The sequence below is a fragment of the Mixophyes fleayi genome, chromosome 1 (assembly GCF_038048845.1).
Source record: "Mixophyes fleayi isolate aMixFle1 chromosome 1, aMixFle1.hap1, whole genome shotgun sequence".
NCBI classification, from domain to species: Eukaryota; Metazoa; Chordata; class Amphibia; order Anura; family Limnodynastidae; genus Mixophyes; species Mixophyes fleayi.
This window is the reverse complement of record NC_134402.1, coordinates 36,343,942-36,463,692: the sequence shown is the minus strand read 5'-3', so window position 1 is coordinate 36,463,692 and position 119,751 is coordinate 36,343,942. Positions and strand designations below refer to the sequence as shown.

General features: G+C 39.3%; 2 protein-coding genes across 3 annotated transcripts; one reads left to right on the top strand and one right to left on the bottom strand.

Moving 5' to 3' along the window:
• Positions 1-9,356: 9,356 nt before the first annotated feature.
• ACOX3 (acyl-CoA oxidase 3, pristanoyl) lies at positions 9,357-89,179 on the bottom strand. 2 transcript variants are annotated; one of them, XM_075194381.1, is made up of 18 exons: positions 88,981-89,179; positions 85,201-85,372; positions 83,229-83,462; positions 82,079-82,153; positions 81,681-81,770; positions 80,212-80,355; positions 75,601-75,689; positions 61,170-61,266; positions 57,716-57,898; positions 54,364-54,486; positions 47,182-47,302; positions 44,448-44,570; positions 42,449-42,562; positions 21,917-22,032; positions 19,874-20,048; positions 18,555-18,622; positions 17,078-17,164; positions 9,357-12,645 (listed from the first exon to the last, which is right to left on the bottom strand). In XM_075194381.1, exons 2-18 carry the CDS (start codon positions 85,360-85,362, stop codon positions 12,526-12,528), a joined length of 2,121 nt encoding a protein of 706 aa, XP_075050482.1. In that variant the 5' UTR covers positions 85,363-85,372; positions 88,981-89,179; the 3' UTR covers positions 9,357-12,525. The 2 variants fall into 2 exon arrangements, with proteins under 2 accessions (XP_075050482.1, XP_075050483.1); XM_075194382.1 differs by lacking the exon at positions 9,357-12,645 and adding an exon at positions 14,008-14,028.
• Positions 89,180-89,445: 266 nt separating this feature from the next.
• Positions 89,446-118,198, top strand: TRMT44 (tRNA methyltransferase 44 homolog). The gene is made up of 11 exons (XM_075194380.1): positions 89,446-89,867; positions 96,394-96,511; positions 101,832-102,051; positions 103,171-103,239; positions 104,141-104,248; positions 105,539-105,610; positions 105,996-106,102; positions 108,098-108,281; positions 112,084-112,468; positions 112,602-112,718; positions 117,608-118,198. Exons 1-11 carry the CDS (start codon positions 89,507-89,509, stop codon positions 117,856-117,858), a joined length of 1,992 nt encoding a protein of 663 aa, XP_075050481.1. The 5' UTR covers positions 89,446-89,506; the 3' UTR covers positions 117,859-118,198.
• The last annotated feature ends 1,553 nt before the right edge of the window (positions 118,199-119,751 follow it).

Genomic DNA, 119,751 nt, shown 5'->3' with positions numbered 1-119,751 from the left:
AAATTATCACACAAGCCTATATCTCCGCTGCTTCTGTAGACGTAAGATATTAGGAAGCTGAAGAATAAACAGCATAGGTGTCGGAGGTTGAGAGGTAAAAAGTGGAGATGTTGCCTGTAGCAACCAATCAGATTCTAGCTGTCATTTTGTAGAATGTACTATCATCATCATCATCATCATCATTTATTTATATAGCGCCAACATATTCCGTAGCGCTTTACAATTGGGGACAAACGTAATAAACTAATAAACAAACTGGGTAAAACAGACAAAGAGGTGAGAAGGCCCTGCTCGCAAGCTTACAATCTATGGGACAATGGGAGATTGACACATGAGGTTAAGTATACATTTTGCATCTTGGCCCAGCCAGACTGCAAAGGTAGGGTGACTCATAAGCTAAATGATCCTGTCACACAACAATGTTGGTCCGGGGGTAGTTGTCTTGTGTGAAATTGTGTAACAGGCTAAAGGTAGTGAGGTTAAGATGGTGGTTGAGGAATATTATAAGCTTGTCTGAATAGGTAGGTTTTCAGAGAACGCTTGAAAGTTTGTAGAACAGAGGAGAGTCTTATTGTGCGAGGGAGAGAGTTCCATAGAGTGGGTGCAGCCCGAAAAAAGTCCTGTAACCGGGAATGGGAGGATGTAATGAGGGTGGATGAGAGACGCAGATCTTTTGCAGAACGGAGTTGCCGAGTTGGGAGATATTTTGAGACAAGAGAGGAGATGTATGTTGGTGCAGCTTTGTTGATGGCCTTGTAGGTTAGTAAAAGTATTTTATATTGGATTCGGTAGAAGACAGGCAGCCAGTGTAGAGACATACAGAGTGATTCAACAGAGGAATAGCTATTTGCAAGGAAAATCAGTCTTGCCGAAGCATGCAAAATAGATTTTAGGGGTTTGAGTCTGTTTTTGGGAAGACCAGTAAGGAGGGAATTGCAATAGTCAATGCGGGAGATGATTAGTGCATGAATTAAGGTTTTAGCAGTGTCTTGTGTGAGATATGTGCGGATTCTGGAAATGTTCTTTAGATGTATGTAACATGATTTAGATATAGAGTCAATGTGGGGAACAAAGGATAGGCGTGAATCAAGGATTACACCTAGGCAGCGAGCTTGTGGGGTGGGATTTATGGTCATGTTATCAACAGAGATAGAAATATCAGGTATGCTCTTGTTGGCGGGTGGGAATATTATTAACTCTGTTTTAGAAAGATTAAGTTTGAGTTGACGAGAGGACATCCAAGATGAAATGGCAGAAAGACAGTCAGTTACACGGGACAACACAGATGTCGAGATATCAGGAGAGGATAGATAGATTTGGGTATCATCCGCATAGAGATGATACTAAAAGCCAAAGGAACTTATTAGATTTCCAAGAGAAGCGGTATAGATAGAGAACAGCAGAGGACCTAGCACCGAGCCTTGTGGTACTCCAACTGATAGGGGAAGCGGAGCAGATGTGGCTCCAGAGAAATTAACAGTGAAAGAGCGATTAGAGAGGTAAGATGAGAACCAGGATAGAACTGTGTCTTGAAGACCTAGGGATTGCAGCGTTTGTATGAGAAGAGAGTGGTCAACGGTGTCAAATGCAGCCGAGAGATCCAGGAGAATTAGGAGAGAGTAATGGCGTTCAGTCTTAGCAGTGATCAGATCATTAACAACCTTGGTCAGCGCAGTCTCTGTGGAGTGTTGAGAACGAAAGCCAGACTGAAGAGGATCCAACAGGTTGTTTGCGGAAAGAAAGCGTGTGAGGCGAGTGTAGGCAAGTCTCTCTAGAAGCTTGGAGGGGCAAGGGAGCTGAGAGATGGGACGGTAATTTGAGAGAGAGTTTGGGTCGGAGTTTTGTTTTTTTAGAATAGGAGTAATCACTGCATGCTTGTATAGTGATGGAAAGATGCCAGTAGAGAGTGAGAGATTACAGATTTGAGTTAGAGGTGAAATGAGCACAGAAGACAGGGATCTACCAATTTGCGAGGGAATAGGATCAAGAGGACAGGAGGTAGAGTAGGAAGATAAGAAGAGCGTAGAAATTTCCTCTTCATTTGTGGGGTCAAATGAAGAAAGGGTGTCAGAGGGTAGTGGGAAGGAAATGAGCTGATGGCTTGTTGAGGAGGAGGATACCATTTCTAGTCTGATCTTATCAATCTTGTCCTTGAAGTAGGTAGCAAGATCCTGAGCACTGATAGTAGATGGAGGGTTCGGGGTGGGAGGATTAAGAAGATGATTAAATGTATTGAAAAGGCGTTTGGGGTTAGAAGCCTGAGCATAGATAAGAGATTGAAAGTATGTTTGTTTTGCAGTGTCCAGAGCATTTCGATAGGAGTGGTAGACAGAAGTATATGTGAAGAAGTCATTAGAGCTTCGAGATTTACGCCAGTGACGTTCTGCTTTACGGGACAGTTTTTGAAGATTTCGTGTTGCTTTGGTGTGCCACGGTTGACATCGAAGTCGACGTGTAGTATGAAGTGTCGCTGGAGCCACTTGATCAAGGGCCGTTGCTAAGGTTAGGTGAAAATGAGGTACTGCCATCTCAGGGGATGAGAATGTAGAGATAGGGGAGAGAAGGTGTTGGAGAGAGGTGGAAAATTGTTGAAGATTAATAGAATTAAGATTTCTACGAGTATGAGGAGGCTTGGTAGAGTTAGACAGTAGAGAGGTTAGAGCAGTGGGGGTGAGAGTGTAGCTGATAAGGTGATGATCCGAGAGGGGGAAGGGTGTATTAATAAAATTAGAAACTGAGCATAGTCTAGAGAAAACAAGATCAAGGCAGTGGCCATCCTTATGAGTAGATGATTCAATCCACTGGGAGAGGTCAAGTGAGGATGTTAGAGAGAGTAGTTTGGAAGCAGCTTTGGAAGGTGGGTTATGAATGGGGATGTTGAAGTCACCCATGATGATGGTGGGGATGTCTGAAGATAAGAAGTGAGGGAGCCATGCAGAGAAATCCTCAATAAATTGTTGGTGTGCTCCAGGGGGACGATAGATCACCGCAACACGTAGGGAGAATGGATTAAAAATGCGAATAGCATGTACTTCAAAAGATGTGAACGTGAGTGATGGGACATTTGGTAGAACTGTGTATGTGCACTGTGGGGAGAGAAGTAGTCCAACCCCACCTCCTTGTCTGCCTTCAGGTCTGGAGGTGTGGGTGAGATGGAGGCCACCATGTGAAAGTGCTGCAGGTGAGGCAGTGTCTGATTGCATGAGCCATGTTTCTGTTATTGCCAGAAGGTTGAGGTTTTTTGAGAGGAAGAGATCATGAACGGAGGTAAGTTTGTTACAAACAGATCGTGCATTCCAAAGGGCACATTTAAAGGACTTGGGAAGAGAGGGTAGACAGGTGATGTGTTTGAGGTTTGCTATAGAACGGTAGTGTACTAAAAAAATAACTCGAATCTGATTGGTTGCTATAGGCAACATCTCCCCTTTTTCAAACCCAACAGCTTGATAAATATACCCCTCAGAACGATGTAAAACTCCTTTCCTATGCGTTTCATCCAATACTACTTCATCAAAGGCTGCTTTCATTGTAAGAGTATTTTACCTTTTCAAATCAGATAAGCGGTTTTAATTAACTTACACATATATTTTTTTAGATTTCCATATAAGTATATATATTTGTTTATTTGGTACAAGGCCACTCATTCATCTGTGTGCTGAGCATAGTAATATTTACATCTTCACCTTTATTGGCTCCTGTCATTCCACTGTAATCACATATTTATTTATTTTTGCATCTTTCTTACCATTCTCCTAAATCTGATGAAAGCTGGAAGTTCTTCCATTTAAACGACGAGCACAAACATAAACATTGCGTCGCTCCAAGAACTAAGACATTTGTTCAAAGAATTGTCTAAACTATATAAACCACAGCGGTTTAAAAATAAACTGATTTTTTTTCTGAAATGTTTCCACTCACTTTAAAAATGTAACGAGACGACATAAAAACACAATAGGCTTTTAATTGAAATGCTGGTTCCAGAGTGACAATAAATCTTTGTAGTCGTTGTACTTAAAATATGTATCAACAAAATAGAGTAGTTTATTGGAGTCAGAAAGAAACCCCGATTGTTTATAAAGGCCTCACTCCTGTAGAGTTGGATGCAAGTTCATTTGCGTAGTGTAAAATGCGCAATTCACTACTGTGCACAGAAAAGACTTACGTTTACAACTGGATCTACTTCATCATCATCAGCTATTTATATAGCGCCACTAATTTCCGCAGCGCTGTACAAAGAACTCACTCACATCAGTCCATGCTTCATTGGAGCTTACAGTCTAAATTCCCTAATATACACACACAGACACACAGACAGAGAGACAGACAGGGTCAATTTGATAGCAGCCAATTATTATTATTATTATCTATGACTTATAAGGCGCCACAAAGGGTCCGCAGCACCATACATTACATATATAGAAAACAGAACCAAGACACAACATGATACAAAAATATATACAAACACAGGTGACCTGGTAAAGCAAATCAGGTTATATCTGACAGATGGTAGAAATCAGCGAGAAGAAGGCCAAAGCTTAAGAAAACAGGGCTAGGGAAGCAGGCCAAGAGGTACAGAGGGTGAAGGAACAGTAGAAGGAGCACACAAGGAAAGAGGGCCCTGCTCATGAGAGCTTACATCCTGTAGGGAAGGGGGAGACAAAAAAAGGGTGGTACTAACTGGGGGAGAGTGCCCGGACAAGGAAGTTAGGAGGACTGATAGACTTGAATAAAGAAATTAGTCTTAAGGGCACGCTTGAAGCCTTTGAGAGTAGATGCTAACCTGATGGAATGTGGAAGATCGTACCACAGCAGGGGAGCAGCACGGGCAAAGTCCTGAAGACGAGAGTGAGAGGAGGTGATCAGTGAAGTAGTAAGGCGGCGGTCACAGGCAGAGCGGAGTGGGCGGGAAGGAGTGTAGGTAGAGATGATATTAGAGATGTAGGGAGGGGAGGATTGACTTAGAGCTTTAAAAGTGAGGGTGAGGAGTTTAAATTTAATTCTGTAGGGTATGGGGAGCCAATGTAGTTACTGTTGGAGGGAGACTGCAAATACAGAGCGGCGGGAGAGAAAAATTAGGCGGGCAGCAGCATTGAGGATAGACTTAAGAGGATCAAGGCGAGAATCAGGTAGGCCAGAGAGAAGAAGGTTACAGTAGTCAAGGCAAGAGATAACAAGCGAGTGAACAAGGGTTTTCGTGGCTTCCGTGGTGAAAAAGGGACGTATATTAGATATATTCCGAAGGTGGAAGTAGCAGGATTTTGAGAGGGACAGAATGTGAGGCTTAAATGAGAGGGAGGAATCAAGGATGACCCCAAGGCATCGGACTTGGGGGACAGAAACAAGGGTAGTGTTATTAACAGAAATAGAGAGGGGGGAGTTGGGAGAGTCCTGGCAGGGGGGAAGACTTTAAGCTTGGTCTTGGAAATATTGAGTTTAAGGAAGCGTTGGGACATCCAAGATGAGATGGCCGAGAGACAGGAGGAGACACGAGACAGAAGGGAAGGGGAGAGGTCAGGGGATGAAAGATAAATTTGGGTATCATCAGCATAGAGGTGGTACTGGAGGCCAAAGGAGCTGTTGAGCACACCAAGGGAGGAGGTGTAGAGGGAGAAAAGCAGGGGGCCAAGAACGGATCCTTGAGGAACACCAACAGGTAGGGGAAGAGGGGGTGATGTAGAATCATGAGTAGAGACTCAGAAGGAGCGGTTGGTGAGATAAGAGGAAATCCAGGAGAGGACAGTGTTACATAGGCCTATAGATTTGAGAGTATGCAAAAGGAGTGCGTGGTCAACGGTATCGAAGGCAGCAGAGAGGTCAAGAAGGATAAGAAGGGAGTAGTGTCTATTGGATTTAGCGAGGAGAAGGTCATTATTGACCTTATTGAGGTTAGTTTCAGTGGAGTGGACGAAAACCAGATTGGAGCGGGTCAAGGAGTGAGTGAGAGGGAAGAAAGGAGGTGAGACGGTTGTAGACAACCCGTTCAAGGAGTTTGGAGGCAAAAGGAAGAAGCGAAATAGGGCGGTAATTAGAGAGAGAGGCGGGATCAAGGGACGGTTTCTCGAATATGGGGGAGACAAGAGCATATTTAAACAAGGAGGGGAAGATTCTAGTAGAGAGGGAGAGGTTGAGGAGGTGTGCAAAGTGGGAGCAGACTTCGAGAGAGAGGGAGCGAAGGAGGTGGAAAGTGATTGGGTCCTGTGTGCAAGTGGAGGAGGGAGAGGAAGAGAGAAGGGTATGGACTTCATCTGCAGATACCGGAGTGAAGGAAGAGAAGTAGGGTGAGCTAGCAGGAGGGGAGGGGAGAAAAGAGTTAGCAGCAGCAGAGGAGGGTGAGAAGGGGGACAGAATGGGCATGAAGAGGGGAGAGGGTGGGGTAAGAAGGGACTGCTGGGAGATGTCATAACGTATAGACTCAATCTTGGAGGTGAAGTGGGTAGCAAAGTCGACAGCAGAGAGCGTGGGTGGGAGTGGGAGAGGAGGGAGTTGAAGGTGGCAAAAAGCCGACGGGGGTTGGAGGATTGGGAAGAAATGAGAGCCTACTAGCATGTTTTTTTTGGAATGTGGGAGGAAACCGGAGCACCCAGAGGAAACCCATGCAAACACGGGGAGGACATACAAATACACATGACAAGAATTGTATCTGTTGCAGGTGGTCCACCCCTGTTGTAAAATATTAACTGACGACAATCAGCGGAGATGCATCCTATATAGAATGTCTTTTTTTTTTTTAGAAGCAATTTACACCCGCGTTTTATACGAAAATTACGTTCAACGCTATATATGGTCCACTGTGGATAAACAGAACTGCAATTAATGTAGCAGACTTCTTTTTGGAGGCCAAACGAATGATTTGGTGATGGCTGGGTAATCATGTTTGCACCGTCAGAGGCCAAAATTAGGATACTCTGGGTTTTTTTGTATCTCAATTTTCACAAACTCATACATATTTTTGAAAGGACACCTCACCTACTTTTTTGTGATTAGTACAGGGAAATATATATCTTAGACATGGATTTAATGTTATCCCTCTGTGCAGGCTACAGTGAATTTAGGAAGTTGCCTTCTCTCTGTCATATTTTCCCCTTTCCACGCCCCCAATGACATCAAACATTAGCTATCACTTGGGCCCCTCATCAAGCTATAGTATGTAGTAAGAATTATCACATCACAATACAACTGCCAGGAGAGGTCTGGGAGAGGATAAAAGGATTATGGGGAAAGAAGCAATAACAAGAACATTTTAAAGGGAAATTATAGGGTGCTTTGAATTTGTATTACTTTGCACTGTTTCATATATTGGATGTGTGAAGATGTGTAGTCAATATGGCAATGGACTTCAGTCTTATTATTATAAAATATATGTTTTGTTGATGCTGATCGCTTAAAGGATTTGAAGCATGAATAAAAAGAAAATGAACGCATGGGCTAAATGAACCTTTTCGGCCCCATGGGATAGTGTATGTACTTAATGTATATCACTTACTGTCCTTCACCTCCCATTTTCAGGAATCACTTCTTACTTTCAGACTCATAGCAGGTCAATGTCAGGGTCGGCAGCCATGTGCTGATTCAGCATGTAACGCTTACACTGTACATCAGCAAAGGGAGTTCCTATACCAACCAATCCCAGGCTAGATCTCTCCTTTCTAAACTTATCACACACGAGTATCAGGCTTAGAGAAAGCTTGTGATTGGTGGGTTAGCCCTTGATGTTAGTGAGGTGGGAGGTACTGTGTGACCAGAGCATGAATAATAACTCTATCAACTGTCATTATGCTAATGAGGTCGTTGACAGGGCATGGAAGAGGAAGTAATATTCCTGAAAAGGAGAGAAGCATGGTAAGAGAGATACATAATTTACTCACAAGACTCTATGGTGTTACAATAGCATATTAAAGTGCAATTAATTGGCCCAAGCATTACAATAGCTGATTTCCATTTTTGTGACACAAGTCCTTTAATATGACAGGAATTGGGTGTCAATTTCCACCAATAATATCCATATGTATACAACGCTGTGAGAATGTATGCAAGTGTCTTGGTAGGCATGTATTAATAAAATGTGGCAACATGTGACCTGGTCACAGCCTTATGGAGCACTCTCATTCCTTGTAGATGTTTTGGCAAATTGAGGATGTTTATTACTTGTTGGTGGGAAGTCATACTGAGGATTCTCATTCCTTGTCGGTGGGATGTCATACTGAGGATTCTCACTCCTCGTTGGTGGGAAGTCTCGAAGTCGTATAATTGGATTAAAGAAAGTATATTGATTAATATTGTTTTACAGTGCGATTGCGATCAGTACGCCACGTGTTACGTGTCATGGCGTGATCGCACGATAAAACACGCACGCATATACTCGCACTTTTACATTCATCTATTTATATATTTATAATGGTTCCATTCCACAGTCGTTTATGAGCAGATGGTATTTGGTTTATAGTTTTATATATATATTATAAGGTTATATGTACACTTTAGTGATATTTAAGGTTCAAGTTACAGGAAATATGTCATGTTTAATATCATTTTAATGCCCTATTTATCCGCAGATGTCCGGTTCATTCGCCGAAGGGATCGCACATTGCATACTCTAGTTAGCGATGTTAGGGAATAAATGTTTAAAATGATACTGTTTATGTAATGTAAATAGACTAGTTTAAACTGGATTTTGGGCGGGAAAATCAGAGTCCACCCTTGGAATGTTGACCCACACCCTTGGAGGGGGTTGTTTGAACTGGCCTATGACCTACATTACACTGGACCCTCCTGAAGCCTGGACATATAGAAGCAAGCCACATCATCGGTATTGTTTTCGCTGTATCACGGAGTGTATATATACAGCTCTCTGGGACCAGCTAAAACAGTCATCACTGACCACAGTCTTCTGGACTGAAGGGCTGTTCTAGCTGGATCCAGCAGAGGGTGCAGCATATGTATGTATGTATGTATTTGGTATCGACTGTACTGTATTATAATTGTTTATTGAACTGCTAAAACTTTTGCTAAATAAATTGTTTGTGCTTTGGAACCACAAGAAATCGCTTAGACAGAAGTCATACCGAGCATTCTCATTCCTTGTTGTTGGGAAGTCATACTGAGGATTCTCATTCCTTGTTGGTGGGAAGTCATACTGAGGATTCTCATTCCTTGTCAGACAGAAGCCATACTGTGGATTTTTAATGCGTTGAATCCATATTCTCACTAGCTATATGTGAGAAGTTATACAGTGTGATCTTAAGAAATATGCTATAAACTAATAGGAGAATTTCATGTTATCATACACGAATTATACTCCGTACAGTCTTCTTAAAAATGCACTTGTCACTTGGAGACATAAAAAGCAAACACTGTCGTTTACTATAAATTATTTATTTTAGCATGAAATACAATCACTGTCAGATACCGCAAGTACATTTGTCTTCGGAAAATACAGTCAATCTAATAATTACTGTAATATAACAACTGATTACCAAACATATTTCAAAGCTATTTCCATGGCGGCTGTGGAAAAGGGAAAGCGAATATTAAGAATGTCAAGTCAATAGTAAATGTAATATAGTCTATAGTAAGTATAGCAGTAAATATAGTACAGCACTTGTCGGCCTCCATAACTCTGCGACCTTGAAGACATATATCATATTGGCCCCCAAGTCATCTCTGGACTGTAAAACTATGGGAGTGAGCTCATCTTGGATGGATTTAAAAAAAAAAAAAAAAAAAAATGCCACTATCAAAATGCGGGATAACAATAGGACATACATATTAATTGTACGGGGAATAAAAAGGCACACTTAATTTGGCATTAACAAACACTGGCACGTACACAATGCATACAATGACATCAAAAAGGTTTTAATGACTGTTATAGTCTTTGCTTGTATACAAAAAGGTGAAGCTAATAGTACAATGTACATTTCATCCGAAAAAATGTACTGTCTATACCAAGATTATCAATCTGGCCGGTCTTATCTCAGCATAAAGGCACAAAATGGGGGGTATTCATTTGTCAGCAATTGAATAGCTTTTAAAGCGGCTGCCTCTTGCACACCCTACACTTTCAATAGACCTTCTACTGGAGCGCGAGAGGACCGTTTCATGAAAAAACCTGAGTTTTAAAAATGGAATTGAATCACCGGTAAAGTTAACCCGCTAAAAAATGATAAAAAACAGCGTTAAAATGACAACGCGGTCAAAAAAAAACCAAACAACTCGCTGACAATTGAATACCCCCCAATGTGTGTTTCAGAAGGACATCTGTGTACTTGTGTCCATCCATTAGATAAGTATTATAAACACCCAGGGCCCAAAAGGAAACGCGACCGCAATAACTGGCAAATTCTACAACTCGTTGACCATCTTTGCAATGTATACACCACTTGGCAGAAGTGTGTAGGGAGTGACGTATTTTAGCAGGAGTGTCTTACTAATAAGAATCTTACTATAACATTTATACAGTAAATAATGGTGCTGGTATGATTCCCCAAATGTTGCCATATTTGCTTCATCTGCTAATTAGGCAAACTTGACACTTATTATCGTTACAATTTGGCATTAATATTGCCAGGGTATGGCTAAACAGATCTTAGTAGGATTATGGTTATTTCCATGTGATAATCATTATTAACAATGGATGGAGGTAAATTTAAAGGTAAAAAGATCTAAGACTGCACTTTATGTGCAAATGTGGTTTGAATTTGTTGTATTCTTTGTTACTTCTAGGGTATTCCACCTGCAATTGCATTTTTTCGTTTGTCCATGCCCTTGGGTAAAACATGGTACCGCTCTGTCCTTACAATATGGTACTGTTCTGTTGTTACAATATGGTACCGCTCTGTTGTTACAATAATATCCATTGAAGAGGGTAAATTGTACTGTGTACTTACATCTAGGGCAAACAAAAACATAGTAAACTACTTTGCCATAATTATATAATGTAAAAAAACCACAATGAAGTCAGGAAGACCAAGCAATGTACTTTGGTCTGAACGTGAAAACCCCTTTAATTTATACACCGTAATACACCGTATGTATTGCAGATGACTGCTTTACCATAGGGCAAGACATTAGTACAATTAGACACCTGCTGTAGAACTGCAACAAAGCTTCTATGTGTCCGTTTAAACCATCTTCTAACTCAATAGTACATATTTTTTTTTCAATTTATCTTACCAGTTATTTCAACAATTGTACTCGTTATATCTATATTAATATCTGTTTCTCAGTTCCATTTTCATTATATGCAAAATAGCAGACAGATTGAGCAGCTATTCTAGTTGCTTAGAAAAAAAGAAAGATATTGGGCCAAGTACGTCAGTGGCACCACTAGATTTACATTGAAAAACTGCAGAAGGATTCCCTAGGGCAGTGTTGGCTAACCTATGACACTCCAGGTGTTGCGAAACTACAAGTCCCAGCATGCTTTGCCAATATATAGCAGCTTATTGCTGGAAGGGTATGCTGGGACTTGTAGTTTCACAACACCTGGAGTGTCACAGGTTAGCCAACACTGCCCTAGAGAGTAAAAAGTCAAAATAACTGTTTGGGTTATATCTGGGTTATAAGTATAACATTTCCTAGAAGATGTATCACTGTGTATCTAAAACACAGCGGAGGTGAAGACACAGGTAAAACCGCTGCATAACTTCACAAAGGTGGTATAATTACAGTCACTATAAAAGTTAACACATGCCAACGTTTGTATATATGCTTAAGAAAAGTAAAAATTGGACACCCCTGGTTACTTTGCATGTTTTGCTCAATCTCTAAGTGAAAAGAAATGAACACAACCTCTGCAAGGTAGAAACACAACATATTTTGCCACATTTTAATGCGCAATCACTATTTTCTTTAATGGAATGGAAAATATAAAACGTGGCACTGCAGGATGGAAGGGAAAGAGAAGTTGGAGATTACAGACTAATTATCTTCTTCATAGAGTTTGCATTTAAAAGGACTGCAGTGTTTATAGTAATAAAGACTTTCATCACCTTACTAATACAGTACTTCTTAACTTTAAATGAATTCACAGTAATCATGTATGCTGGATTAGTGGGCTCTGACAGTCTGTGAGGTCTATAAATATGGTCACCACATGGCTCGGTAATCAAAACAGCCCAAACTAGCTGATACATTTGTGGTTGTCACCATGTTTATCTTTACATAGTTCGGAACATCGGTACATGTCAATACCCAAACATCCTAAAATCTGCATGGAAACAGCGTACACATTTGTGTTAAATCACATAGTAATATTTCATATCAGAAAAAACATACATTCAATTTTATTTCAATTAAAACTGTTATTTCAATGACCATGATTAAAAATCGTCTGATGTTCGACAGCTCTATAAAAGACAAGCAGGTACTTCATGACAACAATTAGATACCACCTGCTTACATAGTGTCATCAGTTATTAGTTCATTCATGTTTTACTGTGTACACGTGCTGAGTGTGATTGTACCTATTACGATTTCACATCTCTATATACTGAGAGGACGCTACAGACTCACAGATGTGCGAGCTCAGAGCTGGGACTTCAGTTGGCCAATCACAGGCTTGTTAGTGCAGAATTCAGCCCACCATGATGGGCGTTCCAAAACCTTCTGTCCTTGCAGGACTGCGGACCACAGATTCTTGTACAGCTGCAAAATATGATCAGAATTATATGTGTGACATCTCTACAAGTGGAGGGACAAAGGACAATAACACCAAAGGAACATCCGTCAAACTACCCCTCTTCTCCGTCATATAAACATGACAGCCTCAGAACACCAAGCATGTAGAAAGTCTGCAACAGGATACCAACGAAGAGCCTCCAGGTTCACTGAGATAGCAGCCAGCCTCTGACTGTGTTATCATAATGTTGTTAATTGTGAATTCAGAGTGGAGCCATAATATTGCATCCTAAGGAGCAGATTACGGTGCAGTGGAACGTTCAACGTCTATTAGGAAACCGGGCGTGGGATCCAAAGGCAAAACATTTAATTTAACCTTGACTCAAAACGTTATTGAGTTTTTATAGGACAAAAGGAATACACGTTAGGCATCATTATGGAGACAAAACAATCTGATCCTGATGTTCTGAATAATACTGTTGGCTCCAACTAGGATGAATAACATAATCTCATTATCTTACAGAGACCGGGAACACAATATTTATGTGTTGGGTTCTTCATGCATAAAGGTTACTGAAGTGAACAAAGTAGGCAGCACTTTAAAGGAATACTATGAATTTGCTCATAGATCGTAATAAAATGAATGTGCTATTTTACTGCACAGTGACATCATACATCATCTACACCTATGTATATTTAGGGACATATTATAAATTATTAGGAACATTGGTACCAAACCAACAGAAAAATACTATAATTGTAATTCTGCATGATCACCTAGTATCATTGTAGATGTATCTCTTTACAATTTATATAGCTTTATAATTATTGGGCCCGATTCTTGTCAGGCAACTTGCGTTTGAAAAGAAAAAAAAAAAGAATCACATCAGAACTAAAGATATTTGAGATGAAAGTGAGGGAGATATTTTTCTAAGCACAGCAGACTTCCTGCCAGTAATAGGACACCTCACTCAGTCTCTCCCCAATCTGTAGTAACAGAATCCAATAGCTTGCACTAATCTGCGGAGCAAATGCAAATACAATGTCAAATATCTAAATTGCTGTAAAGGTATGGGAACTATTACACACAGACACAATGATTGTGATACTGTGCTGAGCTTACACCAGTTTGCATAGTGTAAATCTTGCAGTCGCAGTGAGCATGCTCAGGGAGAACCACGCATATGCACCAATGCAGACTTGGGCATACCTGGCTCTTGCACCTCCTTACAACCGGAGAGGCAAAAGGGTGGCGAGGGAAGGGCCGGTTTCACGTAGGCAGAGTACAATAAGGGCGTGTTCACGAAAATGCGGCTGATATTTTGCTCATGCTGGACGGCAAGTGATGATGATGACTTGGTTTAAGCTAGACGAATTTGCCACCAATGCAAAGCTGTACACCTCTCAACTCTGCATAAGGGTGTAAAAACTTTACCTTTGCATGTGCCGTTTTATAATCTAATATACATCGACTTTGCAGAAAAAACTCTGCATTGGGCCCAATATGTGTGTGTATGTTAACAGCTTACTGTAAAGAATATAAAGATAGAGTTATAGTGGTACGGCGCTGAGCCCTTGCACATAAAGATTCACAGAGCTAATAAACAATTTCTCAGTGCATGTATCCTTTATTAAAATAGAATATAAAACAATGACAAAATCAATCCACAATCTAAAATCGCAGCACTTATAAAGGAGAGACAAGGCCGCTTACCAGAGTCCCATGTTCAGACAGCGTGTAGCATGCAAATCAACGCCGTTCCTCCCTTGTGCTGATGGTAACTTCTGCTGGAACCCCGATGTTGGGCTGCTCTTACTGCAAACTTCCGACGCGTTTCGACCCTTAACATACGGTATTTCTCAAACATGGGACTCTGGTAGGCTCTCCGTTATATGTGCTGCAATTTTAGATTGTGGATTTATTTTATCATTGTTTTATAGTCTATTAGTTTTGAGAAATGTCGGTGCTAAAGCTGTAGTGAGGCCTGTGCAATTGGTATTTGTGTAGGTGCATCTACTAGAGGAGCTCCTAACATCAGGAGAAGGAGATTCCCCTTTTAAAATCTTCATGTGTCAATTTCTATTTTGCATTACATACTTTGGCTTTCATTGGTTTGGGAATCTGGAGACTACACACTGTCTTTGGTATCTAAAGTGTGTTGGTGTTGTTCACACAGGGTGTATGCATGTAAGATGCGGACATACGACACCATTATTGCTCTTTCTTTGTTTTTTTTTTTAAGGGTACTGTCTACGTTTCATAACATCAATTCAAGTAACTATCCGGTGACTTTCAGTATATCAGTGGACCTTTGGAAGCAGGAAATTGTATCATTTTGGATTCAACACTGTGAGACTGTTATACATCATTACTCTAATAAGAGTGTGGACTGAAGCCCCAGTATCCCATTGAATATATCTGTTTTACATCCGTTGAGGAATTGTTTATTAGCTCTGTGAATCTTTATGTGCAAGGGATCAGCACCGTACCACTATATCTCTATCTTTATATTCTGTATGTTTTCCTTGAGGGCAATTGGGAGGAACCCTCATTAATATAGGCATTAGCTGCAGATCTCTCTGTACGCGGCTAGTTACTACCGAATTTATCTGTAAAGCTACGTAGATTTAGTGGACCTATAAATCTCTACACTTATCTCATTATGTCACCCTACAACCTGTTCCCTCGATCCTATTCCTTCGCAACTTCTCCGCTCCCTCTACTCCACTGCATGCCCACCCTCTAGGACTCCTCTTCAACCTGTCTCTCTCCACTGGCACATTTCCATCCTCCTTCAAACATACGCTCCTCTCACAAATTCTTAAGAAACCATCTCTCGAACCAGCCTCTCTCTCCAACTACTGCCTTATTTCTCTTCTCCCCTTTGCCTCCAAACTATTTAAGCGGTTAGTGTACAAACACCTGTCTCACTTTCTCTCCTCTCATTCCATTCTCGACTCTCTGCAATCAGGCTTTCGCCCACAACATTTCACTGAACCTGCTCTCACAAAAAAAGTGAACAATGATCTACTTACAGCAAAGTCTAAGGCTCATTTTCCATACTCATTCTCCTGGACCTCTCTGCTGCTTCTGACACTGTTGATCACCCACTTCTCCTACATACCGTTCACTCCATTGTCACCTCTCTCGTTCTGTTCTATCTCGTGTAACTAACTGTCATTTTGCAATTTCCACATGGTTGTCCCAACACTACCTAAAGTTAAACATGTCCAAAACAGAGCTGATTATCTTCATTCCTGCCAGAATCACCACCTCCCTCACTGTCAATAACAACACAATTTCCTCAGTCTCCCAAGCCCGCTGCCTTGGTGTCACACTAGACTCTGCACTCTGCTTTATTCCTCTCTGTCAGTCCTGTCGATTCCACCTTAAAAACATTGCCAGAATACACCCTTTTCTGTCTTAACATGGCAACAAAACTCTTATCCATTCTCTCATCTCCTGTCTTGACTACTGCAACCTCCTGCTATTTGACATTCCCGACACCCATATATCCACACTTCAATCCATCCTAAATGCTGCTGCAAGACTAATTTTCCTCTCTCATCGCTCCACCCCTCTGCAAATCCCTACACTGGTTCGCTGTGTCCTCCAGAATACAATTCAAATTACTCACCCTTACCTACAAAGCCCTCAACAACACTACCCCTGCATACATCTCAAATCTCATATCAAAATACTCTCCCTCCCTCTCTTAGATCTGACCTGCGCCTTGTCTCGTCTCTGGTAGCCGCCTCTCACTCCCGCCTACAAGACTTCTCCTGTGCGGCTCCCACTTAAGGAATTACCTACCACTCCCAGTCAGGCTTTCCCACAGCCTTCAAATCTTTAGACGTTCTCTAAAAACCCATCTCTTTTTTAAAGCTTACTTATCCCTGATGATACTATTCACACTACTACACCCTCACAGCTGTCCCTACTACCACTCTAATCCACACGCGCTCCTCTTGTTTCAGCTGTGCCCTCTTCCAATTAGAATGTAAGCTCTGTAATGAGCAGGGTTCTTCATACCCTTTGTTTTCATGTCTGTATTTATTTTGTCTGCCTTGTATGTCCTTGTTTTATGTATGTCCTGTTTTCCCTACTGTACGGCGCTGCAAGCACTGTGTCCCCTTACAAATCTACGATAATAATAATATAACCCCTTACTGTCAATCTGTCCCCACTGTTGCTACTAAGTGTATGCTTTATACATTTTCCTGCTACATAAACAGAAAAGAAAAGTTGAGGGTCATTAGTAAATTGTTACGAAATTATCCATAAAAACTATTTTCTGTCCGTCAGGGCTATGAGTTTTATTGGAACTGAAGTAAGAAAATTATATGGGACCTCTACACGCAAAAACACCCGAAATGTTCATCAAGCATCTGAGAAAGCAATATTATACCATATTGGGGAACTGTGGATTGAGGATTGTTTAATGCAACTTGAATTTACCTCTCCATCGGCTCTGGCAATCGGAGCGTTCAAAATGAAGTCTGGAGGTGCAATGGCGTCCACCAGAGATACTGCATCATCTTTCAGCTGTGTTAAAAGGATATAAATGTTGGCAATGGATCTTACTTTCCATAGTAACATAGACAAAACACAGCAGGAGTAAACGGTTGCTAGAAATGAAACAAAGTGTAATCTGAGTGGTCACACTTGCAGAACTCTATTAGGGGAGAATATTATTCTGGGAATTCTCATCTCCCATTAGCCTCTGTATGTGAAACATCTGTTATATCATTATAGGAAAGTATTATCTGACTATTGTGTGTGGAAAGGATGTAGAAAACTGCTGTGGTTTTATGTGTAACTAGCACAAAATACCCGTTAGATGAAGGTATATTAACAATAAGGAGAATAAGAAAGAAGTGTAGTTATAAGGCAAAGGTAATGGTAAGTCTGCTTTTCTTGCCAGGGTGTATCCAACGAACCAGGAACATAGCCGTATGTGACGTGTGACCGGATGTTAGGAGACTTGTGTGTGTGTGTGAAGTGTGACTGGATGTTAGGAGACTTGTGTGTGTGAAGGGTATGGTATAGCAGATGATCTGACAAGGTATCCAAGTGCATTCATTTCACATAACTTCCATGTTCAACAAAGAGATAGCAGGGCAGGCTGTGGAGGGAGCCATGACTGGCCCCAAGTTTAACAAGCAGAACCATACTTGGTGCTAAGAGTAATGTGTAGAGCCATATCTGGTGCCCAGACTAATGTGTAGAGCCATATCTGGTGCCCAGACTAATGTGTAGACCCATATCTGGTGCCAAGACTAATATGCAGAGTCATATCTGGTGACAAGACTAATGTGTAGAGTCAAATCTGGTGCCCAGACTAATGTGTAGAGCCATATCTGGTGCCAAGACTAATGTGTTGGCAAAACCCTGTTTCCCAGACAAACATGCAGAGCCATATATAGTGTCAAATATACGTTGCTGCTGAGTTGAGGCCTGCCATTTTCACCCCAATTGAGTGGTGATTCCATCCACTGCCGCCAAGAGGAGGCTATCACCTCTGTCAGCAACTATTTCATTCTCTTCATTGTGAGGTTGCTGGTTTTATAAACAGGTGGATACTGCTTATTGGGAAATGTAGCAAATTGAACACAAAACCCAAACTGACCCCACGCTTATAAATAGGCTTCAACATGTAAAACAAGGAACGTTACAACAATCTGGAGTGGCAACGTTCTCCTTACAGGTCTCAAGGTGGGGAATGGCAATGGTAAAGCAACACAAGTATCTTACAATATCTGAACATACAGTATGCTTACATGTTATTCATTTGTAGTATGCACCAGTACATTATGCCATAAATACTAATACCATAGTGGCCTCCATGCATTATTGTAGACCATATGCCACAGCTAGATGGAAATTGTGAATGCTTTGTATATTATGCACACACATTACATTTCTATCACACTACCTCTGCACACAGCTGCAGGACGGCATCCTGTATAATTTTCCCCGGCAATTCCCCTGCAAGGTATCCACCTGTAAGAGAGATACAATGTAACAAAAATATTTCCGCAAATTTCAGTTTGATTAAAGTGCATCTGTCATCATCAGTTACCATAATCTGCATCAATAGTACATTAACCATGGCCTCCCTAATGTCTGTAATATGTATTGCATTTACATTGATTTCTCAATTGATGGTTTCATCATGCTGAAAAGTATCTCTCGAATTAATAAAAAAATTACAGTAATTGAAGAGGGTTTCCACTTTAAATATTGTTGCCACATTAGATAGCCTTTCATCAAAGCCATCTCCAAAGAATTTATAAACCATATAATTTAAACATCACTTTGTTTCTTTAAAATGACAAGATGTTGCTGTTGAATCATAACATTTAACATTTCATAAATCACTGATGACACAAGTCTGTGGAAATATGAACACACTCCAGACACTATATATACTATGTGTTCATTATCGTACTACCACGAGTAAGGTAAAAGGTTATTATAATTTAACTGTCTCTGTTTGATGAAAATCGTAGTCTTATTATCTTTAAATCCAGCTTTGTTTTGTTGTTATTTTAGAGAAATGGCAACTACTGTAGTTCAGTTATATAAACATCTGTAGGCAAATTACACATAGTTGTGGACTGTGGGTTGATAAATTATCTCTCATAACTGATGTATTCCCGGCATACATATTTCTCAAACCTGTAGTCTGAGGATTCTCTACAGCTTGTCTTTCTTTTGTATCAATCTCTATATTCTTAGTCTGTCACAATTCTCTAATTTTATATAGCTTATTGCTAAATTCTCCTTAATGTTCCTCTTCCTTGCCTCTCGCATGTCCTCCCCCTTGTCTCTTGTTCTCCACCACTCAACTGTCTCACTGCTCGTGATACATCTGTCAACTGACCCTTATCTTTTCTTCATTTCCAATCATACTCCTTACACCTCTTTATCTCAACACATTCCTTGTGCACACTAATTACTAAGGTCAACCTTTTTGTTATATTTTCATTAACTTTATTTAAACAATTAGAGTAACACTGGTAACATAAATAAACGCTCTCATTAACACTGGTTACAAAAATAATTAGCATGAATAAAATAAGAGCAGTCGGATCACTTGCAACACTTTGGGCCCCAAATGACCTTTATTAGAGGTATAACAGTGCGGGAAACAGAACTTATTTTGCTCTATAGCTTCTTGAAAAGAAAGTTCCTTAATTTCAGCTTTGCTTATTTACAATACAAAGTAGCAAAGACACTTATCACTCTCACCTTGGTAGAGTACAGCAATATGTTTGCTTAGTGACCATAGACCATACAGGGAGCACAATTTCTTTAGGACGGGCTGCAGAGAGACGGGTACGCTGGAGTCATGGGTATAATCGCAGTATCGTTGTAGTACTGTATGCTCAATAAACGCTATAGCCAGCGTGCGACAGTAATACACCTAGGACAGGAAAGGGAAGACATTTAACCCTTTGGCTACATATAAACAGATTTTTTTTCCATTCTTATTTTTGTTTACAATCATTTGAAGAAGCAAGGTAAATTAACATTTTTCATGTAATTTAATTTTTTTTTATTTTGTGTGTGTGAAAGTCACTACATTTCCTTAGGAGCTTATTTGTTTATAACATTATTTAAAAAAAAAAAAAAAAAAAAATCTTGCTAGCATTTATGTGCGTAGGTTTGCGTTTATTATTAGTTTAACACGTTTGTGGTCATCATCCTCCACTCTGTAAAGCTGCAGCACAGACAAAATAAATAGACGCAAGCATGTACTTTAGTCAATGTATTTTATTTGCTTTTTGGATGCGTTTTTACGTAGCGCAGCTTACCAGCGCTCAAAACCTTTCCAAACCACCTGAAAAAAAAAAGCCTGTGTGGACGTGGCCAATCGCAATCCATTTTCAAAATATTTTAACCAGCATTAAGGATTAAATAAAATGCCATCTAAAAACATGCACACACTCATAGTTTAAAGTTACACAAACAAATGGCTATCCAATTAAATCCGAAAAAATCTATTTGTGGGCACGTAATATGAATGAAAGCTTTGACTGGTAATAAAAGTTATCAAATGATCGTCCTTCAGGACTCCCAAGCAATTACGAGCCACTACAGCATGTCTGTTACAAGGAAAGCAAAAGAGAAGTGACATATTCAGCTTTTACATGACGCAATCCCCGTTTAAACAAAAATAGACCAAACATGGCTTTATAGCAAGGGTAGCATTATTAAAGAGGTTACATATAACGGAATGAATACATTTTAAATGTACTTATGTGCAGAGAACATCCCTAGTGGTAAATGAGGGTGGCATAATAAAGGGGACGAGAAAAAGGGTTGGGTACGCTTTACTGATGTCCACTACTCCGACATGGAGAAGGCCTACAAAGACAATCTGAAATTATGAAAAACCGATTGGAAAAGAAACAGGCTTACCTTCAATCTGACGCTGGAGATCTCCGACAGGAGCATGATACTGACAGCAAGTGATTCCGATTGGAGAAGTGTTCGGCACTGCAACGTGATGTCTTCGCAACGTCTGTCAATAGAAATTTAAAGCGGAAATTTCGGGTTAAGTGTTTAAACACTTAACCTTAAGGGTCCCCACATTGCCACTTTAAATTTCTATTGACAGACGTCGCGATGACGTCAGCTTGCAGTGCCGAACACTTCTCCAATCGGAAACACTTGCTGTCAGCATGGTGCTCCCATAGGAGATCTCCAGCGTCGGGTTGAAGGTAAGTCTGTTTCTTTTCCAATCGGTTTTTCATAATTTCGGATTTTCTTTGTAGGGCTTCTCCATGTCGGAATAGTGGTAATCATAAAAACGATTACCACCGGTGAAAAAGAGGGAGAGTTATATGTCTATACGATGGATCATAGTTCAAGTATATGGTATAAAAATGCGTGTGATAAATATATATATCATTTTATACTCTACAGTGGACATTGCTAACTGGATCAAGAGTGGGCCCTGCCCATGTGACATTGGTAATGAATAGCTGCCAACATCTGACAATAATGTCCAGGGACACTCTGTTAGGGGGAAGGTGGATGTTATGGTGTTACACACGCTCAGTGCACTACAACCCCCATCATGACAATCACTAAACATAGTCATAAAATATATTTTGTGCATTTTACATGCTTTTTAATAAATATTAACTTATATAGACCAAAAAATAAGAAGATGTTGCGAGAATGGCATATTTATTATTATATACAGAATAAGAGGAACTGCATTAGACAGTGGGTGACCAGGGACAGTTGTGTGATGGGTATTAGATTATCTACAATATACTGTACCTGACTATTATTCCTTGCATAAAATTCATCACTGGCTTTCTGCTTCTCTTGCTGGAGCTTATGATAACTGTCATTGAGAAGGTAGCAGACCAGCCACTTGTAAGCTGCCAAGATAACTGGAACACAAAAAAAACAGATTATCATGATTGCAAAATTATCACTGAAAATATACAAAGAATTCTGTATATAATTACTCAGTGGGTATTTTACAAATACTGCTAATAACATTACATGGATGGAGCCCGTTCCTTGGATATGAACAGTGGAACAGAGCACCTCTCACTCGGTGCCTCAATCTGGCTGCTCACCTCTAACAGAGCCACAATGCCATGTAATACAGCTGGGCGGGCAGGATTAAGGTGGCATGTCCTTGGCAGTTTGGTGGTAGCCAGGTTGCACCAGTTGCCCCAAAGAAATGTGCTCCGCAACCATATACGGGCCAGTTAAGTGCATATTGGATAAGGACTGGAAATCAAACATAAAATGTCTTTTTCCATCTCTACAGTAGACAGAAGTGTCCCATTCCCCAAGTCTTGACCACAGTTCTCTTGTGCTATCTACTTTTTATTTAGTTATTCTTATTGATTTGTAACCTACTTGAATCCAACACCAGTAGAGCTAAAATGTTTTCTTAATGTCACTTGTAACTTTACACCATGACTGTGTGCAAGGTACAAGTGAGTATAAATGTGGTGAACATGGTTATGTGGTTGGGTCCCAAGCATCTGAAAACCTATTAACCTGTATGACCAGAAGAAGGCTCTGTAGTATTTTATTCTATGTGACTTATAATTAACTTGTTGCACTAACTTAGTAATATATGCGGAAGAACCATTTGGGTCAGGATGACTTTGACAACAGTTGGCCATCCTAATATACTGTATATGTATATTGCTATTTGTGGGAGAAACAATCTCAGAACATGGTCCAATTGTAAAGCGCTACGGAATTTGCTGGCGCTATATAAATAAATGTTGATGTTGATGATGATGGTTATAGGCAACATAAAGTTTCAAAATTCTAATGGCACTTTAGTGTTCTGCTAATGACGAGTGCTTAGGGTTAGTAGATTAGTTACATAAGGAAAATTCCCTGTTATGATCATGAAGAATATAATTGAGTGCAGGACATGAGCACAACTTTTCTTTCCTTATTGTCCTGAACCACAAGTTATCATTACATTGTCATCCTCTGAACTCTTGTTCCCCATTTACATATTTATCATTTAAACCTGAGTGCCATATTTTTCAGTGAGGACTGTGATGTACTGTTTTGAGACAGATTTACTATAATTTACATAAACGGGAGGTCATTGGGGTGTGCTATCTCCGGTAGCAGTCTAAGCTTGGCTGGGGGTAGGTGGGTTGTTGGGGCAATAGTGATATGCCCCCTCTATTTTGAATTCTGATGCACTCTGTGATAATTAGCATTCACTCACAAGCTCACACACACCTTCAATCAGCTCCTGCTGTTTTCACTTGTAACACTCCCTCCCTCCGACGGGCTTGTTTGTCCGCTAGCCAGCACAACGGACCCTATTTCATACACTGGTCACCTAAACGGCCTCTGCAGTGTTTCGTCCGCCAGAAGTATGTGCATTATTAGCATCTAATTTGTGGTCTCTGTCCCTAACTGCAAGAGCGGCTTTAGAGCCTAATAATCTGCTTTGGGGGGCAGGCACTGGTGTGACTGTGCTTGCCCTGTGTGCACACAATAAGGGGTGACCCTTTTATCAAAAATCCCCTACACTAAACAACTCTCATTTTCTATTACTAAATATAATCAACTTCATTGTGTTGTATTTCCAGTTCAGAATGATTTCCAGGCTCCTGAGGTTCTTAAACACGTCATAGAAAACGATAGTTGCACTGTAAATTGACCTACTGGACAAAACCCAGCACATTAGGGAGACGCTGGTGGAAACATCCCTAAGAATCGGCTTTATATAGGTATTTTAACTCACTGGAATTGTGGAGAGACTAAAGAAACAAGAAACTATCTGGCAAAGTGAAGCGGTCTACATAAACTCATCAGTGATGATCAGGCGGATGGTAAATGTCTGTGACTTACACATAAATAAGCGAAAAAGTAAAATAAAACCACCCAAAGTACTTGTGACATCAGCGTTGGGCCAACTTGGCCATAACATTTATTTTATAAGTTAACTTTGGAACAGCAGTAAGTAAAATGTAGCAATATGCAATCATTTATATAAATGTATAAAACACATGGTCACATACAAGCATTCCACAAGAGTAATTTTAAGCGGCTTGCACAGAAACTGCTACCAAGTGACACTAAATTCTAGATGCTGGACCCCTTTATACGACTGTTAGAACTTCATTGAACTAAAAAAACGCATTTAAATTTAGAGCAATTTCAGGCCAAGCTTTTTATTGCCAGCGTTACATGTATAACTGTTCCACTGATGTCATAGCAGGACTCCATGAAGAAGCATTACATATGTGCATTAGAAGCTGATGAATTTAACTTGTCAGTTTTTCCATCAAAACAAAATAATAAGGACAGGCAGAGGACATTGTGTTACCCGGGGGGTGGGGGGGGTTGTGATGTTAGCATGACTGAATGCAAAATATTACATGCCTAAAATGTTTACTGTAAACTAACAGAACTGTGTGTTACTAAGTATCCAGAACAATGGATTGTCTTCATAAATCCTACTGGGTGATCCTAATTACAACTGCACATCCTCTTTATTTAAGAGACATGATACTAGATGGACTGCTCATTATAAACATCATTACAATTTTATTTTAAAAGGTTGCTCGCACCTGTATTATTATCTTTGATTTATAAGGCACCACAAGATTCCCGCAGCGCTGTACAGAATATAAACAGTAGAGCATACAGGGTAAAACAGTACAGAACAATAAACAAATAATACCAAGACTCCTATAGCTCCAAACGTAGCTAGTATAGTGATGTTGGAGCATAAGATTAGGTATAGAAACAGGAGGGAAGAGGGCCCTGCTCGTAAGAGCTTTCATCCTAAAGGGAGGGCAAATAGACAACAGGCACAATGGGGAGTCATTGGAGGGGAACATGTGCAAGAGGAGCGAGTAAAGGGGCAGGGAAGAGACAGGTGAGAAGGACAAGCATGGAGAGGGGGTTAGGTGGATGGCTGGTAGGCTTTGAGGAACAGATGGGTTTCAGTGCCTGTTTGAAGAAGCACAAATTAGGGGACAGTCGGATAGAGTGCGGGAGGTCATTCCAGTGGAGGGGGGCAGCCCCGGAGAAATCTTGATTTCTGGGGGTAAATTTATTAAGTTAGCAGTGAAAATTTAAGGCTGTATTGGATTTAAAGACAAAACAATGCCTTTAAAGGCATTGCCAGTTTAAATTGTCACTGCAAACTGGCCGATTTCCGGCGACTTGCAGAAATCGCCACCTAGTACATTCATCTCCTGGAGTGGGATGAGGTGATCAGAGTGGAGGAGAGGCGAAGGTCAGTGGCCAATCGCAGGAAATGGGAGGGAGTGTGAATGGAGAGGAGGTTGGAGATATATGGGGCAGTGGAGTGGGAGAGGGCCTTGTAGGTGAGGGTGAGGAGTTTTATTAGGAGCATGTGTATAGAATCCTATTCAAACAGGTTTGATGCTTTTTATAAAGGGATGGTTAGCATTGTTGCCTTCCAGTGCTGGGGACTTGGGACCTATTATGACCACAGAACCACATGCTTGGAGTTTGTAAGTTCTCCAGGAGCTTACATTGGGTTTCCGGATACTTTGGTTCCCTCAGACGAACTTTGGTTAACTGACTTCTGACTACATTCAGACCTTGTGGTGTGTGAGGTGGGTTGTGTGCCTGCGATAGGGAGATTAGATAGTAAGCTCTATTGGTGCAGGGACTGATGTATCTAAACAAACGTCTCTCCTTATACAGCTCCGAGAAATGTGCAGCATTTTATAAATAAAAAGATAATACTAATAAGAATAATAATGGTGGCTGGCTACCATCCATAACAGCTATACATTTACAATGGCGCATCATTTGTTTTATACTAATCTCTTAAGTAACGTTGTATCCATGTAAATCAACGCTGATTACTCAATACGACTATATATTTCATAGGTCTGTATGGCTGGCTCCTATCCACTTTATCAAAGGTAAGCGACCCGTGTCTCTGTAGCTGTTGTGGTACTACAAGTCCTGCAACAAGCCTCATGCCTCAAATCACATTGAAATAATAGGCTAAAGATTGGTTCAGCCAATAAAATAGCCGCCTCTACTGTGTGTAGGTGATAGCTCACTTTAAGTGACAATGGTGAGTACCACAGGACAGTGAGTTCTATAGATGTTATTACTATATTTTAGTAGTCAATTAATTTGTCCTTATTGACCCTCGTTTGGGGCCATTCATTTCCAGAGTCCTTTAAAGCAAGTGCTACATACTGTTTTCTGTAGCACAAGCAAATTAGGTCTAACCACAAACACACTCTGCCTAAATCTCTCCTAGTAAACAGATGACAAGAGTTCCGGAACCTGACAAGATCATTTTGTGCAAGAGAAAAAACACATTGCTTACAGCACTGGCGCGGATAACAGAATGATAAATACATGACAGAAACCATTGATCTCACTGTAAAAGTCTAACACTCCACCCTTCCCATGTATATGTAAGGAGCATGACACATGCTCTCAGTTTGCCAAATGTTTATTTTGCTTCATGGCATGTAATTTACCCCCCCTCCCCCCCCCACCACCAACTCTTTAAACATTATTAAAATATTTAAATATGCAAGTTCAAAATGAATACGGTGTGAAATATAAGCATACTATATGACTATTGAATCGAAAACACATTATTTGACAAAACTCCAATAGGCCTGACATACAATAATGAATCAAAAACATGATGGTGTCTATTTAGCAACAGAACGATCATGTGCAACCAATCAGATGTCAGCTTTTTGCAGGGTAGTTTCGGCTAATGAAAGGTAAGATCTGATTGGTCATGGCATGTGTTTTGCGATTTACGTCATTAAGAAGAACAAAAGCAAAAATGGGATATTTTAAGACACTAACAAATGCAGTAGAAGCAGAGAAGCGGAAATTTTATATGCAGTCCCCCGTTCCACATGTTCATGGTCTGTCTGTGCAGAACCTTTGAATAATATCTAATTTGTATTTCTATTCACCTCATAATCTGTATACAGACAAGTTCTATAAAAGATGGCAACCCAATATCGGCCATGAATTTTTTTCTTTCACTATGTCTTAACCTCTAGCCAGACTGGAAATGCCTGGAGAGGGAGGGGGGGGGAAGGGGCGGTGGCAGTAGGCTGAAACTTTGCCTAAGGCACCTACAGACCTTGCACCGGCCCTGGGTATGTGGTACAGTGTGGTATATAAGATCCAGCAACAGCCAAGATGTTGATACTGCAATTAAAAAAATAAAATTACACTGAGGGGGAAATGTAATTACCATGCGATACACTAAAAATAATAATGATGAGAAATAAATAGAATTTTACACAACTTCTTAAGCAGAAATCTGTTTTGCAGGATGCAGAATGTTTAACATAGGGAATTTGATGTTGATACACAACAAACCAAAATTAGATTTAAAAAAGAAACACATGGGTCAGGCTAATATTAGCCTACACTCTGGAATGTCTAGTAGAGCTTCTATTCCTTGTGAAGTGGGTGGGACGCTCATAGTAGTCTACTCTCTGGAATGTCTAGTAGAGCTTCTATTCCTTGTGAAGTGGGCGGGACGCTCATACTAGCCTACTCTCTGGAATGTCTAGTACAGCTTCTATTCCTTGTGAAGTGGGCGGGACGCTCATACTAGCCTACTCTCTGGCATGTCTAGTAGAGCTTCTATCCCTTGTGAAGTGGGCGGGACGCTCATAGTAGCCTACTCTCTGGAATGTCTAGTACAGCTTCTATTCCTTGTGAAGTGGGCGGGACGCTCATAGTAGCCTACTCTCTGGCATGTCTAGTAGAGCTTCTATCCCTTGTGAAGTGGGCGGGACGCTCATAGTAGCCTACTCTCTGGAATGTCTAGTACAGCTTCTATCCCTTGTGAAGTGGGCGGGACGCTCATAGTAGCCTACTCTCTGGCATGTCTAGTAGAGCTTCTATCCCTTGTGAAGTGGGCGGGACGCTCATAGTAGCCTACTCTCTGGAATGTCTAGTAGAGCTTCTATCCCTTGTGAAGTGGGCGGGACGCTCATAGTAGCCTACTCTCTGGCATGTCTAGTAGAGCTTCTATCCCTTGTGAAGTGAGTGGGACGCTCATAGTAGCCTACTCCCTGGTATGTCTAGTAGAGCTTCTATTCCTTGTGAAGTGGGCGGGACGCTCATAGTAGCCTACTCTCTGGAATGTCTAGTAGAGCTTCTATCCCTTGTGAAGTGAGCGGGACGCTCATAGTAGCCTACTCTCTGGCATGTCTAGTAGAGCTTCTATCCCTTGTGAAGTGGGCGGGGCCTTGATGAGGCGATTCATGTCTCTGGTGTTCAATGATGATCTTTGTGCAGTGATGAGCACGGTCTAATGAGGCATATTGCTTCACTGTGCCTGCCCATGCAATGGCGTGAATTGTTGCAGTGATGACACAAATTACTCCATTACACTTACCATACTTGTCTCATCAACTGCAAAGGTGAGATTCAAAATGTAAATGTATGGTCAGGCTTAGTTTCTCAAATACTTACTTACTGGGCAAATTTACCATCAGTAGCATTTGAACAAATTGTAGCTATTTATCACCTTAGAAAAGTGGGCAACAAAGAATGCTTTTCAAACCCCTATTCTGAGAACTAAGCAGATAGAAATACCCACTGATACTTAACTCTATACTAGTTATTGGTACTAGATCATTACTTACTAGCCCAAGATATAGAAAGTTTACATCTAGAGTACGTGTTAATGAATGTAAGGTGTTGTGATACCCTGTGAGGTGGAGGGTAAAATTCTGACCTAATAAAAATGTATGTAATGACCAAAGGAAATTATTATATGCCAATATGTGCACTTCAGAACATACAACACAGCCAAATAACTTGTCACACTTATTTAGAGGTGGGTGTAGATCAAAGCCAGAAAGTGTGATTTTTATCCTTGACAAAACCATGTTGCTCTTCTGGTGGGGGAGAGGGAGTGGGCATTTAAAATGTGCCGATAGATTTAGAGTTGGGAGGGTGTTCCAGCTCAACTCTATATTACACTCTCTATATGCTTCAATGATGTCACTGGTTCCTAATAGATTGATAGGCTGCGTTCTCATGATTTGTGGTTCAGCCCATAAATTGTCTGACTCCTTCAGATGCAAACATTTTATGAACTCTTTTTGCAATACAGAATGATATGATCCCAGCACACTTGCGAGTTAACATGCTTGTACCAACCCATTGGGTGCCTCCAATATTTCCCGCAAAACAGAAGATGTATTTGCTTTGTATTGCAAAAAAAAAAAAAAAATCTCCTAAAGCCACATCTGTCCATGGATACAACCCAAAAATTAGCTCTCTCCAAATTGTTTAGTCACTGTTTAGTCACCACTGTGCATGTCAAACATATTGCAATTTAGTCATGCTGTGCTCATTCCTCTTAGCCTATCTTTATATACACAATAATAAATGTTTTTTAAACTAAAGCTTTTCAAACTTTTGTAACACAGCCCCCCTTTTGACTTTCAATATTAGGTCACCACCCTTTCGCCATAGAATCATGGACATTAGCCATAAAATATACTGTAACTCATTTTCTCCCACTACCCCTATAATTAATCTCCCACCACGAGCGCTAATCTCCTTTCCTACAATTCATCTGCAACCACATTTCCCTGTTACCTGTTCACCTACAATATCCCCTCCACAGTCCTCCCTGTAAACCATTCACCTCCTCCAAGGCCCCTGTTCTACGGAGTATACGCCGGTGCGGTTTCGGACTGCGCATGATCGGAAGAGCCCAGAAGACTAGAAACAGAGCAATATTGCCTTGACCTAACCCACATACTGCTATTAGAACCGGCGACACTGTTCAGTCCCTGACTTTGTAGACGTTCTTCACTGCTTCTACCATGCTTATCTTCCAGATTATTTCCACACCCACAAACAAAAGGTGCATCCCCCTTTGAATGGGGGTATTTCCAAAGACCAGAAAGTGGGCATACAGTTCACAATGTGATGGGTGGGCAGTTATGTGAGCACTTCTGCAAATAAAAAAAGGTTGTCTGGGGTGAGGTGTATAAATAACCCTTCTTAATACGTTTACAATATATGGATTGCACAGACTTTCATATTATTAAAGGATAAAAATTAGGTGTTTAACATAAAACCTGTAAAAAGACACAAGGGGTAAATTTATCAAGCTGTGGGTTTGAAAACGTGGAGATGTTTCCTATAGCAGCCAATCAGATTCAAGTTATCATTTATTTAGTACATTCTAAAAAATTACAGCTAGAACCTGATTGGTTGCTATAGGCAACATCTCCACTTTTTTAAACCCGCATCTTGATAAACTTACCCCATGGAGTTTTTGATTCAAGATGCTATTAATAAATTACAATTTGCCAAGTGTCATGTGATCACCACAGCAAACACAGTCACATGATAAACAATATAGTTAGCAGAGACTTTGGAACCTTCACAGCATTAAACCCCCTCCTTCCTCTGCCATCACATGACCACTGAGGAGCTTCCTGACTGACTGATTCATTTTTTTTTTCAGTGGCAGCCATATAAATCTACCCCACAGATCAATACTGCAAAGGGAACACAAAGTTAAAAACAATGTATGCAGGATTGCGCCTTTACATTCATATTAATTTATTAATTTACTAGGAATAGACTTTTTCTTAAGTGTAAAACGAAATCACATTTTTGTCATACAAAATGAACCATTAAAACTGTATTATAAGACTCTTTAAAAGACAGGCAGAAACATTTACACATTGGAGAAGGGAGAATGACTAAACAATGCATAAACATGATGATTTCAAAACTGTTGTGTCAAACTATATGACAGACTAGCTGGGAGTAACAGGAACATGTCTCCAACACTTTCCTGATCAGGAAGACAAATTATTCTTGCTGGAGGGTAAATAAAAGGAGAGAATGTTGAGAGACTGTATAATGTATAAAGGAACTACGCCTTTCAGATGGGTAAAGGAGCAACGTTCAGTGTAGTTTTAATTTAGTCTGATTAGCGTCCCCAAAAAGGACCACGTGACAAATAAACCTAAACACTAACATTCATATGAAGTTTGGGGGTATATATACACATATATATATATATATATATATATATATATATATATAGATATATATATATATATATATATATATATAAAAATATATATATATATATATACACACACACATACATATACACATATACACACACTCAAACTTTCACCATGCATTTTTCATTGAAAGAAAAACACGTGTGAGAATCTCTTCTGATGTGATGCAAACAGAAAACTCAACCCAAAGGCCACCATTAGTAAAGGTTAATGGGTCAAAAAGCTCTAACAGGAGAAGCATGTTTAGTTACACGCTCTCAATTTCAGTTATTAATTGCAAGGATTAAAGAAACATCACTGATCGATCCACCCATTGGGACTTGTATTTCAGTTATCTAGGTGACCAATCTCTCTGATCTGCTTCACAATTTGTTATGAGCATCACCTCTCACTGATATAAGACAGAGAGGGTACAGCCACCCTGCACGTGTATAAATATTCCCAATCTGAGCTAATAAAGGATGGATTTAGCCAATGATGAACAGTACATTAATTTTAAGGATAGTGTTTTAAAAGGATTGCTACATATCAATGACCATTAGTGAATACAACTGGCCTAGGGCAGCTGAACTGACGAAGACGTAGACTGATCCTTAAGTACCTATAGATTGTAAGCTTGCGAGCAGGGTTCTCTTACTTCTCTGTCTGTATGTATTACCCAGTATTGTCTTATCAATGTTTGTTCCCAATTGTAAAGCGCTACGGAATTTGCTGGCGCTATATAAATAAATGTCGATGATGATGATGATGATGATGAAGTATCTACCAGTGGTCACAATTCAATATGTTTTTCTAGTTTTTTTGGTTTATTTGTATCTGCAGTACGACTGAGGGTGGGGGATTGTGATTAGGGAAAACATGCCTGCAAGAATAAAAAAATATATATATTTTTTTTAAATCAATTATGGTTTTAATTACATTCATGGTGATGATACACGATGGGGGTTGGGGCCAAGCGGCCTTGCGGTGAAAGGGGGGAGGGCAAAGAGGACAGAAGAGTCAAATCTAATACTGCTTGTAGCATGTTAGTGGCTTCATTGGTTTGTTGTCTTTTCTTTTTTTGCACATTTAAAAGAACGGAACACAAGAGAATTGTTATTAACAGTTATTTAAATAAATTAGTCCCTGCCACTGTGGAGATTACACGCCATATTCCTTACCACACGGGGGCACACACAAACACACGCATAGGTTTAATTTTTTTAAGAAGCCGATTAACCTACTAGTATGTTTTGGGTGTGTGCAAGGAAACAGGAGCACTCGAGAAAATCCCCGTATACATGGGGAGAGCAGACAAACGCCACACAGACAGGACCCTGGTCGGGAATCAAACCTGTGACTCCAGCGCTGTGTCACTGTGCAAGGACCCAAGCATGACATCTGTCAGTATAAGTCACATCATGGGAAGCATGAGATATGTCTGCATCAATGTTTTTCTCCAGTATACGTAAAAGGTCAAGCTCTAAAGTCTAAACATCTTGGCTCATTTTTCTTTCTACCAGTGACAACTGCCATATTATTAGCTGCATGTTTTTTTTTTAACAGGAGCCCTTGATTAATCGATTAATTGAATCAGACTATCTCAAAGGACTGCCCACTTGTGCTGATTACCATATCATTAGCATGCTACAAGCAAAGAAGATGGTGGACTGCATTATAGGTACAAACACAGAAAATCTTACTCAATGCACATATAGTGATCCTCAATACACGGCCTTCATTGTAAATTAAGCGTAGTAAGATAAATACAGCCTTAATTCATGCACTCATCGTCTCCCTCATCGACTGTTGCAATTCTCTCCTTACTGGTCTTTCCAAAATCTGACTCGAGCCCCTACAATCTATTTTGCACGCAGCGGCTAGATTGATTTTACTTGCAAACCGTTCTTCCTCTGCTGAGCCACTTTGTCAGTCTCTACATTGGTTGCCTGTTTTTCAACGAATCCAACATAAAATTCTTCTAACATACATGGCCGTCAACAAAATTGCACCAACATATATCTCCTCACTTGTCTCAAAATATCTCTCTACTCGACACCTCCGTTCTGCACAAGATCTGCGTCTCTCTTCAACTCTCATCACATCCTCCCATTTCCGGTTACAGGATGTTCGGGCTGCACCCACTTTGTGGAATTCCCTCCCTCACACAGTAAGACTTTCCTCTAGTCTTCAAACCTTCAAGCGTTCTCTGAAAACCTACCTTTTCAGACAAGCTTATAATATTCCTCTACTAGCATCTTAATCTCCCCTATTACCACCCTCTACACAGCTAACACATGACAACAACCCTCTGATCAACATTGCCACACACAGCCCACTCAATACTTTTTACCTTTGCATTCTAGCTGGTCCAATATTAAATATGATGAAGCACATGTCCTTGTGTTTCAAACTCCCATTGTCCCATAGATTATAAGCTTGCAAGCAGGGTTCTCTTACCTCTCTGTCTGTATGTATTACCCATTATTGTTTTATGGACCCTGCGCCCGCTTCACATGACTTTGCTTGAAAAGGGAGAGCTGCGTGCACCTAACAGTAGTGCACGCAGCATTGCACGTGTATATTATGGGGATAGGAAGAGTTGGAAAGCAGCCAAGCACTGTCTAAAATTATAACCACGCCCCCATGCATGCTGGTCACGCCCACTGGCGGCGTGGTGTGGAAATCCCCCTCTGCAAATCCTGCGTTTGCTCCTGGGTGAAGAGCTGGATACTGTTTCTATGGGTGGATTGTTTGAGCGTAAATTACGCCCAACATGCGTCAAACTCAGCATGAGGCTCATAATGCTAAATTTCATTCATGTGTCATCTCGTTGTTTATAGAACAATTATAATTGATGACAGGCGTTGTTATTTGTGATAAAAACTCTTTAACAGCAAAGACCATTACAACCCAATTGAACAGGTTGCTGATATACATGTATGGCTCAGCTGGGAACACAACTAAGTCACAAGCAGACCGTACATGACAGCACATATACAATTAACTTCCAGGAAAGGAAAGAAAAATACCTAAACAGTTTCTTGGTAGATAAAGAACATCTGGTGTTAATTCAGAGCAGTTGTTCCCATGACTCACAGCTGTGCTTCACTTACAATGTTTGCATAAAGAATTTGATTGGCCTAAATGATATGTTGTGTAATTTTCCCCAAGTACTGTAAGAAAGTGTTTATCATTGTATCTGTGCGTGAAGCTGTAAAAGTTCTATCACTCGGATAAGAACAATAAGGCACTGTGGTAATTGTATTAGAAAGAGGCTCCAGACATTACTGGTGCCTTATATTGCTCGAATCATCATTACCCCAAGAGAGCCAGGGGGGTTTTGTGAAGAACCCAACTGTATCTAATCTCAAAGAATCTCGTGATGTTTAATAAAAAAAAAAAATATAAGGAAATTAAATAAGGAAGTGTAAAGAGCAAAATTGAGTGAAAGTGTCTTTTATTTTATTTTGGCGAATTGCAAATGGTCCTGCAATGCTAAAAATAGACTATACAAATTAAGCGATTAACGTTTTAGCAAAGTTGATCACGGGCAATAAGAAAAAAGAAAAGAAAGATAAAAACTATGTATCCTAGTATCCTATTGAGCTCTTCAATCTTTTTTTAAGATGTCATACTTTTCCAGAACACAATATATGCATTATTAAAAGAAAGTATTAATATAAGATATATTATTACATATATAAAGTAACATCATATTAGGTAAAACAAGAATACAGTTGAAATGAACTAGAAAGATGTTCAGAACTTGCAAACTGCAAAATGAAACAAAAAGTAAAGCAATATTCTAAGCAGAAAGCATTAGGTGTGTGATAGGTAGGGTTCTTGTAGGTGCATTGACTGGAAAATGTACTGGTGGTACAGAAGACAGGAAGCAATATTTGGTCAGTGATTTGACATGTGGAGTAAGAGAGTTCCAAGTTGGATTTAAGAGTGTTGATGGTGATAGCATTTGCCTGACTATGAAGTTGTGCGAACCGTGTAAGAAGTATGCTGCTGGTTTGTGCTATTTGACATAACTGGGACAAAATTATATATATATATATATATATATATATATATATATATATATATATATATATATACACATACATACCCAACCAATACATCTAATCAAGGCAGTCAAGGCCTTGAGACTCAGATGACATTTCACACAAGCTCTAATCACTAGCTGTGCAGCAATACTGACTCACGCTATTTATTTTGTCCTGTGCGAGGACCACAAATCTCCTTGCACCACCCAGCAAATAATCACCTATCCTTATTACCCTTCTACTGTAGATGGTCAATGCAAAATAACTTACAGAAGATGCATCAGTTTTGGAAATCATTCATCTAATTTAGTTTATTTATTTCATTATACAAACACAGGTAAGCCCTCTACCCGGATCACAATGTGCTACCATCTGATTGCATGTCAATGTTAAATAGACAATTGTAAAATATAGAAATTACTTTTCCACTAATTAAAAATGATTACAGATTATGTTTCAAGACTCAATTTCAAGCTGTCTCCAAGTGGAACCCAAGACTCAATTCCAGGCTGGCTACAAATATGATCCAAAACGGAATTCCAGGCTAATCACAAGTCTGACCCAAGATTGAAGTTCCGACTGGAGACAAGTCTTCAATATATTCTATGGTGCATTCAATATAGGAGTTCCTGAATGATCAGGCTCCTCTTGGATAGAGCGGAAAATAGCCACAGAATCAAACAATATTATAGAAAAAGGGGAGCCCAGAGTTCTCTTTCATACAATTTGCATTACATGTACCTTCCGATGGGTATGTTTAATGCATTGACAAAACTAATATATTGTGACTATATAAAATACTGATCCCATAGGTCTAAAGACTATACAATAATAATCAACAATAGCACGTTAACAATCTATATACTTACTTAAAAAAACACAGTAAGAGTATGTTCCAGTTTAAATAAAGCAATCTGTAGCTAAAGACATTTTATTCAAACACAAATTAGCCACATGGGTACAATGTGTCTGCATCCTCATTTTACAGGGTAATTTGTTATGCCTAGCAACAGATGACAGGGCTGAGAAAGAAATGTAAACATGGCTGTGTGTATAGGGCGGTGACCAGACAATCTTCCTACTTCTTTGCAGACAGTCAGGGTGTGGAGCTTATACTTGCATCTAAGGCATCACCAGGGAATTGTCATTTTTGTGACCTAGATTCTGAGCATACTTCTGTCAACAGTCACAAAGTTACTGAAGTATGATGCACAAGACATAAGACACTCCTAGGGAAAACAGCTGCAAACTGATGTAGCCCTACAGAACAAGAAAGTGATAACTAAGCTAGTCGACAGAGATGGAGAATACTGGGAGGCGTGTAATGCAGTGGAAGAAAGAATTCTAGCATTATTCTGCATACACATTTTTTCCTAGTATGGTCTTCGGAAAAAAATAAATAAAAAAGAAGCAACAAATTTCCCTAAAACAACATATCGGTAGTAGGGGTATAAATTGTAAGTATTTATGGCTGGAGGGTATGAATCAGAGAAGTACAACCGAAAAGACCTTTTGATCTCACTTAATATGGCCACAGACACGAAGGTTCCCGATCACAGACAGACCAGCTTTTTCTTTAGACTTGTTCAACCACGAGCCCCATAAAGTCCAGACGGCCTATGGCACATGCCAACGTGGCAACTGACGGCATTCAGAATACATGATCAAAATCACATCACATTTTCATCTGGTAGTTATTTTGGGGCCAAACACATAGATGTTGGCAATTGTTTTTCCTCAAAGACGGCCAAACTGACAATGAATAGTACCATGAACAGGGTTTCTATGATACAGTCCTCACGTACTCGCAGCAGGTCATTTATGGAGGATTTCTTGCAGAGGAGCTTTAAGCTATATGACAGGTTTAGTTATTATTCCATCTTTTTCCACAGATAAATATCCTCAGAACATGATCTGCTGGGGGTACTTGAGGACCTCAGTTGCACAACCACTACTGTGCGTTGTGTAGAAGCTAAAGGTCGGCAGCATTTAGGATCACTGCTTTCCTTTCTCCACAACTTGACCTGAAAAAAAATGTCATCTTTTCTCAATGTGTTGGTTTTGCTGGGAATAGAACTTTGTTTTGGTGCCATGGGTGAGCTATTATCTTTTTAAATGTATAGACTTTATATAGTGGGAAACGTTCCAAAAACACTCTTCTGTAGAACGCTTCCCTTAGTAACTTCCACACAACTAGATTAACACATGAACTATATCTCTGATTTCATTCTGTGACTTCTATCATTTATAATTTCCGGGTTGAGACCCAAAACATGAGTCGGCCAAGTGATTTAAGTTGGTTATTCATGATTTTGTCTCTGCAAATCTACTATCAACTAATACACTTATCATTCAGGTTTGAATATAATTTCTAATAGTTCCTCAACTTTCTATTAATTTTTTTTTTAATACAGGTCTGGATCTATTATTCGGACCGCTTATTTTTCCCATAATTTGATCTACCATGCCTAAAATATCCTAAACTACATTTAAAATGAGTCTGTCTACACACTACACCAGGTAATCCTCTAGTTATTACCGAATCCAATAAAAAATATTTTTACTAACCTACAAAGCAATCAACAAAGCTGCACCAACATACATCTCCTCTCCTGTCTCAAATTATCTCCCAACTCGCCAACTCCGTTCTGCGTCTCTCATCCACCCTCATTACATCCTCCTCATTCCCGTTTACAGGACTTTTTTCCTGCTGCACCCACTCTACGAAATTCTCTCCCTCGCACAATAAGATTCTCCTCTGGTCAACAAACTTTCAAGCGTTCTCTGAAAACCCACCTCTTCAGACAAGCTTATAATATTCCTCAACCAGCCTCTTAACCTCACTATATTACCCTATTACCACCCGTTATACAACTACCCCTTGACCAACATTGTTGTGTGACAGGATCATTTAGCTTATGGGTCACTTTTACCTTTGCAGTCTGGCTGGACCGAAATGCAAAATGTAGACTTAACCTCATGTATCAAACGCCCATTGTCCCATAGATTGTAAGCTTATGAGCAGGGATTTCTCACGTCTTTGTCTGTTTTACCAGTTTGTTTATTAGTTTACTGTGTTTGTCCACAATTGTAAAGCACTACGGAATATGTTGGCGCTATATGAATAAATGATGATGATGTTTACCAGGTCTCCTCTTAGTGATTTCACTAGGAAATGATTAGTGATCACAGTATTTTCTTTATTTTCTGGATAACAGACACATTAAAACTGGATTAAGTTCTGTTTCTAACTTTATACATATCCCAATATTTTGCAGTAAATGATAGCCAGGCCAACCGTTGTCAAGATCATCCATAGTATAGTATGGTCAATGCCTACATTGGTTAGAATATCCACATAGATTAGAATACAACCATGGGTGGCACTATACACATTACATATAGCTCTCTTATATCAGGGTCACTGGCTTTAAAGGGCCTATCACTAACACTTTTTAAACTGCCCTTGTTTTAACTGCAATCACCTTTGGACCAATCAGGTAAGTTTCCCCGAGGAGCCGATAGAGGGAAGGGCAGGTGCTATGTTTGTACATTGTTCTGAGGCTGCTGGAAATTCTATTTATGTTATCTGAGCGGTAAAATAACAGTAAGATTATATATAGGATAGATATACACTCAGTGACTAATTAATGAGATGGGATCACTCATTAAAGAGCAAAAGGAAAATATACCCAAGTCGCAAGTAATGTTCCTTTTCAATCTACTTTTCCATATACATTCAGTAAAACATATTCTACACGCATCACATGAATGGTAATCTCCTAGGCACATAAATGAAATGGAACTATATAAAAATGATAATATAAGATCATTAAAGTATATTTATAGTGTCAATGGGGATCTGAAATCTTCTGACAAGATTGCAATGTCTGTATGCCTGTGCATTTAAAGGCCACAAAGATATGTAATTGTTCCTCCCAGTCCATTGAAAGTTGTTTAGCTTAATTGATTTACTGTATGTAGCAGCTCCCGTGACTCCGGTTGGGGAGAGAGGCATCTTAGTAAAAATTTTACATAGGTGGTAGTGCAGCTTTAAATGGCAAATGTATTTGTGTATTTAACTCTGTGCGTGATTTTAAAATGCTTTGCGTGTTCATCTGGCAGCAAAATGGTTTAAAACATTTTAAAATACATTTTCCGTAGGGAAAGGGGAGGTAACATTCTTGGGGGCTTGGTATAACTTCAAAGAGTTCTATTGTTTCAGAAGATCTCTGGTGCCCAGCTATTGCCCAAATAGCATTTGATTAAGAAAGATATTTTGGCTAAGTATCTAAAGAACTGAAAGTCGAAACATCTTTATTACATTAAGGCAAATGTATGGCTTGTTCTATAGAATATCTTCTTCCTAGAGCTTTGATTTTTTTTTTTTTAAATCTCCACAAAATTGATTCAATATCTTGCACAAAATACATTTTATTGCTTGTACTGCACCATTTTGTAATGGGGCAACTCCTCCAGTATTATATTATATATTGTTTACATATAAAACAACATTTTATATTACAGCTGGATGTTACTGCCGTCACTGAAGTAGTTTAATCTGAATTTAATCTGGAGCAAAGAAGCTTGAGACTCATTTAAATGTAATCCAAATAACACATTCAGAAATAAAATGTCATGTGCCATAAAACAAAATAACCCTTGAAATTTGTATTCATTTATTATAGGGCTTTAGATATTGTCTATAAATTTGCTGGCAGATTTTGCCGTTCAGTTGACAGCCATTCTCTTTGTCTCTGCTCATAATTCATTTATCTAATCCAAGAGCCCTCCTGTCAGTCTTATTGATGTGTTAGAATTCTCCCACATTACCATATCTTGAGGACTTGGTATACGGGTAAGCAGTGGGCATACGGTCACTGGAAGAAGAGTGTGGATAAAGGAATGTCAGGAAAAAGTCCCTTTTTTAAAAAAAATAGATATGTTTATTCGCTTCATTTATACAGATAAATGGATGACTGAATAAATATATAATTATTGTCAGATTTTATCTAGTTACTGTGATGGTACTGGTAATTCTGCTTTACTATTCAGGACAGTTATTCTCTCTCTTCTCTTTCATATAATATATTTATGTCCTGTTAGTCTTATTAAAGTTTTATCTTGCGTGGTTGTTTCCTCTGACAAAGTAATAGATTGGGACATAGTGACACCAGGAGCCTGGTACGGTGTCACTGAGGACATGATAAGAACCAAAGAGAATATAACACTCTCTATTTTCACAAGCTATTTGGTAAAAATCACTCTGTCACTGCTTTTTATTGGAAACACTATCGGTGAGATCAAAGCCTCTTGTATTTTTGGTTTGTTATGAAGGGGCGGAGAAGGCTTGATTACCCTCTGGCCAGAACGTGTCACTAAACCCTATACTCAAATATAAACATTGATGTCTATTCACTTTATTCAATGTGTGTTACGTAGCAGAGACCTTTTCTTTTTTCTCTAATCATAACTCTCAACGTTTGCTTCTATCCCGAAAGTATGTCCGATATCAAATTACGCTTTGCAAACGATTTCCCTGCATTCAGCACAGTTAAGTAAACATTATTTGAGGTTAGAATGCAGAAAGTCTTGGGAAGCGATCTCTATCAGTTTATCTTACACAGTTGTTCCATAAGATAGACAATTTATCTGTTCTATGGGAAAAAGTGGTAGGAAGCTTATGGGATTTATCAACCACTACAGTCTATTTGACAAAACACCTTTTACATGACACACATGATTAATCAGGATCACATCTGCATTATGTTAAAACTTTCAGACGATTATCTGATGGGAAACTGTAACGCGAAAAGGACAAAACACTGGAAGAGGTCTACATCATTGGAAAGGACAATACAGCTTTTCTTACTTTTGGCATTACGTGATTATTTAAAGGGTCACTGAGAATGATTTGCATATTAGCTTCCAATCTTAATTACAGTATGTCCTGAAGATTGCAATGAAGAGTGTCACATACTGGTCATCCTTGGGCACTGATGCGCCAATTATCTCTCATATGAGACATGTCCCTCACTAATGACCAACAATGGATGTGCACAACAGAAAAGATAATTAGTGCCATCCGTAATGATAGTGGTACCACTTACCCCGCAATATCTACAGTGCTCGCTCAAGTTTTATGTGAGACATGGTCGATCATCTGATTTTAAAGTGGTGGACACAGGAATTGTATATGGAATGATGGAGCAGACCCAAACACACCAGCGGGACCCTATATTAACCATGACGAGCAGAGCTCGGTGAACGCACCGCTGCACACACTTCCTGGGCTGAGAAGAACTCCCATGAAGATGGTCTACGGAGATATTTGTGGGACTGAAGGTCCAAATGAAAAGACGCCTGGTGGACAGAGTAAAACCTCACTTCAAAGTCCAATATGTTATGATCACCCGCTACACTAATTACAACCTTTTCTCCTAAAATAGTGCTCGTTCCAGCCCCGTTTATGTCCTAGATAATCATAAGAGTGAGGAGACATTGGGACTGTAACACTACTGTGCTGTAATGTGTATACTGCATTGTTCTTAGTTCTCTACAGAATATAAAATGTGCACGTCTGCTATATACGGATGACAAAGAAGGATCATGGCCTCGCAATAAACCGAGATCCCTCTCTGAACCACTAATTACTCAACACATTAAGTTTTACAACTTTACAGATCCCACCACTCCCTCGCACAAGCTGCCATATTCACACAAACTGCCATATTCACACAAGCGTCCATGTGCGTCCTGTAAAACCAAGCGCATTTACCTACAAATAAGCGCAGTATGTCCCTAAACAATGTTTGTGCTGTGGGCCTTCATTTGTGCACTTTTGTAAATAACCCCTTGTGTGTGGAGTGCAAACAAACAACTGGTATAATACAATGTACACAATTATAATTCTATAACCAGGCACCATCTGCAATTTGTGTTAATACAGAAACTGTAGATTCAATTCCCTTTTAATAAATATGGATTTGTGCCCTAAAAAAAGGGAACTGGATTAGAGAACTGGGGGCTGGCGCAGGACATTACATGCAAAGTAACGTCAATGCAAAAACTGTCATTAAAGTTAGATATAAAATAGCGCATTATTCTCAGATGCGGTTTAAATAAAGGCATGATTGTGTAAAAGCTGGATCTTATGTTTCTGATTCAGGATTGTAGCAATAATGGCCCATAATTTGCAAAAACACCACATTATATTACCACATTACCTCTACAGTCCAGACATTCTTGAACGGTTCGTGCTGTAAACTTGCTTTTTAAGATAGTCTTAAAATCATTGAGGAACTCGATAGATCCAAGAGGAGATTCACACGGGGTGTTACCTGTTGAGATGTAAAATGCAGAGTCAGACATTAACAAAATTATAATAATTCTCAAATCAACCAGTAATCATTAATTCACAAGTGTAGATTAAATCTTGTGAATGATATACTTTAAATTAGTTATATGTCATACAAAATACAATGTTGGTTACCTACAATCATGTGAAAAAGGACGTGCACCCTCTTTTAAATCTTTGTTTTTACATATTGGAACATAATTGACAATCATCTAATCCACACAGAGTTCTAAAATGTAATAAATTGAATCTCATGTAACAAAAAACAGATTTTATTTTGCCCTTATTTATTTAAGAAAAATTAGCCAACATGAAGCAGCCATGCGTTAAAGTCAGTACACACCATGACTCAGTAGCTTGTAGAACCACCTTTTAGCGAAAACTTGAAGTTGGGTTTTATATGTGAGTTTATCATTCCCTAATATCACAATTCAGGAAGTTTGGGCCACTCCTCATTACAACACTGTTTCAAGTTCATTTACAAGGGCTTGTTTATGCACAGCTGTTAAGGTGACGCGACAACACCTCAATTGGGTTGGGGTGTGGATTTTGACTTGTCCATTTTAAAACCTTGATTCTTTTCTTTTTCAGCTATTCAGCTGTAGATTTGCTGGGGTGCTTAGGATCATTGTTCCGTTGCATGATTAAATTTCGGCCAAAGGTTCAACTCAACAAAATGAGATGAGACGGACTGCATTACTTTCCTCTAGAGCAGTCTGGTATAAAGAGGAGCTCATCGTGGATTTAATGATTGCGAGGCCTCCAAGTCCAGAGGCTGTAAAACTACCCCAAATTATCACCCTTCCATGTCTGTGCTTGACAGCTGGTATGAGGTTCTTGTGGGGATACACTACGCTTCACCAAATATGACGTTGTGCAATAGGAGCAACAACTCCACTTTAGTACGGTCTGCCCAGAAGTGTTGTGTGTTGTTCAGATGTAAAACCTAAGTTGTAGTGTAACTATAAGGGCTGTCTCCTGGCTATCCTTTCATGAATCATCATCATCACCATTTATTTATATAGCGCCACTGATTCCACAGCGTTGTACAGAGAGCTCATTCACATCAGTCCCTGCCCCATTGGGGGGGGGGGGGGAAGAGAAAGAGAGAAAGAGAGAAAGAGAGAAAGAGAGAAAGAGAGAAAGAGAGAAAGAGAGAAGAGAGAGAAAGAGAGAAGAGAGAGAAAGAGAGAAAGAGAGAAGAGAGAAAGAGAGAGACACTAGGGTCAATTTTGACAGCAGCCAATTAACCTACTAGTATGTGTTTGGAGTAAGGGAGGAAACCAGAGCACCTGGAGGAAACCCACGCAAACATGGGGAGAACATACAAACTCCACACAGATAAGGCCATGGTCGGGAATTGAACTCATGACCCCAGTGCTGTGAGGCAGAAGTGCTAACCACTGAGCCACCGTGCTGCCCTGAATGCCTTACTGTCGCTGTCTTTTTCTGATGGTGACATGACATGAATTTTAACATTTATCATGTTGACAGAGGACTCTAGATCCAGGGCTGTAGCTTTAAAGCGGACAACAGTCAATCAAAAAATAATTTTACATAGTTTTGAGTTTCTGATTGGATGCTTAGACAAGCATAGATAGCCAGGATCATGTACACATTTCAAAATGCTTGATGGCACTTAATTGAAAGAAAAAAAAACCCAAGAAATAAAAAACAAACAAACCAACAAACAGAGTAGAAATAATAAAAAAAAAAAAAAAAAAAAAAAAAGACAGTACATGGAACAACCCCCCACCACCATTACCCACTGTCAGAACAGCCCGAGCTCACATTTAAAAAAATTAAATTAGAGAACACTTGAAAATATGAACTACTGTTTCCAAACAATCAACATTGAAGAGACTGACCTTCATGTATGGAGTGGACTAAACTCAGCAAATAATTACTGGTTTGCTGGAGCAGAACGTTGTTATCTCCCTCATAAGTGCAGTTCGGATCGTTGTCGTTGCGGATGTCACCTAAACGGTTCACTTTAAATGGAAACACATGCCATGGTTAGGTACACGTATCGCTACAGAGGACTTTCTTTTAAATGGGGGCTTTCTTTCAAAAATCCTTGTAAAATAACCTGCACAGGTCAAACACGTACTAAATAAAACTAACTTGAGTGATTCTCTATTGGAAATTGAATTATGAATTATTATAAGCAGAAAATTAGAAGTTCTAGAAAACGTATCAATATTGGCACCAAGAACGGGCAACTACTGTTTCTGAACAACTCCCATGAGGCTCTTGTTTCTAGCTGAAGGATTATGGGTAACGCATTTTAGGATTGTTGATGGGACAAATGTATGACCTCATAAATATACATTCAAAGCCGGATGCTGGAGAGAAGAGCTTCCGTAAGTATAATGGTAGAATAATGGAGGACACCAATATTTTCAAATCATTTACTGAAAGATTATAAGAAGTAAGAGGCTCTGGGTCACATGAAATATGGATATTGATTTCCAGGGCAGATTAAATCAGGAATCACACAGACAGTTTAATCTCTATGTGTAGAGGGTGTCAGGGCTGCAATTCCTTAAACATCTGTGACTCAGCTCTAGAAACAAGAGCTTACAAAGCAACATTCTACGTAGCCTTCTAGTGATCCGAGGATTTCACTTCATAGCAGAAAGATCTCGGGCCTTACACTAGCCACACAATAGGAGATTTCAAAGGCCAGATTTGCTATTTGTGGCCAACAAAAAAAGTGATCTTGAATTATCAAAATGCATTCTAACTAGATCAGTGGCCCAGACAGGAAGGAGAATCCTCTCATCCAATGGCAGCATATGGTCAATGTGACTAGATTATTTTGCCTAAAAATATAACTTGTTGGATCTAACCCTTCTACTGACAATGTAAGTAAGGGATTGGTCATCCATATTCTATTGTATAAGTGTAATTGTATACATGTGCAGAACTCCTAAAAGTATGAAACTTAAACACAGATCAGGGCTTGGAAAACAAAAAACCCTATTCACCAGATATGATTGGCCTAGACCAGGAGTCAGGGAACTTTTTTACCTTTTACCCCAAATTATATTTAGATACGCCGCTTGCCCCCTTGATTTGAAAGGAAGGAAATGATATATTGATTAATTATTGGAATTCAAACATTTATTGAGTTTATTCAAAATTTCTTTGAAACCTTCAACTTCAAAACTTCAGGTTTTGGAGAAATGATGCTGCTTAATTTTTGATACGAGAGCATCAATATTTGGGCATTTTGATGTCAGAGCAATTTGGATAAAGCCTTCAGCGTCCAACCGATTTCTCTGCTTTGTTTTTATGTTCGTTAGAGTGGAAAATCCTTGTTCGCAAAGGTAGGTTGTTGCAAAAGGCAGCAACTTTTTGACTGCCTCCTCATGTGCAATTTTGAATGCCTTTACAGCTGTTGACATCCAAAAATAAGACAGATCTGCTTTGTTTTCAAATGCAATATGTGCTTCATTATTGCATCGAAGCTCAAGAGGTGCCTCTGCCAACCCTTGAGGCTCTTCTGGTACAACAGCAATTTCACATTTAAAGGGGTCTACAATCCAACTGACAGCATGTGAATCGGCAGCATTACCCCCAGGAATTTCATTTTTACCCCATTTGGGGTAATTTACCCCTGTTCCCTGACCACTGGCCTAGACTGACAAGGCTATATCGCTGCAGATACACAATCACCTAAAAGCATAATGGTACAATAGATTATCCAGTGTTTAGTTGACTTACCACTGCAGTTAAAAATTAAAGTATTACTAAAGTACTCCACACTACATTACTGACAGATGAAGCCCCTCCATATGTTTAGGACAGTGTTTAAAAGGTATCTGAGGCTATAATCATTTGTCTTGCATCATTGGCATCACCCAGAGTATGAATCCACCAATCCACACAGTGCATTCCTACAAAGCAAGTCTACCTATCTGTCAGTCACTCTCTATCGATGCTGTGTTAAAGACACAGATCCCTCCTAACATGGCAACTGAATATCATCTGGCAACAGACGATTTATTAAAAAGGATAACAGTAATTTCAGCACTCCTAATATTTAGCATTGTTCATTTCTAAAAGAAGATACTTAAAATGTTATACAATTATACAGAAACAATATTAGAAGATTGCAAGGGGTATATTTACTAAACTGCGGGTTTGAAAAAGTGGAGATGTTGCCTATAGCAACCAATCAGATTCTAGTTATCATTTATTTAATACATTAAACAAAATGACAGCTAGGATCCGATTGGTTGCTATAGGCAACATCTCCACTATTTCAAACCCGCAGTTTAGTAAATATACCCCCAAATTTTCATATGAAATTTCAAAGTTATTCTTAAACAATGATATTTACTTATTATATCGTATTTCCTGTAACAGCTGTCAGTAATTGGATAGAACTAGTTTGGGAAAAAGCATAATTGTCTTATCAGTCTGCAATCTGAGAACTCCACCTTTTTGGAAAACATTAACAAATGCATTCAGTAATTCCTAATCAGTTCTTGGAACTTTCTGAACCGCAACGGATGATCGGTGGGGCGTAAAATCTCACACTGAGATGTAATCATGTTCCTTATGGTGACAGTAATCCCATTTCTGGTCACTTACTAGCTAGGAAGCCGTGACCTCCACAGGCTTCCCGGCATTCTTGAGCCCCGTGCTGTGCCGTCCATGAGGCCAGTGGCTTACCAGCGCAGGACAGAGCGTGGATTTCCTTGCCAAGTTCAGCCTGAAAATAAGTACACATATTATCAAATCATGCTGGAGGCGTACAAAGCACACAATCCATACAGGAAATTACCACGGTCAGAAGAAAGAAGAAAATAAAAAGATCAACTTAAAAGAGTACTGCAGTCAAGATAGATATTTTATCCAACAAATCCTTTATACTCAACTTATTGGCACAGTTTACATTTTAGATTGCTTAGATTTTTTTAAATTCAGAGGCTGGGGTAGTGTATTGCAACCTGTATTGATCCAATAGCTCTATAGGCTGTTCTCACTCAAAGTACTAATGTTCCCATCATGCCTTGAAAAGTACAAAACTCTAATTATTACATAGCCGGGCCAGTATATAAAACAACATAAATTGTATACGACTCTAATTACTAAATAAAAAACAGAAGTTTTATTGTATCCGGAGTTTCTCTGCTTCGACACATACTTCAGGCCTCAATCCATCTCAGGTGGCAGGGAGAGACTGCTTCTGCTCACACTCTGAAGCATTTTCTGAGCTAAAGTGCTAGGATCTCATAGCCGTACTCTAGAGAGCCTGGAGGAACAGTGCACCCAGGAAGAAAGAGAAAGAAAGATGTAGGATGGGCCTGGCCAACTTGTGGCACTCCAGGGGTTGTGAAACTACAAGCCCCAGCATACTTTGCCAATAGACAGCCAGACGATAGCTCTCAAGGAATGCTGGGACAACACCTGGTGAGCGACAGGTTGGCAAGACTTGATGTAGGAGATAAATTATGGTGGACCTGTTACGTACGTATATATATATATTTTTTTTTTCTTCTCGAGGAGCTGTGGCTGCTAGTGGGTTGACATTATTTTTCGCATATACACTGAAGATTTTTTTTACATAATAATATTGCAACTCATTTCTACCACCACTACGTCCCCACTAAGTGCCACCCACCTTGTGCCTAACCTTGCCCTCTAGGGTGTAAGCTCCCATGAGCAGGGAACCTCTTTCTGTCATTGTATCACTCTCTGCACCTCTAGACCAGCTCCTCCTGCCCAGTTTCTCGAGCCCATTCTCCTGGGCACAGCACACATAGGTATTACTTATCACTTGTGCTCAATGTCTAGTCACGAACGTGGTCTGTTAATTTGTAGCAAACCGGTCTCTTTCGAACAATGTAATTAAGAACTTTTTGCAGTTGTCTCTGTATGGTGTAGATGTCTACTCTATGTATGGAGCTGGGGACAATTTGTGGTGCCTTAAAAATTAAAGACAATAAAAGAGTGAGGACAGCTGACCACATCGCTTTGTACAGTTCCTGCCGTCTCCTGGTCTTATTATAACCATTCCTGACACCTCATAGGAAAGTGATGGAGCAACATTTAAAGACTGATTGTGATTAGAAACTAAAAAACAAAAAGTTGAAGAACACTCAATGTAGACAAGAAAATTGTGGTGAACTAACAGGTGCCCCTTTACACACACACATAGGCCTTAGAAATATATGTTTGGGGTAGGTTTTCTTTTGTGTTGTTTTGTGTAAGTAATGTGAGGCCGCAGCCTAGGGATCGGTCTGGGACTATGACATCATTAATCAGCTGCCTGATAGTTACACCCACTGGCAATTACAAAGTTCAAATGGGTTTAAATTAAACATTTAGTATACCTCTCCTTATAAAGACAGTATTCAATTTCAGTGCACTGTTTAAAAATACATTTTGAGAATTTGTATTTTTAGATTTACTTGCAAACTATAAATAACAAAGTAAAAATAGCACAACATATCTATTATTAATGGAACCATTTTGCCAAAACTAGGATTTTATGCTAACAGAAAGAGTGGAAGAGCTTTGACGGAGTATTGTGTGCAGTGTTCAGCCGGCTGAAAATATATTTTATTTTATTTAATTAAAGAAAAAAAAAAAAGAAGCAATCTCTCATCTACTTTGTAGCAGAAGAGTCCATGAACCTGTGATAACTGGCACCGTACAGGCAGCACGTGCTGGGAGGGCGCTGGTAACAACTTGTGAGCTGCTAGAAAATTAGGACAGATAACAGCTGGAAAGAGGACAGGGTGGCAGTGACATTGGCTGAAATATGTTCTCGGAACACACAAACTAATTACCAGAAGAGAATCTCAAGTTTATGGAATTAACTGGGTCTTGTGAACTACAGTGCTTGATGCACGTGATACTACTGGATAGACAATGTGGATATGTCAAACTGGATTCACATTTTCTAATTCAATAATACATCCAAGCATAATTAAAGTGCAGCCATACAAATATAATTAAATATACCAAATGTCAATAGTAAATCTCTGGCGAATATGGTATCAGCAACAGATCATCAATGTGAAGCCTGCTCCTGACCCCAAGCTGCAATGAGGATTTCTGTCTTGCTGTAGGCATTTAAGGATGGATAGCTATGCAGTGCCCCTGGGATAGTGCCATGCCTAAATTTGTCAGCTTGTTTTTTACTCTTTGCAGTGGATGCCAAAACAGCGCCCTCTAACTGCAGCCTAGATATATGTCATGCTAACCTATTTATCAGAACTGATTACTTTTGTCTTCTAACCTAATCCATTTGTACTACAAAACAACCTACCTGTTTTAGCCAATTCCTAAACTGTTCCATAATTCAATATTTAACCATAAGTACGTCTCATTAACAAAAACTAAAAAGTGCGCATGCTGCATTGTGATGTCACACAGCTACTGTTGCGCAAATGATACTGTTTTTATGGGGGCTGCGCCAGCGCAGGTGCAAACTTTTAGCAGATTCAAACCACTAAACGGCTGCCTCCAACGGAGGTAATTTATAAAATGCTAAAACAGCGGAGGGGCGGTGACATCACCAAAGAGGATTTTCACAACGCCTTCACTATTTTGCCCTTTACATAAGACCTCTAGTCATCCGTTCACTCGAAAACCAGTGATTTCATAAAGAGTTTAATTAATAGGCTGCAATCTCATATTTATTGGCTGAGCCTACAAAACGGTGTTGATGTAGTTTGCACTGGTGCAAGGGTCTGCGGAGTAGGATGGCAGCATTTGCAGGAGAGCAGAAGTTTGCGCTGGGCGATGGAAGGTGTTGGGCAGAGAGAGGGTGTACCTTGCTAATTTCAAGTGCACCTTGTTTTGAAAAAACAAAACAAGAAAAAAACCAAAATTGATTTTTGCACCAGCTCAGAATAAGAGGATTTTTAGTATCGTCCTTTACTTTCAACGAGACGCATTTCGCACTTTCCAGTTGCACTTCAGTGGAGAAGAACAATTCAAGGCACACTTCCAAGTAATTAGAAAAAAAAGCTTCAAACAGAAACGTGTCACATATAATACAAAACAGTTCCAATGGCCCCTCACTCTTATGATTAATTTAAGCCATAATTGTGGCTTAACGGAATGTATTTTAGGGTAAAAAATTAAAAGTTGAATACAATGTAAGGTGGGGTTCTTAAGCGTTAGAATGTTGGTCTTCTTCCCATTATTATACCTCCCTGCAAATCTAGATTCGTTTCTAGTTTATAGTGAAGTCGCCAAATATATGAAAGTAGTCGTGCGCCATGAAATGCGTTGGAGTGTCAATATAGGCAGAATGAAGCGGAATCTGAACAGTTTGCTGCACGCAACCAGTGTACATCATGGGTGGGCTATGTTCGTTGCATACTTCTAATCCAGACAACGAGAATATATAGATTATATGATTATCCATATATTTTACTATCTGCCTAAATTCATAAAATTCTTATAAATCCTGGAGGTAGACCAACAGTGGCAGGGATTGAATCTTTAACTTCACATATATCAGAATATGTTGATATTTTTTTTGAAGAAATACGTCACTAACCTACAATCATATTTCAAAGACACGACCAGTGTTTTACACCTATTCCAAGAGTTTGAATGGAAACCAGACTACTACTGGGTCACGATATGTTCAATCAATATATGCGTCTACCGAACATCAAAAACGTATAGAGGCATGTAGACAATTTCTCGATCCGGACACGGACTTAACAGACAAACATAAAGACCTTATTTGTGATCTTATTCTATTTATTTTAACACATAATTATTTTCAATTTTTAAATTTCTTTTATCTTCCAATGTGTGGGACAGCCATGGGAACCATTTTTGCACTTAGTTTAGCTAATCTTTCAATGGGTAGCTGGGAGCAGAAATACATTTTAAACCCCAACCCTTACACTAAAAATATAAAACTGTATAAATGCTATATAGATGACATCTTGGTTGTATGGAATGGAGACAGTGCTTCACTGAACTGGTTCCTTATATATATTGGCACTAATGAAGTTTACTGCCAAATCTGACAAAAAAATGGAATACTTAGACCTGGTTCAATAAGGAGTAGAGAAGAGAAGCAAAAAAAAATAATTAAATCAGTCGACACTAACAGCTATATCACTATCAGAGTGGTCATGTGAAAAATATGTAAAAACAACATTCCATACTCACAATTTTATAGGGTCAAAAGAAATTGCAATAAATGAGTCACAGTGCAAGGAACAGTTGGTTTCATATGCAAAAAGATTTAAACAGAGAGGCTACCCTGACAAACGTATTGATGGTACTATGACCAAAACTGAAGGTGTAAAGAGGTCTGACCTGCTGAACTACTCGACTAAAAATGAAAATGGAGACAATATGGCTTTCATAATATATTTGTCCTTGCCTAAGATGGCCGCCATCATGTATACTAATATACCCTTGGTGCAACGAATTATAGCTCCCCTCAACAAACTATGAGGCCTGGGTGTAATCAAAACTGGTCTCTTAGGGAGACGTTATAACTATCATGCCCCCATTACATTGGCAGAATTGCATCTAAATCGGTGGCCGTGCCTGCGCAGTAGCCCTATCGGCGGCGTGCGCATGTGCAAGATGGCGCTTGCTCTTTTCTAAAAATATGCGGTATGTACTCGTTGTTTGTATCTCCTGATGAAGTCTCAGTATATTAGAGAGTTGAGTTAAGAACGTCATCACCTTCATCTACTCCAGTGGACTTATCCCATTCTCCCTGTGAGAGCAATGATTCCTGACCTTAACCCTAAGAGAGATTGATGGACTAACATCTAACTACAAATACCTGACCTGGATGTCAGGTTTACAGATAAGTTCTTAATCTTATTTAACTGCGTGAGTGTGCATTCTTTGCGTATTCCATTAAATTCGGTTTAATCAAAATATATTACATTATTATGGTCCGTATATTTCTATATTTTGGGTACTAACAGAATGGATCAAGTGACGTACTACAGACAAACTTACAGCTCTGTGTGACTGACTAACAAAATGGATTAAGTGTGTTGCAGAGACGTCAAATTTCACATATAAGCATATATATTCCTCTTTTCAGTACGCACATATAATATGTGCGTACCAAACCCTAACCCTTAGATTAAATTGCCTAGTTGCCGGGTCCTGCCATTGCTGCTTTAAATTCAGAAATTTCAATGTCGCTCTGTTTTCTGACGTCAAACACAATTGCCGGCATGCTGTAATTTCGCCATTTTGACCACTCCGCATGTGAGTGTCTTCGGAAAAACTTCATCTGTCCGTTTTAATGTAAGTCTTCATTTCAACCAAGTCGCTCTTAGTAATCCCTTTTTTTTGTCTATATACTTGTTGTCGGGATTATAATCGTAGGACTAACAAGTACCATCGACTACTATACTGTGAAACTACACAATTAGAATTAAGAAAAGGTTTACTTTAAACTTGTTGGCTTTCCAACCTATCTACTGTATGTAACATTGTGAGTTTGTATAATCTCTTTTCTAACATTGAGGGGCAAAAACTACAAAAAGTGCAAAACCTTTTTTCGCATCGATTCTTATGAAACAAATCCCATTGTAAAAGAGTATCCAAAACATAATTCTTACAGCCACATAAACCTTGACATTTATTGCAGTGATTGCGTGCTTTGTCCCAAAGATTATTTTGTGATGCAATTTGAAACACAGCTAAGTATGTGGTGAACTCTAACGGCACGCTTGGGTAAATGGACAATTTTCAAAACTTATTTATTCCAGAAAGAATGTGACCTTATTTGGTAACCACTGAGTATGTACTTAAACATGCTTATTAGAACCACAAGTTAAAATGAAAAGCTTGCAGAATCCATTTCTTGCTGAAATATATATCTACATTAGATGAAGTAGGTGCACTCGTGAAGGCAACATACAAAATAAAAATATGGAAACGTGGTTTTATACGCAGAAAGGGTTAGACTGACAGCTCGAAATTTCACTGACCTGCAGTAATTTGCCTTAGAAATATTTTCATGCACAATGGAACTATCCTTCAAAAATTATATTTAAATACCACTGTGGCTTAGTGGTTAGCACTTCTGCCTCACAGCACTGGGGTCATGAGTTCAATTCCCGACCATGGCCTTATCTGTGTGGAGTTTGTATGTTCTCCCTGTGTTTGCGTGGGTTTTCCTCCGGGTGCTCCGGTTTCCTTCCACACTCCAAAAACATACTGGTAAGTTAATTGACCCTAGTCTGTGTGTGTGTGTTAGGGAATTTAGACTGTAAGCTCCAATGGGGCAGGGACTGATGTGAGTGAGTTCTCTGTACAGCGCTGCGTAATTAGTGTTTCTAATTGGTCTATTATTTCCTTTCAAAAGAATCTATACATCGGTCACTCTCCTGGTCACTAAGTGCTGCAAATAAAAATCTCACATTCATTTTTGCAAAGTAAAGCCCCTAATGTATATTATTAATCTGAATTTCCACTGTAGCTCTCTAATAAAGTATTATCTTGAAATTGAATAGCATAGTTAAATGTATTTACAGTTCTTCTGTGTGTTTGGCTGTTTAGCTGCTCTTGCAGCTGGGGTCAGTTCTCAGCCTGCAATAAAATATACCAGGATTTCACATTATCCTAGTAAAATCTAGTACACTATTATAAGATAAATGCGGGAAGGTCAGTGCATACATTTGTATTTGCCAGACTTCCCAGCAGAATTTTCCATTACAAAAACAAAACCCATTTCTTTCCCAACTAGCACTTGTCAGAATAATCACAATAATTGTTTTAACATATAAATGATAATGGAATATTATAGGACTATACCTGTCTTGGGCTCCTGTCTTTCATTAGAATCCCAATTTGCAACTCAATTAAATTAATGAAAAAGCTTTTAGAGAAGTAGTCAAGAGCGTAGGCAGCAGCCAGATAAGGGATCAATCGCCATTGCTGAAAATATAAAGAAATAAATATTTGTATGAATAGAACAAGCTTACACCATGCTGCTAGAGGAAGATGTTAGGATGCTTTTCAGGCGATATGGTGGGCACCCTTCAGTCTTTTACTACAAGTACACCCAGTGGTCGGGGGGAAATTTAGAATTGACGGTATGGAAAATGTAATGGGAATGTAAGTGACTGGAATGTGATAGTGTTACAATGAAGGTAGTAGGAGAAGTGGCGGTAAGACATACCACCATATACACCCCCACTTCTACCACTGTATATACTGTATATATAATGTAAGTGACTGGAATGTGATAATGTTACAAAGAAGGCAGTAGGAGAAGTGATGGTATGACATACCACCGTATACACCCCACTTCTACCACTGTATATACTGTATATATAATGTAAGTGACTGGAATGTGATAGTGTTACAATGAAGGCAGTAGTAGAAGTGGCGGTATGACATACCACTGTATACACCCCACTTCTACCACTGTATATACTGTATATATAATGTAAGTGACTGGAATGTGATAGTGTTACAATGAAGGCAGTAGGAGAAGTGACGGTATGACATATCACTGTATACACCCCCACTTCTACCACTGTATATACTGTATATATAATGTAAGTGACTGGAATGTGATAGTGTTACAATGAAGGCAGTAAGAGAAGTGGCGGTATGACATACCACTGTATACACCCCCACTTCTACCACTGTATATACTGTATATATAATGTAAGTGACTGGAATGTGATAGTGTTACAATGAAGGCAGTAGGAGAAGTGAAGGTATGACATACCACCGTATACACCCCACTTCTACCACTGTATATACTGTATATATAATGTAAGTGACTGGAATGTGATAGTGTTACAATGAAGGCAGTAGGAGAAGTGACGGTATGACATACCACCCTATACACCCCCACTTCTACCACTGTATATACTGTATATATAATGTAAGTGACTGGAATGTGATAGTGTTACAATGAAGGCAGTAGGAGAAGTGATGGTATGACATACCACTGTATACACCCCCACTTCTACCACTGTATATACTGTATATATAATGTAAGTGACTGGAATGTGATAGTGTTACAATGAAGGCAGTAGGAGAAGTGACGGTATGACATACCACAGTATACACCCCACTTCTACCACTGTATATACTGTATATATAATGTAAGTGACTGGAATGTGATAGTGTTACAATGAAGGCAGTAGGAGAAGTGATGGTATGACATACCACCGTATACACCCCACTTCTACCACTGTATATACTGTATATATAATGTAAGTGACTGGAATGTGATAGTGTTACAATGAAGGCAGTAGGAGAAGTGATGGTATGACATACCACCGTATACACCCCCACTTCTACCACTGTATATACTGTATATATAATGTAAGTGACTGGAATGTGATAGTGTTACAATGAAGGCAGTAGGAGAAGTGGCGGTATGACATACCACCGTATACACCCCCAATTCCACCACAAATGCCTGTGCCCTTGACAAACTAAATTAGAACTGTAGCTAAAATGTAGTTCTACAGCTGTTTTTGAACAAGTCCCAGCATGACTGTCTGCCTGAGCCTGGGACTTGCTCTTCCACAACAAATGGAGAACTACGGCTTCTATTACTTAAAAGGAAGGGTCTGCCTTGTTTATTTTCATTACTTTTAGATAAAACAACACATCTGCTGTGCAGGTACAATTAAATCCACTGTGCAGACTTCAGCTTATCCGTTGTCGTACCCAAGAATGACCAAACTAAACATAACAGCCTGTGAGATAAATTGTCCTGAAGTCGGAGTTACCCCTTAAGTTTGTATATCCACACATAGTACAGTAGTTCAGTCACACATATAGGATTTCAGAGAAAAAAATAGTTAATCACTTCAAGACTTCAGGGATTTTGTCCCTTTATGACCAGATTAATTTTTTTTTTTAAATAAATAGATTCAAATCGGCTTCACTTTAATTTCTTAAAGTGAAGTGTTTATAGTGTTTTAATCAGGACAGATAAATATATAAATTAGAAACACAGATTTTAAATCCAAAATGTAATGTACTAGTTCTTTTGACTACAGGGTTACCAAAACGGTGTACTTTAAATAAGATTTGACTCAGTTAAAAGGCCCAAGGACTAATTTGTATTTTAAAGCAGTGAGTTTTTACTTATATGTATATATATATATAGTGCCGTTTTCCGCATTCCCTGGTAACAGCTCAGACAGTAATATGCTACATTATACTTATCTTTAAGGAGTTCGCATTCATAGTAATTCCTATTTATAACCCGTCCCGAGGGGTAAGAGCTATTAAATAAAGCACATTCTCTGTCAAGCCGTTATATGCGGATTGGGTGCAGGGATGTGAGTGGTGTTTAGTGTCTGCGCCAGTGCCGGAATTTCCCGCTATGTGAGCAGCAATAACAAACAATTTCTATCACCGACTAGTCATAAACCAGTGGAAAGTGGGGCAGCTGGGATAATAATTTGGACAGAAAGCCGGTTTTAATATTTACTGCTTTGACGGTTTTCTTCCCGAGTCCTCATCTTCACTTTTTCAACTATTAACCATAATGTACATATATACACTGCAGTAGTATATGGATAGGCTTTGGATATATACCATAAATACAGATGACCATGACGATAATAACAATATATGTATAGTTAATAAAAACAACTTTATAAAAAGCACAGCAAAAACTAAAATCATTTCAGAAATGTTCAAATAAGAATAGGTGAAGAAATGAAATCTCAGCAATTGAAATGTTGATTAGAGTTATGGTCTGCCTTTAACACAGAGCTGAACCATGAAGATAATTAGATATTTGGCTTTTTTTTAAACCAGAAGTATTCATGGAGTATAATAATAATCTTAGATTTGAGTGATGTACTTGCTCCATTTTCCATAGAACTGGACGGACAATTTAAAGTACTGAATAAACATAAACTAGGATTTTCCACAGTTCGTGTTATATTTCCGTCTGGCCTTTCCTGTAAATGCCTCAATAGCGATTTCAAGGGGAAATAGGACATTTTTTTCAAAATTTTGTAAATTGTAATTTTAATTGATAAGTTCTTGACTGATCTTTGCATACGTGCAATAAAAAAATAACTACACAGACTTATATAGAATTTTCAGGAGTTAACAGAAGTGAAGATATTTGAGATAAAGTTGTCGACGTGGATAAATAGGAGTTTGGTTCAATATCTACCTGCAACTGATATTCCAGTACAGGTATTTCTTCCTTTTCGGTAGGTCCAAATTGGCGACGTGTTGCTGAGAAACGGATAGCAATAGACACAGCGAGCTTCAGGTTCACCACTACCATTCCAATGATCGATACCCTTCCACTGGACAGAGTGCCGAGAGAGGCACCAAGACGCTGCTTGGGGTCCTAAAGGAAATCCCACAACAAACAGATGTAGTGTAAGTAAAGTTACGATAGATATCCCAAAAGTCTACTAAAACACATGCTCTCAACCAACTATTTTTAATGGGCAATATCAACAGGTAACTGAGGTAGACTGGATGCATGAACCCTATTTTATATTGAGGTGCGTTGCACCCCAGTTCTAAGAGTCCCCATGCTGGTGGCTAGTGTACAATTCATACTCACTTGCCTGCGGCTAGTGCACAATTCACACTCACTTCCCTGCGGCTAGTGCACAATTCACACTCACTTCCCTGCTGCTAGTGTACAACACAGTGAAACTTTTCATATTGTTTATTTAGGGTTATTTCCTTAAGTCTTTCAATTATTTATCATCAACTAATAAAGGTATCAATAAGTACAACACCTATTTCAGCCTTATGTGTGGAATGGCTAGCTAAAAAGCACATCATGTGGGGCTCAGACGTCACGTAGCGGTTAATTGAATCCTCCCCCCCCAAAAAAAAAAAAAAATTAATGAACATTTTACTTTTCCTTATCATCTAGGGCACAGACAAGTTTTATTTTTTTAGACTGGGGGAGGGAGGAGGGTTCTATAGCTACAAGACCTTTACAAACTCAGCAGAATGGATAGGAAGCAACAAAATAGTTTTGCTGGTTAAAAATTTCAATGAAATTTCACCTATTGTTTCAAATGCAGAGTCCATGTATTAATTCAAAAATATATTTACATCTAGAAAAGTTGCTCATCAAAGAGTGTAATATTTTAAAATGCTTTCAGGAACATTGTTATACTATAAGATATATCATTGAGTTCAGTGATGCTATTTAATGCTAAAACATAAATGTTAAGACCCAGATGAAAGTCTTGTTGGGGAATTTCTGGTTGCATTGGAGGATCTAAATGAATAATTGATCTACTCTTACACCAAGTTATACAATTTCTCCATATTTCAGAGGAAAGACCCAATAATCCCCTTTGGAAAGGCAGGATATCAGGCTCTACTTGACCACATTGGTATAATTGCACTTACATTTAGTTGGTCTTTCCATATTTTTTCCAACACTTTGTTAATCATTGAGACTGGGGGAAAGATGTAAATTAATTTTATATTCCAATTAGGACTCATAGGGCTAGATTTACTAAGTTTGAAGAAGTGGAGATGTTGCCAATAGCAACCAATCAGATTCTAGCTTTCATTTTGTAGAATGCACTAAATAAATGATAGCTAGAATCTGATTGGTTGCTATAGGCAACATCTCCACTTTTTCAAACCCGCCGTTTAGTAAATATACCCCATAGTATTCAATGTCTCTGGAATAACTTATTTTCTGATAGACCAAAACCACAGCAGTTTTATGTTGTTCCTTAGATAGACTACTATTAGCCAATAACAGCATAGGTGACAGCAGCTCTTGGACACAACAGTGATGATAGCAGAGACGGCGGTAGGGGGGGTACCTGGGTCATGTCTCTGTTACAAACAGGACTCCATTCAATTCTATTAATGATGTCCTGTTCGATACACGAGAAGCACAAGAAAAGCTCACGTTGCTTTTGATACACTGAAAGAAATGTCACTTAAACCCTGACAGAGCTTTGAAAAATTAATAGCATTAAAAATTCAGATTTAATAGGAATATCCAATATCCCTGGCACCACCTTTAGTCCCTTAATGATTCAAATGATATGTAAGTTAGGCAAAATACATCTCTTGTTTTATTATCACTTCTACTGTAAATCATAAAGCAGTATTTTATATTTCTCCTGCTAAAAGACAGGTCTCATTTCAAGAACCTGCAACGTAAAATTCTATGGTAAAATCGAATCAGTCCTCAGTCCTAAACAATCGCTCGTCAGTGATATGGATTGTACTAAATATTACAAAAACGCTGCGTTCCAGGGAGCCAAGAAGCCTCTCGTGATCCCCTGCACCTACCAACAGAAGGGGTGTACTGCGGAAAACCCCAAAGGAGGGGAAAGAACACTACGCTGCAGACAATCGTTCCGGATCATAAGGAAGTTTAACAAACAATACACATATACGCGAGTATTCGCGCAACCAATATATGGATTATTGGACATTGATCAGTTTTTGTAATATTTAATACAATACATTTCACTGACGAGTGATTGTTAAGGACTGAGGACTGATTAGATTTTACCATAGGATTTTAAGTTGCAGGTTCTTGAAATGAGACCTGTTTTTTTAGCAGGAGAAATATACAATACTGCTCTAGGATCTGAGTGTTTACAGTACAAGTGATAATAAATCTTGAGATGAATTTTGCCTAATTTACATATGATTTGAATAATTAAGGGTCTATAGGTGGCGCCAGGGACATTGGATATTCTTATTGTATTTACTACTTGCAGCTTAGGTAACTGCTTTATTCCCACACTAAACTATACGGTCCATGTGTACTTTTCTATACGTGTTTCTGTTTAGCATTGTGATCGGCAGCCCTATAGCAAACCTAAGGTAAGCGCTACTCTGTAGATTCTTTTAAAATTCAGATTTGCTTTTATTGGTAACTTTTTATATGCTGAACGGGACACCACACATTAACTGAATGACATAATGCTGAACACAGTCACATGGATGTTTAAGTTGAAAAAAAGACATATGTGCAACAAGTTAAGCTTGAAAATCCTGAAAACCAGAGTTGATCCAAATCCCATTACGGCAACTAGACAATTCCATGGAACAACCTACTATAAATGCCAGCAGCTTTGTTTTATTAATCCTTTCTTATACTTTTCTACAGTATCTGCCAATACAAGCTCTTGTGGGAGCACATTCCAGTTTCACTGCTCTTCCAGTAAAGAACCCTTTCCAAGTACAGACAGCAGAAACAGCATACACAGTGTTCTCCCCAGCACCTATTTCCTGGGTGCTCCTCTCGGCTGTTTTTTTTTTTTGCTACCCGGCTCTTGGAGCCCAACAGAGTCCTATTATAATAGAATAAACCATTGTTTCTCCTATTAGAACAGGCACTATGTGAGCACTACAGCCAGCAGTGTGTGTTAGACCACTGACCACCAGTCTAACCAGTCCTGGCAGGTGTGGACAATAACCTCCAACATTTTATTCACTATTATTGCAAAATATTACAACTGCTCCCCACCAGGCTGCTTGCTAATACCACCCGGCTGGCAAAATTTTCTGGGGAGAACAGCGTTACGTTTCTTTCACAGACATACAGTAGTAAGTCATTTCTGAACAATTTTCTGACTTCTATCAAGAAACTGCTTTGGTGAAATGGGTTATACCTTGTATATACTTGTGTAAGACCCACCGGATGTAACGTCACCATTGCGGTTCAAAAGGTTTTCATGGGGGATGCGAACATTGTAAAACATTGCAAATCTGTTAAAAAATAAAATAAGTAAATGAAAGACAAATAGAGTCAATTATAAACAGAACAAACTTTTAAATCGACCATTTTGTTAGAATACATTACATTCTATTAAAGTCATTGCCACAAATATTCTGCTTTGCGCAGATCTAGATCAATAGTGGAAACCAGGCTGCTAAACCGCACTCCTCCTAAGTTCTATTTTCTGTGGGGTCTCAGGAACGAGAGTGGAGTAGGAAAGACCCACCCTCTTTAAGCAGCCTGAACACATTGCAGGGTATTTATAACAACTGGTGCATAACACAGTTTGGAAAATGAGAGTATCAGAGGACAAATAATAAGAGTGCAGCTCATTAACCTGACTAACTGGCAAGCATTAAGTTCCTCAATTAAAATATGTGATACAGACTGCTGAATTTGCATACTGGGGCAATTTTACTGTATGATTAACAGGAGTAACTGACATTATGCTTTGAAATTTTAACTTGTTGTCCTATATAAAACAGCTTTGAGTTATTTGATAAGATGTTTTCTGAGTCTTCTACAGTTTATGATGGATGGGGTAGGAAACGTTCCACCACACTATTTTTATTTATTTATTTTTTCAAGTAGAAATAACCAGTGCATTTTACCTAAATGTTGTATGCATTAAAATTAATTTATTCATTTTTGAATTTAGTCCTTATATTTCCAGCTACAATCAATTTAACAGAAAATGCTTATTTGTCCAAAGCTGCTCAGTGGACGGTTGTTGATGGAGCCGATTGGACGGCTACTCTGGCTTGTGCAATCAGCTGCATTGACAACCCTTCACTATAATGCGCCAGTGGGCGTCCACACCCTCCGGAGCCACCGGGGTTCGATCAACAAGAAAATGTGTAGCGTTTCTGGTTTTCTTCCAGTAAAGGGTTACACAAATCTTTCTTCAACAATACAAACATTTACTATATAAAAGAGTACTCAACATCAGTCAAGTATGTGTGAGGTTATATATAGAAAAGTTGGCTGCGAGCCTCTATATTTATTTTCAGCTTTCACTTCTAGTAAAATCTATCCATTTCTTCTATCTTGGCATATGTGTTGCAAACTTTGCAGAATATTTACTCCAACTATAAATATTTATGTGACCACCAAAATTTGTTAAACCATGGATAAATGATGTTTAACCACCCGAGCAGAGATCTTTTGTGTTAGGAAATGGATACCTGAAGTTCCCCTAAACAAGGAGAAGTGAAGCTACGGCCCCTTAATTCAACCCTCCGCTAAGTTACTTTACTTTTATTCCCTATTGTTAACTTCTGAAACAGAATCCAAAGCAGTAAGATAAACTGTTTAACTGTTCTATATTAGGTAATGCACATGTTCAGGCCGCATTTTCCATAACTACTAGAATAAAAACAGAACACTATGTGGACAGTAACGTTTTGCTACATAAGTGACCTTGTTTTCTCCACACTAACCTACACTTGTGCCTTCAACTCAATGATTTTTCCAAATAACTGTGGGCTATGTTGTACATTTACATGTTATATGTGCGTCTTTATGCACGCCACTAAGAACAGTGACAGGGCCAAACCTGTCAGTTCCCTCTAATTTCCATATTTCAACTGCTTATATTTAGACAGGAAATGTCAGCAGGAAAGAGAGGAGACAAATGAAAAAGTGAAAAACTCTAAAAATAAATATTTGTTTAAACAAACCTCCAGCCCATTGACTGAAAGACGGGTTGTGGCCCCTACCCTGTTAGCAAAATATAAGTCCTGCCTCAAAGTCTATTATAATTGGTGGATAAGGTGTATCTAGCTCACAGTGGGGTTCCAATAAGGGTCTGTTTAGATCATGCTTGATCACTCTCCCGCAATGTCCGGGAGACTCCCAAATTCTGGGTAGGTCTCCCGGACTCCCACAAGAGCAGGTCCTTCTCCCGCATTCTGCCCATGGGCAGGATTGGAGCCTCCATGATGCGATTCGTGGTGAATAGTGCAAATTTGCCGCGTCCGCCCCCTTCTGTCCTTAAATTTCACGTCCCCTCCGGGATCTCCCGGAAGGAAAGAGTAAAAAGTGGGTAAGTATGGTGTAGATTTACTAAGACTTCTAAATAGGAAAAGTAGAAGTGTTGCCCATAGCAACCAATCAGATTCTAGCTATCATTTATCTAGTGTATTTTAGATAAACGATAGCTCGGCTCTGATTGGTTGCTATGGGCAACACTTTCACTTTTCATTTTTAGAAGTTTTAGTAAATCCACCCCCTAAAGGTGATTTTCTGGGTACATTTCTAAAATGGCTCATTATTTACTAGACAAAGAAGAAGTAGTCAAGTCCCTATGCAGAGTATTCCTGTCATGTGTCTTAATGAAAACAAAGTTTTTCTCATATTTCCTCAGAAGTAAAGCAGACATTTAAAAAATATATTTTATATAAAAAAAACACATTTATCGTTTATTTAGTACATTCTACAAAATGACAGCTAGAATCTGATTGGTTGCTATTGGCAACATCTCCACTTTTTAAACCTGCAGCTTTGTACATTTACCCCCAAGTGTCTTTAAATACCTGGTTCCAGTGAGTGGATGCGGTTCATACTATGATGTACTTTATAGAATGAAACGACTAGGGTACCATTCAATAACCATTCAGGAGAAGTTCTGGATCCAATCCAACTCATGTTGGCGTCATTACTGGAGCAACACTGTTAATCGTTAAATGCTGTATTAGGCTTTAGTGTTTCTGATTTTTTTTGTCTATATTTTTAAAAGTTTATTACATTTGATGATTTTACTACACTATACTGCTGCTATTCCTTTTCTCTGTTCTACATATTTGCACCTGCTGGGTTACTACCTATGGGATAAAGACCTACAAGTAATATATGGGCCACAAGACCCTGAGATATGCCTAAAAGTGAACCAAACACTATGAAACATACGTCTTTATCATTGAGGTTCCATCACTTGAGAGCCCAGTGCACAAGTCACTTTATCATGCTCGTTCTATCTGCATTACAGATTGGAATATATACCATTACACGTCACTTATTTTTTTTCAAAACATCTGTGAAAATGTAACTTCAACTGAAATACATAAAACTGAAGAATGTTGAAAATGTTTAACATAGTTCATTCCATGCCAGGTTCTTGCAATGTTTTTCTTTCCTGTAGCCATTTTCCCCCCTTTTATTGAAGAATCAGGACTTTCAAAGCAGAACTGTGTATTCCAGGCCCTGGCTGGCAGTGTAAAAGGTTTATGACACCGTGAAAAGCGTTCTAATGAAAATAAATGATATCTGCGCTACACCGTGACCCTGACTGTAAAAAGACAATAAACAAATAGAACTCAGCCTGGAAAGAGACCACTAGTGGGATTTAAGTTGGGAGGAAGCCCCCCCCCCCCCCCCCCGTTTCTTCATGAAATTTCATTGAGAGAGAATCCAATCAGTATTTGTCATCTTGACAGAGGATTGGGCCTAATATGTCAGATGCTATAGATCAGGGGTTCTTACCCTGTGGGTCTTAACTGAAAACATTAGTTTCCATACATAAACATACTTGTTTGTATGTTATGGATTCCAAAGTGAACCATTAGTGGCAAAACAGACTCCTGGGGGTAAATTTATCAAGATGCGGGTTTGAAAAATTGGAGATGTTGCCTATAGCAACCAATCACATTCTAGTTATTTTGTAGAATGCACTGAATAAATGATAAATAGAATTTGATTGGTTGCTATAGGCAACATCTCCACTTGTTCAACCCTGCAGCTTGGTAAATTTACCCCCCCTCCAGTCTTAATCCACGTCACAGTCCAAAATAAACCTCAGTTTTCCTTGACAAAAAAAACCCAGAAGAAACCTTTGCACTCTAATCTTGTCACTTGTGTGTTCTCCATACACAGACCCTACCTAGTTGTCTTGAATTAATTAATTGGAGCACAAAATGAAAGCAGCGTATAGCGTCTGTTCCACCTTTCTCTGAAAAACCTTTATGATAGATGATGGATTATTCAGGTATAAAATCAATATAAATTCTTTAATAGACAGCAATCATAAAAATGTAGATAATTACACTGTTATTAAAAAAAAAAACCCACAGGACTTTAAATGAAGAAGGTATGCGTAATAATCACAGTGCAGAACATTCCTTAGGATGGACACATAGTAGCTCAGTTGCCGAATACATTATATCCCTGGGCCCCGGTGCACCAATGGTAGTTCCGCCACTGGGCGCATATTCAACTCCGCAGCAGGATGAAAGAAGCTAATTGTTTCTTAGCGAGTTTCTTCATGATTGGCGATTTCTGTCCATCCATGAGTCTGTCCATCCTAAGGAATGTGCTGTTCTGTTTGATTAAAAGGTGATTCTTACACATACCTAGATTATATAAAGTTACTTGTATGTTTGCTAAAAGGTACTTGTAGGTTTGTAACTATTTATATATCAAGTTTTTATAATTGTTATCTATTAAAAAAATTATCTTGATTTTATACCCATCATTTATCATAAAGACTTCTTAGATCAAGGAGGAATACACGCGAAGAACTGGTTTCACTCTATGCTCACTATTATCATGGGGCCTGCAGACCCTTACTGGCGAGCAGCTTGTGTGGGATATATATTTGAATATATATATGTAATTTAAATGATTTTTACTTTGTCATAGAGATATATAATTACCCAGTTTGAACATGTTCCACCATGCAGTCTGTAACTGTGCGTGAATGTAAAACCTAGTTCATAAAAACAATTTGTTCTGTACAGTTGTATTCCTCTATTTTGTGCTTGTTGCATTATCATCACCATTTATTTTTATAGCGCCACTGATTCCGAAGCGCTGTACAGAGAACTCATTCACATCAGTCCCTGTCCCAATGGGGGGGAGGGGAGGGGGAGAGAGAGAGAACCTACTAGTATGTTTTTGGAGTGTTGGGGGAAACCAGAGTACCCGGAGGAAACCCACGCAAACATGGGGAGAACATACAAACTCCAGATAAGGCCATGGTCAGAAATTGAGGCAGAGGTGCTAACCACTAAGCCACCGTGCTGCCCATAATTATTATCAATATTTACAGTTATTTATACAGTACATATTTCACAAAACTTTACAGAGAATATATAATCATTCACATCAGTCCCTGATGTGGTGATGCTTACAATCTAAATCTCCCAACACACAGACACATACACACTAGGGTTAATTTTGCCTGAATAATCTTTCTCCATATAGTCCCTGGAATCCCCTTACATTGTTTAGCAGTGCTCCTCTCAGTGACAATCAGTTAATGTTTGGAGATCATGTAAGAGAGAGCAGCAGCAATTATTTGCTTTTATTCCTTGTGTTCCTAGTGTTATTTTGAAAGTGAATTTGGAATTACCAGTACTGGTTTCACAGTGCAATATTGTAACGCATACTCTGGATGACTGATTTGTTCCATAACAGAGAGCTGCATTCTATGGTACTGCAAAAAAATTAAGTCTGTTTCTCACATGAGGTAATGAGGGATAATTAAAACAGTTCAGTAACAGTACAAGGCAAATTCACACACACACAGACTCATGAACAGGAAACAACATAATATATAAGATATTATGTATTCAGAGATGTGATATAGAAAGAGACATATAATTTTATCTAGGTAAACTACAGAAAATGCGAAGTTTGATACTGGACTTTTGGGAAGTCACTTACAGTCTCATTTTAAAAGTAAACGTGAAAATGTGTCCAGGATGATTTCACATAAAAATGCATATTTGGTTATTGGTGTGTGAGTGTTATTTAAGAATTCTTAAAGAAATTAAGAATGTGTCAAGGAAAACTTTGGTATAATGGTCAGATGTGTATAAAGTAGAGATGGTCACTGACCCCCGTGTTTTGGTTTTGGATCTGGATTACCTTCGTGTTTTGGTTTTGCAAAACCGCCCTTGCGTGTTTTGGTTTTGTTTTGCTATTTTTGAAAAAAATAAAAATTTTTTTGTCTAAAATAACCTTATTTAGTGCTCCACCAGTTTCTTGGATAAGTGAGGTAATTCTAAAGCTAATAAATTATGGAAAAAACAGTTTAATCCCTGGTAGGCCGTCCTTAATTCAAACACTTGTCTGCAAATTATACAGACAAACCTGGTTGTCTACCTCCTCCATCTTTGATTATTGGCAATGTAGCCATCGTCTTTGGGAGTATATTACACCCTCCACTTGTAGTTGAATAAAAAAAAAGCCTGCATAGACTGTGGAATTAGAAAGTAAAATTAAATGGACCATGGTAATTTGGTGGCTATCTATGCCCCCCCCCCCGCCCTCCACTTGTAGTTGAATATAAAAAAAGCAGCCTGCACTAGCCTGTGGAACTAGAAATTCGAATATACAAAGAAATGGACAAAGGCAGTTTGGTATCTGTCTGCATCAGACCCCCCCCCCCATCCACTTGTAGTAAAATAGAAGAAAAAGTAGCCTGCATAGACTGTAGAACTAGAAATTCGAATATACAAAGAAATGGACAAAGGCAGTTTGGTATCTGTCTGCATCAGATCCCCTCTCCACTAGGAGTAAAATAGAAAACTATTCAGCCGTTATATAATCTAGAATAGAAATTGAGAAAGGCAATTTGGTATCTGTCTGCATCATAATCATCAACATCCTCATTAGCGCCCTCGTCACCTCCACAAATCTCCCCCTCATCCTTTTCTATTTCCAAAGTGGCATCCTCAATTTGTGTATCACCGGCTACACTCGGGCTGTTCAGGTACACATCAGCAGAACTGCTGAAAGGGCCCTTCTTTATGGGTACACTAACAGAATGCTCACGATTAGACATACCACTGTTGGATGGACTCTCCATAGGGATTGGTGTCATTTGTGAATCAGAGCAAACATTATCCTCTAATGCCTTACTGTTATCTTGCAGCTCGGCTTTGACGCGTAACAGTAGTTGTGCACCAATTGTAGGCTCAGTAACTTTTTTGGATCTGCCACTAATAGCCAAAGGTGAAGGGCTCATTCTCTCTTTGCCACTGCGTGTGTAGAATGGCATGTTGGCAATTTTTTTTTTAATCGGCACTTAACTTTTGCTCAGTAACACTTCTTTTTCGCTTCAACACAGTAAATTTTTTGGGGGTTTTTGTTTTTTGGACTGATTTCGAAACACTGTGTAGTTTGACATCGCCTTGCCCAGATGACGTCCTGGAACACTACCATCAGGACTGGTGACAGAACCTGGTTGCTCATTCTGATCATATGTGGACTGCTTTGAATCCATTCTGAGCGCAAAGCACTTGTAGTGGTAAAAATTATTTGCTAAAATACTGCTGACAGATATGACTTTTGACAGCCAGAAATATTTATGCACAATTATAAGGGACACCCCAAAGCACTGGGGAGTGCCAAATATTAAAAAAAAACAAAAAAAAAAAACCTCTATCCTCCTCTCTTCTCTAGCGACATTTGTTACAGTATTTGGAATCAGAATATTGGATTCTCTGTCCCTGGTCTAATCAGCCTGTGACTACACCCTGCTCTCTCCCTCTGTCAAATGGCGATGGATTGCTGTGGAGGCGTGTATTTATAATCTTAAAGTATCGCGAGAACCGAGCCCCGAGATCCGACGACGTCACGATGACGTTCGGCCTTGATTTGAATTCGGAGAGGGCTCGGATATCCAAAGTTCGGGTGGGTTCGGTTCTCGGGGAACCGGACCCGCCCATCTCTAGTATAAAGGAGGTTAATATTAATGTGGAGTGTTGCATTAATGTACAGCTTACTTTATGCCTTTTAAACATATTATAGTTATGTACACTGAAAAAATTAAGTCCCTCCGTCACTTTCATGCTATGATGGTGATCAATGCCGCATTCCTTGCTCCTGCCCAGCAACAGCTGCCAATGGTCAATCACGTGGCTTCCTCTGACGCGGTTTCCCTCCTGCGCCTGTGTGGAAGAATGGTGCGGCCAATCAGAGCACTATTCCGTTACTTCATCTGTATGGGGACTATTCGCCTGCCACTAATATTCATTACTAGTTGTTACTAAAATCTTACGTTAAATGAATAAATACCACTGTGTGACTTAACTGAATTTGCTGTTTATTGTGAAACAATTTGAGTAGAAAAAATAAAGTCTGTGGAACAAAAAGAAGAAGTGGAGCATAACACATTAGTGCCATTTCTTAGAGAAGCCTTAGATGAATATGTGTGAAAATCTGCTCAAAACTATATGGATTTGGAGCATGTTTGCCCTTTTGTAGCCCAGTAAGATTCAATCTGGTTACTCGCCCTCTAACTGCTGGTCCCAGTGTTTCACCGATTCTCAGGGACAGGATAAAGTGTGCCTAATCACAGGGATTGTATGGAAAAAGGACGACAGGCTACAAGAGCGTATAACAGAGTATTTATTGAATTTAATAGCAAAATCATTTTAAACTCAACAGTTCATGCCTTGATGTTATGTCAAACAAATGTGGAGTTTTAATATTGTGGATACTTGTAACTGTATTAATTACTGGGTCAAGCATTACGCAATCCAAAACACAAGTTCAGTGAGCGTTTATAGGTATGGAGCTCAGTCGTGGCCAATGAAGGAAGCCCAAAGACTAACCTTGCACAGAGAAACCCTACTGTCTATGTCCTCTACTGCCAGACAAAGTATGAGATAAACTCTTCCACATACACCGTATGATAACTGTATGTTCATCTTTCTTATCATATCATGAAAGTTGACTCACTATCACATTCCAATAGTATGATAGGAATGTCTTCTAAACTGTATATATACTGATTATATACAGTATGAGATATACACAAAAAGACCACGATTAAGAAAACAGGCCCTTCCCAAGAAATTCACTGCTCAGTCAGTGATAGCACCATATGTACAGACAGAGGTATATTACAAACCAGAACTAACCATGTTTACCATGCACCTGACAACCCACCTTGCAGTGGGCAAAATAAAACAAACATTGGAAAACAAAAACTATATCCTGTCCTTCCGTTATGTGTTTTTTGGAGGAGTAGTGTAAAGGCAAAAAAAAAACATTAGCCAAATTTACAAAAACTGGTATTAAATGAGGAGTCTCTAAATATTGTGTTAATAGTAACAGATTTATACCCACATTAACAAACATGTGCAGACTACTTTTTTTAAATTTGGAAATCCTAATATCAGAGCTATAGTAAAATATGTTAGCATTAATTATATAGAGTCAATACTCTAACACCAACATTTTGAATATGGTGATTAATAGATCAGTGTTTAAATAGCTGAACTTAATTGCAGTTTTAAGGAGACTCTTGTCATTCTGGCTGTAGTGGCCGTCTATTACTTTAGACGTTTGTGAATATGGAGTAAAAAGGGCCCCACAGGTCCACGGATGTATCCGGTGGATGGCAACACTGTGGGCTGGTGGTGGCGGTGTAATGGTTTGGGCCTGCCTTATACAAGGCGCACACTGGATCCCATGATATGAGTGAAACGACATTTGAATGTAACAAGATATCGCAGCCAAACAGTTGCACCCCTTCAGAGGGCAGTGTACCCATCTGCGAATGGACTTTCTCAGCAAAGATAACATTACATGGCACAAGGCCAAGAAAGTCCTTGAAGTGCTCTAGGACCAGGACTGTCAGCAATGTGAAAGCAATTAATAGAGTGGTTGCTCCAGCCATCAGTTCTCAACTCAGCATCTGTGGGATCAGACATGGCCCAACATTCTTTTACCAAACTTCCAACAAGTCCACTGCCAAATTCAGGTTACTCAGACAACAAATGGAAGATTCATTAGGTAGATGCACCCAATGCCAAAACTGATTTTTCTTTTTTAGATATAAACTATAAATATAAAATACATTACAGTGATAAGCTGAATTTGCACTGCAGATCTGTTGAAAAGTAAAGTACAACCATAAACAAATCCCTACTCCATCACAGCCAGCTAAAGCCCTGTCAAAATCTTTACGATAGGGTGCAGATAGTACATGATGAAGGTCAAACAGCTGAGAATGCTGTCACTTGAGCTGCTGCGACATCACATTGCCATCCACCAATCCACACAGTGTAGAGGAGTGATAGAGAATGTGGTGGACTTGTTTAGCAAGAATAAACAGTCCAGTTATTGCATGTTCATTATTCAATCTAGTAATACACTGCCTCTGATTATATATTTATATATATATATATATATATATATATATATATATATATATATATATGTTTATATATATATATATTTATTTATTTTATTTTAAGGTCAAATATTGACTATACTTGCTGTGTAACCCAATAAAAAACACTGCCCAGGGGTTAGCATGGCTGCCTCACAGCGCTGGGTTCATGGGTTCTATCCCAACCATGGCCCTATATATGTGGAGTTTGTATATTCTTCCCATGTTTGTGTGGGTTCCCTCCTGGAGTTTGGCATCTTCCCACACTCCTAAAACATAATGGTAGCTTAATGCTAGAGCGTGTTGTGCGGTTAGAGTGTGTTGTGCGGTTAGAGTGTGCTGTGGCAGGGACGGATGTGACTGATTAACAATTCTCTGTAAAAGAACAGCGTAATGAGTTGGCACTATATAAATAATGAACAAATAAACAAATCATAGTAAATAAATGAATAAATTACTCCACCCCCCTAAAAAAATGCTGTGGGTAATAAACAATACTTCTTTTCATTATAAATAACACTGTGATAAATAGTTTTGTGTAATCGGGTCCAAACTGACTTATACAGGCATTTCAAATCCATACTGGAAATGTTAGCACTTTAAAGTCCCAGGGAGACCATACGAATACCTTGGTCACGGACGTATTATGACAAAACTATTTCTTTTTAGTTCAACCATAATATACCTATTCAGATAGCACAGCATGCAGCTTTTAAATCCAGGTAATATGGTTATTTAAGGAACATGCACATTAATATCTGAATTCTTTTAAATTAAAATACTCACTGAGAACTTTCGACCAAGTTTACAGGTATTTTTAGAGTTCGGCGCTAAACCCGCAAAATTGGACCAAACATGTTTCTATTTTTGCATACAGGGATAAAGTTGCTTTTACCGCACAGATATGGGTAGCGTTACTTTAACACTGTGATTTACAGTTGAGCTAGGAGACTCCCTCCCTCCCAACTCCTAATCTGTCCGCACATTTCAATGAGGCCGCTCCTTGTGAGCATATACTGTATCTTTCTGTCTCTTATGTAGATCCCATAGTCTTAAACTGCATACTTCTGCCAGATTTACCTGCTGAGGTGTCCAGAGAAAGGGGAAAATTACTGTCTTGTTTTTATCCAAAAAAGCCGAAAACCAGAAAAATAAACATTTTTTCCCAAACGTCAAAGCACATCTACCGGATGCAGGTTAGGAAGATATAACATAATAGAAGTAGGCCTTTGGCTTTTTTAATTTTCCAATATAATATACAGTGTATTTTACATGACTGGTAAGCACAGACACTGTATAAATACACATGCAGATTAGGCAGAAGGTACTAATGTTATTAATGACCTCTCAGCTGAAGTAAAGAGTAATGTGACTAATATATAAACATTTTCTACTCTCTCCCACATAGTTTTCTGTAGTCCAGGCTTAACCTGTTATTGAATGAAAATACAATTTTTGCAACTTTAAAGGAATGTGTCCATGTGGAGCATCTCAACATGAACCTGAAATTGAAAGCTAAAGTCTGAGTTTGCATGTTCTACATTTTATTCATATGGAATATATTTCTACTACACACAAGTGACATGACTATATGTAAGATAGCCTGTACAATATATCCTTAAATTGAGATGTGTAGTGATGTCATTACTGATCCTTGTGTAACATCATCATCATCACCATTTATTTATATAGCGCCACTAATTCCGCAGCGCTGTACAGAGAACTCACTCACATCAGTCCCTGCCCCATTGGAGCTTACAGTCTAAATTCCCTAACACAGACAGAGACAGACAAGGGTCAATTTGATAGCAGCTAATTAACCTACCAGTATGTTTTTGGAGTGTGGGAGGAAACCGGAGCACCCGGATGAAACCCACGCAAACACGGGGAGAACATACAAACTCCACACAGATAAGGCCATGGTCGGGAATTGAACTTATGACCCCAGAAGTACCAACTACTGAGCCACTGCGCTGCCCCACATGACCCATTGTGTTCCATAACGGAACTGTTACATGAGAACAACCTCATATATCAAGATGCACAGTTTCAAATTGAAATTTGTGTCTTATAAAGGTGGGAAGTAACATCATTGAAAAAAATATGTGCATGATTAGATTATCCCGAGGGGATTAAGGATAATCAAAAGCCCTACAGTATGTTGGCTGCACCATTAGGAGCTTGTAAGTGAGACTTCGTGAACACTGTAGAAATATTAAAAATAAAGTAGAAAATCACAGGTGCATCCAATCACTATGCACTAAAACATAATACAGACCCATCAAGTCTTATATTTTTAGGAATCAAAGGAATCAAAAAATCCTGGAGAGGATGGGACTTTTTGGCTAAAATTTCAAGGGAGGAAACTAAATGGATCTTTGAAGTGTCCACCCGGGACCCAAAAGGGTTATACTTAGACTTTGAATTAGGCAGTTTTTAAAAAAATAGAAGATTGATCAGAAAATTAGAGAATTCACCCATCCTCATATTGAAAAGAAAGTACAATAGATAGTTATTATGAAAAGAGGTTATTGCGACCGGAGATGGTTATCATTTAAAAGATTTAGAACGTATATTTATAAGCCAAAGTCAGCAAAACAAGAACTGTTCGCTAAATTTAATATGGTTAATGATCAAAAGTATTATATTAATTAATGTGACAACTTATATTCTTTTTATATATATTTAACTGAAGTTTCCAACAATTTACATGCAAGGTACATGCAATGTAAGGAGACAAAAGTTATTGGTTAAGCCAATCTGAGAGGCGGAGACAAGACCAAATGAGATTGGCTGACAGATAACAAGAACACTATTTAATGAAGAGAACATGGGGGAATCCCTATCCCTGATGAAGCCAATCTGGCGAAACGCGTTGACTATAGAAGATTTCGCTATATAATATTTTATTGGACAAACACTCTAAGACACAGAAAGTAGAACTTCCTTTACCACCTTGTCGTCATGGAATACCAAGTCCATCATGCGATCTATATGGTATAGTGATTATCGAAAAACATAGAAGACATTGCTTATAAAATCTGACAGAATACGATTAGCAGAGCTCTGTAATTATCAGCAAACTATTGTGGAACGCTAAAGCCAGCGTGCGTTCCACACGGTACAGCGATAACGGAAATTGGAATGCAGAGTGCGTTCCAGATCATAGGAAGTGCATCGGACCGAGCAATATCCCGTTATGAATACATATGGGACGACAAACATACAGCCCCTAACTGCCTGGAAAAGACCCTGCGATTCAACAAGGACATTATTAGGAATATCATGTTCAATGTGAGTACTCACAAAATTTACATTATTAATCGTGGAATAAAAATTCAAGACATTCAGTATCGCACAACACTTAAGAGTGTGTGTGGATATTAGAGACAATATTATTTTAATTGAACTTCATTTGGTAAACCAGACTCACAGGTGAATCTTGATGTTTTTTATTCTATTCTATTGTATTTAAAGTGCATTTTATGTGCAAACTATTGTGAAACATAGAATTTCATTAAAGAACTGTACAATTTACCAAGAACTTTACTCTTTATACAATTTATATACCTAACTAACTGTTATTCCAGTGCAATGCCATTCAGGGGAAAGACCCTCAACCTACACCCATTGATAGTATATGCAGCCCAATAGAGATTTAGGGAAGTGCTCATCTTTTCTTTGCCCTTGTGATGCTTGTAAAATAAAAGGTGAACTATAAGTCATTGAAGAGTTCCGTAACCTGTATAAAGCGCACAAAGCTGCTTGGTCACGGAACTCCCCAGTGGCTTCATAAATCCTTACGTCTTACAGTAGGGGGTACATTGTGATTGCATTGTTATATTTAGTTATTATATTCTTTAATTCTATTCTTAAAAAAAAAATCATAAAATAGAGGACGACGGTAATAAACTGGCACTGAATTATAATCTGATACAACACTGCCATCTAGAGGCTGCAGGGCTGTAGGTAGGACAGCGTGCACGCAAGAGGCTTATTTTGAATAATGTCCTGTTCCGGGTGAACTTGGAAAAAAATACAATTATGACAGTAAAACTGAATAGCTAATTGTAATCCTGTGTCTGATCCAGAGAATACGCTCATCAATAAGGATTTACTGGATGTAAACCATATAAATTTGCTGTAATATCATCACATTCAGATTCAATCATGTCACAAGTCTTCCTTGGGTGTCACTTACCCATTGTCTACACCATTTAGGCCCAGTTTATTCCCGATGTCACCAACCATCACTCCTGGCATTGGAAGCAGAGTTTTGGGGTCACGAATCTAAGTAGGACATTAAAAACATATTACAGACCAATACAAAATCTGGTTTTATTAGAGAAAATGTAACCAGGAGGTAACGAGTGCTGGGGATACAATAGCTTAGGTGGATAATTAATTATGAACTAGCAGCAGTAACTACAAATTCCCTTCATTTGGGGTTTAAAATGAATTGGAAAAAGCAGAGAATGTTCAGAAGCGGAAGAGACGGGATACACGCAATGCCACGCGCTCTCCCACGCCATGCCACACTCTGACTTATGGACTTTGTTACTATATACTTAAGATGAGCATATAAAAAGGTAATAAATGAGATCATAACTATGTCTAGGGATGATAGGGGTCGTGGTTGTAGTTTTCTAATATCTGTACCACCTGTGTGATGCTTACATGCACCTCACCAGCAGCAAGAGACAGGGGAACTTAACTTTAAAATGTTAACCTGGTAGATGGAATAATGAAATTAAATAGATCTCACAAAAATACAGTCCTGCATGCCCTGCATGTATTCAGTTATTTACCAGCATAACAGGCACTGGGATATAGACAAAAGTTAATTGCTACGACTGCTGGCAGCAGTCGAGTAGAGCACAGTATCTGTGACACCTAATTAAGCATTTCACACAGACTTTGCTCTAATTAATATCATGGAAAAAATATAGAACGAAAAGTATATTCACAATTATGCACTGGTCTAAGCACAATAAAGACTAAAATGAGATTGAGTTTTGTGGATTCGATATTACAATGTGCTACAAGGGGGGGGAGTTGTCAAATTTGCAGGGGGCAAAACAGCTTTTTAAATCACAAAATAGGATTATATTTTAACACAGACTCAGAGGTGGCATTAGCCAGTAACTTTACGAGGATATAAACTACTTTCTTAGCGCAGTCTAGACACATACTATAAAATGTGCTGCACACATACCATGAACCAATGTGTTTATGGTAGTGATAAATAACACTTTAAATAAAGTCTCCAATGTTCTTTGCTTCAATAAGTTATGTATCAACCAGGGGAGGGTGGAATAAGTGTCCAAATTAATGAATTCACTGTGCAGCAGACATACTATACAGTAAGCAGTACTTAGCATTATTACTAATTAACAGATATACAGTGAATGTGTAAAGTCTACACACCCTTAGTGAAGTGCAGGTGTTTACAAAACCTTTCAAGATATTTTTATTCCTCTTTCTCCCGTTAGTCTCCAGAGGCCCAAATAACAATCATTCCAAAGGAGGAAAAGGATCCATCAGCCAGGACTAAGGTTAATGGTGCCCTTTCTGATCACCAATGGAACCAGACAGGGATGTCAGGGATGTCCTCTCAGGGATGTCAGGGATGTCCTCTCTCCCCACTCATATTTTTTCTTTGCATGGAGGTTTTGGCCAGATGCGGATTGCGAAGGGAGAGCACAAACGTGCCCCGCTTGCAGGTGTCCTTCTTGCCATAATTGCCAATCCAGAGGTGTCAATCTGATTTCAGAATTCCAGCGGTTTGGTCGCTTATCTAACTCTAAGATCAACTTCACCAAATCAGTAGCTCTAAATGTATTCAGTTCAGAGGAATGACATACCGGTACCTCTCACATCCGTTATGTGGGGGTCACCTTTACCAGACATAACTCTATCTCTCTCAACTTCTCATTGCTTTTGGCTAAATTTAAATAGTTAAAATTATCCTGGATGGGGAGAATAAACACTATCAAGATTCATATACTGCCAAAAGTCCTATATATTTTTCAGACCCCTGCCATCCATATCCCTAATGCTTTTCTCAGGGACCATCAGAGAGCTGCTGGTGGCTTTTGCTGGGGAGGAGGTGGGGGAGATTGAAACTTAAACAAGAGATTTTGGTGAGATGAGGGTAGCCAGTAGTTTCCAGTTGTCAAATTTTCCAAGATAGTAAGATACTACCATGATGTCCATTTATCACAGGTTTTAGGAATTGTCCTGGGAGAAACCTCTGAAACAATGGGTCATTAATGAGGAAGAATCTCTACTGATATAGAGTGATCCGCTGTAGTACTAGGCCATTGTTACTGACTTATAGTTTGTTACATTGGGAAGGGTGAGGGATAGGGAAAGAGAGAGTTTAGACAGACATAAAAGGCTGTTTAATACAACCCAAAATACAAAGTGTTGATATTTAACTAAAGAAGTCCATCAGTCTCTCTTCCACCCCTCTGCAGCAAGTTGCCATGTTACAAAGAAGGTTCTCTAAGAGCAGGCAGAGTGTGACTGACAGCTGCAGAAGTTCTAAGGAGAAATGCGCCGTGTGCAACCTGCTTGTCTGTTAAAAGAGGGACACACATCACAAGACAGCCTGCAAGTGAGGTCTACCACTGTCTGGAATTGTGCAGAAGGGAGTAAGCATTATTCTCGCGCTGGTCGATTGGGCTCAGATCTGGTGATTGAGAAGAGCATGACATACGGAGAACATCAGTAACATTCTCATTAAACCACTGGAAGACCACATGTGCTGTGTGGACGGGGACATTATCATCCTGGAAAACACTCCTCAGGACAGACATGCCGCAACACTGGGCGAAGATGACCACAAAGTGCCATAAAGTGGTTATATTGCTCTCGATAGGGAAAGAATGCACTTTAATCCATGACAGGAAATGACACCCACAACATCATGGACCCAGCATGTTAAGAACATGTGGAAGAAGAATTCATATGACCATATCAGCTTCCTCCACTGCTCGGTAGGTCATTGCCTGTGCTCTTTGTACCACTGAACTCCGAACGTGCATTGCCCTGTGTGCGGGGCGGTTTATCACCCAACTGTGATACCACGCTCCGTGGCTGCTAGCTCAAGACGGAAATTTGCAGTCAGCTGATCTGCAGTGCTGACCTGTTTGCCTTGTACTTTAATCCAATGCATTGAGTATTAACCTCCACCCTCTGCTGCCCTTTGACAGTCATAGATTTCCCTCCAGAATCCATGCGGACTTCACCTTAGACACCGTTGCTCATGAAACATTACCAAGTTTAGCCGTCTTGGTTACTGAAGCTCCTGCCAAATGCACCCCAAAACCCCTCTTTGTAAGTCACAGAGGTCTTATCTCCCAGCCATGCTATTCATAATCCTAGGTATCCAGGACAGTCCAGCATTCTTATACATGACGCCGACCACGCTGGGAGTTTATTTACCCAATTGATGCACGAGTCACACCTGTGTGGAAGCCCTTGCTTGGTGTTACCATGTTTTGTCCACTGACCGTATGTCTTAAGTCTGAGCTGTCCAGTTTCTTATGTATGGAGGACCAAGTTTTGGTCCACATGATGGAGGGTTGGACAGCAGGTGGGGGGGGGGGGGGGGGGGGAGTACAAGGCACTTCTCATATGTAGCCAACATTGCATGGTGATAAAGTAGCAAGCAGGACCGTGGCCAATGCATATAACCCATATTCAGCATACAAGTTTAATATCCATCACATATTGTCCACGCATATCATATGCAGCTCCGAACCCAGCATAGTAGTCTCACACCAACCAGTCCTAGGCCCATTACTACAGCCTTGAGTCCAATATAAGAGCCTCATGCCAACCATATGTCACCCTGTGTCCAGTATAACAACCTCATGCCCACTATATACAGAGATTTGCCCAGATAGACATCCTTATGGCCACCAGAGGACTATCTATACCTAAACAGCCCTTTGACCAACATAGCAACTTAATGCCTACTGAAGTTGCATGTCCACCAAATTCTGCACCCTGCCTTGATTAACAACCGCCTCATGCCCACCAAATTCTGCACACTGCCTGGATTAACAACCGCCTCATGTCCACCAAATTCTGCACACTGCCTGGATTAACAACCGCCTCATATCAACCAAATTCTGCACCCTGCCTGGATTAACAACCGCCTCATGTCCACCAAATTCTGCACCCTGCCTGGATTAACAACCGCCTCATGCCCACCAAATTCTGCACCCTGTCTGGATTAACAACCGCCTCATGCCCACTCAATTCTGCACACTGCCTGAATTAACAACCGCCTCATGCCCACCAAATTCTGCACCCTGCCTGGATTAACAACTGCCTCATAGCAACCAAATTCTGCAACCCTGCCTGGATTAACAACTGCCTCATATCAACCAAATTCTGCACCCTGCCTGGATTAACAACCGCTGCATGTCCACCAAATTCTGCACCCCATATGATTGACATTGAGCAGGGTGTACTGACTCTATTCATAGAGAAACTGGCTCTAGGTTATCGTACAGTACAAGATCGCCTGGTGACGCAGCAATAAACCCATAGAAATAAAAGGCAAATACAAATCTTTATTTAAAACTTCTATAAAAGAATGATATTCTAACACTGTAAAAAAAACAAAAAATAAATAAATAGATTCTATATATATATTACACACACACACATATATATATATATATATATATATATATATATATATATATATATATATATATATCTATCTATCTATATCAAGCCCCTATGGATATTACACACCTCTTTCCATATGACAAGTAAAGAACATTAGTCTCACCTGTACAACAAAGGAGTGTAATCCATGGCACTGTCCATCTGACGTATACAGCTGGGCATAGACAACAGCGTGGGTGGCATTCTTCCCCATGTTACCCACCCAAAATTTAGCTGCCTCAAAATCTGGGGAGTTTATGAGAAATTCCTGGTAATCAAAACATTTGAATATTAAAGATTAATTTTATTAAAATGCATATTATTCTAAAAACACCTTATCTTTTACAGCTTTTTTTTGTGAGTTCTGTTTTATAAAAAGGGTAGTTTAGCAGTTTATCATCTATATATATAAAAAAATTAATTGGTCTGTTTGTCTGTCTCTCCAGTTATGCATTCGGACACCCCTGCACAGGATTAGGATGAAACCAACGTGAGGTGATCCAGTTGGATCCTGGCCAGATTTTAGGGGGGCGTTAGGGTCCCAGTTGGGCCTCCTGTTGACGTACGCTGGGCAGAACATTTACAAGGGGAGCCTGTTCTTCACCTTTCACTGGAGGGGGGGGGGGGGGGGGCAATTGGTCCGAGACACCTAATGGAGTGTATGGTGTACGCTGGCCAGAAACTGGGTCCTGGAAGCCTGTTCTGAGCCTTCCACTGGATGGATTTGGATGACAGCTTAGCTGCTAATTATTTTTAATATTTTGACGGTTACATCCAACTCAGTGATAACTTAATAACTTGAAAATTTAAACCCGAGCAACGCCAGGTACTTCAGCTAGTATACTATAATGATATTGCCACTAGGGGGCACTGTTCTATTAGTGTCTATGGCTGAGGTGCCAGTGGCAGGATTCACTGACGCTAATAAATGTAATAGATAAAGAATATAAGATTGGTAAGAATTAAGATCAGGCTGAAATTAAAAGTACCGTATATACTCGTGTATAAGCCGAGTTTTTCAGCACATATTTGTATGCTGAAAAAGGTGACTCGGCTTATACACGGGTGAACTTATCTGGTGTCCGGTCCCTCGGCTGTTAACTTCTGCATATGCGTTCCAACAACAGGAAGTTCGGCATTTGGAACGCAAACTTGCGTTCAAAATCTCTCTCTCTCTCTCTCTTCAAAACTATCTACTTTGCTTCAAGGTAAATTAGCGCTCTTTTCCACCCTAGGCTTTTACTCGAGTCAATAAGTTTTCCCAGTTTTATGTGGTAAAATTAGGTGCCTCGGCTTATATTCGGGTCGACTTATACTCGAGTATATACGGTAGATGATATTTTCCCCTTATAAACATCCTATCTATAGTACAGTTCGATAATACATATATCTGTTCTACAACACAGATCATATTGTTGTTTGAACACTGCATAAAAATTGCATTCTTGGTCACAGCAAACATCTGCGACTTTGGGTCATTAAGGAAAGTAACCACACCAGACAATACACTATAGCGTGAACTCAAGCGAGGTGCCTGTACATCACAAAAATGACAAGGCCGACGATCTGACACAGGAATATCTCTCAATGTACCTTAGTAGAAGCATCAAAGGTGGCGGTTGTCCTTATAGCCTTTGTGTTGCTGCCGTGACTGAGTTCTGTAAGTGCAAAACATCCGAAAATCTATAAACGTAAATAATTTATCGTTAGATGAAAAATGGGAACATACCAAACAAAAGGAATACATATACTTTACCCTAAAACTGAAAATGGATTAAAACATCTAGAACCTATTGTATAAACAAGTTCTCACAGCCTGAGATTGTCTAAATCAGATATGCAATGTTTAGTTCGTTAGATTCATATCGTTTTGTTATGTGTTTGTAAAACCAATAAAAAATACTTTATCAAAAAATTGTAACAAAAATTTAAAAAAACCCCAAAACATCTAGAACCTGGCTAATATAACTTTTACTGCGACGCCAACTTACCTCCATGCTTTTTGTTTGTTTTAGAAAAGTTTCGTGCCTCTCAGAGCCTGCGTTCCCCACAGCACCGGCAAAGACCTAAGATACAATCATGGAAATAAAAACCAGTAATGTAAGAACACCAATATACATTTATAGCTTCATACTAAATTCAAATGAAAGTCTTAATGGAGAAAGATTTACAATATTAAAAAGGTGAATTTTTCCCTCTGAGAAGAAACCGGCACTTAGCGGAGTAAGGATCAAAACAAGAAGTGATGTAAATGATTTTAGGTTGGTTGGCTGTGAAGATGGGAGTAATTTTTCCTCAGTCTGTGTTTAAGTGAGAGAAAAAAAAAAAAACCTAAAAAAAAATAAATTATATAATTTTATATATCCACAAACACACAAATGTACATATAGTAAAGTGCGAAATTTTATTTAGAATACAGCCCAGTTTAACAATGATGTCACTTTTTCCTCACAATTCTCATGAACATTAGTTGAGCCCACAAAATGGCTGCTTCCGTATGTTACAAAATGGCTGCCTCCGCATGTTACAAAATGGCTTTCACTTCTAGCCATCCTCTTCCAATACATTCCGAGGAAACAAACAGGACTAGCACGTGACATCCTATGTGTATTACAGTGAATAACATTATTTAGAAGACTGTTCCCACTGCAAACTAACATGTGTTGATATCATGTGTTGACGTTTAAAACACAATTTAGTCAGTTGAAAATATATCAGACATTACATGAACCAGCTATGTTCCATTGGAGATCTCTCCTAACCTTGGTAGCAGCATTCATGTAGTGTTATATTTTAATTTTATGTACTGCAAAATATGTACTACGTACATTATTTAATGTGCTGTACAGAAATGCAAATCAAAGTGTTAATGTATAAATGTTTGGGTTCTCCGTCCTCTTTAAAGCACTATAATTGCTGCTGACCTATTTAAACCCTCACACTTGTTGTTTAAACAACATAAGCCGATAAAAATTGTTAAATGCATCAGGCACCTGCACACACTGTAGGCAGCCATTTTGTGGACTCCATTCCGTAATCACTGGGACAAACTACGGCAAAATGGCGGCATCAACGGCGTACAGAGGAAAGGTGCCTTTTAGAATCTATACGAGTTCATTGGTGCAAGTTTACAAAACTTACCTGTGTATTTAGAAAGAATTTATCGGCAAGGGACCAGTCATACATGCCCAGGCAGTTTATAAGGACCAGCAGCTTCTCTGGCTTCTGCATAGTAGCCTCGAAAGTCAGGAAGTCATATTCAAATATTCTCTTGCACCGTAGGAAAGTCAGCTCCCTGTACTTTTCCAGAGGCATTTCCTGGCCGGGTAGGCGAGAGAAAAGCGGATCATTTTCCAGAGTGGAGAAAATCTTTTTCTGGAAATAGAATTATCAAATAATTACAATAATACCATGACCTACTGTAATAGAACTGCAGACTAGTTGTGCAGATGGAACAGGCTTATTGCAGTTATAACTCAGGGGTAACGTGAAATACATTTAAAGGGCAGCACGGTGGCTCAGTTGTTAGCACTTCTGCCTCACAGCACTGGAGTCATAAGTTTGATTCCCGACCATGGCCTTATCTGTGTGGAGTTTTGTATGTTCTCCCCGTGTTTGTGTGGGTTTCCTCCAGATACTAGTCAGTTAATTGGCTGCTTACAAATTAACCCTAGTCTGTGTGTGTGAATGACAAATATTCTCTATACAGCGCTGCGGAATTAGTGGAGCTATGTAAACAAATGGTAATGATGATGATTTTACGTGGGCTCGTTGTAGACAACGCCATCCACTAGTAAAGGTCACAAAGACTGACCAATTAAATAACTGCTGTTCTGTAGATGGTCAGGAACAATCTTTCTGTGTGTGCAGAGTGTCTCATACTATACTTTATGTTTTACGTGCACTCTTATACGCAAGAGACCACTTACCCCCTGTGTTCTGTACATGACTCTTCTATTGCGGTGTTACAATAAAATCTTGCTATCCTCAGATTTCCTTGTCATTACACAAAAAGTCCCCTCTGGCCTTAAAAGAAGACCACGGGGTAAATGTATCAAGCGGAGAGTTTGCCGGCGGGTTTGAAAAGTAGAGATGTTGCCTATAGCAACCAATCAGATTCTAGCTGTCATTTCGTAGAATGCACCAAATAAATGATAGCTAGAATCTGATTGGTTTTTCAAACTCGCCGGAAAACTCTCAGCTTGATACATTTACGTCCATGTCTACAGCACCACGTGGATAAAGACAAGTTGAAGAATGTTTGCTATTGGATAATGAGGCATTGTATACAGCACACTCTGCGGACATAGAAGCAACGCAGCCTCACTTGTTTGGCCTTAGCAAACAGTGAAATAAACCCTGCCCATCTGCAATTACACCACAAAACAGTAATATGTTCCTCTAGATTGAAGTAGACTCATATTTAAAGGGATGCATTCCTGTCCTTATATTTTTCTGTACAAGAGCTGCTGGGAATAGCTTTCCTTCAGATGATAACAAGGGGAGAGCTCCAAAGGCCCTCAGACCACGGAAAACTGGATACCTTTAAACTATTACTTGGAGATATTTAAACCATGGAGAGTCTGCCCATATTCACACAGCTTGGCCCGCCAGGATCACTGTGGCTGTGATGCTCCACATCAAAGCTGGTCAGGGGTGACATAATATGATACATTCCATTTGATGTAATCAGTTGGGTGATTAATTGGCGAGTGATCACCCCTCCACCATCCACTCCTTGTTATATGCAACCCGTGCCATGAAAATATGTGAGCTGAGCTTTATATACCAGACAGGACAGCACATATAGTCGCTAAGAGTCGTTTATGACCAAGCAACCCTGCAGCGCAAATTCTCTTTTCCGATAAAACGCGTCGCGCACCCAGTTTTACAGGGGATGCGCATGGTTTTTCAGGACAAGAGGGCGCCACTTGTGCTAATAAAGAAGCAGCGCTTATCCGCTTTTTTTCTTCACAAATCACCCTTACTGTATACAATTACTCACCAAGTTTCCTCTAATACAATATAGCTCTTTGTTTTTCCCCATGTAAATAATCAAAAGCACACAGTTATTAATCAGTATTGATTGTTAGAATTAATCAATATGCCTTACCTTAAACACAATAATATCTTCATCATCCAGAAACATCACCATATCCTTCCAATTGAATGAAGCCTTTCTCCTGTATGCACAGAGCGGTCCACTGGGCAAATCTGATAACAATTCAGCATGGGACGTCGCCCCGTTGGCATTGAATGTTTTGGCAGGAATCATTGTAAATCTGCTGGAAAAGACAGTATACCATCAAATGTTGGTGTAACAAGCTCAGTAAAAATACAGAATTGCTCATTTGTGAACCGGAAAGAACGCAGATGCACAATGCTTCTTTATTAGCGCTAGTGCAACAATTTACCCGCTAAGAACATTTCAAGGCACAACCACTTCCCAGTCCTTGACAATGACCCCATAAAAGGGAACTACACACAATTTCCACTTTTTTTTTCCCCCCATCTCCACTTTTTCACACCGGCAGTTTAGTAAATATACCCCTAGAGCCTACTAACTCTTACTGCAGCTTTTTTAGGTCTTAAATTAAACATTATGGTGGATCGGTCTTTATTGTGTTTCACTTTTGTCTGTGATAAAGTTTTTATTTTATTTTACAGTGCACAAATTGAATCTAGAAATGTGTTTTCCATGAAAATGGAAGGTGTCAATACAGGAAACGCCTTTCGAAATGTGACTTCTCCGCCCATTTATCTTATTTAAAATAAGTTTATATTTCTGCAAGCGAGGTACTGCCATTTTGGCACTTTTGTGCAAAAGTAGATGTGACATCATAAAACAACATTTGCACTGCACTTTTGCATGCTCATAAACAAGGCTTAGGGGTATATTTACTAAACTGCGGGTTTGAAAAAGTGGAGATGTTGCCTATAGCAACCAATCAGATTCTAGTTATCATTTATTTAGTACATTCTACAAAATGAAAGCTAGAATCTGATTGGTTGCTATAGGCAACATCTCCACTTTTTCAAACCCGCAGTTTAGTAAATCTAGCCCTTAGTGTTACACACGGTCAGATCAATGTTCCATTTCTACTGAAAGTTCCACTAAAATACATGTTGATCTACTAGTAACCTCCATAATGTGATTTGCTATCAGGAGTATATTTCAACTACATAAATGAAACAAATTATATTTGTAAATCATATTGATTTTCAAATATAATCACATTTAGTTAATCACGAAAATATAAAGCATTTGTCCTACGTGTTGAATGGTGCGTCACAACACCAAAAAGTTTACAAACCGCTGCTTTATATTCTGTGGCACTGTACATAGGGGAAACAATCACAACTTTAAAGTAGAACAAAAGAGGAACAAACAATGTAACAGAAAGTAAGAGCATGAGTATTATATTTAACAAGGACATGTAGCAGAGTACAACTGGGCTGTTATAGACCATAGAGATGAACATTTTGGAGTTTATTTTTTATTTTATAAAGCACCGACAAAAATGAATGAATGCGGTTTTAATCATTATACCACAGACATGTCTTCATATGTCCTCACCTTCTCCCATGCACAGAAAGAAAGAATAGACAATGCACTAGTGCAATATACATTAGTGCGACCAACAAATACATCGATATGGGGGGCTTGGTCGTATCACGATGGGGGAGGGAGGTGTGCCCGCATCATAATGGGGGGGGGGGTGCCTGCATCCCAATGGGGGGGTGTGTGTTCACATCACAATGGGGGGGGGGGGGCGTGCCCGCATCACAATGGGGGGGGGGCGTGTCTAGCACTCTCCTCACCTCCAAACACCATTTACTGCTGTGTGCACCCATTCACCAATGATCTGCCATGCACAGCAGCAGTTAATAAGACCTCCCGATTGGGTAGGCAGGACATAGCCCCGGAATAGGGACAGTCAGGAGGAATGGCCAAGCTGACATTTGCGTAAAGATACTTTTACTGTACTCAGCCAATGTTAGAATGCCCTGCGTGCCCCCGGTCCCACCTCCAGGTGCAGGCAGCAGTAAGTGCCAGGCTCGTGCACGTCTGCTTAGGTGCGTATATATACGCCCACTTTACGGACATGCGTAGAGAGATGTCACACAACATACATCCCACTCCGCAATAGCCCAAATGTCCTTATCAACTCTATTTAATATTATTAAAACCATATGACAGTTGCCTTTTATATTCGAAGTGTAAAAAAGTTTAACAGGAGGAGAATCTTAGTTCATGCACTAAATAAACATGTTTTATCTCTGGAATCACAGCACTGTAATAGATTACTATTCAACAGAATATTATTTGCTGACAGAGATTATATTGATAAAATGTTGATAAACTGTTAATGGACTTTATCATCCAGAGGTTTTAAAGTCCTTTGCCAGCTTGTCACTTGTACCCGTGACAGTTGTGTACAAAGTACTCTGCAGAAAGCCAAATGTTCTGCTCCTAAATAATGACACCTATTTCATGTTGTAAGAACGCTGCAAATATTTTTATCTCATTATTGTAGCACAAATAAATGAAACCATTATGTTAAATGAAACTTGCATTGTGAAAAAGCATTAAAACCATTGTAATTTCTTCAAAATTTAAATTATATTTACATATCACCAGCATTGCATGTCTTTAAAATCTATTTTACTCTTAAGACTCTCCCTGTCCTTGTGACATATCTAGGCTATAATCGTTACACACAAATGTATTTCCACACATCTCAAAACAAAATCTGATTGATTCTGTAAAGACGTGGCTGAGAAGCACAGGCGTAAGCCAGGCAGATAAAGCTAGGTATTTAGTAAATGTTGCAGGTTGGCATGCACGCAACACAAACCAATAAATTAGAGTTATCTGAATGTGAAAGGCTCCCAGCTCCTGAACAGAAAGCCACGACAAGGCAGAGAGGCTCCGTTCAGCATCGCTCACGTCATATAATTAATAACGTCACAATATTATCAATGGAAAAGAGCCGGCAAGAAGAAGCAGCGAGGGGAGTAAGCTACTGCCCGTGGTTAGATAGAATCGGGGATGGACTACTATCACACTGTGAAAAAAGTCAGTTTTGCATTTTGCAAATTATAGACCTAGATGGTGACACAGTTAGGCTGGATACACATTACAGAAAATTTCTCCTGATGTGATATAGTTAACGATTTTACAAACAAATGAAAGTCCCAATCAGCAGCCGCTTCATGTGTACACACTATACACATTTTAAAAGATTTACCTTCAGATCTGTGCTCTTCATCTGTCATAACCATCTGCTGAAAAGATTGTGACTCTGCAAACTCTAAGGAGATCTGCCTACACTGCTGGTCGTGAGAGCATACACACTGCAGAATTTGTCTGACATCGTTCCATTGTTTTGATTTTTAGTCCGTTTATAAAATAAAACGATACTATGTGCTTTGGAACGGTTATTGGCCCTATAATCGGGTGAAAAATCTGTAGTGTGTACCCAGCCTAAGGCTATGTACCCAATGGTAAATTTGCATGCTATCCAAGTGAAGTGCATGTAAACAGATATAAAGCATAGTGAACAATAATAGAGGTAGGTTATTTTTTTTAAGGAAAAAAATATTATGACATGTTTATTCATATGCATTTACCTCGAATAATTATTCAAAATGAAGAATAATGATCACTACAGAGTTCAAATTAGGTTCTGTGAACTCAGATCTCCAAATCACTGCTTTGTTTCCTGCAGTAGATGCAAAAGCTCATGGTGTAAAAACCTATTCATCTTGTAAAACTACTATCCTACTGACACTGAGGGATTACTGGGACCCAACATTTATCTAAGCCTGCAATGATCAATGAATGAGAGCAGCTAATTGGAAGCAGCCACACCAAGCCTACATAACTCACCTGAAATGACAACTATGATGCCACAGACTGCTGATCAGAAAGTGCAACAATGACAGCCAGGGATGGAACCTGATTCCAAGAGGCAGAGTTCCTACATAGGAAGGGGTGTTACTTCCGCCATCTTTGTTTTGGGAAAAATAGCCTGACTGGATGACCGTGCCTACAATTTACACACATCTAAGTATAATGCCACAATGACTACAAGTACCCACACAACTCTCAAAACAGAAACCCCAATTAATACGATTATATAAGCTTATTTCACCCAGCAGACCACGGTGGGACGTCATCATCATGCGATTGTTATGAATTCAAGAACTGTTGGTAGAGGGAAAATAAATACAATATGTGGATTGACGTTAGACGCTGGCGGCCATTTTGGTGTAGACCAATAGTCTTTTGAAATCTATTAGTAAGCTCAGGTAAAATGTCTCCCATTATGGGGACACTTTAGCTTGCCAGTGGAGATGGTGACAGCTGGGGTCGTCATTACTGGGTGCCTGGGGTTCCACGCTGTACTCGGAGGATGCCGGAGTTGGGGAGAGTATCGCTGGGGGATTCTGGCTGTGTCCTGCCGGGCGGTTTCTGGGCAGCGGTGACTGTGTGGCTGGAGAAGCCGCAGGTGCTGAACAAGAGACTGTGCGGCTCCTGCACAGAGCAGAGCTGGGAGGTCGGCCAGTCCGGGGAGGATTTGTTACTGAGGTCACTGCTGTCCCTCCTGCCTGGGCTCAGCTGCCCCGGGGGGGATGAGGATGTGTTGAGCAGTATTAGGGGCTATGTGGAAAGTAGGGAGTCCGGGGAAAGTACTGTTATACTGCGGAGCCTGATCCCAAAGTCCAACCCTCATTACTCCTCTACTGAGCCCAGGAGAGAGCTGGTCATAAGAGGTCAGTATTATCCTCTGTCTGTATTATCCATATTTCTCAATGACCCAGATCATGTCTGTGAAGGATCTTTGTAATTCATGGAATGTCATATCTCTCAACATTTATCCAGGCAAAATCAGTACTAAATAAGCTGTGTTCACCGTTCATTACATGCGCCACTCACCCTACCCCCGCGGTTCCGGAGAGCGGAGGACTCTGAGGGGGAGCGGCCCGCCCACTAAACATTTTTTTTCCAGTACAGACAGGATGGCGGGTGCCCCCGGAAGTGTGGTGCCCTCTTGCTGCGCTTACCATGTTCCTCCGGCCCTGACTGGGAGGCATGCAATTGTCCACTTGCAGAGTCTTCAACCAGACCCATTCCGTTTTGGTTTTATGTGTCTGCTTTATTTGTATAAAGTACAAAAAAAAATACGATATGTTACATTCAAGTGTACGCAGTATACCATAAAACATAATCATGCATATATTTTAGTACAATAAAATATTTTAGTACAAAGGCATAAAGTACAAGATATAACATCCTACACTATACATCAAGTACTGCACTAACCATTCAAACTTAAACGATATAACATTTCAAGAAAAAACTGGTGGGTGGGGGAGACATGAGTTTGAAGTTATATCGAGGGAAGGGTGCATAAATAAGGCATGACATACAATAACACTTAAAAACTGTGATAGGGGAGGGGAGGCACAAACCAAAGATTTTAATGATAAAAACACATAATGGGGAGAAAGAGAAGAGGGGAACAACAATCAATCATCTTCCTCAGGACTATCAATGGTGTTATAGTCTCTTAGCAGGCTGTGGATCAGCCTGTGACAGTCCTGGATGGTTATCTTCTCCCGCTTCAAAATGAGGCGATTCCTGATAAGCCAAATGTCGTCCTTAAAACATTTCATAAGGCGTCAGGCCTCCTGGATTGCCCCAATGGTGTGGGTCCCAGGAAATAATCCATAAAATACCGAATGGTATGAAAGGCAAGTCCTGGGCACACTGTCCTTAAGTTCATGTTCCAAGGCTTTATGTGTCTGCTGCCAAGCTTGCCATTGCCACAGAAAAACAATATGTGAATATGCCCCACCTGTGAAAAACATAATTATTTGAGACAAAAATTAAACTTGTGAAGGATAAATAATGATTTATTCAAATATTGACAGAACCACATTGTTAAATGAATCTTCAGAGAATTAAAGACCTGTACTGGCAGTGACTAGAACTGGAATGAACATTAAGAGGCTTCTATTTCTGTCTTATAGGAGATAATAATTGTATATATGAAATCCACTAAATATTTAATACAACCTCTATCTCTCTAACTTGGTGACTCAAGACATTGTTTTCATTTCTGTTAATAATTCTTGTTCAGTATCTTTAAGTATTACCTCTATTTTTTAAATTCTATTTCACTAAAGCTTATCATCATAATCCTCACCATTTATTTATATAGCGCCACTAATTCCACAGTGCTGTACAGAGAACTCACTCACATCAGTCCCTGCCCCATTGGAGCTTACAGTCTAAATTTCCTAACACACACACACACACAGACAGACAGAGACTAGGTTCAATTTGATAGCAGCCAATAAACCTACTAGTATGTTTTTTGGAGTGTGGGAGGAAACTGGAGGAAACCCACGCAAACATGGGGAGAACATACAAACTCCGCACAGAAGCTTATAGGATATTTAACATGAAATTAATAGACTAGATGATTTTTATTTTATATTCTAATGATTAGATGAATTTTATTTTGTATTGTAATGCATATTTCCATATTGGAATACTTTCATTATCTCATTTCTTGAAGTAATAACATTAAAACATGATTAGCCATTTAATGGTGGGATGATCACAGAAAGGTATGATTGCCTGCAGTTCACATCGAAAACACTGGATGTTAGTAGCCTATCTGTTTATCTCAATTTCAGATTTTACATATTACAACAAACATATCAAGCTTTAACTATAGATAAGAATAAACTAAAAACTCTGTAAGTAAGACTCCTAAGTGACTTATAATATCCATATAATTTACAATACGATGTGCATTATCCCAAATATATATTTATATATAGTTGAGTCTGTTGTGTCTGGACCAGGCATGTCATTATAAAGGAGTATATCAAACCTGTATATATAACATTCCTTAGGGCTCAATATTACACTGTAGTAATATATTCTTTATGGTAAATTGTATAAAAAAAATAATTACTTGGGACAGTGGTGTTTTCAGCATAGATATGTACACCTGGGACATTCTTCTATGCGTTTACAGTGAGAAGATGGCTATATTTTTTTTTTAATGTGGGATGATGGCGTTTTAATCATATATCTCCACACTGTGGAGTATTGAGAGCCCTAAAACACTTGGAATGATCAAGGTGTAAATAAAATTAAGAATGAAGAGGGACAGAGAATGTCCCAGACTTGGTAGGTATTCTTTGCATCTAGGAGACTGCCGAAAAACTTAGGATACAGAAACATTTTTAGAAATGTATTTATATTTGTAACAAATATAAACAAAACAGGCTCATGCCATTGTTGAATATGAATGGTGTAAATTAATATATTTTTACGTAGTATTTTTATTTATGATTGTGTGTTTTTCAACAATGGTGTACATATCTATGATGTTAATGTCATCCATCCCATGTAAAAAAAGAACTCCAGATATATTATTATTATCATCATTTATTTGTTAGACGCCACAAGGTATCCGTAGCGCCGTACACAGTACAAACAGTGGACTATACAGGGTGAAACAGTACAGAACAATAAACAAAAATACCAATACTTCAGAAGCTCCACACAGGCTAATACAATAAGCATGGAGTAGAAGAACAGGTGAGGAGACAGGAGGGAAGACGGCCCTGCTCATGTGAGCTTACATCCTAAGGGAGTTTAGACAGAACAGGCACGAGTGGAGCTAGAAGAGGCAAAGGGAGAGAAGGAAGAGCGAGTGGAGGAGGTGAGGTGGTTAAGTAGATGGTTGGTAGGCTTTACGGAAGAGGTGAGTTTTCAGTGCACGTTTGAAGGAGCACAAAGTAGGAGAGAGACGGATGGAACGAGGGAGGTCATTCCAGTGAAGGGGGGCTGCCCGGGAAAAGTCCTGGATTCTGGAGTGGGAAGTGGTGATGAGAGTGGAGGAGAGGCGGCGATCATTTGATATAGCCATCTTCCCACTGGAAATCATAGCAAACAGCCTGAGGTGTACATATCTAAGCTTAAAATGCTATCATCCAACATAAATATAAAAGATCTATCCATCTTCCCACTGGAAATGCATAGAAAACAATCCACAGTGTACATATCTATTCTTAAAACACAATCATCCCATGTAAATAGAAAATATATAGCCATCTTCCCACAGGAACCACATAGAAAACAATTATTGTAATGATTACATAATGATTTATTTTTTTACTTACCGGTTAGTATATTAAAATTTACTTATTGTGCATTGTTAAAATATCAAGCATATTGTAGCCCTAAAACATTGCTTTATTTTAAATACAGCTTCTGTAATGTATGAGTTGCTTTTCCTCTATTGACAGCATTGGGTGAAAGAAGAAAGTTAGTGCCATCTAATGGCAGAAAAATTAACAGCAGGCAATCATCCTGATCATACTTTTCTGTGATCATCCTTCATCCCTTTATTAGTGGCACACAGTAGGTCTACGAACACTGTAGATGATGCCTTCACCAGCCAATATGACCCATTTCAGCCAGTACAAAGCTGCCTGCTCCTGACTTTGCCACTTATCTTCCTATTGGATTAATTGGTTACAAAACAAACATCCTTCGGATTAGTTAAGTCCAGATTCTATATGCTATAGGGAAATAAGTGGGAAAATCTGCAGCAGAGCACTTGGCAAAATTGGTTATATGTCGGAGAGTTGGTTGCAGTACCTTGCTCTGGGCTGTCTTGCTGTGTGCTTCTCACAGATTCCTTTGGTTGCTGCAATAAAAAGGCTTCATTTGGTCTGCATGGGACATTATATAACTGAACAGCACAGGGGAATTATATAGATAACTATAGGTAACTGCAAAGCAACCAATCACCATCTGACGGTTTTCGTTCTACCTTTTCTTCAGTTATTTATAAGTCTCCATCATAGGGGCATATTCAATTCCGATCCGATTTGCGGTAACGCGCGTTACCGCGGAAAATGCGCACAACTGCCAGTAATACGGTATCGCAATAACGCGGATTTTCGTACGCAGCCCTATGGGCTGCGAACGAAAATCCACGTTATTGCGGTACCGCAGATTACATTCGCGGCCGTTCCGGCGCGATCCCGCGAATCGGAATTGAATATGCCCCATACTCTGTGTTATGTTGGTGTATATAGGAGGCAACTACTACTATACAATTTAAACTATGGCTCATGACCAGAAACATAAGCTGTTATTATCCTCTTTACAAACCCAGTGTTCTCTCCAGCACCTGTATCCCGGGTGCTCCACCCGGCTGTTTTTACATGTCACCCGGCTCTTGGAGACCAACAGAGTCCTATTATTACAGAACAAACCATTGTTTCTCCTATTAGAACAGGCACTATGTGAGCACTACAGCCAGCAGTGTGTGTTAGACCACTGACCACCAGTCTGACCAGTCCTGGCAGGTGTGGACAATAACCTTCAACATTTTTCATTATTATTGCAAAATATTACAACTACCCCACCTGTCTTTTTCTTAATTCTACCCGGCTGGCAAATTTTTTTTAGGAAGAACACTGAAGACTATTGTATTATTCCATTTATAGTACTTCATTCTGAGCGCTGTACTTGCAATATACAACCTTTAAAGTAAAGTCACACAATAAATGACTGTTAGGTCCGATATTACATCAGTGTGTACGCTCCCACAATCACGTTTTATTGTACCAAAGCACATCTTATCGTTTCATTGATTTTATAACCGGACTAAAAGTCTCTATAAAAGATGGAACGATGTTGGGCAAATTCTGCAGTGTGTACGCACTGGCGACTTAACAGTGTAGGCAGATCTCCATAGAGTTTACAGAGCTACAATCTTTTCAGCAGATGGTTATGAGAGATGAAGAGCACAGATCTGAAGGTAAATCGTGTAGGTGAATCTGCACGCTCATTGGGAGTAATTTTCTGTAGTGTGTGTACCCAGCTTAAGACTGTCTCTCTATCCATGAGCGGAGAATAATGCAGGCTGTTTTTTTACACAGCATCCTTCTTGATTTATCTACCCCACAGCATCAACTAGCCAGCACTGCAAGTAGTTTCCGTTGGTGATCCCTGTGCTTGGCGTTGGTAAACTGCCGAGCAGTGCAGCAGGTGGTTTCATGTTTGTGCTAACTTCACAACTTGGTACAGTTTTTAAAGCTAGACACCCACGTCTCCAGGACTACTATCTGTAAGGCAAATAGCGCATCTCCTTTACTTTGTGCCTCAGATAGTGAATCGATAGGCTGCATTCCCAAAGCTCGTTGATTAGCTGACAATATGTCTGCCTCCGTTATGAGCAACCACCTGCTAAACTTTCGTTCTTTCTCTGTGCAATTGCTTGTAGAACAGTCCCTAATTCTACTGACGTTTTGGGTTAAGTGCATTGTGATATATAAATTCCTCTTGCTGTTTAATTATTCTTGTCTTTCTGGTTATGGTAACGTTGGTAAACTACCAAATTACCAGGAAATTCCATTGTAATTTTTGCTTTTTAACAAGGTATTTTTGTATAGTGGCGACATTTCTCTGTCTCCTATACTTTACATTTTCTATCTGCACATGTTAAAGGATATGTCCACTTTTCTTCCATTAAATATATTGGGTTGAAACATCCATATTTCCCATACATATCTGCCAATACAACATGGTACCTGTGAGCAAGCACTGTCTGGCTAGATCCATCTCACTGCAAATGTCCATTTTGTGTTACTTTCTCTGCAGACGTTGTTGGCTTTCAGGACTCACGCACTAGCTGAGGAAATTATGCTTTTGTCCTTTAGGAACATATTAGGTCCCAGGAGTTTAAGTGAAGTGCTAGGTTTACTTTTAATTTGTGAGATTACTGATAATTTGGTCATGAAAAGTAACTGATGTAGCGCAAGCCCCCAACAGTCCTGCTTTTAACGTGTGCTAAGGGGGAGAGGCCAGTTGGCATCACTATATTAGGGGCATGCCCAAGCTTGTCTCTTTTAAATTAGCAATGTTGGGAGGTATAGTAGAGGTATGATTTTGCATTGATTCCATTGTGATCTTTGTTTTATAGGAACACTTGTCTATTACAATGCGCCTCTATGACTTGTATTATCTTTAACATTTAGACTAGGCTTATACTGTTCATAAATTAATAGCATTCATTGTTTTATCAGAGCAGTGTAATGACCACCGCATGAACACAGTGTTTAGATTTAATTGAGTCTTAAAAGTATATCACATTGAAAGGCATCGTAATTTTTCTCTGCAGTTGTAAACCTTGACAATCCTTTAGTGTAAGTGAAATAATGGTAGATAAGTAATGTGAATGTTTTCTAAAACCCTTTCCAGATGTCTCCGGCAGAGTTGTGACATTTATACCATTGGAAGAACCAAGCCAGGGATGTTTTCAGGTCAAGAAAAACAACATTTATCAAATCCGTCTTGAACATGCCGAGGATGATAAATGGTGAGCGGAGGGGAGAGAAATTTCAGCACTTCATATACTAGCATTAAGTCCCAGCCTCTACCATATGATGTATAGCTCCTTCTGGCCACATAAGTGACCAGTATGACACTTGTCACTGGTTAATTATACTCGTTTATTCTCCCTCTGAACTGCATTTACTGACATGACCGATGTTGCCACCTACTTCTATTTATTGACTTCTGTGACAATATCTCCGACTGAAGATCTCGCTGCGAAATGAGAATTCTCTTTCTCACTTGTATTGATGTCACTTAATTCAATTATAGATAGATAACAACACAGTAGACCTGTATTTTGTTTTAAATGGTCTCCTTTTTAAAATATTCCAGTGTCAAGCTGTGGGAATTGAACTTTTGAATTCTCAATGTACATTTTAAAAAAAACTATTAAATTCCAAAACTAAACTATTCAGATATGGGCCATGAAGCTAAAATATCAGTGGTAGGCTATGTGGACATATAGGTTTTTTTGTTTTTGCTTTTCTGTGATTTTTATTTATTTATTTTCTTCTTTTTTTTTTTTTTTTTTTTTTAGATATATTTTTAGTACACTTTTTTTATTTACTAGATACGTATTCTTTCTGTCTTTTATCAATTCCATTGTCCTAAAACAGGGGTGTGGTAACCATTACAAAAACTGATCTGCAACAGGTAACAGTTAGTATCTGGGTTTTTTTTTTCTATCTTTTTGCTTGAACATGATAGTGAGGATATTTAATGTGGCTGTATGCACCTGCCTGTACTTCTACAGTCTTATTGGTGGGCCAAGGACACTAAAGAGGCAGGAAGCGCTCCAATTAATTTTAAATTGATTTTGCTCTCTCACCGCTCCACATCTGCTTCACCACTTTGCAAATCCCTGCACTGGCTCCCTGTGTCCTCCAGAATACAATTCAAATAACTCACCAACGCCAGCCCTTTATACATCTTAAATTTCATATCAAAATACTTTCTCTCCCGCCTTCTTAGGTCTTTAGATCTACCCCCGACCTGCGCCTTGTCTCGTCTCTGGTAACCACCTCTCACTCGCGCCTACAAGACTTCTTCCGTGCTGCTCCCCACTTATGGAGTTCCCTACCACGCCCAATCAGGCTTTTCCACAGCCTTCAAATCTTTAGAAGTTCTCTAAAAACCCATCTCCCTTTTTTTTTTTTTTTTAATAGAGCTTATCTTATCCCTGACAGTATTCAGACTAACGCACAACTGTCCCAAACTCCACTCTAAGCCACACTCGCTCCTCTTGTTTCAGCTGTGCCCTCTTCCACTTAGAATGTAAGCTCTAATAAACAGGCTCCTCTATACTCTGTTTTCATGTCTGCGTTTATTTTGTCTGCCCTGTATTAGGTATGTCCTGTTTTCCCTACTGTGGGACACTGTGGCAACTTACAAATCTACAATAATAATACAACTAAATTGTTCCTGCTTCCTACCATCTTCCAAACAAACCACATGCATTTAATCTGTTAGCTGGATACCCAGAAAGTTGCAGAAAGAGTTGATATTTGGAAATAATGTAGTGAACATAGATCATTTCTTGCTGTGGTGACTATGAGGAGCACTTCTTTATAATTTAATCAGTAGAGGATGCCATGGGCAACATGGTGAGAGAGGGGTATTTTTTAAATGTAGCTTAGTGTGTTTAAGACTTGTTCCAAATTACTTTAAAAAAAAAAAAGTATTCTGGATATTAGATCCCAAACGTGTACAATTAAATAGCTTAGTTTATGCTTCAATAGAAACCCCGAGCCTTCAGTATGAAAGTAGCCCACTTTATTGGCTTATTTTTTTCTTTTTTAAAGCCTCTTTGTTATGTCTCAGAACTTTTTCGCTAGATTGTTCCTAAGCGTTGCCTGTGTGCCAGGGTAATTCATTACTATATTTCTCTGGCTGAAAGCAAACACATTAGTTTGCAGTTCCAGTAATCACGTTTCTATTTACTTAAATTTAAATGAAATTCCTGTGCTTTTATTTCAGTGTCCACCCTTTTATCTTGTCTCAGCAAGTCGTTAAGGCTGTTTGTTCTCTTTGAGGACGCAGGGATTATGAGGATGCGCGGGCATTTATAATGCTCTACGCTATCTGCTTTTATTTATGTTAGCTGTTGATTAATTGCTTGCTCAGGCAGGTTATGTTTTTAATTAGCCCTTGGATATGCACTGCAAGACGAATGGCTTCAGCTGGCTTTTTTATTTTAGCTTCTGAGCTACAGCTGTTCTTTGTTAATAAAGAAGATGCCATCTTTATCCCTGTCAAGTACACCCATCACTTATTCAACATACTTAACCACCTAATAACACTACATCATATATCTATGTCTCATTGCTTCGATGGCTATCTATGTTCGGTGGCCTTCCACCGCAACCAACCATGCCTAACTCAGCTGGTTTCGATATATGCCTGTGAGCCTGTTCAATACAGTTCTCACCTCATTTTGCTCATGGGGGGTGAAGCCTAAGTAACATCAGAACTATAGCTGGGTACACACTACAGGGTTTTTGTCCAATAATCGTCTCAACCAGCCGACATACGACCACTCGTTCAAATGTTGGGTCAGTGTGTGTGGTGACACGAAGGTCGAAAGTCTGCTCAAATGGACGATTGTCGCCTCATTTGGTTGGTCATACCGTTAAATATTTTCGTTCCAATCTCGATTCCGTTGTGTAGTGTGTATAAACTGCCGACCGATCCACGACAATCCCCCGATACTTCCTCATATACTTCCGAAATTGCAATCGCTGCTCACGACAACATGGCTGTAAAAAGTCGCTAACGGGACGTCCGCTCTTCCCTTTATCGTCTAAACCAAGGCTAGTGTGTATGCAGTCCATGGACAGAGCGATCGGACCATCGATCACATGTAAAATCGATCGGCATAAAAAGTTGGTGGAAAATTCTGTAGTGTGTAGCTTAAGAATTCCAGCACCAGAAGGATCTCCCAGAACGCAAAGCAGTAAACCATACCCACAGGATCAGCCCAGATGAGACCCTGGATGAATGAGCTACACAGATTTAAGAATGATTGATGTATTAATTATTTTAAACCCCTCCTTTGCCACCAATCTCCATTTAGAACACCAAATTATTCTTGTATGAGGTTTATTGAGAGAGGTACTCAAACATGTATTCTGAATCTCTTAGCACATTTGCCAAGAAAAAATTGATAGGGTCATGTCAATTACATTTTAGATCCTACTTTTAATGTTGGGTTGAGTGGTGGGCTGGTGGCTCTGAACATAAAACAGCATATTCCTCTTTCCAGTGCTTCAAATCCGTGGGGTTCCGGGTGATTTACAAGATTGGGACCCCAGGTGGCATCTCTCTTAAGACCCTGGTAATTATAAGAAAAGAGGAAAAAATAAACACACAACATTTTAAAGCAGTTTATTGGAATAAACAAATCTTTTCTTCTATTAAAGTGGGGAACAAGGGTTTTATGTGTGTGTGTCCCAATCTTAGTCCCTAATCCAAGTAAGAAACTGGATCTTGTGCCTAACTCCTGGGTACCCATGTCCTGCGTGAATGGGGATATCTTTTTCTCTTTGGAGCCCCGCTGTGACATTATTCCTTCGGAGGAGAAAGCTCTATGTAAGTAGCAGAGAACCCTTCAATGGGCTCTGACCACTGTCGCCGACATCTACTTGACGTCCCAGAATGCTGTGCTCACAGCCTGGGATTATGGAGCGCCAAACTTAAAGTTACTCAAAGGAGAACTGGTCAAATGGTGCATTAACTTTCAGAGAGGAACTGAGGTGTGCTGAAGCAGGTTACTATTCATGCAGAATTAAGGGGTTAATTAGGATGTACAATGGAATGGTTAAAGGTGCAAAATTGGTTTAAATGATGGGGAGAAGGGGTTAATGATTCTGTGGATGGTGTCTATAATGAAGAGGAGGGTGACATGTTGAATGGAGGGTTATGATCAGAGGAAGACAATGAGGAGGACAATGGGATGGAGAAGGTAATTGAGGTGGCAATGATGGAGAATGGTCAAGGAAGGATATAAGGGTGTTGAAAATAGAACTAGTGTGGACATAGAAGGTGATGGGGAATTGTTGTCATGTGTACTGAAGGGGGTGTACTATTTGTAAGCTGTGTGTAATATTGGGGCTAGTCTGCTATTTTGTTAGTAGATATCATTATGTTTTCAAATTTATAAACTAAGAAATGGAAGCACAACTGGTCTTCTCAGTAAAATATACCACCAAACATTAATAGATATAAAAATAAATTTATTAAGAATAAATTATTACAAAAAACAAACTGGAGTCTCTATTGGAAATATAGTTAGATCGATTCACCTGTATAATACAGTATGTAAAAATAGGTGTGTGAGATTGCTGCTGTCTAACAGAACGGACATTTTTGTTTAGATATTTTATTATACAGGAGGATCGAGACTCCAGTTTGTTTTATTGTAGTTTATTTTTAATAAACTTATTTTTATATTTATTAATGTTTGGTGGTACTGAGGAGAAGACCGGTTGCTCTTCCATTTCTTAGTTTATATATTTTCTACTACTAAAATTGGTAACACAACAATTTTCTAAGGGAGCAGCTCTTGGTAATAAGTGGTGGTTACACTCTCTTTTGTGACTATATTGAGTAGTATTATTATTATTATTTTATTTTTTGGTGTTTAAAATCAGCACCCAGAAAATATCCCTCTAGGATATAGTGTTTTGTTTTAAAATTTGACTGGCTCCTAGGGGTATATTTACTAAACTGCGGGTTTGAAAAAAATGGAGATGTTGCCTATAGCAGCCAATCAGGTTCTAGCTGTCATTTTGTAGAATGCACTAAATAAATAACTAGAATCTGATTGGTTGCTATAGGCAACATCTCCTCTTTTTCAAACCCTCGGTTTAGTAAATATACCCCCTAGAATCTATTCTTGTGTCCGGATTTATAGCTTATGTTACAGAGGGTAAAAAAATCCTGTCTGGTGGTCACTGCTTTGCTTCATAAGGATTTATACTCTCCAATAATTATGAAGTGTGGAGGTTCAGAGACTGGGTACAGGCAAAATTAGACTCTGACTGTGCAGACTGAATCCCTCCTCCCTGGATGGGACATAACCCAGCTTATAACTTTAGTTTATCTGAAATCTCACGTTCAGCAGTAAAGCAGCTAAAAATCTTACTCATTCTAAATAAAATGTACAACTCCTATATAACTCATTTTCTTCTTCCCCTTTAATAAATAGCATTCATTTGTATCCATATAATCGGATTTTGTTCCGTATTTCGTTTCCCAGACATCGTTAAAACCCCTTCTTTCCATTTCTTGTATTTTTTTTTCAGGTCAGTCTCCTTGCTGACTTTATATTCAGAAGGCTGGGATTCAGATGGTGTCATATACCCTAAAATCTCCTGGATGACAAATGAGCTGCTGTCTCGGCTGGCAAGGTGGTCCACAGAGGACAGGAGAAGCGACTTTAAGAGCACCCTATCGCTCATTGCTGTGGATAAATATAGCAAGCTGTACCAGAGCCTGAAGGAGAAATACAAAGAGCTGGTGAAGGTAACTGGCACTTGTCCATCGCTGCAGTCCTCACTCTTTCAGCAGAGATATTAAAATGAAATCCTTAAAAATGAATGGTTTCCCCTGCTCAGTCTTCCCATTTCCCAGCAGCATAAATCATGAAATAATGATAAATCCCTATTAATTGGGTGTTTTATGAAGTATAGCTACATTATTTAGGGCTGACACGCCGTGCCTTTGGAAAAACACTAATTAAATCATACTTGTACTTTGTCCTCGCTTTAACAGAGCGTTAGAGGCATGTTTATTAACGTGTCTCAGTCTGCTTCCAGCATTGTGCAACACGTACCTAAATAAACGTTTCCGCTCCTCTGTATTGTACTGAGAATTGATGCTTCTGAACAAGAAACATCCAAATTGATGCAAAGCTAATTCTTGTCAGAAGTGTGTGTTTGTGAGTTCTATTCACTTACATTTATTTTTTTGTGGACTACCTAAGTCGAAGCGCGTTTAATAGGTTTTGAGGAAGCACATGATATGCTTTGAAATAACAGTCAGTTGATAACTGGAAAGGTTTGTCTTTTTTACATCCTGCCCTAGGCTCCCATTCCCGTCGTGGGTTGTGTGTGGACATTCTAGAATGTCAGCTGGTGTCTTTAGAACATTCTAAAATGTGGATTGAGAACCCTTCACACTAGATAATTAATGGGATCCTCCTCACATGTACCCTTACACATGTAGTATACTCTTATCCACATACATATTTTGTGGCTATTGGGTGCTCTCAAGCAGTTAATTATCAAATAGGGAGAAAAAAATATTTCTTATATGTAAAGGCACTCCTAAGGTCAAAGCTTCCCTTGACCCAGAGAAATGGCCCTATATATAAGTAGACTTTATTTTCTCCCTATATATTTTTAGAGCATTCACAACCATGTAGCACCTTTTAATGTATCTGGAGATTAGAGTGTGCACTCCAGTACACTTTCACTATCACTTTTTATCTTAACGTGATTTTATTTTACCTTTAATTATTGCAGGTTTTTCAAGTGTAATTTTGCTCTAGGCTTTACAGCATGTGTATGAGTGATATTGATGTGTATAGGGAGGCACATGTTTAGCACATAACTCAAAAAGTCTGTTTATTTTTTTCCAAAGGTCTGGCCAGAAGTCACAGATCCTGAAAAGTTTGTGTACGAGGATGTTGCCATAGCAACCTACTTGTTAGTAAGTCTTGTGTCTGAAATTTGGGTTTTCTGTATATATTTACAAACATTTTACTTTATATTGTACGTGTTCATGGTGTGATCAGAGCAGGGGCCTTTGTCATGTGCTAAAACACTCAACATTATGCTGAAGGCATATTTACCAGTCCAAACCTTGAGTCATTTTGCAAGAATTACCGGTATATTTCCCACATACTAGGTCTGTAACATTAATCAGAAAAAACTAAGGGCACTGATCTAATCTTCTGCTCACATGAACGGTCATTTGAGGCTTTGACATGCCCCACTTACAACTTGTATTAAATACATTTGTTCTTCTGTCTTCTTCTATTTTTAGTTTTTAGCCATGTTATATTATAAGGCAGAATTATTTGTATTTGTTTTAGTCGCTATTTTTGTGGTCCATGGATACAACACAAAGCTGCTCTATAGATACACTTGAGTGGAGAGTGTGGCAGTATGTGTTTGTATTCCAGGGGACCCAATATATAAATACAGGTCAACGTATTTAGGAATAGTGTATAATAATTAATGTCATCTGAAGGTTGGCGAGTCCTCTATATTGGTTTTGTCACCCGGTGCTACTGCATTGAGTGAGGACATAGGAGTGTGAAGGTCATTTTCACTCTAGTGATAGTACAGTTTCCCTTTACCCCCTGAATACTATGAAATGACTGAATGGATCCGTAAGGACAACCAAGAAAATGTAAGGTAACAAGTACCAGTGTGTACTATAACATGATAATATTAGTTGGACCTAGATCCCCTTTAATATATTTTGGCGATGCTGGTGTAGCTATTTTACATTCTGGATTCCTTGTGGGGGCATTGCTGTTATCGGCATCTGATATTTTGTCTTGGGCTCGTGCATTTTGGCTGACTCCTGTTTTTATATTTTATAGGTTCTCTGGGAAGAAGAGAGATCAAAAAAGCATCTAACGGAGAAGCAATCCTTTGTCGATTTAGGGTGCGGAAATGGGCTTCTGGTCCATATTTTAAGCAATGAAGGGGTAAGAGCATGTTTATATGGAAGGGAAAAACTATCTGTTTAAATTCCTCATCTGTAAAATCAGATTTTACTCTTGTTGTAACCAATGTAGTGAGTGTTTAGAATGATATATTATCTTGCTCAGTTCCTGATGCTGTGATACTTGCAGCGAAATCGACAAACCATGCAAATATTACCCTGTACGTTGCCCTAAATCATGTCTGTGCCTGAGAATGATCCCATTGAAATTGATAAGACTTAGTCATGCTGAGAAACCTGAAATACAACTACTATCAGTCTGTGTGTGATCATTTGCCGACCATTCTAACAAGCCTTCATGTGGCCAAGCTGCTTATTGTACACGCCAGTCTCTTTGTGGCTGTCTTTAGCCTAAATAATCGTTTTTCAAAATCTGCAAATCGGAGAGCAGCCAGGATTATTTTGTATACCCAACCTGCTTCTTCATTAGTTGATTTCAATAAAGGGTTTAGATGCGAAGAACCGTTTTGTTTTTACTTTATTGTTTTTGCTCCCTGTTGATTCCAGAATGATCAAATAACTTGCCCAAGAGGGCTCATTTTTTGACATTGCATTTACTTGCAAAATTTGCAATGACCCGTAGAAACCAATCAGACACTTGCTGTCATTGTCTAACTTAGACCAATAAAAACTCATTTGTGATTGGTTGGTTTGGTGCAGGGCAAATTTTGCACCTAAATGCAGAGGTGATAAGTTAGGCTTTTTGATGACACTCCCCCCTTCCATAAAAGGTTAAAAGTATTGGGAAGAGGAGGCAAACTTGGTGAATGTTGTTCCGTGCTGTAATTAGTTCACACTCACACACACACACACACACACACACACACACACACACACACACACACACACACTCCCTCGATGTGACACACTGATGGATAGCAGTGGCAGAAGTGGATCAGTTGCAAGTCATCCATATTGGTGAGGACATGTTTTAAGCCCTTGAAGACATATGCCAACATCTTGAACATGGCACAAACAAATTGTGGATATATCTTTAAAGAGACATTAACTCTAAAATGCAATTCTTTATGGGAATTATTGTTTCTGTTTTGATGCTGCTTTTTAGGATAATGCCATCACACTTTACTCACCAACTAAACTTTTTTTTCTTTCTGTTTCCTTAAAACAAAATATAGTACATTTTCCTTATCTAATTGAAACATGGGCACCTATAATTTACCTGCCAATTAAATGAATAATTCTGCCCCACATTATTTCTTTTGGTCAATAACCTATACCAATGATTCGCTTTTTTTTTTTTTCCTTTTTAAAGCACCGCGGTCGAGGCATCGATGTCCGAAGAAGAAAAATCTGGGAAATGTATGGGCCGCAAACTATTTTAGAGGTATTCTGAAAATTTGCTCGAACGCAAAGTATGTAGTATAAGTGTGTAGTCTGGTTTGGCGTTTGACATTTTATGTAATAACTGCAGTGCTCCGGCACATAGCTTTACAATGTGGTGTTTGAATATTTGATCTGCTGTTTTCATTTACATTGTGTATTTCTTAGTGGGGAAAAGTACTTCTTCTTTTTCTTTTTCTTTTTTTTGCCTTTTTTTCTTTTGCATTTTTTTTGTTTTATTTGTTACCTCTGCTGAGACAATGAGGACCTTTTTACATTTGACCTTAAGTTATAATTTACTTAATGATCGTGTATGGTTGAGTTTCGATTCTGCGTGTGGATGGCCCTAAATAATATCTAATTCGTGGAAGCTTTTTTTTACCCCCCAGGAAACCGCAATCACACCAAGTGATGATTACTTGTTTCCAGACACGGATTGGATAATTGGTAACCATTCTGATGAACTGACGCCGTGGCTTCCTGTCATCGCCGCTCGGTAATGGAACAAGCAAGTTCTCATGTCATTCACAATCGAAACTAAATTCTACGGTGAACAATGTAAACCCAAATTATGCTCAAAACAATCAGTTGGACAGTTAGGAATGTATATAGCAAACACAGGTTTACTGGAAAGACTGTCCCAAAAAACACAATATTAGTACCCATCAAAAAAAAAATGTCTCTTCAAATATCCACCTTCCGCATCTCATTATAGTTACCTAACAAGTGAGGCTGAATAAATATTATATTACAAGTTAACCCATGCATGATACTCATGCATTCTAGTCAAATCAAGCTACTTAAGGTGTTAAAAAGGTTCTTGTCATGCATTTGGGCCCAGCCCAGGCCTCCTCAGGGGAAGAGCGTTACTTCCCGACGCAAGCGCCCTTTTTTAACGTGGTTTTGTCCACATGTCACCACCTCATCATTTTTCTCCATCACCTCATCCTTCATCTTCATCGCCACATCCTTCATCAAGCTACTTAAGGTGTTAAAAACTCCCCACTGTCACCCCCGGCAACCACCAACCACTCCCAACTGTCACTTCTCCTTCAAGAAATATATAGGTCAGTGTATAACTCTGCCCAGCAGGTGGCGCTGCAGCTTGGTTTTTTTTTTTCCACACACGCCACTAGGCATTTATATAGTAGATTCCGTCCTTCAAAAATGTAAATCTCATTTAAACTTGCTTATGCCCCAATATCCTTCACATTATTGCTCCTATACCAGATTTCATAAGGAAAGCCTCGTCTAGATTCTCAACGCTAAGAAAATATATCTTGCCGCAAAAATACATGCACAGTCTGTAAACTGGTGCAAACAGCTTTTACAGTGCGAGGCACATATATTTTTACATTTGTAAGCGACCTCAGTTTAGTACAACTTTGACTCGTATATGTAGGTTGTGTATGTATTCACCAGGTCTGCAGGGCAAGTCTACAAGATGATCAGTCCCTCTCTGCCTGCTTGGTTAGAAAAGAACCTCTCTACCGGCATAACAAACTGCTACAGTTGGATGACAGATACTTATGGACACTTCAATTCGGCTCAGGCATGTGCAGTCTTGAGACGCACTGAAATGATGTGTGTGTGTGTGTGTCAGTTAGTGTCTTTACTTGCTGTTTATCTAAACTATTATCTAAGCTATTATCTAAGCTCTTCCTCACTTTGAAACCGAGAGTCTGCATATTCCAGACATACTATGACATTGCATATATACATTAGGTTGGACTAATGCTCAGAGTGAATGACATTTACACTATTGATATACTGCGTCTCCTTATATATTAGAGACTCTATATAATGCATTTTTTTCTGGCCAGAATTCTTTAAATCAATATTGTTAATATCCATATTTATGGGTGTTTATACCTACTGTCAGATAACTCACATCAGCGCCAAGGAGCTTTAATATACTATCTACATTATAGCAATAACTTAGTAATAAGTGACCCTGTATGTAGAAAAGACAAAGCCGGGTACATACCACATAGTGCCGCTGTAACAATAAATAATAAACTATATAGGACTATAGATTTCAAGGTACTCTGATTAAACAGATTGGCCAGTAAATTAGATTTTGTTAGGTGCTAAATACGTGCTACTGGTAATGTACCAGAACCAATATCAGAGATCCTTTATCCTGTATTCAGGGAACAGGCTGAACCCACTTTTTGGTGTCTCTGTATTATATTGGAATATGAGCAGTTTCCTACAGAGCATTATTTTTTGAGTATTTGCTGGACTTTAAAGGGCTAGTAAGCCTAAAAATACAATTCCATGAGTTATGACTGTACAATAATATTCATATATAAGTACACAGATTTTATTATATTATCATACCTGATATAGTTGACAATTGGTAACAAGCATATTTTTCTGTCCTTGCGACAACAATGGAGTCTTTACTGACCCACAGTAGTAAAGTATATTTAATTGTACAATACTGTGCAACTACCTGTGTGTCTTCATTTGATATCCTCTCTTCCAGGTCTTCCTACTCTTGTTGCTTCTTTGTATTACCCTGTTGCTTCTTCAATTTCTATGGAAAATACAACAGAAAATCCAGTAAGAAGACTCAATACAGAGAATACCTCGACTTTGTTACTGAAATTGGCGCTCAGTGTGGATTTAATGTGGAAGAAGATTGTCTTAGAATCCCATCAACCAAGCGAGTAAGTACCCTCTCTGGAGCTTTGATGTATTACTTTCTGTCAAAATAGCGTAATCGATATTAAGATGATGGATATTTGCAAATTGTCATTGGGTACATTTAAGAATGCATGCTGTTTTGTCAAAATTGCATTATCTGTTTGCTATCTAAAATCTTAAATTAATAGTACAGCCTGATTTAAAAATGTAATTGCTGTATATAATTATAAATACAAGTACCATTATTGAATCATGAAATGATACCCTTTCCTCTCTGTTCTAAATGCCTTAGGTATTATTTAAATTAGCCGTTGATGTGGGCAGAGGTTCCTGTGATACTGAGCTCATGTGATCATTCAGAGCCAATGTACTGAAAGCTGGCAGCCTGATGATGTCACATGATGTTTCTCAGGAGCACACTGAGCATGCTCCTGCCAGTACCTGGGATGTTCACTCACTCATTAACACCATGAATATTTATAGCTGCCCAGAAGATGGATAACCTCTTGCAGACCTGTAGAAATGTGACTATAGAAGAAAATATACTACAGTATCTCCCAGTAAATTAAACTTCTGTTTAATTATTTATCTGCTTAGCTATCAGTTTAATATGCAGTTGCATCTAAGTGACAGGTTCCCCCCCTCATTTTCTGCTTAGGAATTTGACCCTTTTGCCAATCTATTTAAAAAGTCTTATTTGCTATTTGACCTAAGTAGAGGTGGAAGTGGCAGAACTATAGCAATGTAACAATTTAGAAATGGAGTGCAAAGAAGGGCAAACCTACAGAAAAGTCAAAATGGTAATTCTTCCCCCTCATGGGTATTATTATAAATACATATAGTAATAAATCATGTCTAACATACCCTATTATGCAGACTTGGCTATTATATTATAATACATAATTTTAATACTGAGAATTTGTGATTTGTAATAATCTTCATATATTGTGAGTCTTTTTGTTTGATTTAGTCTTCTGCCATATTCTGAAGTGCATATAATTTATATATATATATATATATCTAATATATATAAGCCTAGCGGCGTGTGTTAGTGTGTGTGTGTGGAAAAAACTATTTTCTCAGAAAGGGCTCATCCAATTGACCTGAAATTTGGTATACTGACATTATTTGACAAAAAAATTATAATAGTGAAGCCAGTTAACTTCCATCATCCCCCCTTCCCCCCGTGGGAGGGGTAGTAAAGGCTAAATTTACCAGTTAAGGGCTCAAACTCTTGACCGTGTGGGTATTTATTTACCAGAGCCTGTCTTTGGTCATGGACAATTGTATGTCGCATTTTCACGAGTACGGAGAAGCAGTGATGTGAAAGTGCAGGTTATGAATACTGCCCTTCAAGGAAGACTGATTGAGCACAGCGATAAGGTGTTTAGCAGAAATGTTGTGTATCGAGAGGTTTTTAGAACAGTAAGACGATGGAGATTAAGGATGTGGCGATAAAGATGAAGGATGAGGTGATGGAGAAGAATGATGAGGTGGTGACATGTGGACAATACCACGTTAAAAAAGGGCGCTTACGTCGGGAAGGAACGCTCTTCCCCTGAGGATGCCTGGCCTAGCCCCAAATGCATGACAAGAACCTTTTTAACAACTTAAGTAGCTTGATTTGACTAGAATGCATGAGTATCATGCACGGGTTGACTTGTGTGTGTGTGTGTGTGTGTGTGTATATATATATATATATATATATATACACACACACACACGTATGCCCTTGGTTTAGTTTTGTATGATCATATATCTGTTGAAGGGTCTAACAGATATAGGAGCTGACTCGTTACATTTAAGGATATTTTGTTTTTAATAATTTAAGTAGTAAAAGATTAATTTTTTTACAGTACTATCAGAAATCACTACTAAACAGAATAATGGAATTAAAGGTCACTCTGGATTGACCTATAATATCATTGTTGGGTATAGCACAATTATGTCAAAGAGCTACCAATCAAACATAATACAGCCCTATGTGACCTGTTTTTAATGAAGAAACTATTTTATGACCTTTACAATATACAGAGAGCTTTCTGCTTATATATATATATATATATATATATATATATATATATATATATATATATATATATATATATATACAGTCAGTCAAGTCCATAAATATTGGGACATCGACACAATTTTCATATTTTGGGCTCTATACACCACCACAATGGATTTGAAATGAAACAAACAAGATGTGCTTTATCTGCAGACTTTCAGCTTTAATTTGAGGGCATTTACATCCAAATCAGGTGAACGGTGTAGGAATTACAACGGTTTCTATATGTGCCTCACACTTTTTAAGGGACCAAAGGTAATATATATATATATATATATATATATATATATATACAAGTTAACCCGTGCATGATACTCATGCATTCTAGTCAAATCAAGCTACTTAAGGTCTTAAAAAGATTCTTGTCTTGCATTTGGACCTAGCCCAGGCCTCCTCAGGGGAAGAGCGTTACTTCCCGACGCAAGCGGCCTTTTTAATGTGTGTTCATGAGGTAAAATTACCTCACGAAAATGAGTTTGACCCCTCAACTCGTAAATTTAGCCTTGACTACCCCTCCCACGGAGGAAAGGGGGGATGATGGAAGTTAACTGACTTGACTATTCTAATTTTTTTGTCAAATAATGTCAGTATACCAAATTTCAGGTCAATATTCATGAGCCCTTTCTGAGAAAATAGTTTTTTCCACACACTAACGCACGCTTCTACACATGTGAGTTCTTGAGGTAAAATTACCTCACGAAAATGAGTTTGAGCCCTACCAAATTTCAGCCCTTTTTGAATTTTTTTTCCCACACACACTAAGAATTTAGTAGGTCAGTGTATAACTGCCCAGCAGGTGGCGCTGCAACTTGTTTTTTTTTTTTTTTCACACACAGACAGTCGCCACTAAGCATTTATATATTAGATATATATATATATATATATACTGGCCTTGGCAAAAACATCTGTTTAAAAGTTAGGCAACAGAAAATTTGTTCACCGTCCACTTGAAAATTACAATGTAGCTCTCATTTCGACCATTATAAAATATTCTGTGTCCATCCCCATGACTGCAGAGCCCGCCAACTCACTCCAGTTCTTCATAAAAGGTAGAAATATCAGCTGGGTGGTTACAGGTATTTGTGCTGATCTCCTAATACAGACCCGTACAGAGGCACCTCCATTTTTTTTGCATGTTTGTGCTGTATCTTTTTTACCTTTTTTTTTTTTTAAATAATTTTTTTTTCCACAGTACCAGTGCTTTCTGTCTGTTGCTTGAGCACCATATGATGTATGGGGATAAGATTTTCAGGGAGGTTGTCTTCCCATGTGTCTTAGTGGAAGGATACCAAGTCACTATTTACAAGGCACTGGGTACAACATACAGCCCTCCTAGATATCTCCTTATTTAGGCTTGGCAGTCCACTTGGTAATCTCCAGTGATGACTGCAGCATGGACAACCATTTTCAGTGTCTGTCATAAGACCCTTGTGCTAGTTACACTCATGCAGGTTCTGTCAACCAGATTGCTAACTTCTGACCATTAAAAGAATGTGAAACCCTCTTCTATCAAAATGTGAAAACCACATATGTTCCAGGAAGTAGGAGGAGAGCATGAATGGACAACTGTCCAATGGGATCTAGCCATTCGGATGTACCATTTTGACATCATTGTGTGGCCAAATTTATCCCACAAGTATCGGTCTGAAGATTGTATTTATTAGCTTATAGTTACATAAAGTACTTTACTATTGTATTCTGTATGAAATGTATGACATTATTATGATTTAGTCTACGTAATGATTTCACCACAGGTGTGCCTTATAGGAGAGACAAGACGGTATCCCCCTCAGGAAGAAGCTCAGGTTGATGAACAGAGAGCTCAGTATATAGCCAGTCATTCCTCTGACTCTACAGGTGCTAAAGACGACTCCAGGCTTTGTGATGGTCATGCAGACTCTGCTGATGGAGAAAAGAGTTCAGATGTTTCCACCAAATGCCCAAAGATAGAGCATACAAACTGGATAGCCGGCTTCCGACCCAGGGACAAAGTAGAACAGATTAGGAACTGTGTCTTGCTTCCCAGAGACTTTATTGATAAGGTTGTCCTGCAAGTTGCACAGTTACTACTATGCTCTAACACAGAGGACCAGAGTGACAGTGTCCATGATGGAGCAGAGTACACGTGGAACAAGGGAAGTAAGTGCTCTTTTCTATTGTTGGATAGCAGTTTGGTGTTTTCTTGTATGAGATGAGTGATAAACAGGATACTATATTTGTCCCAGGATTCCGCTTTGTTTGCCTGAATAATGTTTTTATATTTCTTCTGTAGGATGTCTTCCATTACGAGAAGTAGCTGAAGTTCTAGACAGAGAAACTTTGCAGAGGTTGAAGAATGAATGTGGAGGCCTGCAGACCCTGCTTAGGAACAATCACCAAGTCTTCCAAGGTAACCGTAACTAGTTTCTTGCCTGTAAAATTGTCATGTATCTTTATGATCAACATCTGACTTCTTATTAGACTTATTAATAACATAGTGCTGATGGGACAAACGTCTTGTGATCTATAACAACCAATCAAGCATTGAGTTTTATTAGTATGTCATCTGATTGTTTGGTACGGATCAGCTGATTGCATGGCTGGTGTTTGTAGAGAAGATGAAACTTTTGCAGATTTGCATTTCTAAAGCTGAGCGGGAGCAGCCATATTTACCTTGTGTCGGTTACTCCGTACAAATTTCACATAGACAGCATGGTGTCATTATATGGCTATAGCCATGAGCTACAGGGAAGTGGTGCTAGTCATTACCTAAACAAAGTTGTGTTTCTCTTTCCTAGCATTGGGGGACACTGCGACAATGAGAATATAGTAGCTGGATCTGGAGTAAAAGCACTTTAAAACTCAGAACTGTTTGAGTGAATAGCTCCTCCCCTACTATGCCCCTTCCATCTACTGCCATCCTCAGTGTTAGTATAGTGTTTTTGGAGTAGAGCATGTTTCTGTAGGGCTCTCGCCCCGGATTTTTATTTTTACTGTTTGATTTTTATTTTTCATGAATGTTTTATTGTACAGGGGCGCCTCCCAAGGAGTGAATAGCCTGTCTGCTTTCCTCACACTGGCGTGTTCGACAGCTGTCCCTCTGCCTTTTCATAGCATGAGATCTTAACATTTAAGAATATGGCTTGGCCTCTGCAGTGCTCGCTCAACAGATCTCTGATGTCATTCTAGATGGTGGTAGTCCCATTTTGATTATGTTCTCCCATAGGGGCCTGGGCTCCAGCAGATGCAGTATTTCCAGCGTGATTAATCTGAGGTTTGTGTTCTACTCCATCCTCTTTCTGGTCCCAATGGCGGACGGATCATTTCATCTGATTTTTAATCTCAGAACTCTCAAAAAGCAGGTTCGGGATCTGGGATTTTGGATGGAGTTGTCACAATCCGTGATCGCGGGCTTTGAACATGGGGAGATTCCTGGTATCCTTGAACATAAAGGATACCTACCTGCATGTCCCCATATAGAAGGGACATCAGTGTTTCCTACGCTTTGCAGTCCACAATGCGCATTATGAGTTCCGGCGTTACACTTAAGAGTTTTCACCAAATTTATGGTCGTCATGGCTGGTCTCTTGCGTTTTCGAGGCATTACTATAGTGCCTTATTTGTACAACCTGTTGTTGAAGGCGGCATCCGAATATGTCCTCTCACAGCATATTCAAAAATCTATTCAGTTTCTGGAGACTCAAGGCTGGATTCTCAATCTGCAAAATTTGTCTTTGAGTCCAGAAAAACGGTTGCGATTTTTGGACCTCGACTTCAGCATGGTGTGCCAGAATGTGTTCCTCCCGGGAGACAAGGTCCCTTCTGGCCAAATGAGAAGTGTCCCTTCTACGCTGCATGAAACTGTTGGGAACCATGGTGTTCGAATCTGTACCCTTTGCCCAGTTTCATTCCTGGCTTCTTAGAAAATGGTCCAAATCTACCCTTCATTTGGACAGACAGATCATCATGCTGTCCTTCAAATCATTGGAAAGAACCTTGATTACCACAGGCGTCAATCTGTCCGGTTGGGGATGTGTTAATCAGTCATCTCCGGTTCCAGGGACACTGTTATGTAACTCAGAGCAATCAACAGGGTGCTGGTTTAGGGAGCAGGGGGTTCTGAAAGGACAGCCCCTGAAGATTGTCGGACAATGTTACAGTGGTTCCCTACCTGAACCATCAGGGGGGGGCACACATGACAATGCGGTAGACAGCACAGATTATGTCCTGGGCATAAGGCTATGTTCCAGTGATCTCGGCCATATTCATCCTGGGGTGGAGAACTGGGAGGCTGATTGATTACCTCAGCTGCAACAGGATTCATCCGAGGAAAGGAAGAGAAAGGGTATCGCCATGCTGGTAGCTCACATTGGCCGTGCAGGACATGGTACTCTGATATCCTGTGGATGATGGTAGATCGACCTAATCAGTTGCCTCTTTTGTCCAGATCTTCTAGTACAAGGCCCTGTTCGCTTTGTTGGTGTGGATTCTGAAACCCTAATTCTCCGGGCCTGGGTTTTCTTGCAATAGCTTGTGCAAACTATCATTAAAGCGCAGAAACCATCTTCCTCTACAAATTGCTATCTGATATGGAAAGCTTACGTCCAGTGGTGTGTAGGTCAAAGGTTTCTGACTTCCCGCACTAGTCTCTCCTGCCTGCTATCCATCTTGCTGGACAGTTTTGATAAAGATTTCCATCTCTCTCCTCTGCTGGTTTCGGCGCTCTCCATTACCTTTCAGCGCAGGTTGGCAGTCATGAAGGATGTGCAGACTTTTGTACAAGGGGTTTTCCATGCTCGGTCACCCTTTGTACATCCAGTAGAGCCTTCAGTGCTCCGGACTTTTACTAAGGAACCTTTTGAGCCTTTGGTTTTTGTTGATCTCTGTTAAGTTATTTGGAAGGTGGTGTTTCTACTTACTATCTTTTCTGCTCAACAGGTCTCTGAGTTGGAGTCGCTGTGCTGTAACTCTCCTTTCCGGTTTTTAAATCTGATAGGGCAGTGCTTTGCGTGAAACCCTCATTTGTGCCGAAAGTTGTCTCCCGTTTTCTTGAACCAGGGCGGTGTTTTGTGCTAGGTCAGTCTTCAGATGCGTCATTGCAGCTTCTAGATGTGATCTGGGCTCTTAAGTGCTGTGTGGATCATACGTCCAACCGTACGTTAATTCATAAAACTAATGACCTTTTCATCTATGTGATGCCCACGTGTTTAGCCAGCATCTAAGCAATCTATTGCTTGTTGGCTTATATTCACCATTTGTTTGGCTTGACCGGTGCCGGTGTGCTTGAAGGCTCATTCGACAAGGGCTCTTGGTGGTTCGTGGGCGGCACACCACTATGTTGGCCAAACAGTTGTGCTTGGCTGCTACATAGTAGTCTGTCCACACCTTTTCCAAATTCTACAAATTACAGGCTAGTCTGCCTCCACTGGGGGACACTGTGCTCCCACCCTTTGCTATGCCTTTTTTGTTCTTGGTGTTTACCTTTTAAGATGTTTCTTGCTAACGCCTAGTTAGGACTTCTCTTCTAGGCTTTGTTATACGAAAACTGAGGATGGCTCCAGATAGGAGGGACATAGTAGGGGAGAAGCTATCTGCTCAAACAGTTTTTTGCGTTTTCAAGTGACATAACTTTAGGTCCACCTACTATATACCCCCATTGTCGCAGTGTCCCCCAATGGAGTTAGAGAAATGGATTTTACAAGTAAAGAAAAAAAAAATCCCTTTTTTGCATTATTTACTTTTAGCATTGGGTGTGACTTTTATATCTATTATGAAACAAAAGGTATAAATCTATGCAGCATGTATTTCATTATACAATGTTACTATCATTTATTAGATTTTATTGTATTCATACTCCAGCTGCTTTAAAGGCAACATTGTCTTTTATTCTTTCTTATTTTACATAAGTCATTTAGTAAGGTCTCTGTACCCTGTGAATTAGATTCTCTGTAGTCTTGCTTTTCTCCTTCTAAATTGCTGTTATGACCTTAGTTCCCCTCTGTTCCCACAGGTAGAGACACCCCAGGGCTATTTTTAAACTTATTTCATTCTGAGAAAACTGAACAACAATTTCTACCACCATGTAATCTGTGACCTAAATGTAATATCATCTGTCTCTTTACAGAGAATTCAATACAGAGCAATAAAAACACTTTTGACAAATAGAAATGATTTCAAGGAGAAGCGGTTTCCTGTACATGTTCTCGAATGTTGAGGGCTAGTTCTGCTGTTTGATACTGATCTAGAGTATAGAGGTGGTTTAACAGCCGTCAGCTATTCTTAAACTGCAGTCCCTGCAATTATCACACTGCTCCAGGCCAGAGCCGTAACTTAGAATTCTAGCGCCCTGGGCGAGAAAGACAAATGCTGCCCCCCTAGCCCTCAATTTTAACCAAATTAACCTAAAATATTCCTAAATTGCGCCCCTCTTCAGCGTTGCGCCCTGGGCAGTCGCCCCTGTCGCACAGCCCTAGTTACGGCCCTGCTCCAGGCTAATAGAGAGTTCTGTTGTGACCATAAGTAATCGTTGATGGGTAACAGGCCAGATTTCAAGGGATGCACATTAAGAGCCTCATTTAGAGTCGGATGCAAAGTCCGTTTTAGGCGCATCAACCAAAATACCACTATCACGCATGTGCAGCAAGCACCATATCCGCCTGCATCTTGGACGCAATTTACACTTGCGACAGCTTGCGGCTTACTACGAGGGAAAGGGCAGAACGCGGAATTGTGAAGGTGTGACCCCGTGAGCAAATCCTGGGGTTGTATGCCACTCGTAATACCCTACCAAGCTGCGGCACACTCCCACTCCTGCATGTCTTAGGCGCACATTGCGTCCGACTCTAAATGAGGCCCTAAATGTATTGTAGGATTCATCTAACTGCTGCCATCTAGAAATCCCCCAGGTCCCTTAATGTTGCTATCCCTTATAAACCTATTTCCTGCCCCGTCTCTTTCCCGACACTGTAGGTTTCCATTAATGAATGAAACCACATCCTGCTTACCATTATCATTATCCACTTTTATTTATAAGACGCTACAAGTTCCGTAGCACCATTTTCAGAATTCATATCTATGCGCCCATCAGTTTCTGCCACTAGCAAAGTAAACCTTGATTAACCCACTTACTGAATTATGTCTCTGCTTCCTCAGTCTTCTATCTCTTCTCTCCACCAGCTGTGGCACCAACCTTGGACCCTCTATGCTCCAATTTCCCATAGATGCTATTTGAGCGTGGGTCTTCTTTATGGCGAATAACTGGAGTAAATATTCTTTTTTTTTTTTCTTTTGTCTTCATAGTGATGAATTCAGCGGTTGCTATACGGGACTGGAGCCAAGAAACTCAAACCACTTCAAACAAACACAGAACGGCAGCCAAGAAAAGGCTCTCGCCCGACGTTTTAAAAACTCGACTCTGCTGGTTTTATGTCAACCATCCCAACAAGTGCCCTCGTGCCTCCAGCAATTGCCCGTACGCCCACGGAGGGGAGGAGTTGCGACCGCCTTCGCTTCCTCAGAGGAAAAAAAACAGACACAAAGAAACCCATTAACAGACAATAAAACTTAGAAAGCCAATTTGTGCACATGTACCTATTTGTTTTATTTCTTAACTTTTTCTAATACGCTGATCCAAAGAAACAAAAGAACATTGTCTCTGAATTGATTGACTAATTATGCTGGAGATTTCGTTAACACTGTTTCCTTGGGGTTTTTTTTTGTGTAATTTGTCCGGTTTGGCCTGTACCACCTGCCACTGTCTGTTACAACAACAGCACAACCTATATATAATACATATGAACATAAGTTGCTGAACATTAGTATTATTAATATCATTGTACAGGGTGTTTGTTTGTTTTTTAGGTTAAGGTATTAAAGGACAAAGTGACTGGTGTTCTGTCTACTGAATGGAACAAAAGGTGTGGGGTAAAATTATAATGTACTGTGCGCAGTGTGAACCCACATTTAAATCATTACACAACTGACTAGAACAACTTGTAACAAATCAGCACTTAGCCTTATTTTCACAATAGCACAAGCTCTTCTATACACCTTGGACAGATATTTCAAAGTCAGGCTGTCTTCCCTTTTCCAACAAGATTGCAAATAAATGCACAAGTGTCTTTAAGAGGCCAGAAAAATTAAAATACAATTCAGTTTATATAAAATAGTACTAATAAAAATCACAAATATAAATGTAAAATGTCTTAGAGGTTATCAGAATTGAAGATAATGTTGGGATCATGGAGAATGTGATATTTTTCTACATAAATGTTTGTAAATATTATTAGTAGCTTTTATAACTTGCGCTTTAAACGGTCATTTAAATAAAAGTAATAGTAAGTTTAACAGGGATTTTACATGTAGTACACCCCTTTGAAATGAATGGAACAAATTCTGCTTGTGAATAAAATAAACAAAAAACAAAAAAAACAGGCAGTAGCTCCTCCTTCAGATCCTCGCCAGTCTCAGCAGCAGGCAACCTGAGCTGGGTTACACTAGAACTGTGATACCCACAAGTGTTGAGGTCACCCTGCCGTAGTGAAAACCAGCCCGATGCTGGTCTGTGCATGGTCTACCAGCCCTGGCGCTCCTCCCAACTCGCCTGTGGGGGTCGGGGGTAATGAAAAATGGGGTCCCCCTGAAGTTGCAACTACTGTCCTGTTCATTATACCAAAACAGTAGGAAAAAGATTCAAAGAAAATTTAATTTAAACACTGTCTGAACCACTTTTAAATTAAATGTTTTATTCTGCATTAAGCCACGGTAGTCCCATAAGAAATCTAATTCTGTTCTATTTAATCTGCCTTAATCTAGTCTTAGTCCAGTGAGAAATAAAATGTTTTCTTCTGTCTTTATCCACGCTGAGTGCCACTAATACTACTTTCAGATTGCCACCCTTGCAGTATCTCTGGTATATGAACCCGGGATAGTTGCCGGAGGACAGTGCAGGACACCCAGGCAAATACCCGGATAGACTGTTCACACTGAACACAGGTCTGTCTGGGTCTCCATGGCAATATCACAATAGGAGCTCTGATTGGCTCCTCTTGTGGTGATGATTTTTTTTTTTTTTTTTTTACTTTACAATGGTGTTCGGTGAGACTTGGGTTGAAAAACCCGGGTCTCACCGTTCACACTGGCGACTACCTGGGTCTATTAGAGGGTTATTCCCAGGTCATTCGACCCGGGTAGGTGCCCCAGCACCCATTCACACTGATCCTAGACCCAGGTCATCTGGGCTCGCCCAGGCAAAAATCTGGATATTTTAGGCAGTGTGAATGGGTTATAAATTTAAATGTAGGGATTTTCCGGGATCCCCTTCCCTCCCAGCCAATCACAAGCGAATTCCCAAACTGGCCACTTGTGATTGGTTGACGGTAAGGTGAGTCTTGGGGACCTTCTGCTTGATGTCGAAGGAAGACAACAATGCCATGGAGCCCCAT

Bases quoted from the DNA above. Each gene is read 5' to 3' on its own strand.
- ACOX3 (XM_075194381.1), bottom strand. From the start codon at position 85,362: ATGATTCCTGCCAAAACATTCAATGCCAACGGGGCGACGTCCCATGCT. The intron at 44,571-47,181 runs GTAAGTGACCAG...TTCCATTTAAAG, and splicing joins AGGTCACGGCTTCCTAGCTA to TGAACCGTTTAGGTGACATC. The intron at 18,623-19,873 runs GTGAGAGTGATA...TCTCTCTTACAG, and splicing joins TATTGCTGTACTCTACCAAG to GTGGATACCTTGCAGGGGAA.
- TRMT44 (XM_075194380.1), top strand. From the start codon at position 89,507: ATGCCGGAGTTGGGGAGAGTATCGCTGGGGGATTCTGGCTGTGTCCTG. The intron at 112,469-112,601 runs GTAAGTGCTCTT...TTTCTTCTGTAG, and splicing joins GTACACGTGGAACAAGGGAA to GATGTCTTCCATTACGAGAA. The intron at 112,719-117,607 runs GTAACCGTAACT...TTGTCTTCATAG, and splicing joins CAATCACCAAGTCTTCCAAG to TGATGAATTCAGCGGTTGCT.